This window comes from Dermacentor albipictus, unplaced genomic scaffold (genome assembly GCF_038994185.2).
Source record: "Dermacentor albipictus isolate Rhodes 1998 colony unplaced genomic scaffold, USDA_Dalb.pri_finalv2 scaffold_33, whole genome shotgun sequence".
Classification (NCBI taxonomy): domain Eukaryota; kingdom Metazoa; phylum Arthropoda; class Arachnida; order Ixodida; family Ixodidae; genus Dermacentor; species Dermacentor albipictus.
Genome location: NW_027225587.1, coordinates 1,987,917 through 2,132,095, shown reverse-complemented (window position 1 = coordinate 2,132,095; position 144,179 = coordinate 1,987,917). Strand labels below are relative to the sequence as shown.

At 45.8% G+C, this 144,179-nt stretch overlaps 2 protein-coding genes and 1 non-coding gene across 4 annotated transcripts; all 3 read right to left on the bottom strand.

Moving 5' to 3' along the window:
• Positions 1 to 6,633: 6,633 nt before the first annotated feature.
• Positions 6,634 to 6,706, bottom strand: TRNAS-CGA (transfer RNA serine (anticodon CGA)). The gene has a single exon. It is a non-coding gene; the product is annotated as a tRNA-Ser (tRNA).
• A 17,602-nt stretch (positions 6,707 to 24,308) lies between these two features.
• Positions 24,309 to 123,187, bottom strand: LOC135909094 (chromosome-associated kinesin KIF4-like). Of its 2 annotated transcripts, XM_070529837.1 has the most exons (26): positions 123,089 to 123,187; positions 93,942 to 94,185; positions 91,426 to 91,616; positions 90,962 to 91,051; positions 86,499 to 86,760; positions 85,268 to 85,378; positions 79,804 to 79,979; positions 78,076 to 78,300; positions 77,472 to 77,530; positions 76,580 to 76,661; positions 75,208 to 75,252; positions 69,963 to 70,238; positions 62,651 to 62,745; positions 60,788 to 60,947; positions 56,584 to 56,877; positions 55,166 to 55,303; positions 51,996 to 52,107; positions 47,189 to 47,268; positions 45,094 to 45,264; positions 43,138 to 43,227; positions 41,585 to 41,662; positions 38,781 to 38,867; positions 33,320 to 33,442; positions 30,764 to 30,805; positions 26,196 to 26,327; positions 24,309 to 25,128 (listed from the first exon to the last, which is right to left on the bottom strand). In XM_070529837.1, exons 2-26 carry the CDS (start codon positions 94,171 to 94,173, stop codon positions 25,048 to 25,050), a joined length of 3,432 nt encoding a protein of 1,143 aa, XP_070385938.1. In that variant the 5' UTR covers positions 94,174 to 94,185; positions 123,089 to 123,187; the 3' UTR covers positions 24,309 to 25,047. The 2 variants fall into 2 exon arrangements, with proteins under 2 accessions (XP_070385938.1, XP_070385939.1); XM_070529838.1 differs by lacking the exons at positions 93,942 to 94,185; positions 123,089 to 123,187 and adding an exon at positions 91,711 to 91,804.
• LOC139052765 (tigger transposable element-derived protein 4-like) lies at positions 65,956 to 67,161 on the bottom strand. Its single transcript, XM_070529845.1, has one exon. It carries the CDS (start codon positions 67,159 to 67,161, stop codon positions 65,956 to 65,958), a length of 1,206 nt encoding a protein of 401 aa, XP_070385946.1.
• Positions 123,188 to 144,179: the final 20,992 nt, after the last annotated feature.

Here is a 144,179-nt window from a genome sequence, read left to right as displayed (position 1 = left end):
CAAACGCATGAACGAAAATTTTGATGTCTAGGGCAGCTATGGAAAATGAAAAAAAAAAAAGGCGGATTCTCGGCGTTCGTAGGCACATGAACGCCACGCTTCTTGTCTCGAAGGCCACGCTCGTACTTCTCGGCAGCGCCACTATAGATGGTGCAGCGTGTACAGAATAAAGACACATAAACGAAGGAAAGACTTACTGAAGCACCCACACAGGTAATTTGAAAATAAAAGGCAAGCGCAATGTAGCAGTAATGAAACATACAGAGCACGTTGCAATTGCACGAGCACGAACACGAGCGATAAATATGAGGTGGTGCGTGGAATTTGGAAAGGAATAATGTTGCCAGCGCTAACATTCGCAAATGTAATTCCGTGTTTAAAAGCGGATATCTTGTAGGGGTTGGAAGTTAATAAACGATCGGTAGACGGGTTGGCTTTGGGAGTTCGCACGAAAACCACAAATAATAATAATAATAATAATAATACTTCATTGCTGACTTGAGAAACATACAGTGGAAGAATCGGGCCTGCCAAAGCCGCAGTGGGCTTGAACGGCAGTGCCTGGCAGACGGCGACAGAGCCATCAGTAACACGTTATTAGACAACAGTGAGGAAAAAAAAACACACATGACAGGCTTCCCATCACGCATTAATGTGTCGAAGAGCCTTTCTAAGACCATATTTCGTTTTCACATCTTGTATGCTTTGAGGAAGTAAATTAAACATTGCCGGGACATAATAGCTACGGAGTCTTCGACCATATCTCGTCTTACAGCAGGGCGTAACGTAAGGATTCTTTGGTCTCAGGGAACAAAAAGGCACATAAGGAATTTTATACTGACTTATCCAAAAATGCTTTAAGATAGCAGTTTCTAGCAGCAAAGAATGGAAACCAGGTGAAGACAAAGTTTTGAACACATCAGATTTGGGGGAGACATCATAAGCAACATGCTTCAGAATGCCACGAAGGACGGAGTTGACCCGGTTTACCTAATGTTGAGCGCCATGACGATATGTAGATATCCCATACCAGATTACACTGTAGCATAAGGCATGTGCTACAAGCTTTCGGACAGACAATGGCATGTAAAATTTTATATTATACAAAACACAAGACACTGTGCTAAGTTTTTGACAAATATATGCGAAATGAGAGTTCCAGGATAAATCACTGCCAAAAAAAGGCACCAAGGTATTTAATTGAACAAGCGTATTGCACAGGGGCACACGAACAGGGATTGCAATGTGATGTGTGCAAATATAATGGGCACGATAGGGTAACTTGCTTGAAAGGGTTGTGAAAATAGATTAGGTGAGTTTTGGACGCATTGATATGGACTACATTATTCTGAAACCAGTCCATCACTTTTGTTGTTGCCATTTGTAAAGAAGAGATGGCGTCAGTGTACCTTCGAGGGTGTGAAACAAGGACAGTGTCATCAGCATACTGATATAATTTGATGTTCACAACATTAGATAAATCGTTAAAATATAAATTAAATAATAACGGACTTAAAATTGAACCTCGGGGGACGCCAGCTTTAATTTCGGTCAGGTCGCTACGAAATGTTCCAATAGACACAAGTTGGTGTCTATGAGATAAGAAGTTTTTCAGAAGCCGCAAAAACGCACCCCGAAAGCCTAGCAAAGAAAGTTTGGTTAGCAGTATACTATGGCAGACGCTGTCAAACGCTTTGCGGACGTCTAGAAACAGTGCACAAGCAATCTGATTGCGTTCAAACGCAGAGTTTAGTGTATCGGAAAAATCTTCAAGCAGCAACTGCGTAACACGATTCGGCACAAAACCATACTGGCTAGGAGATAACACGCCATGATTACTTAAAAAGCTGCTCATTGTCTTGAGCAGATGTTTTTCCAATATCTGCCCAATGCATGAAAGGATTGAAATAGGCCGGTAGTTTTCGATATTGTTGCGTGCCCCACTTTTGAAAAGAGGAATGACCAGCGAATTTTTCAGATTATCGGGAATGATACCAGTGGTAACAATGTTGTTTAAAATGAGTAGTAGCACATCTTTTACTGCTTCGAAAGTTCTGCGCAGCTCTAATATTGAAATACCATCAATTCCTGGAGACTTATTTGGTTTTAGACTGAAAAGGATTGATTTGAGGTCATGTTCCGAAAACATGGGAAGAAGGGCGGATTCTGAAATACTAGTCTGCAATGTGCAAATATCTGGATGAGGTCTCGCTACACCAGACACTTTTGAAAAAAATAAGTTAAAATCATTAGCGGTGGCAGTACCATTTGAAGAAAAACCAGACATCAGATCAACATGGCGATTAGCGTTTACATCACCACCTCTAAGATTGTTAATTAGGGACCATGTTTTCCTGCTGTCACAACGAGCGTCCGTGAATTTTGCTCGTAAGTTATTACTTTTTGCTAGACGTATCGTAGCATTGACCTTATTTCGAAGCTCTTTGAACCGAAGTCACAAAGCAGTACAATTAGGACTTCTCTTTGTTTGAACCCATAACAAGTCTTTTGCTTGTATTGCCACGAGTATTTCTGTGGACATCCATTTTTGGTCCAAGTTACGTTGTTTGATTTTACAGACCCGTGTAGCTGCAAGCCGGAAATCGGTGAACAGTGTTACAAAGTTGTCATAGGCGTCGCCTGGAGGAACAGTCATCAAAAAGTTATGCCAGTCGTGATTCATTACAAATTTTTCGAAAGCCAAGGGGTCAACAATTCAGATTTGTTTGACTTCGTTTGGAGCGACCAAGTTGGTAGTGTCATCTTTTAGAGAACAGCAGACCATGTAATGATCAGCAAGTTTCGTTGTAATAACGGCAGATTTGACACTTAAGTTATGTGCACGTATATTTATATGATCTATGCAAGATGTGACAAGATGACCAGCAAGGAATTCTTCGCGTGTAGGTTCACAGATCGTGTTTTGCAAGCCCCATTTGGAAATGACGTCCAAATAATTGCAAACTGTCGTTGCTGAAGGGCGTAGCGTATCTGTGTTGACATCCCCAATTAGGCAAACATGGTCCATTGACGACATCGAGGCCAGAGCGACATCAAATTCATCCAGGAATATACGACCATTGCAACACGGTGGGCGATAAACCGCAAGCAGAATTAGTGACAAGGAAGGTGCGCAAAGACGCACTGCCACAATTTCAGCTTGGGAAAACGAGAAAGTCAGCTCAGTTGTCGCCCATGTGTCCCGTATGAAAACTGCCACACCTCCTCCCCTTTTATATGACCTAGTGTATGAGAAAACTTGGTATCCAATAATCTGATACTGATTGATGCAGGCGGACGGAATGTTAATCTCGGTAAGCACGATCGCATCGAAATAGGAGTTTAAAAGAGTAATTAAGGCCTGAAAATGGTTCCAATGTTTTCTAATACTGCGAATGTTGACGTGAACAGCACGGAAGGCGCAACCATTAGGATTTGGAATGAAACTAAGAACCTCGTTTAGATTAGTACATGTCTTGAAGACAACTTTGTTCATGCTCATGCAATACTCTCGAGATCAGATGCCTTATTGATGTACAGAATAGGTGCATCTTCATCCCTCTTAGCCAGTATCCTGCCGTTATTGGTCCAAACGAATTTAAATTTTGTTTCTTTGCTTTTCCGCCTTGCCAGCCGATACAGCTCCCGTTGGGCACGCGAAAGATTATCGTTGAAGTAAAGCCGCCGAAAGGTACTATCTTGAGCAAGTTCACGTAGGATTCCTCGTGCAGCGAGCCATTGCTGTTTGGCCGAAACAGTGTGCATTTGCACAAGGACTACAGTAATGGTATTGATGCGTGCAGGAAGTCGGTGAATAGCAGAAACATCGGTCAGTTTAATTTCGGAAATGTTTAGCTTCGCCGCCAGTCCTGACAAGAAGGAAGGCAAATCCTCGTTGGGGTTATATTGCAGGCCATGAATCTCAAAATTGCAGCGTCGACTGTATTGCTCTAATTCGCTAAGTTCAGGGTCAACCTTCTCAAGCAGCTCAGCCTGGGCAACAATCTTAGTGGAGAGTACCTACTTGCGTGCCAAGCTCGCCGACTGCTATCTGGTTCGCAGTTACAGTGGATGACACCGATTCATATTTAACAGCAAGGGAATCGAGCAACCCCTGTATCTGCAGAACAGTTTCTGCAGTTTTTTCTCCGATAGCTTTGAAGGTCACTAGTTTTTCCACTAGACTAGCCAACATTTCGACTGTAGTCGTAAGCCGACCCAGTTTATCGTTTACAGTCAAAAGTTGCTGTTCTAGCACTTCATCATCCGATTTATTACCCATTGCAGGTAGCTTGATGGCTTGCGTCTTGCATGCCGGGCATACCCAATACTCCGTTTTGCTGCCGACATTTTCGAAAAAGTTGATTCAGCGGCCATCGAGCAGTTTTTACCAAGGTGGAAAGCTTAATTACAAACAGAGCACGTCAGAAACTTATCGTCTCGCGGCAATGGCTCAGCACAAGCGGTACAATCAGGCATTGTGGTGCAGTCGGCGGCAGAGAGCAAAATAGTAAAACGAACGCGGGCAGGTGGTCGTTTGAACTCACCTGTCGACAGCAAAATAACAGATCAATATATGGTACAGCCTTGCCGCCGACTGCCTGTTAACAAATGAGGCCGTGTAGGGTGATATGGCTGGGGGCCTCATTTGTAGCCGGAGAAGCGCAAGGTTTGAGTACGGGCTAGTTGGTATTCCATGGTATAAATCGTCACTTACAGCGCATACATAGACAGAGGGAAAAAAAAGCGACGTAGACAAGCGCTGACTTCCAACTGATTTTTATTTTCAGAAAAAAGCATATAAACACCAGAATTATCATTGAAGCAGCAGCGATTGCCGATGGCGACTCGGTTAGTAAGCCATAAATCGCACTAACAGAGAAAGAACTGGTTTTCCTGAGATCGCACGCGCGCTCTCGTTCATCTTAGGCAAAAAATTCTGATCGCTTTCTCATGTCGGGTTGCTGCTTGTAGAGGGCGCTTTTGTCTTGGTGTTTCAAGGTTTATATGCTTGTTTCTGAAAATAAAAATCAGTTGAAAGTCAGCGCTTGTCTACGTCGCTTTTTTTTTGTCCTCTGTCTATGTATGCGCTGTAAGTGACGATTTATACCATGGAGAAGCGCAAAACAAAATAAGTTTTGGCGAAAGACTCAGGAACGTGTATGAAAAAAATTGGTTGATATTGTGTACAAGCATCTGTACCTGAAAAGCGTATACACAGAATGAAGGAAGAGGTCAAGAAAGTGGGCAACCAAGAACAGGGTATTTGAAAGTTCAAGTAGACAACCAGGAGTCATAAAAAAAAAGTGAGAGAAACAGAGACAGTGAATTGGATACAAAGAAGGGGGGAAAAAGACCATAGCAATTGACAAGAATGAGAAGAAAGGAATTAGAAGGGAAAATCTGTACGGTAACACAAAGGGCAGTGCCTTGCTATTTGAGGCTTGGGTTCGCTGCCTAAGGACAAAGACATAGAGAAGCAAATATTTGCAATAAGATTAGGCATACGCAGGCTGCATCAAAATTCCAGAGACTATTCGTTCAGCACATCCTATTGGAATGCGAAGGAAGTCCCCCAGTGAGACCCGTAGGTAACATACACCCTCCAAAAGCGCTTGGATTTAAACTGGGCGGAAGCAACCGGTCAGCGGCCGGGAAATGCAAGAGGCATGTGTAGTATGGTTGAAAAAAAAAAGCAGGGAAGAGATTGATACGACGGGATCCGTTACAGGCAGAAGTAGGTGTACAAGGTAGATAAAGTAGTGTTTAGGAAGATAAAAAGAGATTAAGATGTATAAAATGAAAAACATATATGGTATACCTGATTAACTCAAGCATGCTAGGTGAATATTTCTCACCCCCTCGTTTGAAAAGGCATGTCAATAACTCATCATCATCATCATCATCAGAGCTCGGCGAAGGCGGTTGCCGCATGACACTATCTCAGCGTTCGCACGCGCTGGAGCGCCATGCATTTCGGAGGTCACGTGCACGCTCTGCAGTGGCGGTGCAAGATGGCGCCCAGTGTACTTAGGAAAGCGCGAAAGACGAATCCCGCGGCAGCACGCCTCTCATGCATAACTCGTTTCGACGAGGGCAATACGTTGTGTGGCTATATTGATTCAAAGTTAACGCATTGCTGTCGACTCTCATCGTCAGATTGGTTCTGCCGAAAGTTGTTTAAGAGTTAGAATGAAGCATGTTTGGGTTTGTGCGATGCGTGGTCTTTCCAATTCCGCCATGATCTCAGTATGACTTCTCAATGGTTGTCGATAGTTTTAATGGTCCATCGTTGCAATTTTGGCATGCTTGATAGATTGGACTCTGATATGTGAAATACTTATTGGCTGACAAGTATGCAGGTGTCTCAATAGTTCTATTACATGCGCTGTAATAGAACTGACAAGAGGTGGGAAGCTGTTGGGCCTGCAAATAATATATATATATATATATATATATATATATATATATATATATATATATATATATATATATATATATATATATTGGTCATATCATGAGAAGCCAACAAACACCGACACCAAGGACAACATAGGGGAAAGTACTTGTGCTTAATAAATGGAATGTAGAAACGCAAAGTTAATGAAAATCAAAGTGGATGAAAAATCAACTTGCCGCAGGTGGGAACCGAACCCACAACCTTCGCATTTCGCGTGCGATGCTCTACCAATTGAGCTACCGCGGCGCTGTTTTCCCATCCACTTTCTTGGGTATTTATGCGTACTAGTAGACCCTGGGAGTGTCAGCCAGCGCCACCACTCACAGACCTCGGCGGCGGACGTGGAACGTCCTTGTTGCCGCAAGCGTCACGAGAACGGGATCTTTTTGTGTGAAGGCAACTGGTCAATAAACCCACATATGCTACCTGAAGGCATCAATGTTGCCGGATTCGAGACCCTCGTTATGTATTAAACGAGAAGAAAGGGGGTTATAACCGAGGGGCCCGATTTTTATTAGTCATATCATAAGAAGCCAACAAACACTGACACCAAGGACAACATAGGGGAAAGTAATTGTGCTGAATAAATGGAATGTAGAAACGATAAGTTAATGAAAATCAAAGTGGATGAAAAAACAACTTGCCGCAGGTGGGAACCGAACACGCAACCTTCGCATTTCGCGTGCGATGCTCTACCAATTGAGCTACCACGGCGCAGTTTTCCTATCCACTTTCTTGGGTATTTATGCGTACTAGTAGAACCCTGGGAGTGTTAGCCAGCGCCACGGAAACACGGACGCCTGCGGCAACAAGGACGTTCCACGTCCGCCGCCAAGGTCTGTGAGTGGTTTTTTCATCCACTTTGATTTTCATTAACTTATCGTTTCTACATTCCATTTATTAAGCACAAGTACTTTCCCCTACGTTGTCCTTGGTGTGAGTGTTTGTTGGCTTCTCATGATATGACTAATAAAAATAGGGCCCCTCGGTTAACCCCCGTTCTTCTCGTTTATATATATATATATATATATATATATATATATATATATATATATATATATATATATATATATATATATAAACGAGAACAAAGGGGGTTAACCGAGGGACCCGATATTTATTAGTCATATAATGAGAAGCCAACAAACACTGACACCAAGTACAACATAGTACAACAACAAACTTTTTAGTTTTTCATCCACTTTAATTTCCAATAATTTATCATTACTTTATTTCATTTATTAAGCACATGCAATTTTCCCCATGTTGTACTTGGTGTCAGTGTTTGTTGGCTTCTCATTATATGACTATATATATATATATATATATATATATATATATATATATATATATATATATATATATATATATATCAGGGGCGTAGCCAGAGGGGGGGCTTATGGGGCTTCAGCCCCCCCCCGAAATGTTTTCGTGCTGTCCATGCACGGCCGACCAAAGCAACCGTCAGCGCCGAAAATCATTCTGGATTTTGTCTAGAATGTCCTTTTCACGCTCGAAAAGCCATTTCACCGCGAACATTCAGAACTCTGACTGGATTTCGTGGCAACGCCTATGCACCGGGAGTCACATAATGCAAGGAGCCCCATCCGAGCACCAAATTTCAAGGGCGTTTTGATGGCGAACGTGCATACCGTGGCACGTCGCGGTGGCCACGGAATCAACGGAGCGCATGGATGTCAATTCCGAAACTTTATGGGTATAAGGTTTTCCTAAACTTTTGATGCGATTCAAAACCGACATTGCAGTGCACGCAGTCAGTTCTCTGACATGGATGTCATGACAAATTGACATACGAAGTCGTGAAACTTCACCATGATGTCCAACAAAAACGCCACGAAGTCGTTGTTCAGTGGGTACCTGGCCACTGTGGAATCAGTGGCAATGATTCCGCCGATAACGCTGCTCGCACAGCTCATAAAGAAGAGCACAGCGATACGATTCCGCTTTCGAGGACTGACGATGCAAGGCAGGTTCGACACCTGGCACGTAGCCTCACAGTGACCGAGTGGAACTCGCAAAACTTACGACTGACACGACTACATCGACTAAACCCCTCCCTGCAGCTCCGACCTCCACCCGGACTTCCTCGACGTGAAGCTACGCTTCTCTGTCGCCTTTGGTTAGGAGTTGCCTTCACAAAGGCATACTCTACATTAATTGGAGTGACTGACAGTGCAGCATGCGAGGTCTGTGGCACAGAAGAAAACATCGACCACCTCCTGTGCCACTGTCCAAGATATGCCCTAGAGAGACAAGAACTTGCCAAAGCTTTCCAAAAACTCGACAATCGGCCGCTTTCTGTGCAGGTGCTGCTGGAACATCGCCCCCATCGCCCGTCGGCCGATAAAGCGGTGAAGGCGATTTTGCGTTTCTTAAGGACGACGAGTTTGTGCCACCACCTGTGACTATTAATGCAATTTCTGTAAAACCACACGCGTCAGCGAACTTGCCGCAATTTTCTTCTTTCATTCCCTCCTCTCTCTCCCTGTGATCTTTGCTTTCCCATTCCCCCGGTGTAGGGTAGCCAACCGGACGTTATTCTGGTTAACCTCACTGCCTTCTTTTCTCTTTCCTCCTCCCCTCCTTGATGCGAAAGGTGCATTGACATTTCCAAAGTTGTGCTTCAGATTTTCAATTGCGAAACTTTGTGGGTTTAATGTAGGTATAAACATTTGACGCCAAAGATGCATTGACTTTGCTAAAGTCTTACATCGGAACATACAACGAGACAAGCCTAATCAACACACTATCAGGCAAGATAAACCAATAAAGAATCAATCAGTAAACCAATCAATCAAGTTGACAAAGCACGCAGCGAGGTCCGCTGAGACAAAGCGTTGTGGTGGTTCATTCGTGCCGTCATGTCACATAAAAAATATCAACATTTTTTTCACCTACGCCAAAGCATCCATGTCAAGACACTAAAGACAGCCAAGGTAACTACGTTCCTATTTATTTTTTCCACTTTGACTTTGAGGGGGTGGGGTCGAATGGGTGAGCCGACGATGGTGGCTAAGTCTTGTGTGCGCAAAAAAAAAAAAGAAAGCGGGGAGCGAGCGCGCCGCCTTCCGTCGCGCGCGATACATCGGGAAGAGTAGATGGGATGGTGGCGGGATCTAAGATTCTGTGAATCTGTGATTGCGCAACATGTTTATTTGCCTTGTTTGATGCATGGTATACAGTGACTTTTTCTTAGATAGGGAGATTGATTGGATACTTATGCGTATACTTAAATATCTTGTTGCCAGGTTTTGTGTATACGTGCAGTGAACGTTGTTTCCAGTGACACTATTTTGCCCTTTATCAAGCTGTATCTTCGCATTTGCATATATATTCAATTGTATCTTCGCATTCATGATGTACGAGGGCGAGTGAAAGTTCGCCTACCCACTCTATAATGGTTCGGTTCATTATCTGCGACGCATGCGCGTAGCACACAGACATCTCTCATTTACAAACGTGACACGCAGGTGTGAGGATAAATGTTCTTTAATGCTCCCATACACTGGATTGAACATGGTTGCGTGACGTAATGGATGCTCCAGAAGTTGAGCAGCGGGGTGCCGTGAGGTTTTTGACAGCTGAAGGTGTTTCCTCAAAAGAAATTAGTCGCCGTATGGCTACCGTGTTCGTTGAACATTTCATTTCATTGGCCACTGTGAAGCGTTGGAGTAAACGGTTCAAAGAACCACATGAAAGTTGCAAAGACGATCCACGACCGGGCCAAAGCCATCGTGCAATCACCCCCAAGAAAAAATTCCAAGGGTTGATGATCTTATGAGACAAGAACGGAGGATAAGCATCAATGAACTGGTAGAGCATGTGGACATCAGTCACGGTTCGGTGCACGCCATAATTCCTGAACTTCTCGGTTATCGGCTCTTGTGTCCGCAATGGATGCCCAACATTTTGAACCACCGCCACAAGATGGAGAAGTTCGGCGCTGTCGTGACTCATCTGATCCGGTATCATAATGAGGGTGACGACTTCTTGTCTGCAACTGTGATCGGGGACAAACCATGGTGCCACGACAACAATCCTGAAACACGACGGCAAAGCTTACAGTGGAAACATCCGAATTCACCACCCCCAGAGAACGCAAAGGCCGTCATTACCGCCGGAAAGGTGTTGAGTTTTTTTTTTTTTGTCGTCAAGAGCTATTACTGATTGAATTTGCTAAATCTTGAGGGACTATTATTTCAGATATTGTGAAATGACGGATCGGCTGCGAGTCTCAATCAAGAACAAATGACGTGGAAAATTGACGAATGGGGTCACCATTGTTCTACGACAACGCCCGTCCCCACGTCGCTGATGTGTTCATAACAAAACTGGCAAAGTTCAACTGGAAAACGCTGCAACATCCGCCACACAGCTCAGACCTGTCGCCTTGCGACTTCCACATGTTGGGGCAGCTAAAGAAACAGCTCAAGAGAACCAGATTTGTGTCGAACTATGACGTGGAGATAGCGGCTCCACAGCCACCGTAGTCCTCGATGAAGAAAGCAACAAAATCCCAATAAAGAAAGGCGTCAGGCAGGGAGTTACGATCTCTCCAATGCTATTCACAGCCTGTTTACAGGAGGTATTCAGAGACCTGGATTGGGAAGAATTGGGGATAAAAGTTAATGGAGAATACCTTAGTAACTTGCGATTCGCTGATGATATTGCCTTGCTTAGTAACTCAGGAGACCAATTGCAATGCATGCTCACTGACCTGGAGAGGCAAAGCAGAAGAGTGGGTCTAAAAATTAATCTGCAGAAAACTAAAGTAATGTTTAACAGTCTCCGAAGAGAACAGCAATTTACAATAGGTAGCGAGGCACTGGAAGTGGTAAGGGAATACATCTACTTCGGGCAGGTAGTGACGGCGGATCCAGATCATGAGACGGAAATAATGAAAAGGATGAGAATCGGCTGGGGTGCGTTTGGCAGGCATTCTCAGATCATGAACAGCAGGTTGCCATTATCCCTCAAGAGAAAAGTGTATAATAGCTGTGTCTTACAAGTACTCACCTACGGGCCAGAAACCTGGAGGCCTACGAAAAGAGTTCTACTCAAATTGAGGACGACGCAACGAGCTATGGAAAGAAGAATGATAGGTGTAACGTTAAGATATAAGAAAAGAGCAGATTGGGTGAGGGAACAAACGCGAGGTAATGACATCTTAGTTGAAATCAAGAAAAAGAAATGGGCATGGGCAGGACATATTATGAGGAGGGAAGATAACCGATGGTCATTAAGGGTTACGGACTGGATTCCAAGGGAAGGGAAGCGTAGCAGGGGGCGGCAGAAAGTTAGGTGGGCGGATGAGGTTAAGAAGTTTGCAGGGATGGCATGGCCACCATTAGTACAAGACCGGGGTTGTTGGAGAAGTATGGGAGAGGCCTTTGCCCTGCAGTGGGCGTAACCAGGCTGCTGCTGCTGCTGCTGCTGCTGATGATGATGGTGATGATGTGAAAGAGTCAGTTGCAGGCTTTTTGAAGCAGCAACCCAAGGGGCTTTATGAGACGGGAATCACGCGACTCGCTAGTCAATGGAAGAAATGTCTAAATGCTCCTGAAGACTACTTTTAAATAAAGTACCCTGTTTTTCATGTATTCCCACTGGCTCATTCTTATTTGACTCGCCCTCGTATATTTTGCACAACTCGCGCTTTTTTTCCATGCACTCTGTTGCGACTATAGTTTCGGCGCAATTACTCATAATACACGACCGGTGACAGCTGCTCCTGCGCAATACATTGGCACGATGGACAGCGTCATTACGATTTTTCCCTGGCCTTTGCATTTATAGAGAAATGTAGAGAAGGTTGTTGAATGACAAAGTTTCATTAACACATTTGTCATCAACTTGTTCATTTCATGGCCTTTAAATTTTTTTTCAAATCAGCGGCATGCACTGGTTTGTGAGTTTCGAACTGATGTAGTTCTAAAGTTCGTGTGATATTTTCTTTACTTGAGCAAAACGTGAACAAGGTGAAAGCAGGAGCCAACGTTTCCACAAGTGGACTTGTCTTCTTCAAGGTGTTGAAGAAGACAAGGCCACTTGTCGAAACGTTGTCTCCTGCTTTCACCTTGTTCACGTTTTGCTCATCGTCTCGAATTTCCATCTCCCGTGTTCCCCGTGTTTTCCCTGATTTTCTTGACTTATTAGATAGGCAAAAAACATGGAAGCGCTTACATCAGGTATTCTAGGCACAATTTTTGGGAGTATATTCGAGTATATTCTTTTATGAAAAAAATACATATTTTACTTATTTTGACAGTGTGTAGCGTTCAAGAATTCGTTTGCAGCATCTTAGGCAATGTCCATGCAGTTATTATTCATGTATTTGAAACCTCGACAAATTTAGCTCGGGCCTAACTCCGACGCGGCCTATTCAAGTGCATGTAAAACGCAGAAACACTTTTCTGAGATAGCTCCTCGATCGCTTTTCTTGAAGTTTGTTGCGCTTGAGAGAGTAAGTTAAAGGGACCCTGAAACGATTTTGGCGATTTTCTACAAACGTACTGAGTCGTTAGAGTAGGTTCTTCTGATCATTAATTGATGCATCTAAGTGCTCTGCGTAAAGCGTGTAATTTATTATAAGGTTTTAAATATACACATCACTGCCGATCGCAGCGCACTGCTCGGCGGAATTTTAAGCCGCCCCTACCCATATGATGCAAATAACCCATATTACGTCACATGGGCGAGCTATCTGATTGGCTGACCAGGGCGCGTGGTCGATAATTTTTCCAACTTTATGGTGAACAAATGATGCTCGTAATAGTTGGAATGTTAGTTACATTGTTTTTCTAAAAAGAAAATAACTTAAAGAGAATACACAAGAATAGTTTTTTAGTACACTTCAGCACTTCCGGCACACAGCAAGTGTCGTCTGCTTGTGTTACAACGTACTCCATTTTGACGAGAGCTCCGCGGTCAGAGTCGGTCTCAGTCTTTTCGCGAGCACTATGATTCGACTTTGTTGCCTTGTGGACTGCAAACCTAGCGACCTGCAAACCGCGAGTCCAGTATTAGGGCTAACGCAAGCGCAAGGGGACAGGGTCTGGCCGCTTGACTGTGCCGGGATGAGCCACGAGATGAGCAGCAAATGTGAATGGTCTGCACGGTGCAGCCACCTGGTGGCACAGAGCTCAACCATACACAGTAGCAGCAACGAAGTGTATTCTTTGCTGCTGGTGTGTATTTTTCGCAGGAGTGTAATCATCAACACGTTGATTTAAAAATGTTTAAAATGCTTTACACTTGGTTAGAGCAATATTAGCGCTTTGTTTGACTGGTTAAGCGCTGCGCCAGCAAGTGTCTGGACCGTGCAGACCGATCAGGCTGCTCACGTACGTCTATGCTAAAGTTCCTTCATCAGCTTGAGTTGATGCCTCCAGTCATTTGCCGAAATGACCAGCTTGCCTGTTTTTAGTGGAGTACCGGACACGTTCGGCGCTACGACAGAATGCTCGCAACGCACGCTGCTTCGATAGCTCTCGGTCGACGGCCAAGCGGCTAGCGGAGAGGTCTCGCGCGGGAGGGGGCGTGCTCCTAAACAACCGGAAGTGAGCGATGTGACGTCGCATCGTGACGCTGAACCAGTGAAGGCGGAGCTTAGCGCCGCTCGCTCGGCGAGCGAGTTGAGGAGGAAAAGCATAGCTAGGGAGGAGGGTAACTTCTAATCGCTTGCAGCTCCGTTAATACGTAACGCTTCACTTAAATTGTGGTGCGAATGTTCTACTTAAGCTGTACCCTACGCGCCCGCAAAATTTGTCCGAACCGTTTCAGGGGCCCTTTAAATTCTAGTGTCTGTTGGAATCGGAAATATGATTTAGGGTCTGGATTTTGTTTAAATATCTTGAAAAATTCGAAAGTTCGAAAAAAATAGAAGCACGACGTTCACAAGCTAATAGCTCTGCATCAAGAACAGATATCGCGGTTCTGTAAACGGCATCTATTAGAACAGTCAAAGCGGACAAATTTGGGAGGTCAATTCGCATCTTAGATGAATTGTTACATTGTGTAAAAGGGTTCTGCAAAAGCCGTATTTACATAATACTACATTTTTCGATATTCATGTGTAACATATCAATTTTGTCCGCTGTAGATGTACTATTAAATGCAATTCACAGAATTGCGATGTTATTTTTCATTGTTGAGTTACACAATGTCAAACTTGATAGTTTTGTTTTCTGAAAATTTGTGATATTTTTCAAGTTTTAATAAAGAACTGACTACCTAAATGAAAAAATCGAAACTAAAAGTCAGTAGAATTTAGGGTTTTATTTTAAATGCAACAAACCTCGTCAAATTTGGTGTAGTGGTTGCCGAGAAAGACGGATTTACATGTATTTAGGTGAGCACCCGAGCTAAAGCTTCTTAAGGAGGAGGCCGAGCTGCAATGTGAGCCCCTCCCGAACGAAATTTCTGGCTACGCCACTGGTGTGTTTGTGTGTGTGTGTTGGGCCCGTGGCGTAGCCCCCCCCCCCCCCCCCGAACAAAATTTCTGGCTACGCCACTGGTTGAGAGCACTGACGGCGACCGAGACGATCGAGCTTGCTGCCGCGTTGCTGTCACTGCACGGACCTCGCGAGGCTCGTGACTCGCGTGCATCATGCACTGGTGCTGACTTCACAGGAAGTGGCACAAACCCACTACGGGCAATCGGCCGGCCTACACTGTAAAATAAATTACGCCCTTAAAATTGAATAAGGGTGTGACTTCTTTTATAACTAACACTTTTACACCATTTTGGGCACAAGGATGTGAGTTATATTCCCATTTACGCCCTTGTTCACTTTTCAATGGCGTAACTTATTTTACAGTGAATAGCGGCACTAGAAAAATGCGCTTGTCGTTTTATGGAGCTGACGTGTAGCGGTTTAGTCCAAGGCACTAATTTGGGCTAATTGGCCTGTCACTGTGAGATACTAAATAGCGCTAAAGATTTTACTTGGGGCAAACGCGATGTTGCCTGTATGGCCGGTGTGACGGCTGGCGTCTAGCACCTCGTGCAGAAAGGATTTTCACCCACCATGCCTCGTCGAAATGAAGCGTGACTTCCTAATTCGCCATGGTCATCTCGAGTGTGTGCCGGCCTGGCGGAAGCCCCGCAGTGTCTTCAGGCCTCTTTTGTGTGTGTGTGTGTGTGTGTGTGTGTGTGTGTGTTCGTTTACACTCCGCCGCTGGCTGCACGCGCTGAGGCAGTGGGCAGGGACGCCCCATTTGGTGATCGCTTTGTCTGAAGGGGCAAGGTTCTGACTGGTGTTGTATAAGTCGCGGGTCGCTTTTTTGGTCGCGACGATAGACTGCATTCTTTACAAGCACTGCTCCAGGAGGGCACATGTAACCGACAAACGGAGGCCCCAGGAGAGCGCACCTGAGGCTATACTAAAGCAGACGGCGCAGGATCTCCGGGGCACCCAAGGGGTAGCGGGGGGATCAAAACAGGAAGCAGGGCGGCCCGTGGGTTGGGGCCGCGGTGGCCGAAGCATGCCAGGAGGGGGTGTTCGCATAAAAAATTGGCTGTCTGCCGGACAGCCGATCTTATATTCCCCTTTCACGCGAAATGCCCTGGCACGCGAAATAATGACACGCTGTTTTAGTAAGTAAAACACACGATTTAATAAATATAATTGCTTCGAGCCGCCAACTTGCGATGCTAAGTTCAGCACTACCGCGCCCCACGACTTCTGCCGGCACGCCCAGGGACAAGCGCAATTTAGAGCTGTGCACTGGCCGCAATTCTGAGCCCGCGCCCGGCCCGGGCCCTACACTACCACAGGCGGCCCGGTCCGGCCCGACGCTTAGTTCGCCCGGCCCGACCCGAGCCCGGCAAGACCTGCAATAAAGCGACGCCGACATAAAAAGAAACAATATCAGGAAAAACAGCGGCGAGTTGAAAAAGTTCACCCGTTTCTACGCTATGCACGTTTTCGGCACCGCACCGACGTCGAGCTACTTGTATAGGTGTTCTGTGGAGCTACCAGCACAGTTTCAACGCGGTACACGGCACGGGTGTTAGCAGCAGCGCGCGTCCGAGCGCTTTTTTTTTTTCTTTTTCGGGGGACTTCCCGGCGCACGGCCCGTTTCACGCTAATCCGCTAGGGCAGGCGCATGCGCCGTCGCGCCATGAAAGACGCGGATTGTAAATACGCACCCGCCGTCCACCAAGCGCCAGAACGAGAAGTTGCGGGCCTGTGAGCATCTGCCACGGGCATAGATTCTCTATGCCATGGCGATGAAGTGTTCAGCGATAAAAGGCTCTGGTGGAGAGGATGCCCAGGGGCCGCCACTCAGGAGGCCAATCAGGGCGCTGCTGAGTGACGCTTGCTCGTGCAGTGGCTCAGCCCCGGGAGGAGGAAGCATGGTTTCCACGGAAAATGAGCTCCAGTGCGCTAGCTGTGTCCACCATGTTGCTGTTACACCAGCGGTTCCTGGAGATCGAGCTAAGCCCATCGCGCCAGTTGGGGGATGAACTTCAACCTAAGCCATAGGTAGCTTGAGGTGAAGCCACTTGCAGTTCTCTGTCTGGTGTTTTGCCCCTATTGATAAAAAAGTTCTGGCAAATATTTTTTTTTGTTTTCCTTGATAATGCTTATTCTCAATGTGTTTTATCGATTAGGTAAAAAAAAAAAATTGGGGGGGGCGGACATTCACATGCATCATCATTGAAGAATTAAGCGAACATGACATGATGTATACAGTTAACTAGCACTCTTCACACACTTTCTGGGGGCTAACTGCCTACCCATTTATGCTTGTCTTCAATCGTTTTCGCGACCTGGGTCACTGGGTAGTCCATGGTTGATGGTTAGCGCATAGGGCTGCTGTGCTGAGGTAACAAGGTTTGAAACCAACCGTTGCACCAACTTGGGTCACTGAGTATGTGCCATTGTGTACATACATGCCGCTCTTCAACAAACCACACCGACATGGGTCACTGTGGATGCAGGACTTAGGAGGCACCGCTGTTAAAAAAAACTCTGCCGACGACTTGGAGCGCCGGATATATGCCACTTGGTCTATGCTGGTATTCAATGAACCTGTTTGATGCCAACTTGGGTCACTGGGCATGATCCAGTAGGTGTGTGTGCTTTTCGATGAACATCTCTGACGCCAACTTGGGTAACCCGGCATGTGCCACTGGGAAGGAGTTGCCTCTACAGTGACGAAAAAGATCCCTTAAACTTATCCAATGCTGAGTGGAATCAAACCCAGTTCACAAGGGTTCCTCAAGGACAGCAACCCTATGCACTAGCAGGCTGCACCACAAATGCGCTGCGTATGTGCAGCTTTCAATGAATGCCTTTCAGGCCAACACTTTGTCAAGCTGCACTATGAATGCACTGTGTATGTACCGCTCTTCAATGAACCTCTCACCAATTTGGGTCAATTAGTATTACCCACTGAGCATAAGCAAGGCAACAGTTCTCAGAATTCTGAGCCACCTGTGCTATGCACTTCTTGTATCAGAGGCCACGTGTGAATTTCTCGGCAGTGCCACTAGATGGTGGAGAGTGTCCAGAATGAAGCACAAGAGCCCAGTTGCCACATGACACATTTCTCAACACTCACATGCACTGGTGTGCCATGCATTTACTGGCCACCTACAGGCTTCGTGGCAGCGGCGCCTGATGGCACCAAGTGATCTTAGGGAAGCGCGAAAGAGGAGTCCCCAGAGCAGTACATGATACATACATAACTAGTTTCAACAGTGGCAGTGCGTTGCGTTGCTACATTGATTCAATTCTAAACACTTTACAGTCAACAGTCATTGCGAGATGAATTCTGCCCAATTTATTGGGTAGTGCCTTGAGCACTATTCTCTATCACTCACCTTTGTGTACATTACATTTAGTACACATTGGCACAGACTGATTGGTCAGGCATATGGGCAGACCAAAAAGAACTAAGCACACTTTTCATTGCACAGTTATTAAGTGCATTGACAAAATGCCTCTCGTTACCAGCGGACGTTGCTATCATGCAAAAGCAGAAATAAAGCCCCAGTAAGTTTTCACGCTAATAATGCATCAATTAAGCAAGAGTTTGTGTGATAGCAAGTCGTATAGTTATCACATTATTGGGCTTAGAAGAAAATTATGCAGATCCACGCACTGTGGGAATCTATGTTGCACAAACCATTTTGCCGGTAGCTTACTATCCAACATCATGACATTCTGCAAAGCATCACCAGACATCATTCTTATCATAGCATGCATGTCATGCATATCCTGATTATATCGAGCTAAAGAAATTACCATGACTGCATCATGACCACGAGTATGTGATTCATATTGCTACGGGGTAGTATTCCCAATGACGAAGAGCCGAGCAGGAAGAAGACGAAGACGACGATTGGGAGCTAGCGCGGGCTGTTGCCTCTTGGTCAACTGCGGCGTATTGCCTTGTAAATATACTTGTAAATAGCTTTTCGTCGGTGTCTTTCTACGTAACATATTTGGTGGAGGTGGACGTTCCCTGTACCTCGTCACGGAGCTTCGCAGTGGACGGTACGTCGAGCCTACCTTCATGGCTCCCGGCGACGCCAACCCGACTCCACCGGCTCCGACACCTCCTGCCACTTCGGCGACCTACATCACCCTCTCCGCTCCCCGTGATCCTGGCGTATTCTCGGCAAAAGATGAGGAAGACGTCGAGGACTGGATCAGCCTTTACGAACACGTCAGCCGCAATAACCGGTGGGACCCAACTATCATGCTCGCCAACGTCGTCTTTTACCTCGGTGGCACACCTCGAGTTTGGTATCGGACGCACGAAGATGAGCTGACCAGTTGGGATTCGCTTAAGCAAAAGCTTCGAGACTTGTTCGGCAACCCCTACGGTCACCAACTTGCCGCGCAGAAGGCGCTTTCCGGTCGTGTGCAGACGTCAATGGAGCCCTACGTCACGTACATTCCGGACGTCTTGGCTCTATGCCGCAAAGTTGACGCACACATGACTGAGTCCGACAAGGTCTCCCACATCCTCAAAGGCATTGCCGATGATGCCTTCAACTTGCTCGTATTTAACAACGTCGCGACGGTGGATGCAGTTATAAAAGGGTGCCGCCGCCTGGAATTCGCTAAAAGCCGACGTATTGACCAACAGTTTGCCCGTCTGCCCAACACCCCAGCGACATCTTCCTGTGCCGACGCTCCTCGTCCCAACAACACTGGCGATGTTACCAGGATTGTCCGGCGTGAGATCGAGGCGGCCTATCCGGCTGCGTTCAACTCCAGCCCCTCCAATGCACCTGCACTCACTGTTTCCCTGATCCAGGCAGTTGTCCGCCAGGAGTTCGCCAACATGGGTCTTCACACCATCTGCTCGGCCCATCGCCCTGATCCCCACCCGGCATCTTCGATTCCACCCCGTCCCGCACCTTCTTACCCATCACGTTTCCGCAACCCCTCTGAATGGCGCACTGCAGACGACAAGCCCATTTGTTTTCACTGCCATCGAATTGGGCACATTTCTCGGCACTGCCGCAGTCGCTGGAGTTCCCTGAACCAGTCTACATATACTGCCTACTCTCGCCCCCCAGGTGGCCTTTCTCGTCCCTATGCTGCCCGCTCAGATAATGCCGCCACCGATTCTCCTGCGCCGAACCGCCCCTATTCTCGTTCGCCTTCGCCCCAACGACGACAATCTCGCTCTCCCCAGCCCCGTCGTTCCTATTCGCCGACTCCCTTCGGACGCCGCTCCCAGCCGGAAAACTAGACGATGCAGCGCCTCGAGGTGACGCTGCATTGCTCCCTACGCCGCCAAATCCTCTCCTGACGTTGCCCACTCATCTGAACCTTCTGGACGTGCAAGTCGACGGTGTTCCTGTATCAGCTCTCATAGACACTGGGGCGCATTTGTCGGTAATGAGCGCGGATCTTCGTAACCGGCTGAGGAAAATAATCACGCCCGCCACGACGCCTGTTGTCCGTGTCGCCGATGGCGGAACAGCCCCCGTAATTGGTATGTGTGCCGCCCGCGTCTCCTTCGCCGATCGCTCCACTACCGTGATTTTCACAGTCATCGCTCACTGTCCCCACGACATCATCCTCGGCCTCGACTTCCTCTCCGCACATTCTGCTCTCATCGATTGCTCCACCAGTACTCTCCGCCTCGACCTGCCTGTTCTGGATCCCGCTGAAGAACACCTTCCTCGCCTCAGTTCCGTCGACTTCGTTCGCTTGCCACCTTCGGCACTGACTTACGTTGACTTCGTGTCATCCCCACCAGTGCCCGACGGTCAGTACATCGCGGCTCCTATGCAAGACGTCCTCCTTACACACGGGATCACACTACCTCATACTATTTTATCTATTACGGCGAATTGCGTCTGCCTGCCAGTGGTCAATTTTGCCTTGACGACACAAGTGCTGCCACGCGGGATGTCTCTGGCCCAACTTTGCTCATTCGAGGATCACTCTGTAGCATCGATTTCAGTAGACGACAATTCAACCGATCCTCCTCTACCATCGCAGTCGGCAACCTGTACCATCGCCAACTTACAGAAAATGATTGCACCCGACATGCCGTCCAAGCACGCTCGTGCGCTCTACCGCGTTCCGATTTCCTACCAAGATATTTTTGACTTTAACGATCGTCCTTTGGCCCAAACAACAGCTGTTAAACATCGCATTAATACCGAAGATGCCCCTCCTATTCATCGCCGCCCGTATCGAGTATCACCGGCTGAGCGTCAAGTGATTCACACCGAAGTTCGCAAAATGCTTCATTATTGAACCGTCATGTAGTCCATGGGCGTCACCGGTTGTGCTGGTAAAAAAGAAGGATGGCTCATGGCGCTTTTGCGTGGATTATCGGCACCTTAATTAACAGGGTTACCAAAAAGGACGTGTATCCCCTACCTCGGATTGATGACGCCCTTGACTGCCTCCACGGTGCTCGCTATTTCTCCTCTATTGACCTTCGCTCCGGCTATTGGCAGATCGCCGTGGACGATCTCGACCGTGAGAAGACTGCCTTTGTAACACCCGACGGTCTTTATCAATTCAAGGTGATGCCGTTCGGCCTATGTAACGCTCCTGCCACTTTTGAACGCATGATGGACTCCCTTCTTCACGGTTTCAAATGGTCCACGTGCCTGTGCTACTTGGACGACGTTATAGTATTCTCCCCAACATTCGCTACGCACCTCGAGCACCTCTCAGCAGTCCTGGACGTTTTTCGGCGAGCCGGTCTGCAACTCAACGCATCGAAGTGCCAATTCGGCCGTCGCCAGATTACCGTCCTTGGACATCTCGTTGACGCGAACGGAGTGCAACCGGACCCAGGCAAGATCCATGCTGTTACGCACTTCCCTGTTCCGAAGTGTGTCAAGTATGTGCGCAGCTTCATCGGCCTTTGCTCGTACTTCCGCCGTTTCGTCAAAAATTTCGCGGCCATAGCACGACCACTAACCGAGCTTTTGAAAAAAGACGCCCCTTTCCAGTGGGGCGATAACGAGGCCTCTGCATTCTCGCTTCTCATCGATCTTCTCACAACGCCTCCCGTTCTGGCCCATTTCGATCCTTCTGCGCCTACCGAAGTCCGTACTGACGCCAGCGTTCACGGAATTGGCGCAGTACTGGCACAACGCCAGCGTGGCCACGACCGTGTTATCGCTTACGCCAGCAGGCTCCTCTCGCCCGCGGAGCGCAACTATTCCATCACTGAGCGTGAGTGTCTGGCCCTAGTTTGGGCGGTTGCGAAGTTCCGCCCATACTTATATGGCCGACCCTTTTCCGTTATCACAGACCATCACGCGCTTTGTTGGTTATGCTCATTGAAAGACCCTTCAGGAAGACTTGGTCGCTGGGCCTTACGCCTCCAAGAATATTCGTTCTCTGTCACCTACAAATCTGGCCGACTACACAAGGACGCTGACTGCCTGTCTCGCTACCCGGTAGACAAGCCTGACGACGCCGACAGTAGTACCGCCGACGGCATTTTCTCTGTGTCTGCCTTCGCTAACATCGCCGATGAGCAGTACCGAGACCTACCGCTGCGAGTACTCATCGAGCGTCTGCGCTCTACACCTACCGACGCATCCGTTCGCCGATATGTCCTCCAGGGCGGCATTCTGTACCGAAGGAGCTTCCTCCCTGATGGCCCTGATCTTCTTCTTGTCGTGCCAAAACATCTACGACAGACTGTGCTCTTTCAGATGCATGACGCACCCACTGCAGGACATCTTGGCGTAACCCGCACGTACGACCGCGTCCGCCGCCGCTTCTATTGGCCTGGTCTTGCTCGCTCCGTCCGACGCTATGTTGCTGCCTGTGATCCCTGCCAGCGTCGGAAAACGCCTCAGGTGCTACCTTCCGGTCATCTCCAGCCGATCACCGTCCCTGTGGAACCGTTTTTTCGTGTTGGGTTAGACCTCCTCGGTCCCTTTCCCACGTCATCCTCTGAGAACAAATGGGTAGCTGTCGCAACTGATTACGCCACCCGATACGCTATCACGCGGGCTCTACCTACCAGTTGCGCCACTGACGTCGCGGACTTTCTCTTGCGTGACATTATCTTAGTGCATGGCGCCCCGCGACAGCTGCTTACTGACCGTGGTCGTAACTTCCTCTCGAAAGTTATCGCCGACATTGTGCGTTCCTGCTCTATTCAACACAAGCTGACTACCTCATACCATCCTCAAACCAATGGCCTGACTGAGCGCTTAAACCGTACTCTTACCGACATGCTGTCCAAGTACGTTTCGAAGGACCACCACGACTGGGACGTTGCCCTTCCTTACGTCACCTTTGCTTACAATTCTTCCCGGCACGACACCGCCGGATTTTCTCCATTTTATCTACTCTACGGTCGCGAACCGACCTTGCCCGTTGACACGGTACTTCCTCCTGCTGCGACCTCAACAACCGAGTATGCGCGCGCCGCCATCGCCCTCGCCGATCATGCACGCCAGCATGCCCGTGCTCGACTGACGGACTCGCAAACCACGCAGCAGCGTCAGTACAACGCCCGCCACCGTGACGTACAGTTTTCGCCTGGTGCACTCGTGCTCCTGTGGTCGCCCTGTCGTCACGTTGGACTTTCCGAAAAGCTCCTTTCGCGATACACAGGGCCCTACCGTGTGCTGCGCCAGGTGACGCCTGTGACTTATGAAATTGCTCCTGTGAGCTCAACCTCGTCATCTACTCGGGCATCTAGTGATGTCGTGCACGTCAGTAGGCTCAAGAGCTACTACACTGCTTCAGAGTCCAGCCTTTAGTCGCTCCAGGACGGCGCTTTTGCCGCCGGGGGTAGTGCTACGGGGTAGTATTCCCAATGACGAAGAGCCGAGCAGGAAGAAGACGAAGACGACGATTGGGAGCTAGCGCGGGCTGTTGCCTCTTGGTCAACTGCGGCGTATTGCCTTGTAAATATACTTGTAAATAGCTTTTCGTCGGTGTCTTTCTACGTAACAATATCATGCATATACTGATATTGTTATCAGCCTATTTTTATATCCACTGCACGACGAACGCCTCTCCCAGTGATCTCCAATTGCACCTTTCGTGCGCTAGCCGATTCCCACTTGCGCTTGCAAATTTGCTTATTTTCTACCGTCCTCTACTGTGCTTCCCTTCCCTTGGCACACATTCTATAACTCTAATGGTCCACCAGTTATCTGTCCTATGCATTACATGGCCTGCCCAGCTCCATTTTTCTTTTCTCTTAATGTAAACTAGAATATCGGTTATCCCCATTTGCTTTCCGATCCACACCACTCTAAAAATGCAGGTCAGGGCATACAGATGTGCTCCGTCATCATATCTGTTCACCCTTTGGCTTTAAGGCGTCAGGACTGCCGACACCATTTAGTCAGACTCTCTTGAATTTCTGAACACATTTATTCATTTGTACATCCACATATTATTCACTAAAAAATAAGCCCCACAAAGACACCATCCAAGACAGAAAAGGACAATGTGCCCACACATATTTTTGGCAGGTTTGTTTAACTTGTGTTTTGGAAGTACCTCCACGTAAGCCAACATTGCTCACTCTCCACACACATACGCACATGTACACGCATGCACGGCACACAAGACGAATATTAGATGGTTGACTTGTCCCAGCTCCTGCCTTCCTTTGAAAAATGGGAAATTGCAGGTCATCCAAGCTAATCCATGCAGCTGAACAAATTATGGAAGGAACATAAGATGCCAACAGTTCCTGTGCAGGCCTCAACTACTTCAGTGCACCTCAGTTGACTATGACACTTGTAGATTAAAGTTACCTTCTAGATGCCACTGCCATGCTGTCTTGGTGGCTGTCAAATGTTTGTCACAAAACACAGCATAGGGTTGAGTTGTCAGACACAGAGCAATGTGATGAATGAAGTAGAAGGTGACAATAATTATGAAATTAAAACAGACTTAAAATAAGTGGAGACATTGAAATGGTAAAAACTAAAAGTAGTGAGTTCATTATGAGAGAGCGCTAGCTGTGTTCCTTCAAAGAGGCGGTAAAAGAAAGATGTAGAGCGGCCACACAAATTCACATCATCCAATTCATGAAGCGTTCGTACAGACGCATATAAATATATAATATGTACAAAATGTGTCACGTCACTGTTTGCTCCTAAGAGAGAGCTGCTTTTCTGGCAAGCTTTCGGTCAATGTGTCCTCTGGAATGGCCAAATCGGACTCCTGAAAGAAGAATGCAGGACAAAAATAAAGAAATATAGTCGGAAGACTAAGCCACTTTCAGTAACTACAAACAACTTGTTTGTATTATTTTTTAAATGAGCACCTCTGGATAAGCTGCAACACCTTTATAAAGGGGCCCTAAACCACTCAGGAAAAAAAAAAAAAAATCTGGGGGTATTCATGCCAAAACCACAATCTGATTAGGAGGCACACCACAGTGGGTGGGATTTGGGATTAGTTTTGACCACCTGGGGTTCTTTAGTATACCTAAGTACAGGAGCATTTTTGCATTTTGCCCCCCATCGAAATTCGGCCACCGCGGCTGTGATGAACCAGTAAACTTAGTAGCACAATGCCCTAGCCTCTAGCTAAGCTAAGCTACTACAGCGGGTACCACTCAGGAACACTTAAGAGCCAGACCACTTCGAACACTTTTGTAAACATTCTCCTACGATATGTATTTTAATAGATAAAATAACATAGGAGTTCTGCCATTCTGAAGTGTACAGTGGCACAGGGCGTTTTGCAGTTGCCTTCTCACAGCATTGCTTAGCATTATACCATGTGGCTGCCAATGAAGCCCTGTGAGGATGGATACGAGCTCCTGCAAGCACTTGAGCCGCGCTTGTCAAGTAATAAAGCGGAGATTTCTTTGGCTCTTTCCCGCACAGTGCGTGGATGGCTGTCTGGCTGAGTGGACGGTGCTGATCCCAGAGACAGCTTGAAGAGCCACTAAAGAGAAACGCTGAACTAGTTTAGGCTGGTGAATTTTGCGGTAACAGGTTGATTATTAGAAGAATGTGAATGTCAAAATTGAATTTCTTGAATTTTGAGCCAATACCAACGCGCCTTTAACACTGTCTGGGTGGAGTCAGATTTCAAAGTACTTAATTCACAGTTTGTGCTGTTTTGGCCCAGTAAAAGATCCTCAATCTTGGCAAGGTCAGTTTATGGCTTTTTTTTTTTTAGAATGCAATGCAGTCTACGTTTCACCAATAACTTAACTAGGCGCAAGAAATTGCTGGTATCACGGTGGCTCTTGCAACAAACTGTATATTACTACTTACAGAGTGCTGCGCCACTGGACACTCCCCCTTACAGGAGCAGAGGGAGGAGCAGCTCCTCTGCTTCCTGGAACATCCACAGCGTCCCGAGCGGCACAGTCCTCGGCACTTGCAGGCAGCCGCCGATGTAGAGCGCTTCAGTAAACGATAGCAAGACAAGCACTTGAAGGCCAACCGCAACAAGATTCAGGACATCCAGAACAAACATTTCTAATCGTGTATATATAGCCCGAAACAACCTAAAAATGCAGTAGCAAGTACACCACTGTCACACTCAAACAGTTTAAGCATAGATGTGCCAAGCAATTCACTATCATCATCAGACTATTTGTATTGCAGGATACAGGCCTCTCTCGAAGATCTTCAATTACCCACGTCTGCTGCCAGTGAGCCCCTCTTGTGCCTGAACATTTTCAAATTTGATCGCATGAACTACTTCCTTGCCGTCCTTGACTGCAGCTCCCTTTCTTCTGGCACCCTTTGTGATACTCAACAGACCGGTGGTTATCTACACTACGCATTACATGGCCTACCCAGCTCCATTTCTTTTCTCTATAATGTCAACCAGAATATTGGCGAACTTTGTTTGCTCTCTAATCTGCACTGTTGTTTTCCTGTTTATCAATGTTGCGCCTAACATTTTTCGTTCCATCAGTCATTGCGCCGTACTCAACTTCATCTTTCCATTGGTAAAATGCAATGATTGTGGACTTTTAAAGGATAGCAGTAAGCTGACTTTGTTGGAATGCATATGGCGGGCATTACCCGTTTCTGCTCTTCCAACCAATTACATTGATTCATTTTTGTAATGTCACAGTGGCGACAAACTTCCTTCAACATTGCTCTCTCCTGGCAACTATGTTTTCCAGTACAGAGAGAAATTCCGTGCAGTTTTGCAGGCGGAGCCTGTGCTGAATTATAAGTATAGATGTTTGGCATAAACGTGAAGCAGCCTTTATGCTAATTTGACATTGTGTGGACACGCCCTATAAAGCTTGTGAAACTTTATGGTTTTGATACCACATCTCAAAATGCTAAACCATGAAATGCTGAGAACCAGTGCCTGCCTGGACATCCAGGTGTCCACAGCGTGACAGCGGAATCGGCATGCGTGCATGCAGTTCAGGGAGTTGTGCAATGCCTATTTACTACCAGTTGTCCGTGTCATCTGCTAAGGTACAATTCAAAGGCCATTATGCCAAGGTTATTTAGATTGTTTATATTATTAACTTGTAAGCACTTTAACCAAAGCAAAATTTTGTTGCAGTTGCCCATCTAAGGCCCCTGGAGCAAGCCTTCACCTGCAGTTTAGAGCCCTAAGGCTGTGTACTGCAAACAATATTTTTGTACAGCTCTATTCATTTCTTATAGACTGCAGCAGTTACTGGCTTATCTTAGCAATAATAGCATCACACTGTCATGCAAGTTATTAATGAAGGACAAACAGAATGGAAAAATTGATTGTTACAAAATATAGCTCTTGACAGACATTTCAAAGCGATGCCATCTTTATTTTGCTTCATTGTATGCGCTACTGCTGTCCACAACATTAAGGTGAACTCCTCACTTTGATAAATTTTGCCACTTTTAAGAAACCACATGTCAATATAACGAATGGCAGGAAGTGAATTATACTTCTGGAACCGAACAAACCATAAGATTGTCTTGTTATCACATTAATAGAGTTCATCAAGACAAAGTATACTTTATTTGGTGTGGCCTTACATCTAAAAATCTACACAGGGAAGGACTTCATGCTTATTTTGAGCACCCGGGGCAGATGTGTTTCTAAAGATCACACACGGCCATTTCTGGAATCTGCTTCATCAAAATGCAGTTGTGACAGCTTGAAATCAAATCCACAACCTATCTATCTTAAAATATCTGCACGTTCACTTGGCCAATAAAATGACTTGCACCCGTTTATGAGATAAGTTCTTGATTGTGGGTGCTCTTAAGCTTAACAGGAAATGTGTAACCACATCTGCTAACACCGGGACAGAGAGCCCAGAAAACAAAGTAGTTTGAAATTCACACAGCCATTTTCTAGCCATTTCTTAGCCACAAATTATAGTTGCTTGAAGGACAAACGAAGCAGGGACAGCTGATATGAACAGCCATGTTCGATCAAAAACATGAATACCTAATTTTGTGGCTTCTAGACAGTGTAGCAATCTTGCCCATTTCAATACTGCGGTAGACTTTGTGAGGAACCTTGTATGTCAATTTGTTTTTTCACCACTGCTGTTCAGCCTAACCAAAGTTCTAGATGTATAGGAAATGAGAAAGGCTTCAAAAATGTTTAGCTTAACATTAAGATGGCTTTTCTTAGAGTTAATCTACTGCGTTAGTAACTTATGTATCAGTCTGTTGCATTAGTAACACTGATGGTGTGCATGGAAACATCACCACTGGCCAATCCGGCATTCACTGTGCAAAAGCTTATGCCATTTTGTGAAAGTCTCTTCAAGCAAACACAATGCAGACTTATTTTATTTAGCTTGAAACAAAACCAGTAGAATAATTAACAGAAAGAAAAGTGCGCTGCTTACAGCCTGCCCATTCTGCACAAAAGAAAGTAGCATTTTACGTTAGGGTATGGCAGCAATTCAAGATGGACATGTGCATGTTTCTGGACACTGATGCTACTGATAAAGCTTTTCTCCTGCATTGCATTGCCTGAAGTTCTTAAATAAGCAATACATACAGTCAAATTGAATTCTGGGGTCTTACGTGCCAAAAACATGATTTGGTTATGAGGCATGCCATAGTGAGGGACTCCTGATTAATTTTAACCACCTGAGGATTTTTTAACATGCCCCCAATGCATGGGGCACAGGCGTTATTGCATTTCACCCCCATCGAAATGCGGTTGCCACGGCTGGGATTTGATCTGGTGACCTCGTACTTAGCAGCGCAACACCCCAGCTGCTAAGCAATCGCGGCCGGTATGCAGTCAAACCGTCTTCTAACAAGGACACATCCAATAAAAAATCTTTTTAATCTAATATTCGATTTAAATTTACGCACTAGTAACAGCAAATATATATATATATATTGTAATCGAGTGTATGCAGAAGAAACAAAAGTGTGATGTCTCCGATGAGCCAATTGTGATGGCTCATGAGTGGCTTGTCATGTAAATGCATGGCAAGTGAGCAATACTAACCCTTTGCACGGTTGTTAATAAGCAACCATGTGATCACTCAGGATTGGCATATGGGCTTTCCGACTAAGGGGCCAGCCATGTCAAGCTGCTGAACATGCGTCCGGAATGTGTAGTCTTAAGTTGCACTTACTGCATACTTCACATTCTTATCACCAGAATACATATTTTGAGCTGTCGGCTAACAAATATTCATTTCAATGTACCCACTACTGCCTTGGATCTTGAATTTTGATTTTATATACAGTAGTAGAATATTCCTTGCAATAAAGCATGGCCAAGGAAATTTTAAACTTACTGCGTTACATCCAAGTATTATATCTGTGTTCTTCATATAAGAGTTTTACTATCTAAAGAACTGTCTTTTACACACAGCTGACTGCTGTCTAAACCACGCTCTCCGGATATACAATAGGCTTCCTTTGATTCGACTCCAGTTAACTTGAATTCTTGGTTAATTCGATCCTGACCAAAAGTCCCAGCTGGCGCCTATGCATATTTATGGGCCCAAATTTTTATTTCGATCCTAAACTTGGCTTTTGCCAAATAATTCGAAATATTTCTAACTTGGCCAGTACGTATGCCTAACCTCTTTGGTGACCCCAATAGTGACTCCCTTACTGGCAGCCTCTTTTGGCAGAGCTTAGGGGACAGTGAATGTGTTGAATGAATGTCATCCTCCCATACAAAACACTCACTTTTTACGTGCTATAGGAAAACTTTTCATGTAATAATGGTAGCTCAATGTCTGATTACGGTGTTTGCCTTCTTTTCTTTCCCAGGAAAATTGGGCCAGGAATTGTGTTAGCGATGTTCGTGTGCTTTGCTGCATAAAGGCCAACCTTCATGGAGGGATCTTTAGCGCCAAATTTTGTGCAGCGAAAAATTCAGTGCAAAGCGCCGCCACATATTCATCACCCCACACTCCATGCAAGCAAGAGCGGGCTAATGCTGCCGACCATGCAGCTGACACAGCCCGCGAGGAGTTATTGTAGCCAGACTAGGTCTATTTAGGCGTCGAATGGCATTGGTCCAAGTGAATCAGCTACGTTTCTTTGACGTGTTTTTCTGCATGTTGTTTAACTCGACTCGCTGGATAATTGGATCAATTTCGTTGGTCCTGGCAGCGTCCAATTAAAGGAAGTCAACCGTAGTCGCTGCACATAAACAAGAGGAGGTGAGAGAAACAGCATAACATCCATACCACAAAGAAAATTGGAAAATCAAAAAGAACAGCGATTTCATAAAACAATGAAATCATAATCTACAAATTTTTGCCAGTCCTCTTCTGACAAGTGCCAGGTGTTGTGCAGGAGTTACCTATATGCAAATGCATAACAAGAGTGATTTCCTCAACTCCATTAATGAAGTCCCCCTTCCAAGGCACAGAAGAGCAATAACATACCTTCATGGATTTAGGCTCCTGCAAGTTCCGCTTGCGGCTGGCCTGAAGGGAACAAAAGAAGAGTGATTCAATTCAACATCACAAACCAACCCAAAGGCTATGAGAGGTGCTGAAGAGAAGGGCTCTGGATTAATTTTCACCACTATGGGTCGCTCAATTTGCACCCAAAACATGATACACAAGCTTTATCTTTTTCCCATCTTGTCCCCACCGAAATGTTGAAATTAGAATTAAATTCCGAAGTTTTACGTGCCAAAACCATGATACGACTATGAGGCACGCTGTAGTGGGGGGCTCCGGATTAATTTTGACCACCTGGGATTCTTTAACGTGCACCCAATGCACGGTACCCATCAAAATGTTGCCAGCGGGAATTGAACATGCGAACAGGTTAAGCGACAGAATGTCACACCCACTTTCCAACTGCAGTGGCAACTCCGATAGGCCTCGTCCATGCTCAACCATCACAGCATTCCAGATTTCAGTAAGAAAGCGCAATGCAAAGAGGCGGTGCAGTTTAGTTCAATCTGCGGAGAGTACCATTGAAGGAGACCGCAGCCACATTTAGTGGGGCAGTGCTGGTGGTCCGGCATACCACTCATCCTTGGCCGCCGACTAGCTGGTATTCTCCCTCGAGATTTCATCTTTCTTGTTCTCTTGGGGTGCAGCTGATAGTAGCCCTCATCGTAGGTGCCCTCCCCCTAATGCAACATGCAAAGTACTTACATTATGTACAGTGTGCACAGAGGCATTACATGTGCATGCCCATGGGGAGGTGCATAGAAAGAATGAAGTTGGCATGAAGAAGGAAGTGGGAATTGATGGACTGCTTACATGCAGTTGCGATCATTGGATTTTGGCCTTCATCTCATCAGAAGGTGCACATTCAGAGTAAAGGAAGAAGGATTCAGCCAGGAGATTATAACTCTAGGCCAACTCTCACTTTCATATTTACATCTGAAGTAATGCAATGCTCTTGTTAGACAACTGCTGAACCAGTATGAATGAAATTTGCTGCACATAAGAGTGGAATTCTACCAACCATAGGAAGCAAAATTTCACCCTAGGGCCTCAAACCAAAATTTCAAACTAGGTCCTCAATTTTTTTTATTAGAAATTACAGAAAATTGATAAGTTGAGAAAGAATAGCATCTGTCATAGCATCCAAAGTGGACAATATATAGCAGCTTACGTGAAATTGTTAATGTTTACGATGGTTTTGCGAAAGTACTTGCGTATTAGTGGAGTTTTCATAGTGCTGCACAAAACATCAATTTTGTCCACTTAAGATGTCAAACAATTGCAGGCTACATAAGTTATGTTTCATTATGCTTAAGTTAGAGTTGCAATCACAATGCTACAGTTATTAAATTATGTGATTTTCAACAATTTTTGTAAAAAAAAATGGTGTAAAATTGTCTATTCCTTGCAGTTGGCAGATTTTAACTTTCTTTCAAATGCAACAAATCACATTAAATGTGGTGCAGTGCATGCTGAGCAAAATGATTTCTTCATTCCCATGTACCAGGATAGGAGCTTCTTGGGAGAAGCTTCTTAAACACAACAGTGATTTGAATGACACTTCTTACATGACAGCTTACCATTTCTAAGGCCATTCATAAAGGTGAAAAAAAATTCACTCGTGATTACAATACTCCTCAATGCAAAATTTGAATGCAGCTCTTTATTCATTTTCATTTCGCGATATATTGAGGCAAACGATTTGAGGGAGACGTGTCGCAGAGTCGGCAGTCGTCGAAGATCTGCTCAGCAGGTCAAGTGCTGGGGGCTCCTAGCATGGACAGGGTTGGTTCTCACCAGCCGTTCCCCTACCCCTGTCAAGTCTCTTGCTCTTATGAGGAACTTGCTGCCATATGATACGACGCATGCAAAAAATAGTGGTGTGGTTGACTACGATTCTCGTGTTTCATTCCTTTATCTGTGACCCAATGGAAACTGCTGCACTCTCACATGGTATACGACGTGACTCACGTGCCAATTGTCTCAAATGGTTTGTTCTGTGCTGTGCGTCACAAGAAGCCAATACTACAGTTAAGAGAAACTGATCCCTTGGCTATCACCGGCTTCAATTTTTTTTAATCCTTTCTCAAGTATGAATCCTCAGTTCACAGTAAGGCCCAACCTATGAGCAATTCCACGTGAGGGCACCCTGGGCAAGGGTAATGGGAAGGATTGTGCATGCTAGTAGAGTAGAAAACGAATGGAGGTGAGACGCATGTCTTGTGTGTGTAGCTAGGAATGCACATGCATGAATGCGATAATGTGGAACATCAATGTTTGGACTTGGCGACGAATTTCCTTGGTCCATGGTGTCACGAATGGCAAACTAGGCAAGTGATACTAACTGACATCCGTAAATATAATCCAACAATCTAGCCTCACCTATTCCTTTTCAGCGGTCTGTAGTTGTGATGAAAGAGCCTCATAATTCTGTTGCACAATAACTGGTGCAAACATCTGAATACTGCATTTGTTGAGTACAGGGCAGATTACTGTGAACTGTTCCAGAGTAGTGAAAGTGAAACGTGCGGTTACCTGGCCCAGTTCACAGCCGAGACACCAGTCTGGGTCGTTTTCAACATCGCTGTAGTGTTCGCTCTCGTTGCTCGACTCCAGGTCATCAAATGTGACGGCTCGTGGCTTGACGCCAGTTTTCGTCTGCAACAATGTACATGCCACACGAGGTGTCACAACGAAACAAGGTGCATGGTGTGGTTTCTAAATGTATGGATATTGTTGCTGGGTTAGTCGATCAGTAAGTAGGCATTAGAACTGCGTAAATGTACACATCATGTAACGAAAAACCTCCCCACAATGAAGTTGGTAATATCAGCAAATTGCTTTGTTATATCAAAATTATGTTCTATTGAACTTCAATATTTCATGCAAAATGAGTACAGCCACAGATGGACTTCTCTTACACGGAAGGGCCTGCAAAATTTTCTGAATTACTATGCAATTGGCAAAAGCAAGTTTAAATGAGAAAAGAATTGTTTTGTTCACTTTGAGAGTCGGCAACGAAACATATGGTTTCATGCCGTGTTGACGGTATCGTCACATTGTTAGTACAAAGCGAAGCCAGCCATGCTTTTATGTACACTCTGCCCCCGTGGCTGATAGTGTTGGTCACAGTGGGGCGATGCCATCATGAAAAACGCCAGCAGCTGGGAGACAAATGCTTCGTCTGCTTGTTGCTTAGATACATCTTCAAAACTCTAGATTGCGCAACCTCCATCACTAAAAGAGGGAAGGCACAGGGCCACGCCATCCCAGCTCGCTCAGTCTTTGAACGCGCAGCAGGTCACCTCAAAAGCAGGGCACGCAGGCTGTGTATGCGGTCAAGCCACACTGACAACCGTGCGCAGCAACAGCTGCGCTAGAAAAGGAGACGCACGTTAACGCCTGCCCCAATCACCCACGCGTTACCGGAAGCTCGCTCCTTTCTCCTTCCTCATGCGGGTAGACAGTGCTCATCAAGCCAGCATCCTTCTTGGCTCGCCCTCCCATCCTTTCACTTGTACCTAGAGCACACAGTACTCCAGATACATGGGGCATGATAGGTCACACATGAGGCGTGATAGAATCTCGTTACATTTTCACTTTATACGGAACATGAAACTGTACCGCTTTGGGTCGCATGATTTGAGAGGCAAGTTCTTAAGCAGCCACATGTATTTCAACCATTTGACCAAATGAGTCCTCAGAAATTTCTATTTACTGCCTCGGTATTCCTTCACAGCGGCAGTGAAATTTCTTTATATTCAATTTATATTCAAATTGTATCAGACATACGCAGGATCTTTTTTCGGGGGGGGGGGGGGGGGGCAACCCAAGGTAACTTCTATGCAAATGAGGGGGGAGTGTGTACTTTACTAGTATAAATGTGAATAACGTCCACCATTCGCCATAAAAACTCGTAAACCCACAAAAGAGAAATGAAATAAGGTGTATTTTACAGGTACGCGCTTTGCTAACACCTCTCCTTTACTTGGAAAACAGGGAACTACATCAAATGAAGCGCCGTAAGAACACTACCAAGAAGTAAAGAAGCCAAAGTGTAAAATAAAGATTACTTTAGTAGAATACGACTTAAAAAAAAAAGCAGTTGGCAACCAAGGCACACAAACTGCGCGCGGTTGTGTTACTTCGCCAGCCAATCACAAAAGTAAACAAAATCGTCGTCATGCGGTCTTTTAATAATGTAGTCGTACTTGATACCTCCGGAGCGTCTGCTGTTCTTGAAGAGTCTTTTCATCGGCGGAAGCAATGAGGTGTGCTACAGACATGGACCAAGTGTACGGAGTCTGAGCATTGCACTCTTCAAAAGTCTGCGGTGTTGTCCATTTCACTGCTGAACCCGTTTTACTCATGAAACTTCACTGCCAACTAAAGCGAAACTTAATAAACAGCGGCAGCAGAGCAAGCATGTTATTTCAGTTCAATAAAGAATTAGGGTTTGGCCATTCCACTGTAATAGGCGAGGAAAAATGTATAAAATTATGCGCTAATAATTTTATTTTTGTGGTTACCGCCCTATTCGGGGAACAGGAAAAGTTTGAAGTACGAATTATTTGCAGCCTCCCGGAAGAACAGTGGCTGGCGATTATGAGGGCGTGGGCGGGACTTCACTGCAGACTTAATTTGTATCCGACTACAGCAGCTTCTTTTTGAATGAGCTCTGGAAGAAGTATAGAGAAATATATATTTGAGGAACCGTCACAGTTGTTTCGTATCCCTCGTTTATGCTCTACCAAGTAAAGTACTGCAAACAACTCGTATTGTTATTTGGGAAGTTATGTAACAATGCTTGGCTGCCAGTCCAGTACAACCTCGTAGGGCGCAGGACGCTGTGATTCTGGAAGTGCTATCCCCACCGCGGAAGCTTAGCAAGACACTTATATAAGCACAGCATAGAAGTGGCTATGTCAGGCCGCTCGACTGGTAACTGTAGAAGCATCATTCAAAGCACACGGAATTGTTATCCACTTTCGGCGGCGTTTTTTCTACTTCCTCTATAAATAAAAAGATGTTGATCTATAAATATTTTCATAAACAATGGTTAAATTTGTTAACTTTCGCTTTTTCTTCCTCTTTGGCTGTTGCCTCGGTTGCCGACAATGGATTCCTCAGTAGGTCGCTTAATTTCTCAAAGCCTTGCGACTCTCGTTTCCAGGTGGCAATTTTGCACGAAAAGTGCTCTACGATTAGGCAAAAACCAGACGAGGTAACGGATGACATCCATGTTGCTTATGGATTTAACGGTTATTGCAGGGTTCCATGATGGACGCTGTTTCGCATTATTTTTTCACCTTATCTAACCCATATCGCGGTTATATGGTTCCGAGAACCTGTCAGCGTTGCGGCGAGCTGTTACTCGAGGAAATAATGAAGCAAAAGGAAAAATTAAACGCAATTGGCGTTTTCTCTGGCAGCAACTCGTTCCATGTGAATACAGACCAGCTGACCACGAACCGAATCCCTTTCTTGGTACCTGGGTCAGTCTAAACGAAGAAGGCTGCACTAAAGAAGTGACAGCGAAGCACAAGACCGTCGAAAAGATGGTGACAACTGAATGCATCTTGAGTTGATCGCGTGGGCACCGAATCAATGAGGGAACTGGCCTTCACACCCCAAAGGGTGCCGATAACTACCGCCATCCAAAAGGAGTGAAAAAAGGCAATGAAGTGTTGACCGCCGAATGGCTGTCAAGTTTCAACAGTGGTTTGGCGGCGCTATAGGAATGTGTATGAGAAGTGGTGGCGTGGGCTGGGAGAGGGGGGGTATGCATCTTAATTCCGGGGGGGGGGGGGGGGGCAGACCCCCCCCCCTGGGTATGTGCCTGAATTGTGCATAAACACACTTCGTTATGCTGAGTTTCAAAATGCATAGTGTTCATGGACAGGAAATAATAGCATGTTAAATACTTCATTATATCTAGAATTTCATTACATCGACAGTTGACTGTATATTACTTTCGTTTTATCATTGCCTGTGATGCAAGTACCGAGCAGAGAGACAAAACGACAAACTGATAAACAAGCCATGGAATAGTCCGAGGGAGCAATACAGAAATAGCACAGTTGAACCCCGCTTTAACAAGCAAAAATGTCAAATTATTGGATATAACAAAGCAACTCTAGAATGTTGTCGATATCAGCGGTTACGATATATATATATACACGCCAACGAATATTAGATACAGGGTTTGCAATAGCACTGGCGTACAAAATAGGCTTTCATGGCTTTTAAGCACCCCAACAGTACATTTATAAGAAATAAAGCACCACATAATGCATGAAATCTTCAAAGCAAGACATTGTGTAAACAACAAGCAAACTTTTTTTTTATTGCTCACAAATGCTCATTAGGCCTTTTGCACATAAACCTCTGCCTACCACCAGAAAGACATAAATCGGGTTGAATAGCCTGAAATTACAGCTTGCGAAAATCTCATGGTCAAATACACAAATAAAATCCACTAAACTTTGCTGAAAGCAAAATTCAAGAATTTCTAAGCACTTCGTAAAACTTAAAGGGACACCAAAGGCAAATAGTAAGTCGAGCAAAAGTGATAGATTAGTGCGCGAGAATCTCTAAGGCGTTAAAAGTGCCACAAACAGAGAGCCTTAGTAATAGAGAGACTGCGGTAAATGCAGCACACGATTAGAGACTCCCCCGAGGACGAAGGTACTGCTCATTTAATCTCTCTCACTAGTTCTCAACCACTTGTTATAGAAACACCATTGTATAGCTTTATAAGACGAAATAAAATGCTACTTGCCCAGTTCATTTCATTATTTTTTAAAGAATCGATTGACATTACCCTTGACAACAACACAGCGTGACTCTGCATTATTATAAACACTTTGAGCGCTAAAAGCACACAGGAACTACACAACGCTAAAAGCACACAACAATTAGCTTACTTATCCATCCTTCTGCTCGACTCTGCGCCGCCCGTGCTTTCCTGTGTCAGTAGTTTCATTATAACATAGTGCTGCGCTAGTTTCGCTGTTTCGCGAAACTCGCACAAACTGCAAGTAGCAGAGAACTCCCCTTCCACGCGATGTATCGGGAAGCTTGAACTGTCCACACCACTTGATGAAAAGCAGCTGCAGCGACAGTGAATCCACCGTTCTGTCTTGGCTCGGTTTCTCCATGGCCGCGCGTTTGCGTTCCATGCGAAAATCCATAACGCCGCCTGTTGGGCGCCGTTTTACTCACTGAAGGCAGCAAAGGACGGCAATGGCACATGTACGTCACCATTCCCCGGTAGGTTGGCAGGATACTTGAATTGCGATAGAGGTATTTGGACCCTTCAGATGCAATTTTCTCGTAAACTAAGTCTTTTAGTGACATGAAACAAGCGTTGCGAGGTGTCTCGAATAGTATTTAAACAGTCCACGTCGACTTAGTATTTACCTTTAGTGTCCCTTTAAGGGCTTTGAAAGACTTAAACATAAGTCTCATTTTCTTTTTTTTAATTCTGGGGTTTCATTAGCCAAAACCACAACCTCGTTATGAGGCACAGTGTAGTAAGGGACTCTGGATTAATTTTGACCACCTGAAGAGCTTTATTGACCACCCAATGCATGGCACATGGGTGTTTTTGCATTTCACTTGTATTGTAATGTGGCTGCCATGGCAGGAGTTTGATCTCATGACTTCATGTTTAGCAGTGCAGCATCATAGCTGCGAAGTCACTACGCCGAGTAAAACAGTTTCACTTTCAAGGAACACTACAAAACCTGCAGATAAACTATGACATTTTTTTTTATCAGATGAAACTGTTGTAAGACGTTTGCCTTATCCTCTTGGGTTAGTAATAAAGCACTGTCGAAAAGTGCAACAAGGTACATTACAAAAAAGGGATGCTGCATTATGCATTTCTCTGTCTTTTCACACCGTTTACCAGCAATGAGCAGAAAAACAATGCAAGAGAGGGGTGGGGGGGTGTACCAAATAAAATACCAACAGGATGACAAACAACCCTTACGGCTAGAGGCTTCCGCTTGTTGATCTTTTTGGCAGAACTGATGTCTTCGAAGAACTCGACGCGGCTGCCTTTGACGTTTGCGAGTGCCTGCAAGCAATGAACAATGCCTTCACTGTACCACATCGGCAGTGGGTGAATTACCTCATTCTTCTCACTACTACACTGCTCTCAGCCTCACCCTAGTGATTCACGATCATTCCGCTCTGTGACTCCTTGCAAAAGAGGCTGAGCTTCAATTTCGCTTGCCCCCACAAGACCTTGAAGTATGCGAGCTTTACGCCAATGCAATAGCTTTTCTAAACTTTTCTCAGGCAGAAATTGGCATGCTACATTGAATGTAACCAATGTAAATAGCAGATTTAAATACAGAAGGGAAAGAAGGAAATTCATAACTATCTCAGGATTCCACTGATTATGGACCTATTGTGTGCCAGCCAAGCATGCTACTATGATTTAGAGCTACATTAGCTGCTACACAAATGCCACATAAAACCATATAAAACCGTTCCAATTTCTCAAAAGGTACAAAAATAAGATGCTACCAATACAGTTACTGTATAGTACAATGAGCGAAAATGCACATGGGCGAAGAACTAGAGCTACTGCAGACTCGCCAACCTTAAAATTTGAACAATGCTACAGCCAATGCCAAGAAATACTAAATTTTCGTACAAACACTAAAAGTTACATTACTGTATCAGTTCAGTTTTCTTTTTTTTAGACCACAGATTGCTTCATAAGGACTTTGAACAGGTTCTCTGCTTTACAGCTGATGCTAGAACAGCAACAGAGACAAACAAAAGGACAATTTATAATGTATACTCATGAAACATTGGTGTAATGGCAGCCGCAATTTAGGTTTCTATTAAAGAATTGGTTCTATAAGTCATCCAGCAAAGTTTCTAGCATATCCCAATGGAGATATTACAACCTTTCTTGTATGGAAGGAAAGGAAATGCAGTTACTGTATTTAGTGTTCATGCTTTTTTTTTTATATGTCCAACTGTAACGCACACCAAATTCCTTACGGCTAGAAACGAAATAGGCAGTTGCCCTCGATAAATGCACACCCGAATTTTCATACTTCAGAAAATTCGTAACGCAATACCCTCGATTGTTCCCTCATCAGACTTTCACAATAAGAGACAGAAATAGCATTTAGCATTTCCAAGCCATCTCTCACTTGGAAAAATAGAATGTATTGCATCCAAGCCACAGCGGACTGAACATCACTAGTGATCACTGTCCGAGCCTTTATCACTATTGACTGCCCTGAGCCTGTTATCTACAGTGCCAGACATGGCATTTCAGGTCCATTATTTCTTTAACTGTGTTGCACACCATAGTAGACGGGATCCAAAAAAGGGGGATGGGATGTGGACAGCACCTATTGTAGTTTTGGTTTCGTACTCGAATCTAATGAGTACGTCATATTTTATAGACCTTTTCCGGAGAGAAAAAAAGGTGCCCTTCGAATAAACAGTCAAAGTGGGAGGACAAATATAGCCGGGTTAGTAAGGCTGCAGCTATTGGTACAAATGTACTGCGACTTGCTCAGGAATGGTATATATCCCCTTCAGGTGCTGCGTACTTAATTGTGCATGTCCACATAGTGCATCAACATTTTGATAATGTATTTCAGAGGTTTCCATGCATTTCGAACCAATTCTGATTGCACGTGTGCTGCAAATACGTCAGCAAAACAAGTTGGAAAAGTAAACTGCTGGATGCTATCTCTTGGTGTCAGTGTGTGATCACGTAGTGGGTTCACTTGTTTCATCATTTTTCTCAATGGTCTACATCAGGAATATCATTCAAGTGGCTGTACAGGTATTTTTCATGTACGTTCGACATGATATGGTTAATGCACGTCATACTCAGCATTTTTGTAGAGTTTTTGCATCGAATCCAGATTCTGTAAACTTGACGGAACTCTAAGCATTAAAAATTCTTAATTCACTTAGCAGCTGTACACCTTTGATGGTTATGAAGATGCAAGACATGTGGTAAAGCTAAATTCTTATGGGAATGAATTGGCACGTGAAGGGGATATACTTGAAAGTAACAGTAGCACATAAAAAACGTGCACGGAGCGAGAGCAATGTGAACAAAAATTTAGCTTACGTCCCCAAAGGGTATGGACAGAAGAGCAATGAAATCAATCCAACATTCTTTCACCTGTGCCAATAGGCTAATTGCCATTGTATGTGATCCGTGTCATGCACTCATATTCCTATCACGATTTATGTGCCACTTCAATAAAGCAAACCTTTCTTTCCAGAGCGGAGCGAGTTTTCATGCTTCAGTGGTTGGGCTGTGAAGAGGAGAAGGAAAGCGTGGAGAGGAAGACAACAAAATGCTGAGAGATGGAGAGGAGGAGAGTAGGCATGGGTCACAGTACACGTTTGGTTGCAGCAGTAACAACGTCATTTCCGTTGCAGTGAATGTACACCTGTGCTCGTTCGTGGATGAAGGGTTACAAAACTCAGTGACACAGGTTACACCAGTTCTCTGTGTTGGCATGCATGGCGAAATACTAGAGAGATGGCTGTAAATGAAGTAGTATCCCATTGGTTAGTGGAGAGTGACGCACCACATGAAGCTGCTTAAATCCAAAAGACTAGATGCTCGACGGCAGTGACAGATTGCACAGACAGTCAAACTACGAGAAGCCTTGCATAAATCAATCAGCTTCGAAGGTTTCTGCACAATTTCTTTAAACTTGCATACGGCGCCCTGTGCTACACAGGACTCAGACAGCTGGCACTCAGCATACAAAGTTATAAATGAAAGTGGCATCCTACCCTTTCCAAGGTCTCCACTTCTTCAGTCTTTCTCTTCAGCTCGTCGTGGACATACTGCAACCTAGACAGTTCCAGGACCTGCGTCAGATGCACCAGAAAATACCTTTCTCTTTTCCTTGCAACTGTACTTGTTTATCTCATGCAGAAATGCTGCATTCAAATGCCTGCTAGTCTTTATGTGGTAAAACTATTACCATGGGTTGCACAAATGTATGTGTGAACATTAGCAGAGGTCAACTCATCCAACACCTTCTCTCGTATAGGAACAAAACAATGGAAGGTTCAGCTTATGTATGAATGCCACTGCTTGTTACAAGGGTCTTCAGTAAAGGCCAAATGAAGCGAAAAATTGAATTAACCAATGTGCGATGAATGAAAATACCCCCAGATAACATGCTTGTTGCTTCTATAAAGATAGGCATATTTGCGTGCCTTCTGGCGGCTAATTGGTTCGATCTTGGCACATGCTTTCACGCTTTCCATTCACACTAGGGCAGCATTCTCGGTTGATGGCTTTCAGAGACCATTTCCTTTCCGCATTATGCCTGGCACTCTCTGCATGCTTTGTGGGGACCCCTAGGCAAGCTGTGGGCAGGTGAGTTGGTCTGTGACAGTCGAAAGTGCAATAAACTTCACTAACAGAGTTGTTTCTTTGCTTTTCATGGTTGCTACTATGCTTCCAAATTAAAATTCACTTATCACCATCATCATTCTATGAATATTCCCCTAAAGGTCCCGAATTGTAAAATTGAATGTCTTGGAATTGCAGTGGTTTAGTAGGGATGCCTCAGTGGAGGGCTTCGGATTAATTGTTGCTTCCTTGTGCGGACCATGTGGAATTCTTTACATTGTGCACTTAAATCTAACTTAATGAGCATTTTCGCATTTCGCTCCCACCGAAGTGCAGCCGCTGTGGCAGGGACTGAAGCCTGCAACCTTGTGCTGCGCAGCAGAACGCCACAGCCGCTGAGCAAATGCGGCCGGTACTGTGCTTCAGCTGCCTTCGTGCTAACGAGGTCAGCAGTTCAATGCTCTCTGCTGAATATTTCTGTAGCTTTTGCTTCTAGATAAATGACAAACGCAGGGATCCTGGCAAAAGACCCAAGCAAAACTGACTGCAGGCCTTATTAGTGCCATCAGATTTACTTCAAGTTTACTTTCTCCAGATAACATGGAGGGAGCAGCCACACAAAAGCTACCGAACTGAGCACCTTGACAGAGGTGGTGTGCCACTCCTTTGGTGGTAATGGGCCGCTTAACTGCAAGTATGCTTCAGAGAGGCATCGAATGATTAACAAAAAAGTAAACATTACCTTCTTACATTACAACATTACACGAATGTACCTATGCGTACAAAGTAGGCATATGCAGACACTTATGTTCAAAACAAACAACAGCTTCAATAAGCACGGAGACAGGTTTGAAAACTAATAACTTTAACTGACTTTAGCACCAGACCACTGTAGCACCACTAGTAATATTCTGCCATTTTCTCTCTCTCTCTCTCTCTTTGTTTTTGCAGGCAGCATAATCCAAGCAGACCAAAGCAGTACCTGGCTTTGCAGTTTCTCCACGAGAGAAGCATCCATATCTGGATTCGACTGGAGCGTTGTGTTGGCAGAGTGCTTGAGCAGGAAGAGTTTCTGGAATGAGTGCAGTGAGTTTTTAGTCCTTTTTGTTTAGTCTAACACACCATATGCTTCTCTTATACCTTGTTCTCAAGTTGGCCTTAGTACATAACAGAATACGGTTTGCCGAATAGTGTAAGCTAATGCTACTAAAAGTATCGCCAGGTGCTGCTGCCCACATGCACCTGGCACAGTGGCTATTGGTTTTGGCGCATGTGTACTGAGACATGCATCCGCATAAAAGGCAACGCCTGCATGCTTAGGGGGTTGTTGTCTGGCCAAGCTATGCGCTAACTCGGGGGTTCACCCCACGGTATGCACTACGAAAAACTGAGTCTGTTTCTCGACCTTTTTTTTTTATAGAGTTCACTTCACAAATGGAAAGCGCTATTGTTATGCATGTTTATATGACAACTTCAAAGACATCTGACAATTAGTGGGAACTGAAGTGTTCTTAAGTGCATAAAAAGTGCTTGTATAATCTCTAACTTTAAATTGGTCTCCCTAATTCGATTAATCTGTTTCCTTGTATATAACAAATATTTTGTTCAAATACTGTTTCTGTCTTGATTATTTATTTACAAAATATTGTGCATAATAGAGTGGAACTCCGATTAGACGACTTTCTTGTACCACGCAAAAATGTCGTTTAATCTACCCAACTACAATTATGTCCACAATACTAGGCTTTGCGCGAGAGAGTAGCAAGGGGCTTCAGTTTAAGCTATACAGGCTAATACTTTGCAAGATTCAGAAACCAAAACCGCTTTTTTTAGCATACTCTGTACTATCATCTGTGCCTGCCAGCATGCTAAAACGTTCCTTTCACATTTACAGACCATTGAAATTCAGTCAATTACTTATAGACTGTCTTTGAGTCACATAGCAAAAGTTGTTTTTCAAGAGCACCAACATCCGCAGGAGGGTCAACTACGGTGTCGTCTCATGCAGACGAATTTCCGAATGTTGCCAATGCGAACTTAGGCAGAAGCACGACAGCATCTGAGGTGTTGCCGTTATTCGAGGTGGCAGCCGGAAGTGTGGCAGAAACCCAATGACAGATGCATGAGAAGTCTCGTGTTGTCGTGCAAACAAGGCTCTGAGCTGCATGCATAGGCACTGATGGATATCCGATACGATCTGCGTGTCTTTCGGTGGCTAATCGGTTCAATCTTCGCACACATTTTCGTGCTTTCCCTACATGCTAGGGCAGTATTCTCTGGCGATCACTTTGGAAATTGTTTCACTTCCACAAGACTCGTCAATGGATGCGTCGAAGTATGCAGCCAACAGCGCTCTTGGCATTGTATGAAGATAGCAAGCATGGCACAGCACCAGAAACACTGTGGGCCGCATACCTGAATGCGTTCAGTGACTGGCACAGGCACTGCTGAGAGAAAGAGCGAGGAGGCAGCAACAAAGGGATGGAGGTGGGCACCAGTTGAGTGACGTGAGGAGGGGGAAAGGAGAGGGAGTCTAGGAGGAAGCTCGGAAATCAGTCGGAGCTCTCCGCATGCAAAGGGACGTTCTCTCCTTCCGTAAGGTGGTGTGAGGGAGCTGCCGAAAGCTGGAGGCACTTCTCACGTGTCTGCCGTAGAGTTAACAGTTTCGTGCGGGTCGTCATACGAGACGAGACGTGCACACTCTCACATCGCATAATCGAGGTTTTTTTTTTAATGCAGTGTCTCTACAGGGAGTTCGCAGGGACTGCGTTAATCCATTGTAAAATCTAGGACGTTACAGAATAGGGGGACATATAACCAGGGTTCATTGTACTTCCAGTGTTGTTTTTTTTTTCTTGCCATTCATACGTAGCCAAAAATTACACATGCATAGACTGCAGAGATGAAGAAAGAACAATAAATGTCTGGAGAAGCCAACCTCTTCTTGGTGTTGCTTGTTGAGGTCAGTTAGCCTCATGTCGAAGTCCCTCTCCATCTGCTGCACCCTGGCCTCCAGTCGTTCGATCTGCTTTTGGCGCTCGTCCAGTGCCCGCTCCTTCTCGCTCAACTTTGAGGTCACCATGTAAGCAGTCATGTTCTCGGACACAAGCTGCAGGGGAGTTAAAAGTCGCAGATCCGTACACACTCATTTTATTGAGGCTTTGGAACCTCTGCGGTTTTCTCAGAATTAGAAGAAAATAGTGTGCAGGACACAGAAAGAACGGGACACGACAGCTCGCATGAGAAACATGATGTCGAGCAGAATGTCCTATTTTCAAGTGCTTAATAAACATGGGCAAAAAATTTGCTTATCTAATGAATCTTTTGTCCATTTAATCATCCTTATTCACCCCATCCCATACCCCTGTATGCCCCGAGGCATTTACCCTCGCATTAAAAAAAAAAGAAACATGGACAGGTGTGTACACACATGCACATGCACCTCTGATTGATTCAATTATTTCGATTCAATTCAATTATTTTGTGTACTTTGCTCTTATGTTTGTTGCTGCTTTTTACTACTAGCCCTGTGCAATGCTTTTCCTTTCCCTTTTTGACCTGTATATTTTGCATTTCTTATTATATCCTTCTTCGTCCCCCTTACTCAATGGTCTCTGGGCCCTGTAAGGCATTGTAAATAAATAACAGCACCCGTATGGTCCCCATATCAAAACTACTTAATAAACTTGCTAGAATCCGTACAAAATAGAGCCGCTCGCTTCATTACACGTAACTACAGTCCCCTTTCGAGCGCAACACAGATCAAACTTGACATATCTCTTGAACCATTACATATTCGACATTCAATCACCCTTTTATGCTTACTCCATAAATATCGCCACTGCACCAGGTAATCTGCATTACCTCTTGAAGCACCGTCACGCATTTTGAGCCATTTACATAATCAGTACAGCATCAAGCGCATATACAGAACAGAAGCCTTCAATTCATCAGCCTTTCATCATTTTTTTGGAATGACCTTCCCAATAATATTGCATCCATATGCAACCATCAATCATTCCATGATCAGCTGCGCGAATACTTTCAAGTGACATCGTGACGTTAAAACTAGTAAAAGATATCGCACTTTTTGATATTGTGTTTTTGTTAACCCCTGCTTCATTCTTTCCTTTAGTCATGTGTCAGACAGTTGTGCTGTATTTATGTACTTCAATGAAAGCAAACAAACTAGAGATTCTGCGAGAAAGATGTTTTTCTTCACTGCCTGTGAAAATGTAACATGAAGGCAAGCACTGCAGTTCAAACATGGTGCTGTGAACTTTCCAATGCACTCGTCTATCTGAGTTTGTGCGCCTGAATTATGGAAAAACAGTTTTCTTAGCAAGCCTGCAATCTGTATACTTTTACTTACGGGTATACAGGCCACACACACATGCACATAATGGTAATGCAATACAATACAAACAGGATACAGCAAAGTGGAATTCCCCTTGAAATCCTCTTAGAGCTTCATAGTGTAGCACATACAATAATGGATACCACAGAGTAATGGATACACTATAGTAATTCTGGTTTTCCCTTCAACTTCGTCATAGTGGCCTTTTACTGTAATTACCAAGACAAGATGGAATGGCGCACCATAAATATTAACTGGACAATAGGCCACCTTTAATAAGAACAGGGGTCCAGTATGCTAGAACAAGCAACCTTTTGCTGAGACATCAAATATTACGGCAAAGAGTGGCTACAACAAGGTACTGTTCATCATTTCTTTTAAAATTTTTATAAGTTCAAGTGACATTTTGCGGACTCTCTTATAAAGATCAGAACTAACATTTTTTAGTGAGCATTTCACAATGCCGAGGAGAGTTGAAAAAAGAAAAACAAGCCAAACAAAGCGATGAGAGTGCAGGAACTGATATTTTCTTACTCCACAACAGCACAATATATAACAAACAAAAGTTATCTGCTGGTGAAAATTTGAAAGCAGGACAGTTACTATCAAGAACGACCCTGAAGAGTAAATTCCAATCAGCTGCATAATTATTCAAAGTGACCAAAGGCAGCCTCACCATCTCGAAGAGGCTCGTTGCAATGACCCTGCTTTCGACGATGTCCGTCACATTTGAGGCAAGGTTCTTTATATGTCGCTCTGTGAAGGAAAAAGAAAAACTTTCGACTTACTGGTGGATTCGTGGAGGTTGACGGTCTAAGAAACTCCAGGGTAATGAGAGATGCCATAGTTGAGGGCTCTGGATTAATTGATGACCATCTCAAGGTTTGTTAAAAGGACATATAATTAGTTTAGACTGACAAAGTATTCCTTTAAGACTCTTTGTTAATTTTGCAGTAGAAGGTCAATTACTAGAAGAGAAAATGTAGGTCAAAGTTCTGTTCATTTCAATTTTGCACCAAAACCTCAGTGCCGTATGTCAGTGCGATGTCACAGATTTTAAAGCCCATTTTTGTACTTGGGCCACTGTGGCACAGTGAAAATTTTTGAAACTTGATGCCAAATTAAATCTTTGGCTGTCAAGTTTGGTGTGGTTATTTCAAGTGATAAAAAATTGCCTATGCCAAGCAGATGGTGTCAAAACACACGAAGTCACAGTGAGCTGGTACTGGAATTTCAAGGTGGCATTGCCACTTGTACTGTTTCTACACCTTTCTTAATTTACTGAGCTTCTTCCCATGATAAAAATGAGTTCATGGTATTGTGAAAGGGCAACTTACTAATACAGCTCAAATTACCGTACGTATGCTTGACTAAGGTGTTCACTATTTTTGCACTAAGAAATCAGGAATACTACATGGGGAAAGAAAAATTAGACTGCCATAGCACAGCCCCGTTTAAGGGCTGCGCCTCATGAAGGTTGTGGAAAAAAAAAAAAAAAAAAAACTCAACAATTACGATCATAGCCCCTTCCGTCGACCCCTTCCGTCGACTTCCGTTAAAATGAGGTGCTGTGTACACAATTGTACAAGCCAAGGTAGTGCCATCAAAAGTGCTGAATAATGGTATTCAATATGTGTCACGTACATCTTAAACGCAGCGGTGGCGTAGAGGTAGAACACCCGCCTCGCGTGCAAGAGGTCCGTGGTTCGAATCCCGGTGCCGGCAATTTTCCACCGGATTTAAAAAAAAAAAAAAAATCCGCGTGTTGATAAAATTGCACAAACAGGCCTGGAGTGTGGCCTGATCCCGGTGACCAGAACCGGTAACGCACTCCCTCACCAGAGCAGGATTGGCCACCCTGGTGCAGTACTTGGCCACAACCTCCTATGAACACAACAATCAAACCCCGGCCCTCAGTCCCCAGCAGCTGCAAAGCAACTGACCACGGCGGCGGTCAGACCTGCGACGCAGCAGAGGGTGCTAAGAATCACTGGCTCCGGACAGGCCGCCATTGGAATATGAACCTGGCAACGTTTAACGCTAGAACGTTATCTAGTGAGGCGAGTCTAGCAGTACTATTGGAGGAATTAGATGGAAGTAAATGGGATATAATAGGGCTCAGTGAAGTTAGGAGGCCAAAAGAAGCATATACAGTGTTGAAAAACGGGCACGTCCTGTGCTACTGGGGCTTAGCGGAGAGAAGAGAACTAGGAGTCGGATTCCTGGTTAATAAGAATATAGCTGGTAACATACAGGAATTCTATAGCATTAACGAGAGGGTGGCAGGTCTTGTTGTGAAACTTAATAAGAGGTACAAAATGAAGATTGTACAGGTCTACGCCCCTACATCCAATCATGATGACCAGGAAGTCGAAAGCTTCTATGAAGACGTGGAATCGGCGATGGGTAGAGTGAAAACTAAATACACTATACTAATGGGCGACTTTAATGCCAAGGTAGGCAAGAAGCAGGCTGGAGACAAGGCAGTGGGCGAATATGGCATAGGCACTAGGAATAGCAGGGGAGAGTTATTAGTAGAGTTTGCGGAACAGAATAATATGAGGATAATGAATACCTTCTTCCGCAAGCGGGATAGCCGAAAGTGGACGTGGAGGAGCCCGAACGGCGAGACTAGAAATGAAATAGACTTCATACTCTGCGCTAACCCTGGCATCATACAAGATGTGGACGTGCTCGGCAAGGTGAGCTGCAGTGACCACAGGATGGTAAGAACTCGAATTAGCCTAGACCTGAGGAGGGAACGGAAGAAACTGGTACATAAGAAGCCGATCAATGAGTTAGCGGTAAGAGGGAAAATAGAGGAATTCCAGATCAAGCTACAGAACAGGTATTCAGCTTTAACTCAGGAAGAGGACCTTAGTGTTGAAGCAATGAACGACAATCTTGTGGGCATCATTAAGGAGTGTGCAATGGAAGTCGGTGGTAACTCCGTTAGGCAGGATACCAGCAAACTATCGCAGGAGACGAAAGATCTGATCAAGAAACGCCAATGTATGAAAGCATCTAACCCTACAGCTAGAATAGAACTGGCAGAACTTTCGAAGTTAATCAACAAGCGTAAGACAGCTGACATAAGGAAGTATAATATGGATAGAATTGAACATGCTCTCAGGAATGGAGGAAGCCTAAAAACAGTGAAGAAGAAACTAGGAATTGGCAAGAATCAGATGTATGCGTTAAGAGACAAAACCGGCAATATCATTACGAATATGGATGAGATAGTTCAAGTGGCTGAGGGGTTCTATAGAGATTTATACAGTACCAGTGGCACCCACGATGATAATGGAAGAGAAAATAGTCTAGAGGAATTCGAAATACCGAAGGTAACGCCGGAAGAAGTAAAGAAAGCCTTAGGAGATATGCAAAGGGGGAAGGCAGCTGGGGAGGATCAGGTAACAGCAGATTTGTTGAAGGATGGTGGACAGATTGTTCTAGAGAAACTGGCCACCCTGTATACGCAATGCCTCATGACCTCGAGCGTACCGGAATCATGGAAGAACGCTAACATAATCCTAATCCATAAGAAAGGGGACGCCAAAGACTTGAAAAATTATAGACCGATCAGCTTACTGTCCGTTGCCTACAAAGTATTTACTAAGGTAATTGCAAATAGAATCAGGAACACCTTAGACTTCTGTCAACCAAAGGACCAGGCAGGATTCCGTAAAGGCTACTCAACAATAGACCATATTCACACTATCAATCAAGTGATAGAGAAATGTGCAGAATATAACCAACCCCTATATATAGCTTTCATTGATTACGAGAAAGCGCTTGATTCAGTCGAAACCTCAGCAGTCATGGAGGCATTAAGGAATCAGGGTGTAGATGAGCCATATGTAAAAATACTGGAAGATATCTATAGCGGCTCCACAGCCACCGTAGTCCTCCATAAAGCAAGCAACAAAATCCCAATAAAGAAAGGCGTCAGGCAGGGAGATACCATATCTCCAATGCTATTCACAGCGTGTTTACAGGGGGTATTCAGAGACCTGGATTGGGAAGAATTGGGGATAAAAGTTAATGGAGAATACCTTAGTAACTTGCGATTCGCTGATGATATTGCCTTGCTTAGTAACTCAGGGGACCAATTGCAATGCATGCTCACTGACCTGGAGAGGCAAAGCAGAAGAGTGGGTTTAAAAATTAATCTGCAGAAAACTAAGGTAATGCTTAACAGTCTCGAAAGAGAACAGCAATTTACAATAGGCAGCGAGGCACTGGAAGTCATAAGGGAATACATCTACTTAGGGCAGGTAGTGACGGCGGATCCGGATCATGAGACGGAAATAATCAGAAGAATAAGAATGGGCTGGGGTGCGTTTGGCAGGCATTCCCAAATCATGAACAGCAGGTTGCCATTATCCCTCAAGAGAAAAGTATATAACAGCTGTGTCTTACCAGTACTCACCTACGGGGCAGAAACCTGGAGGCTTACGAAAAGGGTTCTACTCAAATTGAGGACGACACAACGAGCTATGGAAAGAAGAATGATAGGTGTAACGTTAAGGGATAAGAAAAGAGCAGATTGGGTGAGGGAACAAACGCGAGTTAATGACATCTTAGTTGAAATCAAGAAAAAGAAATGGGCATGGGCAGGACATGTAATGAGGAGGGAAGATAACCGATGGTCATTAAGGGTTACGGACTGGATCCCAAGGGAAGGGAAGCGTAGCAGGGGGCGGCAGAAAGTTAGGTGGGCGGATGAGATTAAGAAGTTTGCAGGCACGGCATGGCCACAATTAGTACATGACCGGGGTTGTTGGAGAAGCATGGGAGAGGCCTTTGCCCTGCAGTGGGCGCAACCAGGCTGATGATGATGATGATGATGATGATGATGATGATGATGACATCTTAAACACACTTCTGGTTTGACGTGCTGCAAGTTTGAAAAATATGTGTAAAGAGTTTGAATAAAATGAGTTGGACGGCAGATGGCTACGTGTTTGCTTATGATGTCAGCATGCCGTCATGTAGCGGGTTCATATTTTTGTTTTTCACGATGTTAAACCATCAGGCTTATTTTTCAAGAGTCTGGATTAGTAGTTCTTTCCAAGTACTAGACATGACATAGTTGATGTTCTCATATCTGATAGTCCTCTAGAGAGTTCTCGCATGGCATCCATATTTTGTGAACATCACAAAACTTACGGAAGAAAATACTGAACTCTTTCTGCAGTTCTTTGCCTTTCATGATTATATGAAGATGCAAGAAGTGCACTGAAACTAAATTTTGAATGAACAGAAGATATTGGCACCTGAATAGGATAAAAATTCCTGTAAGATTTCAGCAAGATCAAAGCAGTGTAAGGCACAATCTTTTAAAAGGTTTGCATGGTTATGCATCAACATGTTATGTACCTTTGAATAAGCATACTATAACATACCATCACATACGATTTTCAGTGCTCAAGTATACTGCAGATTTGTCATCAAAAGCTACGGGACTGTGCCCGACTCACCAGGCTCCACATCCAAGATTTTTCGCTGGATTTCAGCAATCTTGTCACTGTGCTCTTGCAGCGAGCGCTTGAGCTCTTGGAGACGTGCATTGCACTCGGCCTTGTCTTCAGCCTGAAGTGCAACAAAAGTATCTGATTGGCAAGCATGATGTGTTAAATAAGCAGTCAAGAGATCAAATGATTAACTAGAGCAGCGAGATTATGAAATTTGTAGGCATAGGATTTGTTGACAAGATCTGGGTAGCTGATGATCCCTAAGATGCACCTCCGCCCTGTAGTGGACTTTGTGGAATAGCTTCCTTTAGAAAAAAACTTTTAGCATAAATAAGATTTTTAAGAAATATACATCAATGACCAGTGAAGTCGTCAGACTTCTTTGTCAAAGAGGATCATGCCCATACAATAAACTATGCTCTGTATGCTATTTCATTTCTGTTGATTGATTCATGGAGTTCACTGTCCCAAAGCGACACTGGAACTTCGAGGGGTGCCATAGTGGGAATGGCCTCAAAATAATTTTGACCTTGTGTGCACCTTATTTTAGGCATATCAGTGTTATTGCATTTTCGCATTATCAGAATGCGGCTGTAGCAGCATGGAATTGGATCTACAACTTCGTGTTCAGCAGCAGAATGCCGCTGCCCCTGAGCCAACACGGTGACCACATTTCAATTCTGTGACATGTGCTGCATACATGATGACGTCTCTGGTGTGCCATTAACACAGTTAAACATGTTCTCAATTTTGTAAAGCAAGTTTTGTATCTATGTTAGCTCATAGAAGGATTAGACTACAGCCAACTCTCCTTACGGAACGTCAAGAGACCAGAGAAATTCATTCTGTTGATCAGTAGTTCCATTTAATGAGCGACATTGCAGAAGGCATCGCATGAATACAAAACCAACCAAACGTTAGGGTGATGTTCCATTTAGGTGGCAGTTACGTTTAAGCAATTTCCGTTTATTGAGATTCCACTCTATATCTGTGCAAAGCTTCTATACCTTCGTTTCCTTGCTATTGTGTCACTGGTCCCATAGACAGTGTATAAGGGCACTAGAAATTTCAGATGCCTTACAGCACTCCATTCGATAATTCATTTCTGTACGAGAAACTATAAACATTGCCAAAGCGTGGTAATCGGCCATCTTGCAGGCATCTCCTCGAAACCAAAACTAGTGAAGTCTAGTTTATGCAGCATTGACGGCGCCCAAAGTACAGGACAAGTCAAGCCCAGCAAGCTTAATTGTAAAGCTGCATTGTTGTGCGAGTTCCACCGATGTTGGTTCCGCACGCCCAGCATTTGTTCATTCACATGTTAAAGTTGGAGCCTTGTTAACCCCTTATAAGCGTTTCATTATTCTGACAAAAAGTGACCGTGCGTTTAGGAATGGGCAAATGTTTGCACTTTCAAATACGAATAGTTAGTGCGTAGCATTTGATTTGGATTCTAAAATCAACTACTTGGTATTTTCGAATACTGCAAACTAACCAGAACGTTCGGAACAGCAGACTGTTTAAGCCTCGTTTCTGTTCTCCATCTGCTAAGCAAAATACAGTCGACTTCTGTTAATTTGAACTACATGGGACCAACAAAACTTATCGAATTATCCGGCGGGTCAAAATACACAAGATGCAGAAAGAACTCCAAAACACAACACTGATTTATTTGCCCAATGTCAACACACCCCCAAATCAAATGAGCACCCGTTTTCTGTGTGTCCAAAGTAGAGAACAGAAATGACATTAAAGCTCCTAAACACAGAATAAATATAACGAACACCGGATTTTCTAGCAATAAAAATATGTGTTGCACAATGGCGACTGGTTCTTATCAGCTTTGCGGCAATACATCATTGTTATGCGATAAAGCATTACACTCCGTGAAGGCAGTTTTGGTTTCGTATCCAATTGCACCGCGCAGGCAGTTTTCGGCTCTATTTTATTTTAAGCAAAAAAACAAACAAACGCACGCAATAAAATCTGGTAAATACGATTATAAGATATTGTGAACTACTGTTATTGCTTGACGATCTTCCCAGGGCAAATCAAAAATGGCCGTTTTCAACGGGAGATAACATGTGTTCAATGGGTTTAGTGTCTCCTAAACTCAGCCGAAACGACGCTGCCACTAAAGCGGTCGATATTTGGGTCAATACAGGGGTCAGGCACATGCATGCTGAGTGGTAAAGTTTCGGTGAAGGCCAATTTTAGGAACAAAATAACAAATGTTTGGGCCCATAGAAATGCAAGGGCGCCGGCTGAGACTTTCGGTCAGGATCGAATTAACCAAAAGATCAACTTAACTAGAGTCGAATAATTGTAAGTCAATCGTGTCACTAATCATAAGTGTAACGACAAAAGTTCTCAAAGCAATGCTGAAACAAAAAGGGTATTGCAAGTTTTGTGTTCGGTTTTGTGGCAGAATTCTACATCACAATCTACAGCCTTTGCTTGCAGTCTACCATTTAGTGTTGTCAGTCTGGCTATGTAGCAGTTTCATCTTGGTCGTTACAGCCAGTGATGTCTTTTGTGCTGTTAGGTGGTGTTTTATGTGTCTATTGCCCACAAGTCCTTCAATAACTTTTCTTTTTGCACAACTTGTCTTTTTTTCTTGGTAACAATTTTTTTCAGCGCTGTTGTAAAGCTAGTCAAGCTGCAGTTATTCTTCCTTGGGGAGATTGTTTGCAACCAGGCTCTAATATTGTTGAGAGGCTATTCATGCAGTGCCTTGTTTTTCTAATGACAATTGGTGATCTTGTGTTTAAAATTGATCATTTGTCATTGATAGTTGTCTATTTTTGCACTAGTCAGTACAGGCATTGTACCTAAATATACTGAAGAATAAATATTTTGCAATTACAGAACAGAGTGCAAGGCACAGTCTTATCGCACTTGGACTTTATGTGGAACCTAGGCTCCTTTTGGCACAAGTCGCGTGCTAATGAAGGAAAGATAAGGTGTATTCAACTTCAGCCCAGTGACTGTTTTCGATCAGCTCGACCAGCTGCTATATTTAAAGAGGCTCTCCTTAGTTCAAACTCCATTTATTTTATTGTACAGCTCAACTTATGTTTCTCTTTAAACAGCAGATTGTGTACTTTACATAGAGCTTCCGCTGCTGCCCGAGTGGCTTGCATGCCGGCTGGTGAAGTATATCGACAACGCCTTACCATGTCGGGGTCCTTCAGCTGCTTCTCGACCATGTGGGTTTCGATGGCAATGGCCTTGCGCTCCTCGATGAGTGAAGTCAGGTGTTGCTCTAGCTTCTTGCTCTCGGACACAACGAGAAGCTCGCTTTGCAGCCAGCTCTGCAGCGAAAGAGAGAAGAGAGCTTAGGAGCTGAACAGGAACAGCCAGAAGCTAAGCTGAACAGAACAGAAAAGTGGCTATTGCTGTTGAAAACCTACGAATTTTCTCTCTCTCTCTCTCTACAGAGAGAGAGAGAGCAATTACAGAGCAACTCCACTACTGTCCAACTTGTATAGATGCGCCAGCCAATTTGCTCGTTTTCATGACATCACGGTGCAGGAGAACTACTACTTGCAAGATGGTGTTGTTAACGACAATGAGGCACCAAGAGTCTTCCTATTCTTGTGTCCACTAAGCAGTGTTACTTCATGCAGTTGTTAGAATGTACCGCAGTTTTCGGTCTTGGAAGGTGTCTTGATACAGTAAAAATTTGCAGTTGTGTGTTGCCTTGCCAGTATATGCATGTGCTTGCTCAATGTTTTCACCCATAGTCGTTTTGCCAATGCAACTTGTTTTTCTTGTCATCACTCGGGTACTGCTTAGAGATTCACCTAAATGTCGCGGCGGTCATCAAATCTTCTTGTGCTCATTAGCGTGCAGTGATGCAATGATCCTGTCCTCATCAAAGCTTTGAAAATAGTTGGCACAATGTCACATGCTAAAGTACAGTAAGGGAATGCAAGATTCAGGCAGGAGCAGTACATGCATGTGCTTCAACTTTGTCTAGTGCGCTATCTTCTTGCAATAACTGTATGCTCTGTGCCAATATAAAAGAACCCTTTATTCCAGTTCGACCAGCAATTCTTGCAAAAATGTAAGTGAGAACCTCACTCACTGCTATTTGCTATATAGGTCTCATGCTGAAGAATCACACTCAGTAAACTATATATCGGCACACACCAAAGGAAAATTACCAGCTTTAAGCGCAAGTGTGGTATAGCTTAGTGTGGTAAGCACTATTCTAGTAATTGATGTTCCAATGCTAAGCTGCGCCATTTGATTTCCCTCTGGGATTATTGCATACCGAATATAGGGGCTAGCAATCGTATATCATTACGAAAAGACATTGATGGCTGTCTACAAAGTATAGTTGTAGCTGTATTAAAGCAAAATTGCATCACAATGCACTTTTCACCCTATATGTTGGAGCAAAGTAAAGTCCACTGACAAGGCAACCCCTAACACCTGGGGTCGGCTTTTTTCCATAGTGAACGTGTTCTGTTTTGTCAAGTTCAATGCAATAAGCTTGTTAGCAGTCTCCTCTACACGAAAGAAAATGCTTTAGAATATGCAGGCAAAGGTTAAAGAAGAGAGAAAACGAGAGGTAAATAGTCCTTGCCTTGACACGTGCTGCCATGCTGTCAAAGCCCTGGCCATTGGCACGATTCTCCAGGCGGTGACGCTGAGCGGCCTCGAGGCGGTTCTTGGCCGCCAGGGCCTCCTCCACACGCCGTTGCAGCACATTGATGCGCAGCTCATTTTGGCGCGCCATGCGTGCCATCTGTGCAGACTGCTGCTGCTCGCGCACCCGCAGGGCTCGAACCTCGCGGTTGCGCTCAATCTGCTGCCTCCGGTGGCGTTCAGACTCCTCCTTCATACGCTTCATGAGCTGCACCCGCACCTGCTTCATGTTCTGAAGAGGAGGAACACAAGAGACCACTGCTATGCACTTCGCAAGTGAACAACGGTTATTCATCAATAGTGCCACTTTGAAATTCCTGCCTCAGTTCGCTGTAACAAATGCTGACAAGTGTCTGCTCGAGCCTAGTTTAATTTTTTTTTATTGGTAGAGAAGGACTACATCGTATTTTTGAGAATTTCTTTGCTGCAACAGCCGAATTATGAGAAAGTGCTTTCAAATCTCCGACATCACTCTGCTGCAATGGTGCAGAACTCCAGCGCACAATTAAAATTACTGAAGTTTACCAGAGTAATTGAAATGTGGGGCAAACAGGTGTGGATTCATAGATTTGCCTGGGCAGTGCAATGCAACACTGAAAAGAAAGAAAGAAGAAAAAGAAATGAGGACAGGGCATTACCTGTCCACTTGCTTTGTTCTTTTTTTTTTACCTGTTTCGACATGCTGTTTAGGCAATGCTACCAGGGGACTCAAGTTTAGTTTACCCTTTATTTTCTCTTGTAATAATCAACCCCTACTTACCACCTATAGTGCAGTTGCAAAAACGCGCCCTAAGAATAATAACATTTTCCTCTGTTCATTACCCAAGCAGCGTTCTGTTTACTGACCTTCGTATTCTTTCTTTCTTTCACGGCGTTAAAGGGACACTAAAGGTTAGCGGAAACTCAAGTTAAAGTGGTATAGCAATGTTCTAGAAAGTCTAAGGTGTCAATATAATCGCGAACAGAGCTTTAGTAACCGAGAAATTGAGGTAAGTGCATGACACGATTTGAGACCCCCCAGCGACATTCCAGTACTAGCCCGATGACGAAAGCACTCCTCATAATTTGTGTTACTAATACTCAACTACTCTTATTAAAAATATCATTTCATTCGATTATAAGACGGAAAAAAATGCTACTTGTCCACGTCTATTCGATTCTAAGAAAAAATAACATTTTGACGTTACCCTTCAGTAATATGGGTGTTCGAAAGGTTTTGTTTTCGCTCGACTCTGCGCGCTCGACTGCGCCGCGCACGCTTTGGAGTTTCAGTAGTTTGGTTATCGCGTTGTGCTGTGAGGGTTCTGCTGGCTCGCGAAACTTTCATTCGGAACAAGCAGCGAGAATGCCACGTCCATGTGATGTCGTGGGAGGCCCTCGTTGCTTTCTCGCTCTGGAGAGCCGGTGTCGAGGCCGCCGTCGTAGTACGCAACGACGCCGGCAGCGCGAGCCCTCAGCAGCAGGTCGCGCTCGTCAGTGCTCAAATCGCTGAAGTTGAGCCCACCATCGCGAGTCAATCTGTCGGTGTCATGATCCATTGCGACGAGTGTCTACGTTTGCGTCATAGAATGAAGTACCAGCTTATGGGCGTCTTGCGCTGGAGTTTGAGGTATAGTAGCGGCGCCTGGTGGTGGTGCGGGAAACGACATCTGGGTCGTACCAGCTTGGGTCGTATTGAGCCCTGGCTGTGGCGAAGCACGTTTCTAGGCTGAGTTTTGCGTCGATTCGCACTTTTTTATGCCCTGTTGCGAGTGCGAAAAGGCTCGTCACTTCTCACAGACCACGCTGACCACGCTGCGAGCTCGCCGCAGCCTATAGTTTAACGAAAACGGACTCTCCCTGTGCCATGGGACGTAATGCTGGGAGCAGAAGGAATCGGTGATGCCGATCCGGAGAGACCTAGCCCAGCCTCGAAAAGGCGTCACCGTCATTACTTCTGCGTCGTGGGCTGCCGTGAACAAGAAGGCTTGAATCCCAACATCAGATTCTACCGTTTTCCTTCAAGGCCTCACGAAGTGGAGCGTCAGGCGCGCTTGCATAGCTGCAGTTCGTCACGCTGAGTATGTAAAACTTCGTGCCATGCTGACTGCTTCGCCTGTCTTGAAGCTTGCTCGATTATCTGCGTTCGAAATTTCATTCTTTTGCACCTACAGTCCCGACAGCAGACCGACATATCAGCAGGCATGGCTGGTAATTCACGATTCGAGACCTGGCCACAGCGACAATTAATAATTCAACCGATGCGAAGTGGTGAAGTGTGTGCAAATGAGCACAAATGGTCGGGCTCATTCGATGACAGTTCACTACTCCACTACGAGCAGCACAGGTTAAGAGAGTTAAATGTGCTCATCCTTGATCTCAAGCCAGCACGTTGAGGCAGCGCAGCAAGGCAGTATTGATTGCAGCACATCGATGTTCGAGCGCTGTCATTAAAAGCTACATCAAGCGAGCAGCGCACAAGCTCGCGCCACAGCGCGATTCGCACGTACGTGCGAGCTCATATCCATTGCATCAGTTTAGCGGCATGCAGTCAACAAAGATTGCAGGAGGCCCGCCGTTTGGCGGCATGTCGAAAGACCACTGCCGTAGCGGCGCGTACGATCGTGCGCTCGAGCAGTTTGTACATCGCAGCACGTACCGTCGTGTGCTCGAGCAGTTCCGTACACATGATGTCTGCTTATCGCTGCTGTGGATTCATTTATAGCACGCATTTCCTCGCATTTGTGCGCCTGAATCTAGCAGCTAGCGTGCAAACCTTACCTGTAGTTCCACTTCGTACGCGACTCGCTTCACTTGCGATTGACACCGTGCTAAAACTTCGCCGCCTAATTCTTGAACGGCGTACACGTATTCGGCACTGCATAATTTCTTGCCTTTACGCACCGTGCCACCCCTGAAAAAATCTCCGGCGCCCGATATACGCAGCAGGCCATGCTACAACACAACCGAAAGTGGCGGGTCCATATTGTAAACGTGCTTTCCGAAGCAGACGACCGAGCTTGGTACGACCCATTTTAGGACAGAGGGCGCTTTTTAACACCTTTCTCGTAGCGCCCCCTGGGCAATGCAAGGGCCCCATGGTCGCGCGTTTCTCCTTCTGCTAATCACCATACTCCCACTTTCGCTCTGCTGTCGGCTCTGTCTTGGCTCTGTTTCTGGCCGCATGTTTGCGTTTTGCGCAGAAAAGCCGTAGCGCCGTCTGCGGATGCCGTTCTACTCACCAATGGCGCAACGTCACTATGACACTATGATGTCAGTACTCCTCGATCGGAGGGCGGGCGATTTGAACTGCGCTAGAGGTATGCGGATGCTTCAGAAGGCATTTTCTCTTAAATTAAGTCTCTCCTTGGCACGAAACAAGCGTTTCGAGGTTTCTGGGATGGTATTTCAACAGTCCACGTCGACTTAATAGTAACTTTTAGTGTCCCTTTAAGAAATTATAAGATCACTTGTTTATAGTTCACAAAATACTCAACACCAACTTTCCCTTACCCAACACCATATTTAACTTCCCACATGCAAACACCAGACAAGCAACTAGCTTTAACTTAAACCTTCCTTATTGCAGCAATGTATATGGTGAACAATTATTAGAGTTCTTTATTAGAGCACTATAACTTGGAACACTGTGCCTGTGGAAATAAATGTAACCAGAAATTTTGATCTTGTATGCAAACGCTTCTTCTTGTCTAGCCAAACGTAATAGCTTTACATAAAAAAAAAGTACTTGTTCATGTAAATAATGTTCTTACTCATTGAGCAGATATGTATTTGGCTGACCTGTATATGTACTTTTGTGTATTGGACCAGCTACTAGCCACACAGGCTATTGGTCCAACTATTTTTGTACACATTCCTTGACTTGTTTAAATAAAGCTCACTTTTTGGTTGATTGATTGATTGAACCCCTAATCATAACATTTAACAGCTTTGAAAGAATACTTGATCAGTTTAAACTGAGTGAGTGTTTTTCCTTAGTATCCGATGAAAGTAGCCCCAGAAGGAACCCCAGAAATGGAGTAAAGTAATTGCCGCAATAACCCAGTCCAGCGACTGTACCCAGCATCAAACTTTTCCCAAATGCACAAAGAAAGCATCACTTCAAAACAAGGGCAACACTGCAACTGTGACGCGAGACCCACCGTGATCTCCTGCTGGAGCTTCTTGGCACTGCGTTCCGCATCCTCCTTGAGTTTGGTCATACGGGACTGCTCCTCAACCTTCTTACGCAGTTGGCCGACGCGATCTTCCAGCTCTTGAATGCGCTTGCTTCGCTGCTCTGCTACCTTGTTCCCAGCTGCACTATAAATTGGCGACAAAGACCAAGAACCAATTTCAAAATGTCATTGTTTACTGTCAGTCAATGTTTGGCGGGAATGCACTGCTGGCAAATCTTGCCCATCACGAGAATGGGCACTCTTATGGTAGACTGAGGAGTCAAACAAGCTCTCGCAGGTAAAGCTACTTTTGCTCAGCGAGGCGGTATGGCTGTATCAATTTATTTAAGAAATACACCAAACAAGCTTGACATTAAACCTGATACAGTATGTACCCGAAGCTAAGGCACACATTTTTTTCATAGAAATTAAGTCTGGAAGTCACCTACACGTTACAGTGGGATAGGAAACCGAAATTACGTTTGCGGCGCTGGCGACAGTCCACTGCCAGAGCTGTCAGAGGCAGCGTAATAACCATCACAAAAGCGACAGGGCATGTTTACGTGAACGTTGTTGCGAGTTCATTTTGTGTTAAACTACGGCCTATAGTGGCATTCTTGGGCAATCAGTGAAATTTTGCACAAATAGGTGCCAGACGCATTGGCTTAACTTGCTGCCAGCATTGCTGGCACCGTGCCGGAAACGCTGTCAGCCACACACTTCGACAAGTTCAGTGCAGAGCCGGGTAAAATCCCATGAAAGTGACAGTCGTATCTCTAGAAGTGATTGCTTGAGAATGCTGTTTCTGTGTGCTGGGTATCTGTGGCCACTGAAGCACAAATGGTGACGACTGACACATTCACTATGAAAGCTCACGAAAATAAATTTTCGCTTCTGCGACGGTAAATTGCTCACGTCTCGTTCTTTGAATTGACTGTGCGGTGTTTAGTGGCGCAAGGGCCAGGTGCGGCCAAAGAGCGCCAAGCCAATGTCGCTCTTCTGGCTGCAAACGAATGAGTATCCTACAGTTTTATTTTATAAATTGGTGGCAGGTTACATTCAGATGCATCTTTATTTTTTCGGCACCTGTGAAAATTGGGTGCACGTCAGATTCAAGTGCGTATTAGAATCGAGCGAACACAGCATGTAATAGAGTCTCTACAATTCATTAGCCAACATCAGCATCCTTGTTTCTGGTGTACAAAACCATCTCTTCTTAGTCAGAGTGACATATAAAGGAGCTAAAATTTGCACAATCCTGACAGCTGCTAATCTATCGTAGTCAAAGTGTTGTAGCCCTAGCTAGAAGTGCATCATTATGGCTAGAATGAACTCAAGGGGGCCACGCAGCCCACACATAGGGTGGAGCTTTTATGGGCAAGCGTTAGCGATATCAGCATGAGAGTCATGCAACATCAGAATGAAGCTGTCGGTGAGTATGTCAGTTTAGAGGAGGCACAAGCGTATTCCATGACCCCGGCACATTTCTTCGTAGGTGCTCGTGGAGATAAGCCTACCTGCGGGGTATCCAGTGCTAGGTTTATTGAAGAAGAGGTCTTTGCTGATCAGGCCTCACTAACATCAATCAGAAATTTATTTCATATGAAGTTTATACCATATTATGAATTGAATATTGTGTGATGCTACATGTCCTGTACAGCCTTCAGTGAAATAGTGTCCCTTTGATAGAAAGATGTTAGGCAAGAAAAAGTAGTTTTGGCACTTCACATATTAGTGTGTTTCGCACTACCACAATGCTGATTATCTTCACTTTAGAGCTTAAGAGAGAGCATAGAGAGAGCATATAAATTCCACATGAACCGCTAATGCAAACGTGCAGAAACTAACCTTTTAGTGTTTTGCTGGCTTGATAGCATGGCAGCGAGGTCATCACGTTCTTTCTTGAGAATAGCTACCTCACGCTCAAGTTCACGATTGTTTGCCTGTGTAAAACAAAGAAATGGACAAGAAATGTTATGCGATAAACACAACTGATGAAGCACAGCTACACTTGCCAGCTTTTGCTTCAGTGCACAATGGGGGCCACTAGTTTTGCAGGGTACTTGCAACTCTCCACGCTATTTCAAACGCTTGAAAGCACGAACATAATGGGGTAATGAATATATAACATGAGAGGGAGTGCCGATGGCTCTGAAAATAAAATGCAGTGAAACCTAGAGTCCGTAAAATCGGAACTTCACTTCATTATAATGAATTTTGATACTTGAAAACAGAAGGAGCCACAAAACTTTCTGTATTATTGGAAAATCTGAAAAAGCAACTTTTACTGAGGGAAAAAAAAAAACATTTTGTAGAATTTGAGCGTCGACGACGAAAAATACGGTTTCGTGCCATGTCTGCGATATATCTTCATGTCAGCGGCATGAAGCAAGACCAACCACGCTTTCCCGTCCACTCCGTCCCCTGTGGCTGATAGTATTGCCGGCAGTGCGGGGAGCGAATGCTTCGGCTGCTTCTCGCTTCAACGCGTCTCCAAACTCAAGATTATGCAACCTCCAGCATTAAATGCACAGGAAGACAGCGCACGATGCCATGCCATCTCAGCGAGCTTGCCTAGACTCTGCACGCGTCGCACATTACCTCTAAAACAGGGCATGCAGGCTGCACGTAGAGCCTGCAACCACGCTAGTGAAGGAGACGTGCGCCAAACTCGTACAACATTGTACCGCCGACGTGAAGATGTCATTGACACAGCTTGAAATTGTAGCGTATTTGCACGATTGTAAGTCGACCTATTTTTTTTTTTAATTTGAAAATCTGAAGTGGGGGGTCAACTTACAATGGCAATTTACCAAAACATGGCACCGGAAAAAAAAAAAAAAACCCGAGACCAACAAGATATCAAGGGAGCTACAACGTAGTTACAATTTTATGTTTGCTCTACAGCCCTACATGTCGCTTTCCGCTATCCCACGCGTTTGTTCGCTTTTTAGAAGGGTCTTTTAACATTTTTTATAGTTTTACAGCACACACAGCACTCATGGGGGGTTGTTAATAGTTCGTGGAAGTGCCGCTGTTCCATTTATGGTGACACTCAAGGAACAGTGGCACTTGTGAGAAGTATCGATAGTTCATGGAAGAGCAGACACCGCTCACATGTTTCTCTTTCCGTGCAGCTCTAGTTTCATGCGGTCGATTTGACTGCCGGCCACATGCTACTTTCGTGCTTCCTCAGTGGTCATGAGTGCTCCGAGTCCAGTAAACATTCGGGGCTCGTCCACAGCAGCATTCAAGAGGGCTGCCATCCTTTACACTGAGAAACAAATAACTGCGCAGCAGGCCGCAAGTTTGATGTTTCTTAATGGGTGGTGCGAGAGTGGCAACTGCAGTGGAGCAAAATTTTCACCTGTGACGGCAAGCTAAGAGGTTTCCGTGGGCCGAAGTCGGGATGCTTTTCAACACTGGAGGCCAAGCTTGTGGTGTACATCGTTGAAATGCGTGATCGGTCCCTGCCAGTGACTTACGACATGGTCATGACCTTCGATCAGGATCTTCGCCTTTTAAGGACTTGCTCTGCCATGAGTATGAGTGGCTGGCGGGAGAAGACCGCGAACTTACGCCAACCAGACATGTCAAAAGAGCCTCCCTGACGGCTGTGTGTGGTTGGGTGTTTTCGGCGTGGACTTATGTATGTGTGCAAATGCACTTATATATGCAAATGCAGAATTTCGCTGGACAACGGCGTGCTGTGGGACCATAGCAGCAATGACCATGGCAGCACTAGTGAGGACGATGGCACAAGTGAAGACGAGTAGTCCAGTGACCATGCCAGCTACAAATAAATTTTCATTATGGAATGCGCTCGCGGGTATGCCCTTTATTTCCCTTGTCACATGCGATATGGGGGGGTCGACTTACATTCGAGTCAACTTACAATCGTGTAAATATGGTAGCTTTCATTTCAAATTAAACGAAAATGAATGTTTTTTCCCATCCTAACTTGTTTTTTCTGACTGCTCGATATTGCAGAAAATTTTGCGATCCCTTCAGTGTAAGAAAAATCTATCGGCAACTGTACTTATTTGTAAAAACAGTTCAGAAGGCCGACATGTACGCCATAGCAAAAAAAGCTGCTCGAGATTAACTACAATAGACATTAGCGTAAATAAATTTCCATTCTGAGAGCATGAACAGCAGATATATTTCCGATTGCCGGAATCGAAGGTTTGCTACAAAAAACCACAAACACTGCACGTGCACTAGATTTAGGGACACATTAAAACTCGGTAATTACCAAAAAAAAAAAAAAGAAGAGAAGCAGTGTGTTCGAATGTTTTTTCCTGCGTCTTCTTATAGCTTGACTTGCTGGATAATTTTACTAATTCTGCCGGTCTCATCAGGGTTTAATTAACAGAAGTCGACTGTGTTAGTATTTAAACACAAACTACCAATGAGCAATGCAACCATGTTCGTGGGTTTAGAATAGAGCTCTTTCGCACAGCGCAATAAATTATCTGCTCCTGTGACCTGCTTATACGCTGCGATGCTAGATGAACTGTGTTCAATAAATCATTCCCTCATTCCTGCGTCTTTGGCAGATTGCCGATTGAGTAAGCTGACAAGCCTTTGTATGCACAATCGCTTTTTTAAAGCAAACATCTGCGTATGGTGACAAGAAAGCTTGATTTGTTTTAGTATGCTTATTTTGCCACAATTCAATGATATAAGGGACACAAATTTTAGGACAAACTGGCCTGTATAACAAGGGATATTCCTGGTTCCTCCGACTTCGTTACAGAAGGATCTGACTGAAGTACAAATCCAGCTGAACCTCGACATTTGGCAGGAGAGCCACCACTGGAACCGCTGAAGCTGTCATCGTTTTTGCATGGAAATTTGGATCAAACGTCATCACTTCAGTGCAGCGAGAATGAGTGAAACAGTGAAAGGGCCATCGTTCTATTCAACAATGTAAGAGGTTTATTTTAATTTCATTGCCCCATACATAACCATATGTCGATGAATAGCTCCGATTCCCATAATATCAGCAGTAAAAAAAGTTGCTCGGTGCCGTCTACAGTCGCCGACCGTTTATTCGGACCTCACGGGGACCGCGAAAATGTCCGAATAAACGGGTGTCCGAAAAAACAGATTCAGAAAAAAAAATTCCTTTATTTCCACGCCCTTAGCCCTTATTTGGGCGCGGCAGCAGGCGCGAAGAAATCGTGAATGCGCCGTTGCACACTGTTTCGTTTACGCGCAATCAAATCAGCCTCAATCTCGGAGAGGGTCGTGCGGTCACTGTAGGCGGCTGACAGCACAGTCACTGCTTGGACAAGCTCCGCGTGCGACGGCGGCGGCGCACATGGTGCGTCATCCTCCGACTCCGAGTCATCATCCGGCGGGGCACAAACCTGACGAATGATCTCGTCGTCGTCAAGTTCTGCGCACGTCAGTACAGCACTGTCAGCATTTGTAAAACTATCAAACGAGACAGTGTCCGGAATCGCAATGCCACCACTGCGCAAGTCTTGAAGAACGTTTTCGGCTTCAGTAGGGAGCACATCTGAAGGCGACAGATCTGGGGCCTCCATGGCACTCACTTCATCGGTGATAACAAATCCAGCGTGCCGAAAGCAGTTCTGTAGAGTGGCAGGGGCCACCGCCTTCCAGGCATCTGCAAGCATGTTTATAGCCGACAGAAGGCTAACACAGTACTGCTTGCCGGCGTCGATGCAGACGACCATGCGGTTCAAAAGGCGTGCTCGGTATAGGACCTTCAAATTTTTTATAATGCCCTGGTCCATGGGCTGGAGGACACTCGTGGTGTTGGGCGGCAGGAATTCCAAGCGGATGCACTCGAGATCATGAATGTGACCGTGTGCACCGCAGTTGTCCACAAAAAGCAATACCTTCCGGTTTTGCGACTTGAACTTCCTGTCAAGTTTGCGGACGTAGTCGCTGAACAGCTGCTGCGTAATCCAAGCTTTTTTGTTGGCCTCATACAAGACGGGCAGCGACTTCGCTCCCTTGAAGCACCTCGGTCTTTTAGATTTGCCAATCACAAGAAGCGGAAGCTTCTCTGTCCCCGACATGTTGCTGCCTACCATGATGGTGACGCGCTCTTTACTGTGCTTCCCGCCGTGGCAGGGATCGCCAGACACAGAAAGAGTCTTATCAGGCAGCATCTTGTAGAACAGGGCGGTTTCGTCACAGTTAAAAACGTCGTCTGGCGAAAACTGGGACAACAGCGACTCCAGCGTCTCCGAGCGATAATTCGCAACAAGGGTCCGGTCGACGGCACCACTCTCGCCGCACATCCTCTTGAAAGCGAGGTCGTACCTTTTTTTGAAGTTGCGGAGCCATCCGTCACTAAACATAAAGCCCTCGATATTCATCTGGAGAGCGAGCGTCTCTGCCTTCTGCTTCAGAAGGTCTCCAGACACAGGGATGCGCTTGGCAACTGTAGCACACAACCACATGTGGAGGGCTTCTTCGAGCTTCGGATGGCTGCCGTCTCTAAAATTTTTCCGTTCCAAACTGGAGGAAGACTTCGTTGCTTCGCCGAGAATCTTCGTCTGGTTTTTCATGTAGTCGGAGACGGTCTGCTTCGAGATGTTAAATTCTCGAGCAACTCCGCTTTGAGACCGGCCGCTCAGGACTTGTTGCACAATGGCGATCTTTTTCGCCATTGACATTGTGGTATATTTGGTACCACGCTTGCCAGCATTTCCCAGCGCAGTCTGCGCGGGCACTATCGGCGCCATTGGACGTTCGATCACCGCGACCTCGACACAGCACACAAACACCACTACGCTGTCACGCCGGCACCATTCGCACAAACTAAAAACGTGGCCTACTCGCACCACCGTCCGTCTACGAAGAAAGAAACAGATCAGGAGCTGGATTGCCTTGACATGGCTATGGTGACAATGCTTACTAAGCTGAGACCGGAACTGCTGTACTCACTCATAGCCACTACCGAACCAGGCAGAAACGATGATGATGAGCGGGGATTTTCAGTAGCGCCACCTCGTGGGGCAGCAAGGAGGCTCAGTCCAAAACAAAAATGGCGTTCAGACAATCGAGCCTTGCGCCGGACAGAGTCGGTGGGGGCGAGTGCCATCGATCGAGTTGGCTCAAGGAGTGTCCGAAAAATCGGACGAGAGGTTGAAAGGTGTCCGAACTTTCGGCAGTTGTTATACATGGTGGTCTATGGGGAGAATGGCGGTGCCGCGAAGCTGACCGAATAATCGAGCATGTCCGAATTTTCGGAGTCCGGAAAATCGGTCGGCGACTGTAGATGCTCAACACGCTCATCACAGCATGAATTTAAGAAAACACGGGATTTGCATCTTTTGTTTGGTCCGATTGTTTAGAATGCAAGCGCAAGCCCTCTTCTGCGCACAAGATGTTCAGAGCTTTTCTGGCCATACTGAGTGGGTTAAAAATACCTCCTTGAAAGTTGCTATTGGTAAGTTAAGAAAGTGGCGAAAATTGCGGCGCGGCACTTTTTCATGTATCACAGGCTTTCTTTCAGGCTGGCAAGAATTTTATACAGCCCATATTGAGCAACAGAAAGCTGAATCAGGAATTTTTCAGAATGGTTAACAATTTTCTCACCGACACTTTAATGCTCCGATTATAATATTTGACAAGTTGATTAACAATAACTGATTATGTAATTAGATGAAATACAAAAAACAGTCTGACTTTCTCCAAGCAAAGGCAATCAACATCACCTTTTCTGTCCAGCTGCGTGGCACTTCTACATTTAAAAATTTTGGCACAAATTATGTAGGACATATGGTAGATTTAATAAGAAATGACGTACAACAAAGTGTGTCACTGTCAGATGTGACTTTTACAACATACAACCCCTCATAGCAAATGCCCTCGAGCTCCTGGGATCCAGTTATTCTTTTTGTTCATTCTGCAAATTTAACACCATGGGTATTTTGCCACACAGAAAAATAAAAATAAAAATTACGCAGATCTCACGCACTGTGGGAATCATTGTAAGTGAAGTTTTCTGTGCTGTTTGCTTTAACTGACGATAATTAGCAGTGATGTTGACGACAAAAGTCTAATTTTTTAAATGTTTTGTCCAACACGACAGTGGTAAGTTGATGTTGAACGTTACATTGAATACATCACTGCTGTTGGTGTGCTTAGTACATGGAACACGAAGGGAGAGGTGTTTGCTTGAGGTGTTGTTGTGCACCACATTTCATAACCTCCGAGAGTGTTGAGCATTGTCATTGCCTCACATGGCACATCACATTGTGGCAGAAGCATTAAACTTCGATTGAATTATGGGGCTGTACCTGCCAAAACCACAATTGGATTATGAGGCAAGCCGTAGTGGTGCACTCCGGATTAATTATGGCACTGTGGTGCTTCTTTAACGTGTCCCTAAATCAAAGTGCACGAGGATTTTTTATTTTGCCCCCATTGAAATGTGGCTGCCTTGGTCAAATCCACGACCTCGAGCAATGCCATAGCCGCAAAGCTATTGCGGCAGGCAATAAAGTGTTGACTTGATGTGCGACCACTTCAGTTGTGTCACCTAGACCTTGTGGTGCACTTTAATTAATGTGGCTCTGCTTCTGCACGCCCTGCATAAGTGTATAAGTTCTCCGCTAGACATGTTTGCATAGTCTTTTTCAGAAATAGCAGAAATGCACTGTACCGTACCTTGAAGTCATCCAGCATTTCCTTGCCTTTTCACGTTACCTTTTCCCTATCCCACCCTCCCCTTGTATTTGTATGGGAATTGCGAGCGAAGAGTGGCAAGGCTGTTATTCATTTGTTTTGCGACTGTGTCGATTGTGCCAATTCCCTGCCCCCTCTCCCCCTCCTCTCTTCCATTCTATCTAGCTTCCCTCTAAAACTTCCGCGTTGGTAGAATTACCTTTCTACCAACGCGGAAGTTGCTTATTGTAAGCTGTCAAGAGGCTAATGTGGCGACCAACCGGGAGCTCCTGAGGGCATCGTGCACATTCGACGCGGCGCGGTCCAAACAAGTTTTTCGCGTCTCTTTTCTTCTCTGTCACACTTCTTCCACGTACTATATATACGCTCTGAACCACCCCCTGACGCAGTATGCCGAACAGCAGCAGCAGCAGTGGGAAAGTCGCAGGAAAAGGCAAAGAAACCTTTTGCTTTAATAAAGCGCGCGCACGGGTAACACACTAACCTCATACTGCAGCTTCACGACCTCAAGGTGCTGGTCATTCATGGACATCTTGCTGGCGAGCTCCTCCTTGGCTTGTAGCACTCGGTTGAGATCTTCAAGCTCTTTGCTCAGTGCGGCACGTCGCATAGTCGCCTCCAGACGCGACTGATTGAGCAGAAACGTTTTCTGCATCTGTTCGGCCGAGCCCTTTGCAGAGCTCTCGCCGAGGGATGTGTCCGAACCTTCCTCCTCGATGGTCGTCATCTCCCTGTCATCTTCTGCAGGTGGCTTGTCAACCTGAACAAGATAAAAAAGGGACTCGCTCGTTAAACGGCTCCCAAGTTCGCTCGTCACCGAAACCCCACAAGCTAAACGGTAGAGGCAATCACACATGTGCAATCGCCCACAGGAGTTTACAGGGCTCGGTATGTGCGAAGAAGGCAAATTCCAGCAACAAATTTGAAATTTCAACCTGAAGCAGTTTGAGACTTGCACAGCGATCCATTTAAAGTACAGGAATTCACATTTGTTGCGGAACCACTGTTGCATAAGATCTGCATGGCCGTCACACTGTGTGTGAAGGACCGCTCAATATACTCACTGAAATGGCTATAGTATGCTTCATTTCAGATGCAACAGGCAAAACTGTTAGCGATTGCGCTACTTTTCAGTATGCCTGAATTTTAAACTAAAATTGTGGATCAGGTGCAATAATTGCTTTACCAATTAAAGTTACTATTTTATTAATTATTAGGTCTAAGAATTTGCACACTAAAGCTTATTCACTATGAAACAAATGGAGTGACAATTTTACAACCTCTCTGTATAGCTTACACTATGCATCATCCACATTCCTGATGAAATCATACCGCGCTACATATTGGAAGAAATATACAAAGATATTATACAACATTAGTTGCATAATATGCATGCAACAACTAACGTATGCAAAATTAGTTGCACACTTTAGTTATAATGCATGAAGTGATCCTTTATAAGACTTTACAGTTCTTTACAAAATTAATGGCAACAGGTACCTATGACCACATAACCAGCATAGGTATTGTGGCAAGGCCTGCAATGTAGGAAAAGGAGCTAGAGTCGATTATTGAATTTTCGGACATGCCCGATAATTTGAGTGCCTTCATGGAATTACCATGCACACCATAGAGGCAATGTATGAGAACACTAGCAATTTCAGAACTTGAAAACTTTCGTTATCAGACTTTTCAGACTTTTTGCTGTGACCGCAGGTCCGAAACAGCATTAACCAAAGCCATCACTTCCGCCAGTTTTATTGTCTTGCTGCCTAGAACCAGTGCTCTTGTATGCCGATTCGCTGCCAGCTGCAGTCACTGCTGCGGCAATGTTGAGGCCTAGCTGCTTTTAACGTTAGGTACCAAGCTTCCTGTTCGGTTCCGTATTTTTCATAGAAAGTATTCGGCGCTGTCAAAAACGGTGCTCACTGTCATTCTCGCCGATGAGCGATGAAGCTTACGCGCTGTATTGCAGTGAAGCATAACAAGAGTGGAAAGGGGCCACCATTACGGGACACAACATGCAGTCCTTAATTAAACACGCATTCACCCCCCAACTTCTGTCACTTTACGAGCACCAATACACCTAATATGTGTACTGGCAGGCCTTCAGAGCAATTTCACATGTGCCTCTGGTGATTTGAGCTCTTGGAAGCAGTAAAAGGCATGCATTCATTTTTTTTTTGACCTGCCAGATTTTTTGGGTGCATTCCGACCCTTAGGGGAGGGAGGACGCTTTCCGCCGGCTCCTGCTTACGGCACGACCATGCGGGTGCCGTATCTTGAAAGCCGTATCTTGATGTGCATCGGGGCCAAAGTGCGCGCCTGCGTGGGCCTCATCTTCAACGTGATCTGTGATGTTTGCACAGTGCACGTAAGCCGGTAGCTTCGTATGCGATGTGCTTTCTGCGTTTCATTTGCGTTGAAGCGAGAGCTGTACGAAGGTCAATTCGCTCGCTGCTACTGCCGCGGTTCCTCACTCCAGCGTTTTTCAGTGAGTTTCTGCAGTCATCGAGTGAGATGTGTTCATGTTTACATGTGTGCGCGTGGCACCATACTTGTTAATTTGGTTAGGAAGCGAATGTGTACAAGTTTACATGGCCGGTAAAACTACTATCCTTACTTCGTATAGCTATCTACAGTAAAACCTCGTTAAACCGTACCCGCTTAAACAGTAGTTTCGGTTTAAAAGTAGTAAAGTCAATTCCCCGACTCAGCGGCCATTGAACATAATGTATTTTGTATCCGCATAAACCGCACCAGCTTATTGCGTACGCATCGGTTAAAACGTAGCGTTTCCACTTTTCGTCGCGCAAACACGGCGGTGCGTCGTCTCCATCGGGCGGCCCGGCAGAACAAGCCTCAGAGATCGGTACAACGGCCTCCAAGCGCCCTGTGCGTTTGCACGTGAAGCCGCATCAACATCAACATCATTTCGACGCCGCATGGACGCTGTGCCAGAGAACGTTGTGGCGTCGTGCAAGCTAGAGTTACTGTATATGCTACCACAGGTAGCATATACTGTATATACTGCTACCACAGGTAGCATATACAGTAACTCTAGTGCAAGCGAGGACTTGCGTCATGCCGAAGCGAATATAAAAAAGACGCCGGGTGCTCAGCATAGAAGAAAAATTAGACATCGTCTGTGCTAACCACGACCAAAGCCGGTCGTGGTGCTACCGAACGTGACACGAAGAAGTCGGCGCTGGCCCGCGACATGGATCTGCTGTTGACTACAGTGTGTGGCATTTGGAATGCGAAGTTGCTCGGCAGCGCTGCTGCGACCGCGAAGACATGTCGGCTACGAGGTTCGACTGTTCACCATCGTTGCCGCTGTTGTTGCCGAAGTGTCAACTAGCGACAGTGATGAGGACGACACGGAAAGCGACAGCACGGGCTATTCAGGCCCGACAGTGGCAGAAGCTGCGCGTTACGTCAGCCTCATGAATGCGATCGTCGCAAGGAGAACAAGGGCGCGATAACGTAACTATTCCAAACGAAAAGTTTTCCGAACTCCAGCACCCGGCAATGAAATAGGCGCCCCAGCACTTATGCAGCACTACTGCGTGCGTGCACGGAGAATACGTAACGCCAACAAGGAATCTGCCGTGCGAGTGTTTGCCGAGAGGAGGAGGCGCTGACTGAGAAGCTGGCACGCAGCTTCAGTAAGTTTGAGTCCGCTGTCGTCGTGCTAGGCCGCCGCGACATCAAACGAAAATAACACTTACGTCCCGCGAAGTGAATAAATACTGCATGTTTTTTTCCCTTTCATCGCACTCTCTCTGAGTTCCGTTTTCGACAGGTAAGTGGGCGATCTCATGCTATTTCGCTTAAACAGTACTACCGTTTAGTACGTACTTTTTCCGAGCTCCGGCCGACTACGGTTTAACGAGGTTTCACTGTACTAATTTGCCATCGCAATCTATGCTTTGCTTTTCAGGCAAAACTGCTGCTTTCTTTTTCTCCGTGCCAATCGGCGCGATGAACGCGCAGATGGAGCAAGAGCCATCTCGACGTCGGGCACGTCAAACAGGGTCAGCCTCATCCGGTTACGCTGGCTGCGCCAGTGCTTCGAAGTATAGACGTTGTTCACGCCAATGTGACGTAGCGTATGTGTGCACGTGCTCACGCCGCGTTGGACTATATACGTGCCTAACCAAGCAATTTTTTTCTGACTTTCATCAGTTCGAATTTTGTATAATTCGAATTTTCGTAGCATCCCCGCAGAATTCAAATGAACTAGCTTTTACTGTATCAGAGGCAAGCTAGGTTAAAAAAAAAAAGACATTAAAATCGGGTGTACGTTATTGTGCGTGCATTGCTTTCTACTTTGAAACCGTAACCACTGGGTACATGTTAGAATCAGGTAAACACTGCCAAATGAAGCAGCAGTGCATAAATGTCTTTTTTTCTGCCCTCTTTATTCTAACTACCAAATATATAACTCCAATTCCATGGGTTCTGTCAAGACCAAATTAATGGAAGTCAACTGTATGGGAAAAACTAAATGTGCAGCAGGCACTTGGATTGGGCTTAAAGAAACATATGTCTGTAAAACTAAGGGAGTGCTGAAGAAAAGATAATTGCTGTAGCAGAAATGAGGTGCGTAGTTCTAGATGAAACATGACAACAGTGCACTCCATATTGGCAGTTGGCAATATTCCCAAAGACATAATAACGTATGGCACTTTTTCTTTACTGGTACCACTGACAAGTTAGATTCCAAGATGCGTTACAAATATCCTCTTTAGAATTTGTATGCGTAACTTATTCGCCAGTTCTCGTCAGTTAAAGTAAAGAAACTGCAAACATTGAGTTTCTGGTAAATTGAACCTCCCCTATACTCAATGTGTCTTCATTCCACATCTATGTACTGAGTGTTGCGCAAGCGACCACCTTATTGAAGTACTGTAGCTAGCTGGGCGAGTGAGTACAACTGTACGTTTACTTACAGCGCGAACGAGTTTATTTCTTACAAAAATCACTTAAACGAGGGTGTTTGTAAACACCCCTATTTATGTGGTGTTTGTAAGAAATAAACTTTCAGTCGTGAGTAAGCTCACGGTACGTCTTTCTTCTTTGTCCTTACTTGTTCGTTTGCGCGTAAGTAAAAATGCATTCCATTAAAGCCAGTGCCACATTTGACAGGATGTTCGACGTGCCACATTGCATCGGCAATGGTGACAGAATCGTTTGTGCTTTCTCATAATGAATGCGGCCAGTAGATAAAATGTCCATGTGCTCAAAGAAAGCGATTCAAGCTTTTTTTTGTTAAGTACAGAAATGAAGCATGACTGACTGTACTGTATATATAGATATAATTATACGAGGTAATTTTGAGGACTCATTAGAGAATGCAGAAAGCTTCATTCCACCACTTTCAATATCTTTCAATGAAGGCTGCACTGCCTTTCGATGAAATTGTGTAAACGACGTTCATCAACTGTGTACTATAATGCACAACTGAGGAAAACAAATATAGTCAGTCTATTATGGGTTAGTCGGTCCATATTTTTGAAACAGAAGTTAGTGAATACGATGTGTACACAGAGAAAAGGCGGATGGGCCACAATTTGGGCTCCAATTAGTTGGTCGAAGTACAGTGCTTGTCCCATTCACTTTGCTCGGTGTATTTGTCATTTGCTTTAACCACTGCTTCTCAGATGTGCTGAAAGCAGGGCAATAGAACACAGAAATAGCAAAAGCCAAGTCAAGTTTGACCTCACCTTGAAAAGTGACTCATTCAGCTTGCGCCTTTTCTGTTCACCAGCCTATAAAAAAAGAAGAAGAAAACCAGACAAGTGCTTCCTTTATGCAAAGACAACGTAATTACTATTTATCTTCCCTGCAAGATAAATACTAGATAAATGGAGATGGCCTCTTCTAGCCGTCTCCATTTAGTGCAGTGTTTATTATTCCCTTGCACAAGCGTTTTCCAGGCTTTTAAAGGGACGCTAAAGGCAAATATTAAGTCAAGCCAAAGTGATAGATTAGTGCTCTAGAATCTCTAAGGCGTAAATACTATCGTGAACAGAGCCTTAATAATCGAGAAATTTAGGTAAATGCAGGACACGATTAGAGACTTCCCTGGGACATTCAAGTACTTGCCAGATGACGAAAGCACTCCTCAGTTAAATTCTGGCACCAGTATTAAACCACTCGTTGCAGAAAACATCCTTGTATTGTACTATAAGATGAAATAAAATGCTACTTGTCCTATTCTATTTCATTTTTAGAAAAGAGGACTAATTGAATTTACCCCCGACAACGACGCAGGCGGTCAAAACATTTCATTTTCGCTCGACTCTGCGCCGTCCACGCTTTCGCATTTCAGTAGTTCCGTTATTGCGTAGTCCTGCGCTGGTTTTGCTGGCTTGCAAAACTAGCACGAACTGGGAGTAGCAGAGAATTCAACTTCCATGTGATGTCACGATATGTCGGAACGGCCTACACCACTTGACCAAAAAGCAGCTGCAGCGGTGAATCCACCGTTCTGATTTGGCTCGGTACCGCTGTCTGTCAGGCGCCGTTTTACTCACTGACGGCAGCAAAGGGCAGTGGTGGCATATGCAACGTCACCACTCCCCCAGTCAGATGGCGGGAGATTTGAATTTTGAAAAAGGTACTCGGATTCTTCAGATGCAATCTTCTCGTATTGCAAGTATTTTCTTGGCACGAAACAAGCGTTGTGAGGTTTCTGGAGTGGTATTTAAACAGTCCATGCCAACTTAGTATTTGTCTTTAGTGTCCCTTTAAGGGCAGTAGGTAGGGACACACAAAGCAATAATAATAACATGAAGTGTAAAAAAAGAGACAAGCGAAACAAATTACCAAGCCCATGCTATGCCTGAATCTTTTCTAGTCTCAACACTCCATTTTATCCACTGCCACCGTCTACCACGTCTGTCCCTTGCATTCATTGTTTGAACTCCGGTATTGAAAATGCTATTCATATCAAAGATGCGAATGCACATGCCAAATACATTGTTGAGAATTTGGCTAGAATGTGAAAATTGGCACTCAAGGACAAGCAGTGCACACAAACTTATTAGTCACTGTGTCAGTGCGACGGAAACAAGGAACAAACGAAGGACTCACCGAGAACTCCATTATGGAGTTTTGAAGTTCCCTCAGGAGGCTGGTTGCGTTATCACCATCAGCGTCACCAAGGTGACTGCCACTGTCATGAAAAATAGAAATAGCATAACATGATCATCTCTGTGATGCAGAGGGCAATGATAAAATGTTATGAAAAGCCAAGCAAATCGAGATATTATTGCTACGCTAATCGAGATAAAACAACTGTTTTGTTGCTATGTACAATCGAGTGCAAAAGTTGATCCTAAATTTCTTTTTTCTTCCCAGCGAAGGCATAAAGGCTGAAATCAAGCGTACTGCCCACGTGCGCCTGCTTGAGCAGCGCCATGCTTTTATAGAATCTTACGTTGACGGGCTGTGCTAGAAGAATTTTTTTTTTTTTTGCATATCCCGTGGTCTCTAGACTACTGTACTTGACTGTACACATCACGCCTTCACCTCCACCGTCATGTGCAAGCGTGCCTTGTGGTAACAACAAATGCCTGCTAACTTGCTCAGCTATCAGTCGTTCTAAATATTATTTCAGAATTATATCTTTTATGGCACTGCAAAACATAATTGCTAATACAGCTGAACTTTCTCTGTAGCATCTATATAAGGTAGGCACCAAATCAAAATGATGCTCACACCACACAAAGTCACGAAGATAGAAGCAGAGGAACACAGTCTGGTTAGCCCTCATTCGCTCGTGTTTCATTTGTCCACGACAGTACCATATAATAAATACAGATAGAGCATGTTTCACAGATCGCTATATCATAACAGCAAACATCCTACTGAAGTGGAATTTATGTTGCCTTACAAACAATAATGGAGAAATCACATAAACAGGAGTCAGCATTACAGCTCTCTCTTTTTAACCAAGAAAGTAGGTAAAGTAAACCATACTTACTCTATCTTTTCGGACATTTGAGTAATAAGCTCCTTCAGCTTCTGAACCTCAAGCTCAGTCTGAAAGATAAAATAATATATAAGCACGAATTGATTAAAAAAGTTCAAGGAGAATAACAAATCTAGGCTTTGAAGACTCCTGAGAGGAGGGGGGGGGGTAATTGAAGGAAGCACTAATAGGCAAATGTTGAGAGGTTTTTCTACTTGCAATTTTTTTTTCACATCTTGTTTAAAAAATTTGGTCAGGCTCGGCATGTGTATGGCTATGACGACTATAAGTATGTTAACCAGGTCTTTTTATTCAAGAACAAACATAAGCATCTCAGCTTAGTTATCTATGTACATACTCATGGATAACTATAACTGCATTCTTTCTACTACAGTTATACAATGTGTGTTCACAACTCAATCATTGTGGTGTTACAAGTTTACTTTACATCACTGCCTCTCCTCACAGCAACACTTCGTTTCTTTGTACTGTAAAGTTGAGTAGGCTCACAGCTATTTGCCACAGACATGCTGTTTCCCGTCATTGCTCTTGTTCAAAAGGCAGCATGACTTAGTTAAACATACTTCGCAACACAGAATTTTAACACTGCACTCACAATGATGAGACGTTCTGAGTTCTCGCCAAGCTGGTCAAGTGCACGGTGAAGCTCCCCGCTCAAACGCTGATTTTCATTCTCGAGTTCTGCGTTGCGTGACAGCACCAATGCCAGGTCTTTCTTAGATTCACCACCATCTCCCCCGGACTCCTCGCCTCCGGGCTGGTCTCCTCCTTCACCTTGCAGAGTCCGGCATCTCATCAGCTCAATCCTTGCTTCCTGGAGCTGCAGGTCAGCATAAGCAAGAAAATACCTTACAAGGGACACAATGAAACAGTTTTGACGACGTATCCGCTGACGCTCTAGGCTAGAGATTTCAGTGTTGCAACAGTAGTTGAGGATGGTTGTTGTGGGAGTTTGGGGGAGGGCAGTGTCATTTAGAATAGCTAATGCAAAAGAAAGCTGCCTCCAAATTATGATCGACAAATGCTGTTAGGCTTATCTTGCGAAGGTTGAGATAATATGAAACTTCCACACCTGTAGCGTCCCTAGAATGTCCCTACACGAGCGATAACACATCTCTTGGCCCGTCCATATATGGAAAACTCTAAAATATGCATAAGAAGACTGGCCGACCCGTGTGCCAGACTTATTAACTTATTTATGCTGAAATGTGATGAACAACAGACATCTCTTGCTTTTTCACGTTTATACATTTCCCTAGTTATGTCAGCAACCTCAAGATGTGTAGTCTTGTTTTTCATACGTCTGCTTTTGTCCATTTATTGTTTATTGTTAAGAACATTAACTCCTTTAAGTTTTGGAAGAGCTCTGCTACTCTAAGCCCTCACATCTCCGAGGTGGTTAGGACGAGTGCTGCTCATCCTTGCAGTAATTGTTCTCTCCGTGAGTGTTTTGCAGGACAGACACTCGTCCGCAGCTTGATTTGTGTTTAGGTTGGCATTTCGCAGCAAGTGCCTGGTTATTTCTTCTACATCTGGAGCATGTTTATCATGCAGCAACCTGTACTTCCAAATGGCGTCCAACGGAGGCAACGTGTGTGTCGCCAGCTTGTCTCCCTGAAAAAGGGGGCATTTCTTCATCGTCTTCCTACGATGATGGTTCTGACACCAAGGTCTACATCACTGTAGGAAGCGAAGACAAAAGCGATGATGACTGAGGTTAGCAGCTTCTTGGAAGAAGAAGACAAAGGCAAGCTCGCAGGACGACATCACAAGTTCGTGTCTGGACTAGAATTGATGCGAACAGCATTTTGCTGAAGCCTCCACTGTATCTTTCTTTTCTGTACTCAGCAAGAAGTTTACCGTAAGCTCGCCAGCTGAATTATACCGAGTGTTTTCTAGAGGAGCTGCTTTTCATGACAGTCGATGAAATGAATCAAAATACTCAAAATCAAAATACTCAAATGCTCAAGGCTGCGTAATCCCTAGTTTTGAGCAGTACCACCCTCTGCCAAAGCTCCCTCAGCCAAACAACGTTCTGTTAGCATGAGCAGCTAACGTGATAAAGACAAAAAAATTCCCTTCCACAATTTTTGTCGATTACTAGAAGGTGGTTGGTGCACTTGTACTATGGCATACAATAAACTTCAGTAACCAACTATTATTCATTCTATGGGTCAATTATGTTTTGCTGCCTCAAAAACCTACTCTTTATGACAAGGTTTTTGCAAGCAGCAATTAAAAAATAAGAATTCCGGGTAAGAAATTATTGGATAAAACAAGACAGTTAAGGGTTAAACATTGCACACATAGAAGGGTAACTTGCCTGCTGACGAAGCAGAGCGACTTCAGCCTGCACTGGATCGATGTTCACAATAGGCTTATTCTTTATCTTCCTTGCCCGGTCTGCATACCGCAGGGTGTTCAAGGTTTCCTCCAAGTTACTATCTGCTGGGCTAACACAGGCAATCATCACAGTGTGGCTGTTGCCTCCCAAGGAATCTATGTGAAAGACAAATGGATTTGGAAGAAATATAACTTCAAGAAATCATGTGTTGTCATGGTGTAGTTATGGCACACAAGCAGCAACGCTATCCCGAACAATGAATTACGTAAGTAGGATTGTTTTAGAAGGTAGGTAGACTTGTGCCCACGAAGCGAGGAGAGAATTGCATGTTAATCACAGCAGTGAGCGTGATCAGCAGTTGTCAAACTGTGAAGTCCAGCCGCTGTGCACATATCTGTCATTGTACTTCTATATTCAAAAGCCGATAGTGGTGCTCAGGTTAGTCGAAGTAAGTACTGCGGCACTTGCGACTAGTGTATGACCTGATTATGATAAGCCCATCCAGTAATTTAAATGATGACAGCGTTCATATTCTGGTAGAGCAAGGACATTTTTTCTTAAAAGCAATAACACGACGTTGATGCTTTAGTGAAAGTGCCCTCCAGCCAAAAGTAAAACAGTGCAAGCACAGTAGTAATATTTAAACACTTAAATGGTTCTTTACAGTACCGTGCACCTCATTCTTTCATACAGAAATACAACTTTCTCTCATTTGGAAAAACAAAGATTTACTCCCAATACACTAAAAATGCAATAAATAAAAAAAGATACAGTTTCGCCCGAAAGGCAAAACATTGATTGTGATAGCAAATTAGTAGACAGCTGTACGAATAATAAGGGTGGTTGTCTTATGGGCCATATAAACTTTTAAACAGTCGCTTACTATGGTGGTAACGCTTGCGTAAGCAAACATGAACACGTCTCGCGCAATGAAAGTGGAAACTCTTTATCAGCGGTAGCAGCAAGGGAATCATGGAGCAAATTTATCTTTGTGTGACCTCTCGCTTCAACGCGAACTAAGCGACGAGAGCACAATGCGGCGTGCCTAGATGCACAGACACTGTCTCCATCGTATATTACTTTCAAGGTAGGTGCCGTGCGTAGCAGCCTCCGTAGTAGAATGCGTGTCCTGCACGCAAGTTTCGGTAACTCCGAACGCCCGTGATGCGGCCCGATTTCCATTCGTCTCCGCACACATAATCACTTTCCTTTTAATTATAGCATTGTAATGAAGTCAGCATGTCTTTGCAGTCGGCACTTCCATGCTGATAACGCAAATGAAGAAAACGGGAAGACAAGACAATGCAACACATACTATAGCACATTCAGGAAGCTACGGCAGCTAAAGTCAGATACAACTTAAGTCTGCAGTGAAGCCCTGCCCAAGCCCTCATAACCGCCAGCCACTGTACCTCCGCGAGGCTGCAAATGGTTCGTACTTCAAGCTTTCCCTGTTACCTAAATAAGGCGTTAACCACAAAAATAACGTTATACGTGCGTAATTTTATACGTTTTCATTAGTCTGTTATAGTGGAATGCTGAAAGCCTAATTATTTATTGAACTGAAATAAAACGCTTGCTTCACTGCAATTATTTACTGTCAAGTTTCATTTCAGTTGGTAGTGGTAGTGGAGTTTCACAAGTAAAACGGGCTTGGCAATGAGGTAGAGTGAAATGCTCAGACTCCGTACACTTTGTCCATGTCTGTTGCACACCTCATCATTGCCACTGATGAAAAGACTCTGCAAGAACAGCAGACGCTCCGAAGGTATTAAGTGCGACACCATTTTGAAAATGTCGCATGACGATGACTTTGTTTGCTTCTGTGATTGGCTATCGGAGAAACAATGCCTTGCAGTCTGTGTGCCTTGGTTGCCAACTGCTGTTTCTTTAAGCTGTATCCTACTATAGGCTCGAAGCGCATACGAGGCCCGATGTGGTAACACAGATTTAGGGCTGTATTTGGTTCTAACGCACACGCAATTTTTGGACATGTTTCATCGCAAAAAACAGTGCGCGTTATATTCAAGCAAATACGGTAGTTTAAGGGAAAACTACCTCTGAATTGTCCACATACTTTTCGTTAAATTTGAGCCGCCCACCCTCGAGCAGGTAGTGGTGACATTGCATACGCCATCACCGCCTTTTACTCCCATTAGTGAGCAAAATGGGGCCGAACAGACGGCACTATGGTTTGCTGTGCAAAACGCAAACATGCTGCCGTGGAGAAACCAAGCGAAGAGTTGGATTCGCTGCTGCAGCTGCTTTTGGTGAAGCGGCACAGACCATTTGGGAATTCCACGACATCACACAGACGTGGTATTCTCTGCTTCTTGCTGTTTGTGAGAGTTTCACAAGCGAGCAAAACCAGTGCAGCACTATGCGAAAACGAAACTAGTGAAATGCAAAAGTGAGGGCAGCACAGAGTGGCGAAATCATCCTTTTGACTGTACGCATTGTTGTCAAGTTGTCAATGAGTTTTTTCTAAAAATCAAATGGAGCTGGACAAGTAGCAATTTTTTTTCCATCTTGTACTGCAATGCACTTATCTTTTTATCACATACGCTTGGGTACTCATGACAATTTAAAATTAGGAGTGCCTTTGTCATCAGGCTAGTACTTGAATGCCCCAAAGGAGCCTAATCGTATCCTGCATTTACCTCAACTTCTTGATTACTGAGCTCTGTTCGCGTTAATATTGATGGCTTAGACATTCTCAAGCACTAACCTATCAGTTTAGCTCGACTTAATATTTACCTTTAGTGTCCCTTTAAGCACAGTGGAGCCAGAACTAAACAATGATTGCTTCAGCAATACATCTCTCATGGGGGACATCACAATCCATGCGACCACTGAAATCTTTAGCTTATTTGTATGCATGTTACCCGTCGCGACATACCATGTTACCCCACATCCAGACAAGTCACAATGCTGATAATGACATCTTATGATGCTATTTCCAGCCGCAGCATGTTAGAAATGGTTGTGTTAAATGGACGTTTCTAGCATAAGAAAAAAAAATGCGGCACATTGACAGGTGCGTTACTGTCGATGCTTTACACCATCAGCTATGTAGAATATCGCCGGCCACTGCAATAACAGCTCCGTTATGAGTTAAACAGGTCAAACTAAACTAAAGGAAACAAAAAAAAATGGCTGTGGCTTAGGTAAGGTTAAGCCCAGGATGCGAAGCATACTAGCCTTTATTTTAGTTGTTGAACCACTGCTTAGCCTGGTGAACTGCTGTTGCTTGGCTATATTTGGTTCGGCTAGACGAAGAAACAACTCATGCATTACTGCTTCGCCTTCAAGAGTGGAACGCGACAGTGTTCCCGTCGACCCGCCAAGGGGTGTAAGACAATGGGCTACAGGGCAGCGACTACGCGCCCCGCATTGGACGCGGTGAGCGTCGAGCAAAGCAGCGTTCGGCGCGGCAACGAAATGTGCGCCTGAGCAAGAGACGCACGCCTTAGAAACAGCTCGTTTCTAAGGCAACACCGCATTCACTAGAGGCGCTTTTGTACCGCTTTGAAGCATCGTACTCGTGGCTCAGTGGTAGCGTCTCCGTCCCACACTCCGGAGACCCTGGTTCGATTCCCACCCAGCCCGTCTTGCAAGAGTTGAGCCAAAGCCACTTCTCCTCTGTCGTGACGTCACGGTGTCACGTGGTTTCATGGCGACACCGCCGCGCCTGAGGAGCTGGGTTGAGCTCTCGTAATATGCTTCGCATAAAAAAAAGATTCTCAAGTCATATGGTTTAACCTCTGCTGTGTCATGGGCAAGCTGGTACGTCCACGCGTTTCTGGTAAAAACGGCCAAGGAAAAGCTCTGCCAATCGACAGTGTTTTTCAGTTTAGCAATGCCATAGACAAGCTAGTTTTGTCTCTGCTTTGTCGTACTTCTGGTAGATGGCAGCACACAATCCATGGTGCAGCACAAGCAGGAGCTAGTTTATTCTGGTGGAGGAAGTAAAGCATGCTTGCAGCTAAGGCCTTTAAAAATAAATTGACCGTTTTTGGACAGAATTCACGATAATAGCCTAGCACGGAAGGGATTAATAGAGTCGAACCCACTTATAACGATACCGGCTTTAACAATATATCGGTTATAACAATGAGAAGCTGCTGCACAGTCAACTTTTGTATGTTTTTTATGGTGATATAACCTGTAGCACTCGCACATCGCTTACCACCCGTGAACACTGTTTGCAGTTGCTATAGAAGCGCCATTCTTTAACGCCGACAGCCGTGGCTTGTTACAAGTGATCGGAGACCCACGAAGCAGTTAAACGAGTGAACACAATCATCAGCCGGGTGGAGGAAGGTGGTGGAGAGGGGCACCGGCCTCCCCTCCCTTATAGTTTTCTCACATCAGCTCTGCGCTCCCCCTATTTAGATTTTTTCGTGCAACACAGTTATAACAATTATCGGTTATAACAATGGAATTTTCGTGGCACTTTAGTATTGTCATAAGTGGGTTCGACTGTATCTTGAAATCGCGCAATGAGCTTAACTCTGGTTAAACCCTGCACCACTTATTGTACAGGCCTGCATATAATACGAGAATTTTTCCCAGTTATTAGCATTTCAAATTTCCACCTCGTACTATATGCAGAACCAAAGAAAAATTTCAGTCAAAATCTTTGCTGCTGCATTGATAGCATCCTCATCGTCCTCTAGCGTACAGGAGGTGCCTTATAGAGACAGCGTGGGTTTGGCTGCCATAACCTGCTTGTGGATGCATGGGCGAGCATCCCAGAGGACCTTGTGCGTCATGCTTTTAGGAAGTGTGGCATTTCAAACATCCTCAATGACACAGAAGACAACCATCTTGGGGAAGAGTTCCCAAACAAGGAATTGTCTTAAAACAGTTCAACCAGGGCTAAAGATGCTTTAACCGCAAAGTGCGACGTTGTTCTACAAGGAAATAATAAAATTTAAAAATTATGGGGTTTTACATGCCAAAACCACTTTCTGATTATAAGGCACGCCGCAGTGGGGGACTCCGGAAATTTCGACTACCTGGGTTTCTTTAACCGTGCACCTAAATCTAAGTACACGGGTGTTTTCGCATTTCAGCCTCGTCGGAAACAAAACTGATACTAAATAAATGTTTTCTCCGAGTTTGGCTCCCTCATATTATGTGCGGATGAAACTTTTCTTTCACCATCCCCAAATCTCGCCCCGCATTATATGCAGGTCCATATTATATGCGTGCTTTCACGGTATATGTCTCTGGTAATACAGTATCTTCATAAATGGCAATGTGCGTACAGATAGGCCATAACTAGTCACTATAGAATGGATAAATAAAATTTGACCAATGGAGCTTTCCATTTTCCAAGCTGATGAACAACCGTTTTCTGCAACATAAAAAAACTCCTGAAAGAACTTCCTACCAGTCATTGAGTACATGTTATATGTGAGCTAAGCATGTTACGCACCCTGCAGCAGACGTGTCAGCTTTGAATTCCGATACGGCACATGAGAATGGCCGTCGCAGAGGGCACTGATGACATTTCCAAGCGACAGTAGGCCTTGATTGATGGTGATGCCTACACAATAACACAGAAATAACAGTAAACAAATTTTAACCATTTCAGATATAAAAAGAAAGCAAGAAAGAATAGGTATTTTGAGAGTGACGGTGTCGAAAAACAGCAATTTTTTTTTTTTATGCAGTTACCTAGGACAAGACACTCCGAATCATGCCTAAGCTTACTGTAGGCACAAACGATTGCCTATAGTTGCGATTTCAGATTACAATAAGCACAAAGATAAAAAGGTGAATGGGGGTAACGATAAGCAGTACAAGAAGCATTTGGCAGATGTTCACATGAGGTGGCATCAGCAAAAGCCACCAAACAAATTTATTAAAAGGTTACAGGTAAGCGTTAGCGTCGTCACTAATGTGGTAAGCTTGACTTATCTTTCAAGGCTGCCTTCCCTTTTCATCAAACTTGCAAGTTTTTTATGGGCAGTGCACAAGAAAAAACAATGCTAAAAACTGAGAAAACCTCAATGTTCCATGAAACATGCCAATCCACAAAACTATTTCTCCTTTACAGGGACTGTGGGCACAATGAACGGAAAGGTGCATCAAAAGCAAAAGCCCTGATCAAAATTAATGATATTTAAAACGTTTTGCATACATCTTGAAGCACTTCCGACTTGACCAGTGGTGCAAATTTGAATAATATATGTAAGGTCTTTCAGTAAAACAAGTTGGAAGGTAGACTGTCAGCTGGGTGTTTGCTCTCAGCATCCGTATGTTGTCATATAACAGGTTCACTTCGTCCATTGTCTTTTTCAATGTGTTACATCTGGCATATTTTCAATGGCTGGACAGGTGCTTTCCCAGTATGCCAGACATCAAGTATTTGAAGCTGTCATATGTGACATTCCTGTAGAAAGTTCTTGCATGTAGTCTACATCAGCTAAACTTGAGAATGCTCACTGAAGAGTTGAACATTTTTGTTTCATTCTACTGCCATATGCTCTTGTTTATGAATATGCAAGAAATGTACCAAATCTAAATTTTTATACGGCAGAATTAACTGGCACTTGAAAAGGTAATGTTAGGCGCTTTTATGCCACAGCTTGGGTCAGTGAAGTGCATAAAATCAATAAGATCAATGTAAAAAAAAATTTAAAAAAATTGTCAAGCCAGTGAACCTTCTTTGAGCCTTTCGCCAACTGCTTTGGTCTTTCCAGCCCTTTCCGAGCCAGCGAGGTCAACCAGATGGAATTTTGCCACCATTATGGCACCACCACTGGACTTCTCCTGCTGCTCCACAGTCAGTGTGAAGATTGCGTGCGAACGAGATGAGCGCGCGTTCATGTTGGTCGAGGCGGTGCTTCGACTTGCAGAGCCGACCTCCAGAAGACGGATTGTCTCCTCAGGGGTGGTCACGTTCAGCTCCGTCAAGTTGAAAATCTGCGAAGCAAGAACATTTTGCAACCGGACGCTTGAGAACGACCACCTGTCAACACAATGCAGGCTGAAAAACATGCACAGTGATATCTGCTTCAACCACGGTGTACAGATTTGTGTATGTGACTTGCTTTTGCTGGTTCTGTCCACTGGTGCGAAGGAAAAAGAAACCATGGGCATAAAGCTTTGGGTAAAATGAATTTTTGTCGTACTCTGCGAGTCCGTTTCACCTTATTGTGCTATGTGTCACTTAAGCAGATGACATTGCTGAAGGCATTACCATAGTTGACATGATGTACAATGTGTCGCGCTCTGTCAGCAATGGTGAAAGAATAACTTTTCCTTTTTCGCAATGCTTGCAGCCAATAACCAACTCGTGCATGTGCTGCGAGAGCCTGTGGTGCAATTCTTCTAATGCAATTGGCATTCGAATACTTCGCCCACTTTCTAGTCTGTGTGCCCAAGTCTAACCGTTTTCGCCCGAACTTCAATTAAAATATATATATATCTATGTGACTGGATGGAACCCGCGTCACCCAGGTTTCCTGAAGCACAGAAATCCGATGCTTCAACACACTACGAATGCTTGCGGGAAGGGAGGGATTAGTGGTATCTTTTTGGCCTCTACGTGTTGATGGCAGCACACTCCACAGATGCACATTTGACTGATAAAAGCGAGAAGACTCGCTATTCTAGCTGACAATGAATAAATGTTTTACGCTTGAAATATATGGATATACAATCATGCCGTAGTTCATTCCAAGTCAGATATGCTGAACACTATCTCTGTACTGCCAGCTGGATGAAAAAAAAACTGGCTGCAGTTTGAAAACGACATTCAGTAAAGCTTTCTTTGTAGCACCTGAACATATACATACTGAGTTCTGTGGCGGCCGTGTGACGCATGCGTGTTGTATTAACGCAATTAACATTATTAGCCTACTCACCCCCACTACAGATTGTAAGTAAATGTCTTCAACACGGCTTGATGCTACACATTGTTTCAATAATAATGGCATTAACATTGACAGACATTGTAAGATGCATTTTGTGTAATTTTTTATGTAAAGAATGTAACATGACTGAGTGCATAAAAATTATTAAATAAGTATGTAAAATTGAGGGCTCACTGTAAGATGCACCCATTATCCTAGCACAGACTTTCTTTCACTGCAGCGACAACATCCCATGCAAGTATAAGCATAATATTTCAGGATATACCCCATTTGCTCATGTAAGGCCCGCACCCCCACTTCACAGTGCGAAGAGTTGAAAAAAAAAAAAAAAAGATTCACTAGCAGCAAATTGCACTGGCCAATCTAGAGCAGTGTGGCGAATCCAGGAGATCACAACAACACCTAGCAGGGGTGACCCAGTCCAGATCGACTGACAAAAAATAGACATGCTCCAGCAGAAAGTACAACTTCTGCTGGAGCATGTCTGGGCCCCACATCTACTTGCCATATCAGACAACACCTCAAAAAGCTGAAAACAGCCGAGCCACCTGGCCAATCGAGAAGTTACGGCATGGCATCATTGAATTTCTGGTGAAATCTGTCTCTTCTCAGTGGATTCATCATAAATTTTTCATGCATACTCGCGTGCTGGTGAATTCCTGCGAACCGCTGCAAAATGGCGCTAACCTGCATCTCAAAACCAGTCAGTGACTGTAAATGTGTTCACAGTAAGCTGCCAGTAGTTGCATTTATTTGTATAGCAGTCTGGACACAGTTGTAGGTTTTAGCGAGTATCCATAAGCCTGCCTCGTGTAAGGCTTGTACCTCGTAAAAATTCACAAAAAGAAGTGCGGACCTTATCAGAGTAATTAGGGTATGTTCTGCTTAGTTGGGCGAACCTTTGTGGAACAAGGTTAAAATGTTCTACTTAAGAACCATATCAAACGAAATTAACAGTGATATGTAGTAGCAGTGGCAAGAAGCTCCACTGATTTTTGAGCGCCATGCGTCTCACAGCAAACTGACAAAGTTTCAGTGCATTCGGTGCGATGGAAAAATTTTATTCCAATTTGTTTTTATAACAAAGTTGAACTGTAGAGTAGTCTGGCAATGCTAAGTGGAAACGAAACGAATTACACCCCAGGAAATGGCTTTTTTTAAGTAAGAGAATGCAATCTCGAAGGCCATGCCTTTGTGTACTGCAAGTACAGAAGCAATTGCAGAAGCACAATATACGTCACGATTGCCATGCGTTGTTTTGTCTGCGTGTGAGCCTCGGCAGTCTGCTGCTGCTTTCTTTAACACGAGTGAAGGGTCTCTGGTACAATCCTGTGCATTGAGTGCTGCGCATTGAGTGCCAGAATGTGTGGAGCAAAACATCCAAAACATGTGGTTACCAACTGTTTCGAAACAGACGACACAGCGATCGCCCCTCATTTCCTGACATCACACAGTTTATACCAAAATGGCTGTTGCTATTGGTGGGAGAGATTTAGAGGTAGCGATTCCAAATAGAAATTTCAAATTAAAATATGTGCTGAGAGCCCAGTTTTTCTGTGTGTGGAACCATATTGTGCCCTATACTCTCTGTTACAGAGATAAAACTGAGAATAGTCAGACGACCATGTCATGGCCCTACATGCGTTTTACATGGGTTCAACTTAGAACATTTTGCAGACATGTTACACTTAGTGGAACCTATGTGGAATGAGACAGTGCATAACTGACAGAAAGCCCTATTAGATGTCAAGCATAAATTCAAGCTGGGTGAATTGTATGATCCTTTGGCCCAAGATAAGTTTGCCAGATCTTCACTGCAGGCAGCAGTGAGTTCCACTTGCTCGGTGGAGTTTGAGGTACGATGGCAAGATTGACAGTTTTCCACAGCTAACTGTTGTTCTGTCAAAGCTACAAAGCTTATTGCCCACCTAAATTTGACTTTGCAGGACTAGAGTTCAGTGACAGCTTTCTTAAGATGTGCAATTCAAGTGCATGAAGAGCCTGCTCACAGTCTGGCTAGTACAACATGGCTACACAAACAGTCACCAAATTTCAGGCAAACCAAACTTAAGCTCCATCTTGTGACACTCTGGTGTCAGTTATTAGTGGGACGTTGGCTCCTTTGCAGACTGTGCGACAAGAGCCCACAGAGACAGTTGTGTTCTTTCTTTTTCTCATATTTCGCACCCCTTTCACCATTACAGTGTAGCAAATTGGAGATATCATTTGGTTAACCTCCCTGTCTTTACCTGGCTTTTATGTCTCTCTCTCTCTCTCTCCCCCTGGTGTCAGTGTAGCATATAGTGCTGTTCACAGAACAAACCTTTATGAAAAGAACACGTGCATGACAAATGATCAAATATAGTAGAGCAAATTAAAATGTTTCTCAATGATATTACTATGTAAAGAATACATATGTGCTTAAAACAAATATTGGATATATGAAAGGCATTTTCGTGCTGGATGTGACTTCATTAAAGCAAGGCTTGACTTTAGTCCAAACATGCTTGCTAAGAATCAGAGTGCGAGGGGGGGAGGGGAGACATCCGGTGGATGCAGAACTACTCTGTGGTGGAAGAGCAACGGCACTCCACGGTGTCAGCACTAAGCGTTGGCAAATGTTCTCCCTCTGATGGACTGACCAATCTGTGCTGCTTAGTGTCAGTAAACCAACAAGAACTGGCATGTACAGCATAACACAGTCACAGTCCAAAGGAGAGACTGTGACTAACAAATGATAACCTGCATTTACATTAAGCACAAGAGCTCACAAGACATCCCCACAGAGGATAGCCAAATTACAAACCACACGGCAGTATGCAGATGACAGTTTGCACTAAGAAACGCTTCAGCTTTGTTTTCACACAGTAACCTTTTAACCTTCTGCTACAGTGGATCGGCTATGGCATTCTGCTGCTAAATTTAACAGCCACGAGATTGGAAGTGTAACCGTCTAAAGCCATGCCTAGCCATGAAAAAGCAAGTTAGTGGTGTTCTGCAGATCAAATTCAACCATGTGTATCTTCCCAACCTCAGCTATGCAAAATTGTGTAGGCATGTTTAAGCGTGCAGTCATTGGAATATGACCATCCCAACCAGGAATAAGAAATCCCACCTAGTGATCAAAAATTAACAAGGAGCCCTCTGCTGCAGTGCAGCCAAACAGCAATCACCATCACCCACGTCGGTTTTACTAGCTGATGCAATTCTGTAAAAAAGGAGTTGTGCACATGACAAAGCAACTTCACCTTTATGGCACCATTCTGGTCTTCTCGAATTTGCAGCGATTCTCGATCTTGATTTTTGGAGAACAGGTCAAACACGTCTTCTTTGTATATCTGCAAGAGAGGTTAGCAACTTAACACTGTAACCAAGGAGTCTGCATTCTCGAGCTAAATGCAAAATCCTACATCATTCGCACAAACTAAAGGCCCTATGCAGCATTGAAGAAATGCGCTTGCACCACAAATGTTCATGCAAGAGACTAACTTCAAAAGTCTATCAAACTGCAATCTGCAAGAAGCTGTACTCGGTGACAAGCTAAGCAGCCAGAATGAGCTCCGTACACAAAGTACACCACACTTCTCCCTTTGTGTCAGCAAATACGCCGCCTCATAAACTGCCTGCATGAGTCATAAATGCCAGTATAATTGCCACTCACTCCTCTGCATGTGACCACAGCAATAAAGCAGGTGCAAATCAATGTCCTCACCTCGAGGAAAGACACTCTCACAAGGAATATCTTCTCCGTGTTCACCGAGATGTGCTTAAAGATATCTTGGACTGCCCTCGGGATGATGCCAGCATCTTCGGAACTGGCACAATTTGACGAGCAGCATGTTCCCATTGTAAATGTTTTGCCAGATCCGGTCTGGCCGTATGCGAGGATGGTGACGTTGAAGCCTGCACCATAGAATTTGCATTTGAAATACAGTACAGACAACCCTCAAGGATGCACAACTAAGTGTTAAAAGAAAACAATAAGTGGCTTTCATACATCAGGGGGAGATGGTGAATTTTACCAGCTCTAATCTACAGTCTTGTTCATGGTTGGCAACATCATACTGTGACAAAGCTTGATGATGATGATAATGTATGTGGTGTTATGGAGCAAGGGCCAATGTGATAAAGCTTATAGGAAGCTTGGTTAATTAATGTGATTTGCATTCTTGGGAAACTTTACCCACTTTGCGGTATTAAGTAAGCAAGTAAGTATGCATGTGGTACAGCTGTATAGAACTTCTTTCATGTCATTCTTATATTTTAAAATAATACTTTAAGATTTCTATGGTGAGGGGAGGAATCGAACCTATGTCACATGGGTTCCTCAAGCACAACAGCCTGATGCTTTAGCACTGTGTCACGAATGCGTGTGGGCAGTGAGGAAACAATTCTCAATGTTCATGTGCACCATGCACCTCAGAGGCAATGTGCAAATTTCATGGCTGCGCCGCACTACATTGCAGCCAAATGTCATGGCCACTAAGCTATTGCAACCTGGTGTCGCCATTTTGTTTTGCAGATGCAGTATAGTAGGATTGATTGTGAAGCCTGCTTATGAACCTTTACTTGTCTCGCTTAATTCTGCACAATACCATGCACATTTCTTTACAACACTGAAGACTTTTCTAAATACATAAATGGCTTGGATAAGGGCTGCACAATTGATTAACTCTACCCTAAGGAAGACGAGTTGGGCTTGTCAAGCGCTTACTTGCAAAAAAGACACATTACAAACCCAACAAGTGCAGTACCATTTATTTCTCATGCAGCCCTCAATATGCATGACTTGAGTTCGTCAGCTGCTTTGTGCATGTCTTAAACACCAGGTGGAGCAAGGAGCATGTGGAAGAGCGAAGCTGTGAAGATACTTTTTTGTTTTGTTGCGTCACCCGCCACCTATTTCAAGATGGCCTGTTCTGTAGGACAAGTGAACGCTCCGAGTCATGTTGAAAAGAAAAGAAAGCGTAGCGATTCGGAGAGTTAGCTTCCTCTAGTGACAGCAATCTTGCGATACAAGGCGTTGCGTAAAACGAGAATAAGATGAAAACAGGAGCCAACATCTTGACAAGTGGAGTTGTCTTCTTTAAGGCCTTGCCTTGAAGACAAATCCGCTTGTCAAAATGTTAGCTCTTGCTTTCACCGTGTTCTTGTTTTGCTCATCGTTTTGAATTTCATCTCTCACATTCCCCCTGCTTTCCCTGAATACAAGGCGTTGTATGTTTAACCATGTAAATAAGAAAAGTGAAAACATTTTATGAAACCTAACTTTGTTGCTGTGTAAGAAAGTTCATAAGCTTCAACTTTCTTACACAAACATTTTGCTTGATATTGCTTTATATGACCAATAGAATTGTTTGCATGCAAAAAGAATTCTTCTCTTGCAAGTTGCTTTTCTTTTCTTTTAGAGTCCTTACACGGTTATCCTCTAATTAATCAACTAGTATATTCAGAATACATTTATTGAAGGCAAATAATCAGCTGACATCACATGAGAAAAATCAGGCAATGTCACCTGCCACCAATATCCTTGCGTCACTAAACTGTGAGGAAGGGAAGAAGGGAACCACAGATCAAGCACCTGTGTGCACGTTTATGAGGAGTAGGGGCAAAAGCCACCTACACACACAGCACTTCAAGAAACGAGGACAAATGATCGAGTGAATAGCCTAATTGCAGCTGGATTAATAATTACGTCAAAGTGAAATTGAAATTAATTTTGGGTTATTACACACTGAAACCATGATATGATTATGAGGCACACTGTAGTGGGGGGACTTCAGATTAATTTTACCCATGTCAGGTTCTTTAACATAAACCCAATGCACTGTACACACGTGTTTTTGCATTTTGCTCATGCCGAAATGTGGTTGCCATAGCAGAGATTTGATCCCACAACCTTGTGCTTAGCTGAGCAATGCCATAGCCACTGAGCCACCACAACGGGTAATTCCATCAGAGTTAATTACATGTCTGACTTCAGTAGACTGAAGAAAGGTGTCGTTTACACGACACTAAAGGCAACTGCCTGTTCATATATAACATTGCCATTTGTGTGTTAATTTTTTTGTTTATCTACTAGAATTACAGGTTTTTATTTTCAGCTCACGAATGTGAATCAAGGAAACCAATTAATCAATTAATTTATTAAGAATGTCTCATTAATAAGGTCAACATTTTCAAATTGTTGCTAGTGTATAATAAATTAACTGACAGTAGTTCACTCACCTTCAAATACTTTAGGCAGCAGCTTCGACACACATGCGTCATATATTTGCACTTGGCTTGACTCCACTCCAAAAACGTAATCGTAAGAGAACGTCTTGTCTCCACTAAGTAGAATACTTTGATTGCTCGGACATGTCCGAGCACAGGCTTGGCAGCCTTCTATCAGTTCTTTGGACAGAAGCGGTCGGCACCTCACAGCAACCCGCACTGGAATCAAATTTTCGCTCTCCATGGTGCAAGAGATCTGTGGATAATGGGGATGAGATTATTATTAATACTATTCCTTTTATTACACCCTATTACACTCTTTTATTACAGCCCCCCCCCCCCTTTATTACACCCTTATTCATTCTATTACACCCTACATTGGAGAGGGAAGGGGGGCAAAAAGCACTTTCAGACTTCATGAAATGCACATTAAATGTAATGGCTCAAGGAAAATAGAGAATAAGAGCACGAATTGGAAGGCACACAAAATGTTGAAGGTGGTCATTGCGCTGCAGAAAAATGATGAGGTATAGAAAATGAATGAAAGCTATAGCAGATATAAAAATAAACATATAAAACAACCGAAACTGCCAGAAGCTTTGTGGAATACAATAGAACCCATTAAAATGTTTCCTTGAGGAATATGAGGTTCGTAATGGCGATCAATGTGAGGTAATATGAAGGAAGTGATAGGAAGGTGCAGCACGCCAGATAAAAAAAAAGGTTGCAGCATCGGGATTATCCCAGGTGGGCGATTTTTTGAGCCACAAAGGCAGTTTTAATACACTACCACGCCGGCGGCCTGGCTAACCCTAACTAGCTGGGTCTACGACGCCACTGTTCCCACCACTTCGGCGGGAATGCCGCCTGACTCGGGTGCGGGCGGGCCCCCGCTTCGCCACGAGACGCGAGGATGGACGTCGTAGAAGTGGAAGGGGAGCCAATTTCCCCGGAAGAATATGACGACCAGGGCTGGATTGCTGCTCACGAACGCCGCAGTAACGCCAAGAGACGCCCAGACCTCGATGAACGATCGAAGAACATCGGAGACTCGCCGGTTTCAACGGCGTGGAAAACCAAGAACGCACGAATTCTACAGCGACCAATGGCCCCGAGGCAACCGCAGCTACCGGAGGAAGACTACAAGGTCGTGATCCGCCCGAGAGGTGGGCTCGACAAGGCGCAGCAACGCATTGCGTACATAAAGGATGGCGTTCTGCTGGCAGCCGCATTGACACCAGAAAATGCCGGAGAAGATACGCTACGCATCAATCCAAGACAAAACACCATGATCATGAGCACACCGAAACTGGAGAATGCGAAACGCTACAGCCAGATACGGGAAATCCAACTTGGATCGAACACCTACAGTACGGCCGCTTACATTACTGCGCCGGAGAACACCTCCAAGGGAGTCATGCACGGTGTACCAGAATACGACACGTCTGAAGACGTTGAAAAAAGCCTGGTGAACTGCAGAAACCCGACTATACTACACGCAAGACGCATGGGACGCACCGATTCGGTTGTGATAGTGTTTGAAGGTACGTACGTACCACACTACGTGTACTACCGCGGAGCTGAATACCGATGCCTACTATATCGCAAGCAGTACGAGACATGTACCACATGTGGCCGCCCCGCGGCCACCGAGCGGATGTTTGCCCGACACCGAACAGCAAGAAATGTCGCGGGTGCGGAACTCTCAATCCACCCGAAGATCATCAGTGTGAGCCAAGATGCTTCATGTGTGGGAAGGGACACCTCACAGGAGACAAAAAGTGCCGTGAACGGTTCAAGACCCCATATCTTCTCAGAAAGAGGCAGTGGAAACAACAACAACAACGGAATGAACATCCACCGCAGAAAGCTATGGCGGACAATCGCCCAAGTCGGTCCAGGGAGCGGTCGGGCAGCACCGAATCGCACTAGGGATCGACATGGACCAACAGCCACGGCAGCAGACACCGCGACAGGAGCCGCTCTAGTTCCTTACCAAGACTCCCCGGTGGAGGCGGTGGCGGCCAGTCCAGCTCCAAGTCCCGGTCCAGGTCCCGGCCCAGGTCTGAATCGAGATCGAGGGGATCCCCACTACACGGAACCCCGGAGGGCTCTGGCGGGTCCGACGGCAACAAAACGCAGGTGAGCTGGGCAGACACGGTCTCCGGCGCTGCTTCTCCGTCTAATATAACACCTAATATAGAAGGGTCCGCCCTGGAGCAGGAAATGATCCAAATTAGAAAATTGCTAGCGCAAATTACTCGTGAAAATGCTAAGCAGAGGGAGGAAATTCAACAATTAAAGCAAGAAAACGCTAGGCTTCAGCAGAATAGGACACACGAGCCAAGTCATACGCCTACCGCCAGTACGGCACAGACGCCTAGCCGCGAGTCAACGCCCGCTCTCGCGCAAATGACAGGGACGCCGCCCCACAAAAGAAAAGCCGAAGACGCGTCAGACGCGCACAGCAGCGTCTCAACGCACTTAGAAAAGCAAGTAGAGGGAATGTTTGTGGAGTTAACTAAGACGCTACAACAACAATTCGCCGGGTTACAGGCACAGTTCGTGGAAATTATACAAAGAATAGAAGGCATTGACACCCGATTAACAGTCGTTGAAAACGCGCAAAAGGACTTGAGGCCTGCGGGAGTGGGACCGGTAAAAGCGACCACCAAACCATATCATCGACCCGTAGTGACAGAAACCAGTAGAGTCACCGGGGAGAATCAAACAATTAAACGTGGCTCCGCGTAATAAATACATAATATGACAATGGAACTGTCGCGGGTATCGCCGGAAACGGGGACACCTACAGCAGTTCCTAAGTAGCAAGGAGGCCCCAGACGTCATCGCCCTGCAAGAAACAGGGGGACTGGCTAAATTATCCGGTTACAAAGCATATGGTGCTTCTGACGAGAAGGCGTCTGTTACAACTCTCGTACATAGAAACCTTACGGTCATAGAACACACCACTGGCGTGAACGGTGTAGACCACGCAGTGGCGTAGCTAGGTCGTCTGGCACCCGGGGCCCATATAGGTCTTCTGTCACCCCCCCCCCCCCGGGTGTAGCCGGCAGACAGGGGTGTCTTCAGACGTGTATGACACCCCCCCCCCCCCCCCCACTGGCCCCTTGCACCCGGGGCCCACGGCCCCCCGGCCCCCCCTGTTGCTACGCTACTGAGACCACGTCCTGATTGAAATCATTCCCACGCGCAAGGGAGAAGGAAGCCTTTTCATCTTAAATGTATACAGTAGCCCTCGACACAAGATGAGATTCGGCCCGCTTTTTCGTAAATCCTTAAATTTAGCAGAAAGAAATGCAATGGTAATTGTAGGGGACTTTAATGCACCCCACGCGGCTTGCATGGGGATACCGTTTGGAGAACGTCAAGGGTCGTAATCTATGGCTAGACGCTCAGCAGGAGGGTCTCACTCTCGTAACGGATCCACAGGCGCCCACTAGAATGGGTAACAGTGTCAGCAATGACACCACACCAGACCTAACTTTTACAAAGGACACACCTGATGCAAAATGGATAAACACACAAGAAAATCTGGGTAGTGATCACTTCATTGTAGCAACAACTGTACACGCAGGCCCATCACGAAAGAAAGGCAGGAATGAATGAATGAATAGAATTTATTGATAGGAAAGACAGAGAGGTCGACCTGAGCTAGTGCGCTCTAGTCTGCTACTCTGTACTGGGGAAGAGGGAAGGGGAGTGAAAGTATTGGGATGGATGATGATGATAAGAGAAGTGGTGAGTGCTTATGTACATGAGACAGTTGCCTCGCTAGAGCCGCTCGTCGAGCTTGGTGTCCTGCAGGAACTTCAACAATACTTTTGTGGCACGCATTGAAATTGCAGTGTCAGGCCATGGGCCGAGAATAGCTTCCTCCGACAGTAGTTGTCTGCCAACGCTGGCTAGGAAACTGTCTAACGTCCTTCGCTCCAGCATATATGCTGGGCAGTCGCACAGTACGTGTTGCAGTGTTTCGGGCATCTGGCTGTGTACACAATCAGGGCTGTTCGATTGGCCGATGAGGTGTGCGTAGCGACGGGTGAAAGCAACGCCGAGCCGAATCCTGTGTAGCAATGATGTTTTGCTCCGTGTAAGCTTCGGGGGCAAACAGAATTTACCGTCTGGGTCAATCACAATTGTCGAATGGGACTTCTTCCGTAAAATCCGGGAGGAGGAAGCTGATGAGGTCATACAAGACATCGATATTTGGACTAAAAAACTTCATCAAAGTGTGATACGAGCCACTAAGACTATTCCGGAAAAAGCAGGGATAGAGGAGGCGGACAGCAAACTCCTACATATGTGGGAGGCAAAAAGCAGCATGCAGAAACGCTGGAAGCAGCAAAAACTTAATAGAAACCTGAGAACGAAAATCGCCATGCTCAATAAGGAAATAGAGGACTATGCGAATAGATTAAGCCGTCAAAATTGGGAGGCCGCGTGCAACGCCATGGAGAGACAGATAGGGCTACCTAAAACCTGGAATCTTCTGCGTTATCTTTTAGACCCGGAAAACAGCAAGTCCACACAACGACACTGCCTGTACAAAATTATTCACAGATACAAAGGCACGGAAGAAGAACTTTTACAGGAACTACAAAGGCTATACGTAGGAAATACAACCAAAGAACAACAACATCCGTATACTGGTAAGGAGAACCCGTATCTTGACAGCCCCATAACCGAGGCTGAAGTTCGAGCGGAACTCATGAGGCTCAACACGAAATCCACGCCAGGCCCGGATGGAATCACCAACAAGATCCTGAGAAATCTCGATGATGAATCTATCTCGGCCCTCACCAAGTATATTAACACCTGCTGGGAACAGGGTAATATTCCACGTCAATGGAAAACCGCTCGGGTTATAATGATTCCAAAGCCGGGAAAGAAACTTCACCTTGGGAATCTCAGGCCTATATCGTTAACGTCGTGTGCTGGCAAGCTCATGGAGCACGTCATCCTCACACGTCTAACTAATTACACGGAAGATAACGGCCTTTTCCCGCACACCATGATTGGGTTTAGACCAAAACTGTCTACACAAGACATTATGTTGCAAATAAAACACCAAATAATAGACGCGGGACCTCAAACACTAGATACAAAAGCTATCCTTGGTCTTGATCTTACGAAGGCCTTTGATAATATCACCCACAGGGCTATTTTAGAAAACTTACAAGGCCTAGGAGTGGGCCAGCGAACCCACGCGTATGTTAAAGACTTTCTCTCCGACCGTGTTGCGCAAATCACAATCGGTGAAGTGAAATCTAAAGAGATAAAACTCGGAAGCCGGGGCACACCACAAGGATCAGTCTTATCTCCCTTTCTTTTCAATGTAGCTATGATTGGCCTGCCAGCAGAACTAGAAAATATAGAAGGATTACATCATAGCCTGTACGCCGATGATATAACCCTTTGGGTAACAGGTGGAAGTGATGGGCAGATTGAGGAAGTCCTCCAAACAGCCATACATACGGTTGAGAAATATGTCATGGATAAAGGATTGAGATGCTCGCCGCAAAAATCAGAATTACTTCTATATCGACCGACACGCAGGGGCCGTAAGAGTTCTACGGGTAAACCAAACATCACGCTTTTTGTAAATGGCACCCAAATACCTATTGTCGACAGCATTAGAGTCCTCGGACTCCACGTATCAGCGAACGGTCACAACGGGGAAACAATCAGAATACTAGAAAACAGCGCACAACAAACACTGAGATTAATTAAGAGAATAGCTAATCGCCATTATGGGATGAAAGAGAACAATCTGGTACGTCTAGTCCAGGCGTTTGTCATCAGCCGCATAGTATATGTAACCCCTTACCTAAATCTCCAAGTAGCAGAAAAGACAAAAATCGACGGCATCATTAGACGATCATTCAAACAAGCCATAGGTTTGCCGATAAACACATCAAATGACAGGCTCCTAGCCTTAGGTGTCCACAACACGCTCGAAGAACTCATAGAAGCCCATACGATAGCGCAATATGAAAGACTCTCACAAACACCTACTGGCAGACACATACTTAACAAGCTTAAAGTAACATACGCATCACAGTATGGCACTAAAGTAGACATTCCCCACGACATAAGAAAGCAGCTTATTATCCAACCGCTACCCAAAAACATGCATCCTGAACACCACAGGGAAAGGCGGGAGGAAAGGGCAAGAGCTATACAGAGGAGATTCCAACGCTCTCAGGACGTGGTGTACGTCGACGCGGCAGAGTACACGACTAATCAGAATATGTCTATCGTTGCAGTGAACTCGCAAGGTGAGCGTAAGGTCAGCGGATCTATTAAAACTAACAGAGCCGAGGTGGCTGAGGAATCGGCCATTGCTCTCGCAATGGCTTCCACACTGGCCACGATAATAGTCAGTGATTCTAAAACCGCCATTTTAAATTACGCAAAGGGACGCATCTCGCCGGAATCACAACGTATCCTGGCAAACTTTCGCGGTGAGCGGGTGGTCCATATCATCTGGGCGCCTGCGCACTCCTCTCTCCCCGGCAATGAGGCGGCCGACACCGTGGCTCGAGGACTCACAAACCGAGCCACCGGGGCGCCGCGGTTGGGGCTGACAGGGGACCGGATGGTTGGCTACAGGGAGATAACTAATCATTACAGATTGGGGAGGGTGCGTTTTCCTCCCGCACACCCATCACTTAATAAGCAGCAGGCGGTGGCATGGCGCCTCCTTCAAACAAATACATATCCGAACCCGGTGTCTTATAATCATTATTACCCAGACCAATATTCGGCCAATTGTAAACTTTGTCAAGAAAGGGCGGACCTAGATCACATTATCTGGGCCTGCCCTCGGGCGCCACGACAGGGCCGAAAAATTCAGGACCGGAAGCAGTGGGAGACTGTGTTGTCCAGCTCGGCCCCCGAAGACCAACTTTTGGCTGTCCAGCAGGCCGAGGATGCCGCTAGAGCTCAAGGGCTTCTGGCCGCCATCTAGGCGGGGTTGGCCCCCCCACCAATCTGCCGGCTATATAAATAAAAGTTATTTCTCTCTCTCTCTCTGCAGCAGAAGAATGGCCAGTTGAGACATAACCATAGGCTTCTGCAAAAAGAAGGCGGGGGGGGGGGGGGGGGGGGCAAATAAACTACTTGTGAAGTTTGTGAAATCGGCTATCCTGCAAAGCTTCTTTTTTTTTTAACCAAAAAACTAGCTACCTGATTACCTTACAGCCACAGGTGGAGTGCACCTGATAGAAAGCCCCGAGAGTGTTGCTTCAGTCAACTTCAATGCACCTTATTGTTTTGTTGTTTTTTGCACTCATCAATATCGCGACATCTTTAGTGTTTGGATTCGTGGCAACTTAGCCCTCTCAGTGGCTGCAGCAGTTTGCGTGGGGATTAGGCAGGTTCATTTGACCAAAGTCACAGCGTCGAGACAGGGGGGGTGTATGTAATGGGCCTTGACCCTCCCCCTAGTGGGTAACCTTAATTGTGCACACCTATGGACGTTGCCTTTGGTTGCGCATACTAAATACTGCTCACAGGGACGAAACTGTTGTGTCACGAATGTTTTCACCAGTTTTCGTTTTGATATGGCCACTACATAACACCTCTAAGCCAAACCTCTGCAACATCATGTCACACCTTGTTACATTACATTGATGTATACTATAATCCATCGCATGTAATAAAACTTTCTTTCCCCACTCTCCGACTGCATCTGGTTGCTTTGGAATCGCCTGACCTTGTTGTTAAGGCCTTCTCACCAGGAAGGCCAAACACACAGCAAAAGAGGTGATAAAGGGACATCCTGCCATTAGTTCTCTACATTTGTTCATTGCTCTGAGTAGCCATCATGAAGCGAAAATTCAGCTCTGGTCTTCCATCATATGTTGCTACTGTTTTTAAAAATTTTCACTGATGCTGTTAAAGGGAATTTCACAGCCTTTTTTGTGCAGCGGTGTGCTCGGTATTAACCGTTAAAGAACAGCCGGAGTCCCGAATTTTTGTTTTGAAACGTAATTATAGACGATTACAAAATAAAAGTTGCCTTGTATCCTTCATACCTCTTTCGAATAGACATATACCCCCTTTGAATAAACAACTTATTTGTGCATCTTTTTGGGCAGTAATTCGCAATTAGTTTTTCACATCATGTCTCATTCGCTACGCGAAGGTCAGCTAAGAGTTTATGCAGCTAAAAAAGTTAAAGCTGATCTGCGTGGGAGCCGTCAGCAGCCAGCGAACAGACCCACAATCCTTCTGAATGGTACGAGAACTTCTGTTAATAGCTTGGCTGTCTTTGGTGTATCAATTGCTCAGACTGGCACACATCGGCGAGGTACCTTTTTCACCTTGTCTATCCTCCATTCACGGGGGCTCTGTCTTGAGGCGGAAGCTCTCTTGCAGAAGGTGTGCAAATGCCCTGACTAGCAGCTGTGATAGATGCTAAAGCCATGCAGCACACTGCTTCACAGCATTACTTCCAACTCACGTACTTGTCTGTCTCATTCTCCAATGTTCCTTTACTTCACACTACCATTCTCCACAGTAACATGACATACCAAGCAGTTCAATCTGCTACCCTTCTCTATGTTAAACATTTTAAGGTGTATCTGCACTTGGTTCCATATGTATACATGGCAACAGGAATGGAAAAAAAAAGATTAATATAGCTGTCGCTCTTCAATAGGCATGTTTTGTGCGGTAACTGGGTCACATTCTTTCGGTTTGGTCCGAAAGTCAAATGTGAAAAAAAGAATACATTTCACTGGGAGCGGAAATTACTTTGATTTATTTTTAATTATTAACTGTAGGAATTTTCTAATGGTACAGTTGCCTGGGCCATCAGAAACAATGTCTCGGAAGACGTTACATATGTTGAAGCCATTTAGCCGGCAGGCACTAGCTCGAAATAAATCTTGCTGGCAGTTATTCCGCATTGGTTGGCTTCGTGGCCATCTCATTAATGCCAACGTATCTGTGGGGTGAATTTGTTTCCAGAATATTTCACCGTAGCCGATAGGCGCTCTTTATACATTGATACCGGCTGAATAGCACTCTGCAACAGCCGCAAACGGCTGGGTTAACGAACAGAGCCCAGTCTCGCGCAAAATAAAGACAAGTGGCCGGGACGACAACTCGCAGTATCCGACATGCTACCCGTGAACGACAGGCGGCAGTGCCCTTCAAGATTGATGGAAGAGCGTTAAAGATCTTCCCACTAAAATAAACGGGGCGAGCAGAACGGCACCCCTCGCCTGCCTCGAGCAATGGGAGATTTAATTTATAAGCACTGTTAGCCGGTATTCTCTGGGGGGCAACTTATGGCACATTTTGCCGGCAAATAGACTGCGAGGACAGAGCCTAAAGCACTAGTAATAGATTTTGCTGGTGTTAACCTGAAAGCCGGCCTCTGGCAGAAACGGACACGACGAACTAGAGTGGAGCAACGAAGTGACAAAACACTTTCCTCCGGGCACTTATGAACAGCTAGACGACGTAGCAATGAAAGTGCATGACTAGTTCGCAGGCGTAGCGCTAATACAGACGACTCGTACCGTACAGGCCAAGCGCTCGTAGAGTTCTTGTCTCCGTCCCTTAGCGAGCCGCACACGAACAACCTTTCAACTTGCACACCTCTTCTTCATTTGCGGCCGGAGGAGGACCTACCGTCGACGTTCAGTCACCGAGTGTGGAAAGTGTGCTATGCCAGTGAACTGAACTGAACCTACTAGGGTGGAGAACGCGATTTTCAAAACTTGCACGCTTGGGAGGTTTGGGATTCTCCTTTTTGAACAACGAGTCTCGAGCGTTGTTCAAAAAGGAGAATCCCAAGTCTCAAGCGTGAAAGACGACGAAGTGTGGCGACGGGTCGGATGGGCTCCACATCTGCTCCGCACAGAAGCTACATTTTCGGCGAAATCACCTCCGCATCCAGATTCTACGTAATCATCGTGTGCCTGAAGTCAGCCAGAGCACGTCAACACAAAATTTGAGGGCGTAAGTGCTATATTTTGCATTTTACGGCCACATCAAGTTTCGAAGCGGGGCCGCCCCGCTAAACCTACTTCGCTAGTGGCGAGGCCTAGCAAAGGCTTCGGCTGCCGCACCGCTGCAGATGGCGAACGCGCTGCTCAATGCCGACGCCGACAAAGCCCACCAATCGTCTACCGGGGCCCCGGAGGACGAGTACATGGAAATTCGCGAATCCCAAGGACTCCTTCGGGCTGCTGAGGAGAACGAAGAAGACAATGAGTCGTGGATCAATGTTACCAGTCGTGCCCGTCGCCGTCGGCTGCAGACACGCTCGACCACGCCCCAACTTTGCCGAACGCCACCGAAGCCCGTTCTCCGCCACAGCCGACCGGCGATGCGCAAGCCCCGACAACCCCCCCTTCCTGCCGATGATTACAAGTTGGCGGTTCGTCCACGGAACGGCCTGCAGCTCAACAAGGTGAGCCCAGGGAAGTTAGTGGACGCCATCACAAATGAGGCAAAGCTACAAATCGGCTCCACCGGATTCAAAATACGCATCGACGAAGACCAAAACATCCTTGTTCTGAGCACTGCCTGAGAAGCTACGGCCTCGGCACTAAGCAAGATGCAAAAAATTACAATTGATGCAACAACATATGATATTGCATCATACGGAATTTCCCCCGATAACTCTTGCAAAGGGGTAATATACAACATCGATCACGACACCACGCCCGAAATGTTACTTAAACGCATTGAATCTCCCGGATACTTAATAATAATATATGGGGTTTTACGTGCCAAAACCACTTTCTGATTATGAGGCACGCCGTAGTGGGGGACTCCGGAAATTTTGACCTCCTGGGGTTCTTTAACGTGCACCTAAATCTAAGTACACGGGTGTTTTCGCATTTCGCCCCCATCGAAATGCGGCCGCCGTGGCCAGGATTCGATCCCGCGACCTCGTGCTCAGTAGCTAACACCATAGCCACTGAGCAACCACGGCGGGTATCTCCCGGATACGAGGCGCTAACATGTAGAAGACTGGGAAACACAACCACTATGGTGATCACATTCTTGGGAAAAACAGTACCATATTACATCGAATTTTCCGGCCTTCTTCTGCGGTGCTACCTCTACAAGAGAACCGTGCCACATTGCCGAACCTGCAACGAGACAGGCCACAGAGAGAACGTCTGCCCGCGGCCCCCCACCACACCCAAGTGCAGAGAGTGCGGCACTTCGCTAGCAACGGAGCAGCACGAGTGCCACCCTCGGTGCTCTCTGTGCGGCGGGAATCACCCGACAGCAGCGAAAGCCTGCCCCAACAGGTTCCTGCCGCCCGTCAACCGCAGACCCTGAGAGCAGGCTCCTCGTCTCCGAGGCCGCGTGGCGAGCACTCAGCATCACGCAAGTCGCGGTCCCCGAAGCGACGCGGAGCTGTCCAGGGGAGGAGCAGTTCCAGGCCGCGTTCTGGTTCCAGGCGTAGGACCTCATCGCGACGACGGACGCCATCCCATGGCAGGACCTCGAGCCGTGGTCGTTCCGCAAGCGGCAGGAGGGGAAGCAAGGGAGCAGCGCAGGTCACGCAGCAGGTGAGCTGGGCACAGGTTGTTTCTCCCAAAGCTCATCCCCCCCCCCCCCCTGTTGACACAGAGCTGGCACAGACACATGCCCAGATTAGGCGTCTCACTGAAGAAAACGCAAAACTCAAATCAGAAATCACTAGCGTACACGCAGAATTCGTAGCACTTAAAGATGAATTGCTTGGAAGAAATAGCACTACCCCTACACAAAACACTTCTACCCCACCCCCGGAGAAGCGGAAACGGGAAGAACAGCCAGCTCACACAGTCACTTCAAAGCCGACACTGCAACGAGCAACCGCGCAGCCCACTGCACCGCAGGGAGTCATACCCGTCCAATATGCCACTCTCCAGAAGGTAGAAGAGGTAGTAGCAAAAGCTATTCAGAGCCTTCAGACATCCCTACAAGCTACCATGCAGCAACAACTCACAGCTATACAACAGTTAGCGGCACAACAACAACAATACGCAACTCAACAACAACACTCTAACACTCAGTTGGCGGAACGCATCATGAGGCTAGAGGAACGCATACTAGCACTGGAAGCTCGTCAGAGCCGGCGCCCCAAGAAAACAGCTCATCAGGCCCTACCAGAATTGCCAGATTATCTGGGCTCCCCAGAACCCCATCTTGTGCACGCATCACCACCCCTTGATAACCAAGATGGCTCCGCCTCAACATATATGCAGTAAGCGCGGGGGCTCCTCAGGCGAAACCACGGTTTGGCAGTGGAATTGCCGGGGCTACAAGAACAAGTATGGATCACTGATACAATACATCGCTACATCAACAAGACCACCTGAAATCATCGCACTGCAAGAAACGAACACACACGTCCGCCTACCCGGATACGTCACTTATGGCACCGATACAGGCAGCAGCCTTCACACCCTGGTCAGTAAGAAGCTAGTGGCCGTTCAACACCATCTCCAGCAATCCGACCCGCTTGCCATTCTGCTCGAAATTATCCCACAGGCAACAAAGAAGAAGAGTCCCATGTTTGTTCTAAACGTCTACTGTCGGCCGAAAAGTGCGCCATCGGTCCTCAAACTGGTTTTGGAGCAAGCCACGCACGCAGCACGCAACCATCCGCTTCTAATTGTGGGCGACTTTAATGCAGCCCACCCCCTCTGGGGTTATACGTACACCAACCCCAGGGGAAACATGCTTCACAATGTTATTGAGGATATGGATCTCACACTCGTCAACGATCCAAAGAATGACCCGAGGCTCGGCACAAGTGTTCAAAGAGACACGAACCCCGACTTAACCCTAACCAGAAATATCCGCCAAGCTTGCTGGACCAATCTGGAGGAGTACCTAGGCAGCGACCATGCGCTGCTAGCCACCACTCTCCATGGGCTCGAATACAAAGCCAGGATAGGCACGGCTCGCCTCACGGATTGGACCAAGCTGCGGGAGATAAGAGAAGAAAGAGCTGCGAACGAACAGAGCCAACAGCTTCAGTCAATTAAGGAGTGGATCACTCAGCTTCAGAAGGATGTGAAGGCGCACACCAAAGTGCTTGAAACATCCACCACCACTCCAAGCATCGACGCCCGCTTGCTCCACATGTGGGAAGCCCGGCGTAGCCTGCTGAAGCGTTGGAAAAGGCAAAGATTAAATCGCAAGCTCAAGAGGCGAATAGCACTACTCACACAAGATGCTGCGGAATACGCTACCACGCTATGCCGAGAGAATTGGCTATCCCTCTGCGACAGCTTGAGAGGAAGACTGAGTACTTCCAAGACGTGGAAATTATTGAGGTATTTAATCAACCCGGTCAGCAGCAAAACGGAATCCCACCACAATATGACCCGAGTAATTCACCAATTTCCTGGAAATGAGGCGGACCTCCTTTTGACTCTCGAAGCCCAGTACTTCCCCACACAGCCACCGGAGCATCTGCCACCCTACACCGGCACCCCTAACGAGCTCCTAGATGAGGACATTCATCTACATGAGGTAACAGCGGCGATAATGGGCTTGAGACGCCACACAGCCCCGGGAATGGACCAAATTACCAATAAGGCACTCGTAAATCTTGACAGCCCCTCGCTACTAGAGCTTACCGCTCATCTTAACGAAGTATGGAGGAAAGGAAACCTTCCCGAGGACTGGAAAATAGCCGAGGTTCGTCTGATACCGAAGCCAGGCAAGCCACTAGCCATTGAGAACCTACGACCGATCTCCCTCACTTCGTGTGTAGGAGAGCTCCTAGAGCCCATCGTTCTCAGTCGGTTACAACCATTACTGGAGGACTCGGGGAAACTTCCAACAACGATGATAGGATTCCGTCCACACCTCTCAACTCAAGACATCTACTTCAGCTGAAAGAGGAGGTGATTGTACCAGCGACACGCAACTCCCCCACGGCTATCCTCGCCTTAGATCTTAAAGGGGCGTTCGATAACGTCAAGTACACAGCAATCTTACAGAGGCTAAACGCGCTGGGTTGTGGGGCCAGGACGTACTCCTATATCAGAGATTTCCTCTCAGATAGAAAAGCCATCCTAAAGGTCGGGGACAAAGCCACAAACCTCTTCCTACTGGGCGGGCGCGGCACACCACAGGGCGCAGTGTTATCTCCTCTCCTTTTCAATATCGCCCTACCGCCGCTCCTCGATAACATCCCAGGGATCCGGCATGGCCTATATGCCGACGACATTACCATCTGGTCGTCCACAGGGTCCATCGGGGAAATGGAGAACCACTTGCAGGAAGCTGCAGACGTGGTGAGCGACTATGCTAAGTCATGCGGGCTCAGCTGCGCCCCCCAAAAGTCGGAGCTACTCCTCGTCTCACCGCGAAAGAAACACACGTGCGACTCGCCCACTATCAACATACAACTCGAGGGACACACCATCATTCCGTCTCAGAGCGTAAAGATATTGGGAATGGTTTTCCAGTCGGATCGCACCAATACAATATTAATTCAAAAGCTTAAGAATACAACAGCCCAAGTTACGCACATGATCCGGCGAATAATAACCAAGACAAGAGGCATTGGGGAGGCGGACACGCTTCGGCTTGTCCAAGCCTTCGTCGTGTCTCGAATAACTTACGCTATTCCGTACGCACTACTCAACGATACGGAACTCAAGAAAATCAACACAATGATCAGAAAGGCATATAAACAGGCGATGGGTCTGCCAATCAGTACGTCCACAGAACGCCTACTACGACTAGGTGTGCACAACAAGGCCGAGGAGCTGATCGAGGCACATTTATCCAGTCAGCGAACAAGGCTGGCGATTACGGAAGCAGGGAGGTCCATTCTCTTACGCCTGGGGCTCTCTGCCCCTCTGAGCCATCCGCCGCCTCAGAATGTGAGCTTACCCCATGCCATCCGGAGAAACATCACCGTACGTCCTCTACCTCGCAATATGCACCCAGTGCACCACGCAGAGCGAAGGGAGGCCCGCGCCCTGGCCATACACAAGCGATACGGAACTCTGCCCTCTACAGCCTACACTGACGCGGCTTCTTACTCCAGACGCGCAGCCACAACAGCCACCGTAGTCGTCAACACAGAACATCGGAGCAGCATTTCGCTCACACGAAACAATCCCCTCCAAGCCGAGGAAGCGGCCATAGCCCTCGCGCTCTCCCAAACAGAGGTTGAAGTCATAGTGACCGACTCCCAACAGGCGTGCAGCAACTTTGCTAGCGGCAGAATTCATGCTACTACGCTCCGGATCATCAATCAAAAGCCGCCAACGAGATCAGTCATGATCATCTGGGCGCCAGCTCATCAAGGCATTCCTGGCAACGAGGTCGCCAACCACGTGGCTCGAGATCTGACCCACCGAGCCGACGCCGAGGAATCTGAACCTGAGCGCATGCACCCTCTAGTCTCTTACCAAGACATCACACAACACTACAAGCTAACCTGCAGAACATATGCACCCCCACACAAGTCACTACCTAGAGAGCAGGAGCGATTCCTCCGAGCTCTACAGGTTAATACATTCCCCCACCCAACCAGAAATCACCTCATAGACCCTACAAAATTCTCTCCGCAATGCCGCTTCTGCACAGAGCCCGTATCCCTCAGGCACATAGTAGGGGGTTGCAGAGCGGCACCATTAAATCCTCCGAACCCTTACCCCACTAACGAGCTTTGGGAGAGAGCCTTGGCCAGCTCCGACCTCGAGGATCAGCAACGGCTGATTGCGAGGGCCCAGGACGCGGCCCGAGCTCAAGGCATTCTGGAATGAGGACGCCTCTCCATAGCTGCATTTACCTAATAAAAATGTTTATTCTCTCTCTCTCTCTCTCTCTCTCTCTCTCTCTCTCTCTCTCTCTCTCTCTCTCTCAAGCGTTTGTACGCTTGCCATTGGCTGGCGAGCATACGGTTGAGCCATTGACTATTAACCCGCACTATAGTACTTTAAACAAACGCGCGCGGCCGCGCGCAAACTTTTACATTCAGTGGTTTAATTTATCTTATTTAACTGCTGTTAGTAAGGTGTTTGTTTTCTCTTCCCCAGCTTAAACTAACAAGGATGAAAACATGGGACCCTTTTCAGAAGCGCTCTCACTTGTGCGCGCTTTGCCTTAATTCCTTGCCACAGAAAGTTGGCGAGTACACTCTTAGGCAAAGTTACACCCTTTGGCTTGCCCCTTCTGCCTCACAACAATAATCGTTACCTGCCTTGATGCGTTTCCTTTCTTTAACGCTGCGAGCCCGGAACTTTCCAGTAACGAACGGCACGCGCGTTATCAGAAGGGGCAAGCCATAGGGTGTAACTCTGCCTAAGAGTGATATATATATATATATATATATATATATATATATATATATATATATATATATATATATATATATATATATATATATATATATAGTCGCATATTTTTGAAATTGTAGAAGCGCTGCGATACGCTTATCGCACGTAAGGATAATACATGAACGTGCATTTTCTGAAGATAAATCGTTTAAAAGAGATTTGGAGCTCTTAAAGTCCATATTTGTAAACATCGTTCATTATAACAATTAGACTTGACACTTCATGTGTGAAAAAAAGAAGCACTGTGAATAAGTGCTGTTAAAATCAACACCTCAACTGCGTCTCTCGCTTGGTAACAAATGCCAATCTCAAAGGCCATGCTTCTGCTAACTGCAAGAGCCGAAAGCTATTTGAACAAACTCTGTGGACAAGTATACCGAACGTATGGGACCATAAAATCTAATCTCTATGCGAAATTCGAGCTAAGAAAGCCCCGCAAAGTGCAAGAGAGAGCAAAAATTGGCAGTTGCTTAGCTCGGCTATGCCAGGATATACGCAGCGAAAGATAATCCATAGCATGGTTAGCCTTGGTTAATCTTGATTGCAAGTCCAGGTTAGTCTGGTTGTCTAGCTATGTTGCGGCGTTTAGCCAGTCGTTCGGCGCGCTGTTCGTCTGTTTCCTGGGCGATTCGTTTCCTCTTCATCTCGTTCCGATGTCGATGCCAGGTCTCCTCCTGCTTATCAGAATTGTCGCCGTCCATACTGCCGCCTCAACTGTGGTTGCGGCGCACGCGTGCTCTCCTTTTCAATCCTCCGACATGTTATCAGGCATGCGACGCAGCTGGCGAAGCGAGCGGAGGCGAGCGCAACGACGAGGAACGCGGTGTGACGTCATACCAAACGGCGGCGGAACACCTGTGGCGCATGCGCAGTATAGGGAGCGAGAGAGAGAAATATCCGCGGCGAGCGCGCGTTGTGACGTCATGTGCCTCCTCGGAGCACCGCCATGGCGAAATCGCAAGTTCGCGGCCAGTAAAGCTTTCGCTTTAAAGTAACTTTTATTTATGTAGCCGGCAAATTGGTGGCGGGGGCTACCCCGCCTAGGTGGCGGCCAGAAGCCCTTGAGCTCTGGCGGCATCCTCGGCCTGCTGGACGGCCAAAAGTTGGTCTTCGGGGGCCGAGCTGCTCACTGCTTCCGATCCTTAACTTCTCGGCCCTGTCGGAGCGCCCGAGGGCAGTCCCAGTTAATGTGATCCTGGTCCGCCCTTTCTTGACAAAATTTGGCCGAATATTGTTCTGGACGATATAGTGCACTGGATTTAGATACGTATAGATTGGTTTGAAGGAGGCGCCATGGCACCGCCTGCTGCTTATTAAGTGATGGGTGTGCGGGTGGAAAACGCACCCTCCCCAATCTGTAATAGATATATCTCCCTGCAGCCAACCATCCGGTCCCCTGTCAGCCGCGGCGCCCCGGTGGCTCGGCTTGCGAGTCCTCGAGCCACGGTGTCGGCCGCCTCGTCGCCGGGGAGGGGAGGTGTGCGCAGGCGCCCAGATGATATGGACAACCCGCTGACCGCGGAAGTTTGCCAGGATTAGTTGTGACTCCGGCGAAAAGCGCCCCTTTGCGTAACTTAAAATTGCGGTTAGAATCGCTGACTATTATCGAGGCCATTGCGAGAGCAATGGCCGATTCCTCAGCCACCTCGGCTCTGAATGCTTTAATAGATCCGCTGACCTTAAGATCACCCTCCGAGTTCACTGCAACGACAGACATATGCTGATCAGTCGTGTGTACACGACTCACCACGTCCACGTACACCACGTCCTGAGAGCGTTGGAATATCCTCCCCCTTTCCTCCCGCCTTTCCCTGTGGTGATCGGGATTCCTGTTTTTGGGTAGCGGTGGGATAATAAGCTGCTTCCTTATGACGTGAGAAATGTCTACTTTAGTGCCATAGTGTGATTCGTATGTGTGTCCTTTTTTCTGCCATTTTAAGAGACAAACCCGTTTTCCGGGCCCCTGCACGTTATTTGAAAGAAGAAAAAAATGTTCACACGGATACCACGTTGTTCTTGCTCAAATTTCACACCAAGACAGCATTTTGTTGTTCGGGTCGTTGAATATGTAACTTTAGGCATGCGTGTGGGCGCGTCATATCTACATTACCAACCTCCACAGAGTAGTAAAAATGTTGAACGTGACGTCATAACCGCTATGTTTTGAACAATAATTACGTGAGACCCTCTCGATAAACAAGGTAACACATAGGAAGGAAATAAGATGTTTTTTCTTTCTCCATGCAAGGCACGTAAAAAAATGATGTCTTGCTGCAAAAGTCACGCGAGGACCAAAACTCTCCCGCACGTAGATACAACGCTGTGACACGTGCCTGTATTTTACTAATGTTTAGAGTGTTTGGACCTTCTCTTAACAAGAAAAAAAAATGAAATGATTCATAAATATTATGTCACCACTCCTTTGACTAGTGTGCACCTTGTTTGCTACCCTACACCGGGGGATATGTCGATCTAACAGGCGTCAAATTATGGTGTACTAGATTAGGGGTAGTGGGCTGTGGGAACTCCGTGGTGAAGCAGTTTTCCCAGAAACGCACAGGCGGCTGTTTGATCCGCACCGATGGCACCGGCTGTTGGAATCTCAGCGCTGCCACCAGCTGTTGGAACCTTAGTGCTGACACCCGTTGTTGCAACCGGACCGTTGGCGCCCGTTGTTGCAAATGGGTCGCAAGCCCCAAGGGTAGCGTTGGCCTGACGGCCTGGGGCACACTGGAAGCATCCGAAGGTCCCAGCAAAGCATGAGGCGACTGCTAACAGAACAACTTGTTTATTCTAGCATCGCAAAGAGCGGGCGGTCAGGTCGACCGAAGTAGAGAGACGGGAGAGCACGTTACTCAACTGAAGAAATCGGAGCCTCTCTCTTGGCGTCCGGGGGGCAGCTGCTCTTATACTCTCGGAGTTGAGAGCAAGAGGGAAGGTCACGGGACTACGTCACGTGACAGCGGCGACGGACGGACTGAGAGACACGTTGGAACAAGGAGGTGACGCATCAGACGGGCCGGCGCCGGTCAGACCTCCTCGCTTCACACTGGGGGAGCTCCTCTCCCCGGCTGCCGCGCTTTGACAAGCGTGGGCACACACACACACACACGCACACACAAAGACACGTGGCACTGAACATGTCGGGACGCGCTCGGCGGGGATGCGTCGCGGCCGCTCCGAACGGGCCAAAATGTCCGCCGCTTTGAACGAAGCCCCGGCGTCCGTTGAATCCGCGCCGGCTACAGCGCGCGTCATAGGCGAAACGTAACACGGCGCAGCTGCGCCTTTCACCTGGGCCCCTTCATGTACGCACACGTGTCGGATGTCTCCTCGCCCGGGTGATAACCACGTGTCAATACGCTCCGCAGCGTTTTTTTTTTAATCTACAGAAGAGAGAGAAAGAGGGGAAAGAAACAGAGTGACTTCGTTTTCTTTTCTTGCGAGGACACAAGTTAAAAAAATTTCGTTGGTACATGCGAGTCCAGGCACGCGCCGGTGGCACGACTGGCTTATCGGAACTCGCACAGAAAAGAGAACATTCAGTGCACACGCAGATTTAGTTCTGCAGTGAGCACTTTATTTACGCACAAAGAATGGGCTCCAATCCATGCTGTAAAGATGGTTGGACAGCGAAGCTGTAAACGACAACTAGAGCAATTACCCATTGCGACGCAGGTTGAAATTATTCATGTGGCGACATTCGCATGCACTTTACCTAGTATGTTTCGACGGCTTGCGACTTGCCTTGCGCCGCTACTTTGCGCACCTATACAAAGAGTGGACCAGAGAGAAGAGAAATTCGCCGCGCCTCGTATATGCACTGCTCTTCAGGAGTCCTTATTATGCTTACGTGACACAAGACAAATCAGTTGCTAGGTGGGTTCTTCTTTCACGTACGAAAATGTAGTTACGTCACTAAGCTGCCGTCGCCGCGGCAGCTAGCACAACGACAATCTTTACCGGGAAACGTATGCGGAGAGAGCTACGTGCTGCATTGCATGTAGGCGCAGGAGTGCCTTATCATCAATTATGCACGTGGTTCGGATGTTTGTTTTGAGCTTCTTCTTTATTGAAGCGTATGCTGTTCTGCATATGTAGTGACTACATAGAATGCATGCACTGTTCGCTTCACTTTACTGAGTGCTTGTAGCCTCTGCCTTACGGAGGTAGGAGGCATAGATGATCGTTTTCCGTCGACGTTACACCACGAAGAAATCTTGGGATCCTACAGCTCCGCTGTAAAATCGCACGAGAAGAGTCATGCAGCACCTGTTTCGCTTCATCCATTGTGTGTGACAGTGGTTCTAATATTAATGTATGGCAAACATACGTCCGGCAGATGTCCCCTTGTGTACTTCCTTAGTTGATGAAGCCAGCCTTATTTTTTCAATTATGATGGCGTGACACTCACTGTTATAAAAGACCAGAACATCAGCAGCACCACCACAGCTGGGAAGTTTGTTAGCGGCCCACTGCTCTGTCCGTTGAGCCACATTCCATAAGACAAACGGCATATCTATTGCACGTCGACAGCAGGCCCATTCGTTTGAAGCTCATCAACTTGCAAGCAAGGTTTTTTTAGATGAGCCACGCTCTGTAGGTTCTGCGCACACTTTTCACCTCTTGGAAATTTTTCGCGTACTATAGCTGGCACCTTCTACAAGTACTTGGGAACATTCGGCAGCATGGTGCACGGGTACTGCGTCCGGTGAAAGCGAGGGCTTTCCACGCGGTATCCGCACTTCCTCATTTCCATCAATCATGTGAACGTAGTCTCGAAGCACGTATATTATTTCGAACTGCAGCTCACGCACAGCGCCAGTCAGTTCCAGGGGCTTATCAGCACGGTGAACGTTCCGATTTCAAATACAGCGCCTTTCGTCGTCCTCGGGGGTTAAACTTCGACGCGTTCAGTTCTGCAACCGGGAGCGAAGCAGTAGCTCCTCCGACGAGGCTTCGTCATGTCACCTCATCAGTCAGAGAACAACTGCACACGAAATAACAAATGCGCACACAAAACACAAAACTACACATATACGTAGACAAAGGCAGGCGAGATAGACGGCCAACGCGCGAGTGCGGCGGTGGCACCACAGAACACCCATAAATGCCTAAAATGCCCATAAGATCTAATAAATGATCTAAAGGTAACGACAGCTCTTTCCTCCTCCTGTGCCAGCGCTCCTTCTCTCGGCTCTTCCGGGGCGCCGACGGTGGCGGCACCTAGGCCGGGTACAGCTAGCAGACGCTGCCAAAGTTCGCCCCTGAGTTACTCCAAGAGCTACCGGGATCCACGTTGCACTGCTTTATCGAAGCTCTTTCCACAGCGATCACTTTGATTGTGGTGTCAACGCTGGAGGTGTTGCGCGCAAGCGAGCTAACGGAGTTTTTTTCTCGAATAGCGCCTTATTTTGATCAGCTTTTGATCAACGGCGCCTTCTGATCAGAAATTGGAATAGCATGCACTTTGTATGTGGATATTTACCTTTTACTTTTTTTTTAAGACAGACCCCACGTCTGTCTTTCAAGAAAGTAAAAGGTAAATATCCACATCTCTAGGCTTTATAGGCGAGGATCTAGGTTATAGGGTCTAGGCTTTATATGAACCATATATGAACCGACGGTGGTGTACTACTTCCATAATCTGTCAAAGGCGCGTTTGCTCGTACTACACGAAAGCTTGGTAATACGTTGGGCCTTAATTTCTTGAGCTGAATGATTTGGCTTTCAAATTGGTCTTCGGTGAAGTGATCCTAAGATGAATAAACGAAGATTTGGTATGGCACACCTTTTTGAGAAATGACGCAAGGCACAAAAGAAAATGTACACCGTGATATTTCAGGAATAATATTGAAAATGAGAACTGTTGATACGTCAGCCGGCCGTGCGCGTGGCCATAACAGTTTTATCAACGTAGAACGTTGAATATGGTCTGGGTCATTGCGCGCCCCTTCGTTTCTTTTACGCGACCTACCTGCGTTAAAAATGCTTCAACCAGCTTACCGTAGATTTGCACGACACCTTTGAACCCAATACAATTTCGGCTATCTTTAGCGGATGTCTGCGTTACGATTTATTATGCGCGCAAATATGGCGTACTAAGATAGAGCTGCCGTTACTGCGCCTATTTAGGCCCAGTAACTGCCGACTTTGATAACAACCCCGCAAATACAAATAAGTGCACCAACGCGCGCTACATAAAAGCTATTCCTGCACCGCCAGTAGCATCAAAAGTGGGGGCTCACACGATGAGAACCGCCGTTTTAGTCTTGAGTTCGTCAGCGGAGTCAAAGTCAAAAAAAAAAGAAAGAAAAAACCTCTAGAAATGCGGGTCACTTCAGTATGCAACAAGCGTTACTGAACGGCGGATTCAACTAACATATATGAAGCGCAACTTTCGTGTCTGAGCCCAGCAACGGTTCCAACTACAACGAAGCGAGTGGGCAACATCAATCATAATGTAGCCTGCCGAACAAGATGCGTGAATGCGAGGCTCAGACAACATGAAGCATGGCTTTCGTAGCACCGAGTGAACGTTTCCAACTACACAACCGTGCCGGACGTTATTTAGTGCGAAGAAAGGCTGCAGATCGACGCTCGCGCTTCTCAACAAATCGTCCGAAAAGATACGAGTGACTTCTGATGAACGGCTACTTTCCTCACAAAGGCACGGGTGCCGCACATTTTCAAAGTTTGCCCAACCGATCCTGCGCTGCCAAATCTTTCGGCGAGCCGCGTTGCTTCTTCCGGATGGAATAACGAAAAGTCTCTTCCCCTAGTCTCTTCAGTTGTTGCACCTATATAGATGCACAGTATAGGCTAGGCAACGTCGCAATACGTAAACGGCGCCAGCGCTAGCGAAATGCTTCCCGCCAAAACACCGCTAGAAACCAACTGAAGCGCGATTTCAATACTTGGGAAGCATTTGTACAGCGGGGCGGGGCGCTTTTCACGGCGCTCGACGTTTCTGCGTAGGCGCGAGTAAAACATGGGGGCCTTTGCTTCTTGAATATGTGAGTCTGCCTAGGCACAATGGAGGAGGTTTCTTAACGCGTGTTGTATGCGTTTGGACCGTTTTTTCGTAGGCGCCGCCATATTGTGAGCTCAGTGGCGCCGCCTATGAGCAGCGCCATACTGGCTTGGGTGAAAGCGGTCTTTTGCATGGCAGGTATACGCACGGCGGTCGGTTCTGGCGTTTGTTTTCGCGGTCGTGCGCTCTGTTTAGTATAACGTGCGTATCGTACGTGGGTAAACGGTTCTGTGAGACGTGCTGAAGTGGTTTAAGGCGTTATGGCCGGAATTCCTGCTGGCGTTGAGGTGGACGGAACACGCAGCGCGATGTGTGCGCGCATATTTGAGCCTGCAATCAGCCTCGGAGATCAATTGTGTATTTCTGAATGTTCTAGTCATTAATGTGACCTTATTGCAGTATTATCCTCTAATTCTAAGCTGCGGTTTACGAGCCATGAAACATACGCGATGATCGTAACAGCGTGGGTACCGTTCTGCTACGATAGGAGCTGTGATGTTAAACTTTGACAACCGTTCAAACTGTTCGCTGCAGGTTACATTTCGTGACTACTTGGTTCGATGGATGAGGTTTTTGCCCCTGAATAAAATAGTTTTGGCAAGTAATAGCCGCATACCTTACAGTCTGAATTAGGCTTGTCCAGCAAAGGGACTGTTTACGAACTGCGCGAGCATCCTAAGCAGTGGTAGGTGCTGGATTACATATATCTTTGTTCTATATACCGCATGGTCCAAGCATACGGCATCAACGGTTATATATTTATAAAGGTTGTGCGGCGTGACTATGCGAGGTCCTATTGCGGCGTTAGCCCGTTTTCTCTTGCTCTTGAAAGATGATGATACCCGAAATATTTTTTCGGTTGTGTTCGTTCCGTTCTCTACGACGCACTCACACGTATTACGAAAATTTTGCCCTCAAAAATAGGCATCGCATTCTTTTTATGCGATCCCTCTCATATATTATGGCGGTATACAGGCCAAGAAGGCAATGCCGGAGCGCACAGCTTACATATGTGTCGTGCTGGTTCACCAATCGCATTGATCGCTGTGTTGAGCAGCGCCATCGGCCTCATGCAGGACGGCTAGCGTAGACATATGGTAATTTGAAGCCTACTAGACTTGAAATGCGCGAGAACGATGCCGGCGCATCACAAGTATTTGATAGCGCCTGCCGCTTAGATGTTTCGTGGTTGCTTTAGGTTGGCCGTACACGAGCATGCGCTCTTATGCTTTATGTTTTACTCCCTACGCCAAGCGATCAGATAGTGAGCAAATTTACCTTTTCATGCTGCTAATACAGAGACACCGCTTTCCTTTGTTGAATTAAAACCGATATAAGCAAAATAATTCACAACACATACACACACCGCGACTGATAATGTGCGTACACCGCGGCTGATAAAATGCGCCACATTTTTGCGCCCCCAAGAGATATTTCCGCCTACTGTAGTTAACGATGCACCGAAAGACTTCCCTGACGACCTTATATGAACGGACACGGCGTAAATTTCACAGAGTACGATCTAAAACATAAAGAAATCGTTCTAAAACATAAAGAAAAATAAGGGGGAGCCGCTGGTTCACTGCAGTCAACACCACCATAGAAAGCATCGTTCTTTCATACCTTCCTTAGATTACTTGATTGGCAACATTTTTGTTTTTTGCGTGTATCGCAACACGACCTGCCTTATTGTGCTTCTGATGTTCGGTCGGGACTAAAACAAGCAAACTGCATGCTGCTTAGTCACTCAACTTTAGACGGAACGAAAGAAAGAGGAAAACTGCATATTGAAGACACAGAATATACTTTATTAACAAATGATAAGAGCTGCATTCAGAAACAAACATTTTAAATCTTCCATATACAATTATCATTCTCACTCTTGCATTGCGTAAAACAGTCCTCGCTAGACACACGGATATCGAGGTTAATTTTATTGTGAACATTTTATCATTATAGGGTCACGCACAACTAATTCTCAAATAGAATAAGCTTCCGTCTTTGTTGTACCATTTCTTGTGGTTATTTTATTTCCACCCGCCTTGTTTGCTGGCCTTTTTGGTCTTCATAAAATACTGAGATAATGGTGAAAAGTAAGTAAAAAACGAGAGGCCTACTCTCAGTCCTAAAGGAAAACATGTAATTAATGGATTGCGGTAGCATGGAGAGTTCGAATCATAAACAGGTAGCACAATGCACTCAAATAACATTTGAATGGGCCAAAATGCTGGGTTTCAATTTTGATAATGTAGGCAAATAAGTCCTAGCTACGCGACAGGTTTCTTTTTACAAGGGTTCTGTGAACACAAACGTACGTAGATGTTCAACAAAACAGAGCTTCAAGAATAAAAAATAAATAATGCGAAACATCCTGGGCCTTCAAGGTCTGCAATTTTCGGTCGTTCTTGGCGTTGCGTAATTTGTCGTTTTCTGTGCGGCACAAGTAGTTCAGCAGTGTATTCGCTGCAGCACTTACAACATGCCCCATTACCTCCTGTGCAGGATGACCGAAATCACACACATCGACATCCTCAAAGTCATGAAGGGTAGCGAACACAAGGCCGACAAGAGTATCTTTCTGCCTAGGAAGGCTGAAAAATCGTACCGCATATTTTGGTGTCCTGAGCTTGTCCAATATAACTTCAGTAAAGAGTACAGCATTAACTACAACTGCTCGTGGAAACTTCAGGCCACCCCTTGTTATCTTCGTGATTAATGCATTCTCAGGGTCATATAGATCGACGTCTTGCATCACAAGGCTTTCACTGCAAGATGCGCATGTCAGCTTTTTTAGAGCTGCATGGGCACAATAGCCGGCAACATAGGTTAGTGCTGGTAGCCTCGACGTTTTTTTCTCAATGTCGGAGTCGGTCACAGTGACTTGAAACTGGCCGTTTCCTGAATGTACACTTGTCTCCAACGTGCTCGCGCTCGGTGGTAGTAGCATGCCCAAATGTGGCAGGTCCAGAACCTTCTGCAAACGCAATTTGTTTTCAGATTCATATATCTGCCTTATAGACACACGGTAATTGGCACCAGACAATTGCCGATACTTTCCAAAGCGATCTTCCAAGCTATCAGTTTGAAATTTGCCCAAAAGGACATACTCGAAATGAAGCTCTTCGAGACAGTATATGGCAAGTTCGTGCAAGGCGTGGGTAGTGTGGCTGAAAGCTGTGTGCGTTTCACGTGTCAGGCGGCCATTGTCATGTTTGAGGCTTCCCCAGTGATCAAGCCATTGAACTGTTCTCACTAAGAATTCTAGAAGACATGACGGTGAAACTATTGGACCTTGCAACTGATCTCGCAACCGCTGTCCTTTTTTTGGCGTCTTGACGTTAATAATGTTACACCAAGTCAAAATGGTGTCGACATATTGAGATGTTTCCTTTGCATGCTGAAACGTTGCGACACCCAGAGCAGCAACAGTAGATGAGTTAAAAATCTTTAAGGCCAGTTTAACGTTCTGCCGTTTTATGTTCGAGGGGTTCAGTGCCTTCAAAGTGAGCGTTGGTGCTAGCTTCAAGAGCTCATGCTTTTCAGCTTCGTGCAGCTGGCATAATACCTTGAAAAATGCTGTAAGTATCTTTGGTTCAGCCTCATCACTCTTCGGTTCAGGAAAGTACATGCATTTGCCAATGTTTCTTTGATTCAGCCAGTTACTTTTTATACACTTTAGTATGTGAACTAGGTCCACCATGCACGAAAAACAGGGGTCGTGATGGGTCAGCAGGATGCTGGTAAACAATGCTGACACTTGCCGTCTTAGCGAAGTAGCACAAGGCTTTTCTGTTGACAGAAGTATTGTCCGAGATCACTGCGATTATTCTAAAACCAGATGCCTCTAGATCAAGAACAATCTTCCGAAGGAAGTAGTGCAGCGCCTTAGCAACGATTTGTGCCACAGGAAGAATGTGTACAACATCCTTGTTTGAAGAAAGCAGGCTCTGTATCATAAATACGTGGGCAGTTTTTCCTGCAGTCGATGAATTTACCGCAGCACCAGTAACAAAGCCAGCCTTGTAATCAAAAAATGATTGAAGGTGGATCTCATCAATCATTAACGTTACAGTCTTTTCATGCTATTTATATGTGCTTACAATACGCTTTGCATAGGAAATAAAGCTACATTCTTGCTGCTCCGTTTCGTACGATGAACACAGTCTTCTGATCGTATCAGGATGCGGCATCTTAAGCTTCATCGAACTTCTCAGGAATCTATATGCATGAGGTGAAATTGTGAACAAAAGGCTAGCAAAAACTAATAAATCGGGGGGGTATCGGCCAGCATCATTCAAAACAAGATCAACTTGACTCTTCAAGAATTTAAGCACTTCCAAATGCCATTCTTGCAACTCGCGTGCGAAATTAAATGTTTTCCACTTACTTCCTCTAGCAATGTCGAAACCAATGTCAGTAGATGACGGGCCTTTTCAGAACGCTCAGTGCTGATATCCTTACGTGTCTGTTCGATCATGTGTAACACTCTTTTCAAATCTCTCAAGTCGCACAGCTTTTCAGGAACTAACACATCACCACACTTCCTCACACCCGTTTCACCAAAAAATACTTCGACGCGCAGGTCTGTGGACACGATCACCGAAGTACGGACTGCAGGAGCAGATTGAAGTGACAAGTCCAAAAAGAAAATCTTGGAGCCCTTGTTCAAAACTGTCCAGAAGTCCGAACACCGAAAGCTTGGCAAGGCCTTCAGCAAGTCCGCAAAGCTACCAACCAGATTTTTGGCGTCCTCTTCTGCTTGGGTTGGCTGAGAAAGCATTATTGCTTTTTGCAAATATGTGGCTTCCAAGCGCGCTCTTCTGGCAGCCGGAGCTTCTCGAACGCAAACTTGCGGACGCGATAAATAGGCAGGGCAATTGGGAAACAAGCTCGGAACTGCAGTTTTCTTCAGACGGATGTTTTTCATGGCAACTTCGACCACTTTTCCTGTCTTGACGTCCGTGTAAGATGTCGTCTTCAAGTAATCTGATGGCAAGAAATGCTTTTCACAGGGCTGAAACAAAAAAAACAAGCCGTTACAGGTATGACGCTCGACGAAAATGTTGAATTTACAAGCGCGTCGACAGGTGCAGAGACCCATCTATTGTGCACGCATGCACGAATGCATTGCGCACTATGCTGACGAATCCTATTCGTCTGGAAACCCAGAATAACAATAGAGGGAAGAAATACTTACCACTGTGTACTTCGTTGGCGAGAAGTCCTTCCGAGGAACTGCTCTCGTCCATGCTTCCCGAGTGGCTCGGTCAGATGGGAACTTGTGCACTCGGACACTTTGTCCTCCGTGATAATTGGACTTGCAGTTTGTTACGCAACAACAGCCAGGCATCGTTGCGCTTCCGTGTACGACGAACCACGCACAATCGAAGAAAAGCAATCGCGGTTACGGTGCAGCATGCCCCACCAAAGCCACCAAGCAAATGCTCCACGCGTTGCCGCTCTAGCGTTGCACCCACGGAGAACGCGCGCCGCGTTCTAGAAACGCAGCGCTCCCCCATCCACCGCTACCATCCGACTCTCGTGACGTATTGACAGGAGAGAGGAGGTGATGCGGTGGCCTTACATTTTTTTCTAGGTGGCTTTGGCAGTACGGGATGACAAATCAAAGAGACCTTTGTGACAGACCAGAGGATACCTGTCTGAGTGCTGTCGCATCAAGGCACAAAGACGTAAAGGGCGGGCTGCTGCTCTCGATAACCTCAGCTTTCGCTGTAGCAACGCGCCGAAGATTGTGTGCTACGATGACCTACCTCTCGGAAAGGTTAGAGGTGGGTTCTCGAGGCCAATGATGGCGAGGTTGAGAGCACTGACGGCGACCGAGACGATCGAGCTTGCTGCCGCGTTGCTGTCACTGCACGGACCTCGTGAGGCTCGTGACTCGCGTGCATCATGCACTGGTGCTGACTTCACAGGAAGTGGCACAAACCCACTACGGGCAATCGGCCGGCCTACACTGTAAAATAAGTTACGCCCTTAAAATTGAATAAGGGTGTGACTTCTTTTATAACTAACACTTTTACACCATTTTGGGCACAAGGAGGTGAGTTATATTCCCATTTACGCCCTTGTTCACTTTTCAATGGCGTAACTTATTTTACAGTGAATAGCGGCACTAGAAAAATGCGCTTGTCGTTTTATGGAGCTGACGTGTAGCGGTTTAGTCCAAGGCACTAATTTGGGCTAATTGGCCTGTCACTGTGAGATACTAAATAGCGCTAAAGATTTTACTTGGGGCAAACGCGATGTTGCCTGTATGGCCGGTGTGACGGCTGGCGTCTAGCACCTCGTGCAGAAAGGATTTTCACCCACCATGCCTCGTCGAAATGAAGCGTGACTTCCTAATTCGCCATGGTCATCTCGAGTGTGTGCCGGCCTGGCGGAAGCCCCGCAGTGTCTTCAGGCCTCTTTTGTGTGTGTGTGTGTGTTCGTTTACACTCCGCCGCTGGCTGCACGCGCTGAGGCAGTGGGCAGGGACGCCCCATTTGGTGATCGCTTTGTCTGAAGGGGCAAGGTTCTGACTGGTGTTGTATAAGTCGCGGGTCGCTTTTTTGGTCGCGACGATAGACTGCATTCTTTACAAGCACTGCTCCAGGAGGGCACATGTAACCGACAAACGGAGGCCCCAGGAGAGCGCACCTGAGGCTATACTTATTGGGCAGCAGTTTCGCATGACAGGTGAGTAATTGGTGAAGGCGGGGAAGCAGAGTGTGCGCCTGGCCCTCAGTGTCCCTGTACGGCACCCAAAACTTTCTCGTCCGCTTTCTAGCACGTCGGCGTCGCACAAGTAAAGAACAAATAAGTATTAGTGTTCACAGTCACCAGTAGCTCCTCGTCCGTATCCGACATGCCTAAGCGTGGCCGGCAGTGGTGCAAAGAAACACAGACACTTCCGATGGAACACGATATGGGCAGAACGGAGAGCACGTTGTCACGAGAAGTATTGAATGGAACGAGACAACGTGGGACTCTACGGGCCGTTGCCGCGTGTCGCAAAACGCGACGGTGGACTTGCCCGCGCGTGTCTGCCGCGCGGGCACTTGCCGCGTGCGGCGTGTCGCGCGCGTTTTTGTCGCTAGTGTGGACGTATCTTTACAGAGCGCAACTGAATGCGTCGCAGTTACAGGAAAAACCACGCGCGAAAAAACAGGTGCACGCTGGATTCTGCAACACATTGATTTTAAAGCTACTGCATCAAGACGGCAAGTTGGGTCAATGGTTCGTTGCAGCGCAACACAAGACAAGGACAAAGACACGGCGCTGTGTCGTCGTTTTATTTGTATGAGAAATATTTTCACGAGAAATTAGCACTAGAATATTAGAGTCATTATCAAACATACCACACGTTTCTGCGACGAAGAGCTATCTCCGATAATGAAACATGGGTGATTCGCAATAAAATGTTTCAGTTATTTCTTTTTCTGACCAAACTTTATATTGGTGGCAGACAGAAATTTGCGTGACAATCTATAATACGATTAACCGCGAACAAACTTTGAGTCATGGACTTTTATTAAATTATGTGACTTTTAGGGAGATGTCGTAATCGTACAAATTGAAGTCAGCCAGGGGCCCTATAACGTAAAACTATTCCAATATGTTTCTATTCCAATCTCCTGACGTCAAATTTGCGTAACCACCGACGCAAGCACCGGGCGGTCACCCACAGGGTTGTCTGTACAGACCAAACACTATCCTCGTTCATAGGTGGTCACTTTTGTTTGCTTGAAAAACGAATAACATTGCCTACACTGAGCGGCTTGTCGTATCTAATTGGCTGACAAGAGGCGAGGAGAACGTTTAAGTGGAGAGGTTTCCGCTGGGGCAGAGCCAGTGCACTGAAAATCGGTAACCGGATAAAGGGGGTGGTGCCGGCGTCTGCGATTGGTCGGCTTTCCCTTACTTAGCTTGTGGTGGCTGGTCGAAAATCGCGGCGGCATGCAACGGAAGCTTAAGAATGACGCTAAAACTTACACTCAGCAAAGAAAAGTTGGCAGAATGAGGTGGTAAACGTGCCGAAAGTGCTCGAAAACGCTACACGGCCACGCAAGAAGTTTTATTATATGCAAATGCACCCATGCTCTCCGCCATGCAGGTGCAAGTAGCCAGCGTCTCAGCGATCGGCGGTAGCCATCTTTTATTCCTTTCGGAACGGGGCACCCTGCGGCTATTCCGAAGAAAATTCAGCTTTGTTCGGCATATTAATGCATCTTTATCGCGTACACGTCACTTTGACGTGGTGAGTTTGTCCGGTTTTGTGACGTCGCGTGACAGGCAGGTGAAGTGGGTGGAGCCGGAAAACTTTTTACCCATAGTCGAGGGCTAATGGCGAAAAGGGGTCGAATCAGAAATAACTGTTTTTCTTTTTTCTGTCAAATCATGCATAATCAGTGTGTACACATATCAGATGGGGAGCTATCGCGGTTTTCGTGACGTCGCGTGACAGACAGGTGGAGTGGGGGTGGTCGAAAAAAGTGTTTGACCAATCGTGGATGGCTGATAGCAGAATTGGAATAGAAAAGTTTGGAGTAGTTTTACGTTATAGCGCCCCACAACTCAAAGCATTTTTTTTTTGCTAGAAACGTTCTATCTACATATAGAGCATTAGTTTCGAGAAATGCGGACTGAAAAATGTGCCCGTGAAATGACATATGCTGTCCCAGTTAACATTTTTTTTTCGTACTGGACTTTCCTTATAGTGCGGAAACTTGAGAAAGCACAGACGCCGAAGTTGAAAGGGAGGGATACGAACTATTAACGCGCACGCGAAGCCACGCCCCTCCCGCGTTTTTTTTTTCGTTTTTTTTTTTTGCATTCGCAGAAGGGCTGAAATCCGGGCCAGTTAGTACATACTTGAAGGAAAAAAAAGAGTCAAAAAACACAGAGGACAAGAGGAGAGGTTCACACCACAACGACTGGTGTGAACCTTTTGCATTCGGCCCTCATCGGAATACGAACGAAGATCGAACCTTCATCTCGTGCTCGAAGCAGGAAGCTGTAGCCGTGGACTGAACTATACGTCTGCCGCTGCGAGCGGACATTCAAACAAACAAACAAACAATAACGTCTCAAGTGCAGCACCTGCATGATATAGTATGCCTAGTCGGCTAATGCCACGCGCAATCACTCGAAACGGCACCCATGGGGCACCTGCCACGCAAAAGAGTGGCGAGAGACGCCCATGCAGTCGATAAGATACAATGCATGATATAACCCCGGGTCGACGCTTGGCCAGCGTCACGACTCGTTAAATCGTCGTTTGCCGGCACTTTATTAAAGTTATCCCTATCCTATCCTATATAACGCATGACAGACACAAGCCGCAAGTGCACGCTGCTGCCTATTTCGAAGTATAAGAACAGGTTGGTGAGCTATAACGGTAGTAAATTGGATGAACGGTCCATATCCAAGCAGGACTGGTCGCGTTTGAGAGAGCTCAGTGCGCCATAATATAGGTATAATTTGTCAAGCTAATACTTCGTTCGACACGCATAGGGCCCACGAATGACGTGAAGAGACTCGGGCAGCAAGACAGAGGGATATCCGACCTATCCGATCCCTTTGACGTCGGCGGATTGGGTCCGTCGCAGGAGGTTGAGAGTGAACCCCAACGATCGTAGAGTGCGGCGAGCTCGGAGCAGTCTCGGGCGCCACCAGTAGGGGCAGTTGGGGGGGGGGGTCACTTCTGTACCTAACGCCATTTGCAAAACAAACGGGCACACTTTTCAATAGTGAACGAGACGATTGCGAAAGTACACCGAACGCCTACTTGCTGTAATATACGTATAAGTTAGGCATGTAGGCTTTTTAATGCGTTAATAAATGTGACTTGCATATTTGGTTACGTCATTTCTGTACCTATATATATATATATATATATATATATATATATATATATATATATATATATATATATATATATATATATATATATATATATATATATGGCAAAAACTACATATATATAAACGTCAGAAACAAAAATAACAGAAGAAATGAGGAGAAGATATGTCGCTATAATTGGCGTTATTTTCATTTCTTTGTTTCTGTTGATCCGCACCTGACATCTCCAGGTAAGTACGCATATATATGCTGAACTGTCACCCGCAAAGCCAGGTCATTTCAAGGGCACTATCATATGGACCATGTGAAGATCATTTTTTAGCTATACGTGTGCTAAAGGCACGCCGAGTTAAAGAAGACGACGTTCAGTAAGTTACAGATTCCAATACAAAAGTGTGCAATGCAATACTGTAACGACACTCGAAAAGGGAATAGCTCTACAGTCGAACGCCTCTACAACGAAATAATGACATGACCTATAGAACGAAGGGTTCCTGCGTATGTCCCGCCGAAATTCCTATTCTTCATAATTATTGTGAAAGCGTCTAACAGCGAAGACCGCTTCAACGAATTGGCTTGTACAGCGAAGGAATTCAGGCATCCCCAACGGCTGATTTGGTGTTTCGATGCGAACACACAGTTGCCGCTGTCCTCCGCAGCCGCTATCTGAGCCCCGGTGCTCACAAGGAGAAACGGTCGACGCAACAAAGACGCGGGAGCATGCCGTGAGCCTCGGTGCCGTGTAAGGTAGGCTGCGGTCGCACATTTCGTCGGGCGAAGTGTAAAGAAAATTATCAACCTCTTTCACAAAGTATCGCTTGAATTCGTGTTAAATATAGATGCATTCTTTTGCTTACCATAATGCGCTTTTCCTGGCACTATTGCGAGTGGTACGGTACGTCCTCTTTACAACGAAGAGGCCTGCATAACGAAGGATTTTGGAGCTTCCAAGCGCTTCTCCATAATTGTGTCTGACTATATAGTGAATATTAGCGTTTTACTGCAATGACGCGAGGAAATCTGAGACGAAAGAATTGCGACAATTTTCGCATGCACGCCAGCGCAAGGACTGCAGGTCAAACGCTCAAGTTTATTTATATATTTATTTACAGACACTGCCAGCCCTTATACAGGGCTACAGCAGGAGGGAAATACGAACATTTACAAATCAAATATTTTGTACATGGAAAATTGTACATAGAAACACAAAAAGGGACAATAGATTAAAATTAATAACACCAAGAGGTTTTTTTTTATTTGTTTCCACAAGCAAGGAGGTACATGGTTGTGGCGGAAAAACAAGGGGAAAAAAGCTGCGGAGAAGCAGCTTGACTGGCCCCATGTTCCGTTTACAATGGCAGCAGCAGGGCAGGTGGGAAACGGCAAGGGAAAAAAAAGAGAAGAAAAAAAGGATAGAATAGAGAGAAGAGCAAAAGCACTAAGGGCAAAAAATCACTAAGTACAACGGTACACAGTCAAGATTGGAGGAACATATCACGCAGATTTTTTGCGGAACAAGTCAACACATCGATCTTGCATCTGGTAAGATCATTGAGTAGACTGGGCAGCCAGTGGCATAACATTTGCTGGCCATAATTAGTCCGAAGTTGAGGAACACACCAAGTCTCAGGAGCTCGAGTTGTGTAGGGGGTTTCTCGTTTTGTGAGATTGAGAGCTGTGAGAGCTGAGAGCTGTGAGAGCTGAGGGCACCAATATTTTTCTCATATCTTCTGTAGGTTGACAACAAGCGCAGGTTTATTAGGGCAGGCAATTTAAGGGTTTTAAGCGCGCTGAAAAGAGGAGCAGAATGAAAATCACGAGGCTTATTACAAATGACACGAAGAAATTTCTTCTGGATTACAAACAGCTTTTGAATATTTGTGGCTGAAGTTGTGCCCCATACGTGGGAGCCGTAATTTAGATGACTGAAAAAAAGTGAGTTATAAATCAGCAATTTCACAGATTGCGGCAGGTATCTAAAGGAATAGACAACATCCAAAACCTGTGACAGTTTGCCGGTGAGAAAATCTACATGAGAGCGCCATGTCATATCATGATCAAAGTGAACACCCAGACATTTGATTGATTGGACAACTTCAATAGTACTGGAGTTAAGGACAATATCTCCAGGTAGCACGACATTCATATTTCTTGGATGAAAGAGCAAGGCTTTGGTTCTTGCGGAGTTGATTGTGAGACCATTTTCAAGGGACCACTGGTGTACTTTCGAGAGCACGCTGTTAGCAAGTAAGACCAGGTCATCCAGACATTTGGATGAAAAAAGAAGTGTGGTGTCATCGGCATACATAATGTACGTTGTGGCAGAATCAATGTCAATAAAGTCATTTACGAAATTATTGAACAAGAGAGGGCCTAAGATGCTTCCTTGTGGGACACCCACATGAACAGGAAGGACACTGGATGATAATCCATTTACATGCACAAATTGCTTTCTGTGATTCAAGTAAGATTCAAGTAAGCTGAGAGCAATGCCACGGATGCCATAATAAGTTTATGAACCAGAAGTTTATGATCAATAGAATCGAAGGCTTTAGATAGGTCAACAAAAACGCCTAACGTTAATAAACGTGCCTCAAAATTTTCAAGGATTAGTTCTTTCTGCTTAAGGAGTGCTAGTTCAGTCGACATGAACCTGCGGAAAGCGTGTTGATGTGGGGTTAATAAGTTATGTTTGTCAAGAAAACAGGATAAACTACAAAATATTATCTTCTCTAGTCCTTTGGAAAAAATCGGAAGTATGGAGATGGGTCTGTAGTTCGAAATAAGTGTTTTATCACCTTTTTTTAAAAATCGGAAGCACCTTTGCCACCTGCATTCTTTTTGGGAATTGGCCTTGGGAGAGACAGATATTGTAGATATGAGCAAGAACAGGTGAAATAATATCAAGTACGTAGCTGACAGGCCTGATTTGCAGGCCATCAGCATCACAGGCACTACTATTACTCAGGTTACGGAAAAGCAGTGTTATTTCATGTTCATTAGTAGGGTTCAAAAATATTGATTCCGTGCAATGAGTATCTATAAATTGACAGGCACTCAGGCTGGCAGTCTGGTGACATGTACTGGTGAAATGATCATTAAAACAACCAGGAAGCGCATCACTACAGATTTCCTCACCGTTAATGACAATGTGCATCTCGGGTGTATGATACGGTTCTCTGTTTGTTATAGTGCTTAACTTCTGCCAGATATTACGGCCATCATTTTGGCATCTTAAAAAGTTCTTTTCAAAATATGAGGTACGAGCCGTACGTAGCTGTTTTGTAAGCCGGTTACGGAAGGACCTAAATGTTTTCAAATCACCAGGATCTTTGGAAATGATAAACTGGTTAAAGAGCCTAGTTTTCTCTTTAATTTTTTTAAATAGGTCATTCGTGACCCACGGTTTGCGAATTCGGGAAGCGCGAGGCTTTCGTGGACGGAACGGAAAATGTTTCTGATAGCACATGCTAAAGATGTCAATGAACAGCTCATACGCGGTGTCAGCACATTGAGAATAATAAACACAACTCCAGTCAACTTTACACAGTTCTTCTCGAAAACGGTGAAGGTTATCGCTGGTGATGGTTTGAAATACAGGAAGACATTTATTTATATTTTTTGATTTACGTTTGCAGCTAAAAAAAATTGGCATGTGGTCGCTGATGTGATATGAAAGAACACCAGATTTGATATCAGCCTGACCGCAATTCGTGATGAACAAATCAAGGCATGTTGAAGTATCAGAAGCGACTAGTAGGGGAACGTATGACATTACGGCAGGCAAAAGAGTGCAACAATAGCTCAAAATCACGCCTCAGGACAGTGTTAACACAAAGATCAATATTAAAGTCACCACCAATGATGATATTGTACTGGAAATCGGAAGTGTGTTCAAGAAGCCTCTGAAGGAATAGCAAAAAACAATCGGAATTTCCATTCGGTGGACGATAAAATACAGAGTAAATTGTACGCGCGTGAAAGATTGACAGCACTTCATAATCATTAGTGACGCAGGAAAATTCCTCAACACACTTCACGTTGAGGCTGTTTCGCACTAGCATGCAGACACCACCGCCACGTGAAGCAGTTCTAGATCGAATAAAATAATCATAGTTCGAGAGCTGCCAGGGAAACGAGCTATGGTGGTACCACGTCTCTGACAGCATAATAAAATCAAACTTCAGATCCAGGCTGCTAAACATGGCGTCAAGTTCAGCTGTTTTGTTTTTCGCCGACTGACAGTTTACATGAATACAACGAACAGATCCTTTGTGCCCAGGTCCTACGAACGCCTTTAATTCGGAAGGAAAAACATAAGGTTCACATAAGGATGCCATTATGATATGAAAGAAAGAAAAAAGTGTGTTGTTGCTTGGACCTAAAAGACCAGCTTATCAAGGTCTGCCGCGCACTTTATTAGGCAAGCATTCTGACCCTCTTCTTTCCTCACGAGGACTTTGCCATTACGGTACCATGCGAAGCGGAATTTATTGAGACGCGCCCAGTCCTTCGCAGTCTTCAGAAGCATTCGGTCCTGTGTCGTCAGATTTTCCAGCATGAATGCATCGGGCACGATACCTGGAAGCTGTTTCTTTTTGGCAAGCCATTTGTCTTTTGTTGACTGGCGAGTAAAACGAATGATTATGCCCGGGGTCGTGTTTCTTGATTTTAGTCTATGGATGGCGGAGACAGTTTCCTCAGTTAGCGGAGCTAGTTCCAGTTTAGACGCTATGACGTTAAGTTTGTCCATGAGCGATTCGTCTTTGTCTTGCTTGATGCCATGAATTTCGAGGTTAAGCTTTCGACTATAATATTTCAGGTCGTTAACCGCGGCGCGGAAGGCCTGCACTTCAATGCTTGCGCACGATGCCTCAATTTTAGTCACTTTGGCAGCGAGCGTCTTTATTTCGCCATCATGCTTGGCAAGGTTCACAAGTACATCATCGTACTTCTCCGATAGCAGCTTTACTGATGCCTCGATTTCACTAACAGTTCGCTTGAGTGGGAGCAGCTCATCAAGTTTTTTGTTAATTTCCAGGAGCATGGTGGCGATCGAGGCATCCTGCCCCTTACAAACGGCGGAGCTGGCCTTACTACGGCGGCACGAAGGGCAGCGCCAGGACTTCCTAAATTCAACATCATTGGACCGAAATTTTTTCTTGGTTATTCCCGAACAATTATGACTGATGTGAAAATGTCCCGAGCATTCGCATCAAAGCAGATACTCATCATTTGCCTTAATGGCCACATCACATTCATCACAAACAGAATGAGACATTCTGACGGGCGTACTCGAGGGAGGTTGGTTCAAGTGATGCGGTAACAAGTGAACAATATAGACAGAGAACTAAAACAACGGGCAGCAGCAGTGGCAGACTATCTTTAGTCGGCTAACTAAAACAGCGACGGCAATCACCAACCTGTAACGACAGTAGAAAATCCTCGAGTGTCCGTTCGCCGCCACTGCTGCTGCCAAATGGGGAGGTCATTGCAGTGACGCCCGTATTTGTAGACGACGGTGGCGCCTTTCACTTCCGTTGTCGTGACGTGGCTATCTGCGGTGAGCAGATACCGGCAGCAGGATCAGTAGGTGGGGCGGGCCTAGTTGTGCTCGAAATCCAATCTGCACACGTGCAGTGTGCGGTGTAGTGGAGATCCGGGCAGCTGAATAACTTCAACACGATGCGACGACTGCGCACGACAGTAGAAAATCCTCGATTAGACGAGTGTCCGTTCGCCGCCACTGCTGCTGCTGCCAAATGGGGTAATGGGTGGTGGGAAATGGGAAATGGGTGCTGCTTCCAAATGGGAAATGGGTGCTGCTGCCAAATGAGGTAACAGCATAAACCGCTGAAGATAACATAGATACAAAGTAAAGTATATTACGTACAAACTAGGATATCTCCGATGTGTTTTGCGAAGAAATCAATTGATGAGGATGAAACGGCTTCTTCCGACAGGGAGTTTCATTCTTTGATAGCTCTTGGAAAAAAGCTATCCTTGAAACAATCGTTATGAATAACAGGGGGACGAATAAACATTGAATGACGATGTCTAGTGGCTTCACCGGAATGAAATTAAAAAAAGTTTGAATACCTAATATAAACATAATGATGAATTATTAGGTAAAGATGTTTAACTCTTTCATATTTAGTTCTAGCCTGTAATGTCGGTAGGTCTGCCTGTATACACAAAGTTAGAAGGGGAGTCCGTCCGCCGATATTTATTGAATATGAATCTGACTGCCAGAAGCTGTATTATTTCGATTTTTGATATATTTATAGCATTGTAAGGGTCCCAGACAACCTTAGCATATTCAATTATAGGTCTAATTAATGTTTTATAAGCTAGTCGTTTTGTTTCTTGAGTTGCGAATGGTGAATTACGCATCAGACACCAGAGCGTCTTGCTGGCCTTGGCACACACATAATGTATATGGCGGTTCCAGCGAAGATCACTTGTGAAAATCATGCCAAGATACTTATGCTGCTCAACTCTTATAAGTTCATGATTATTAATAAAATAAGAGTAGTTTAAGTAATTTAACTTTCTAGGCACTGTCATAACTACAGTTTTTAACGTATTTAGCACCATCTGCCATTCATCACACCATTTCTTTATCTTTTGTAAATTTGCGTGTAATTTAGCCTGCTCTCCTACTGTATCAATTTTATTGTATATAATGCAGTCATCTGCAAAGAGCCTGATGGAAACGTCTATTTCATTCGGGAGGTAATTTATAAATAAGAGAAATAAAAGGGGACCCAAAACACTGCATTGGGGAACTCCCGACGTATCACCTGAAATCTGAGACCTTGTACCACTAATTACGACATACTGCTCGCGAGAAAGAAAATGGTATGAGAACCATTGCGTAATAGCAGCATTTTTTAACATACCATCAATTTTTCTTAGTAGTTTACGGTGAGACACTTCATCAAATGCCTTCCCAAAGTCCATGAAGATCATATCCGTCTGACCCTGAGAGTTAATAGTTTCTGAAAGATCATGGGATAATTCGATGAGCTGAGATGTTGTGGATAGGCCTTGACAAAAGCCATGTTGGTGGATAGATAACAAGTTATATTCATTAATATAGTTTAACAGATGTTTCGAGATGATATGTTCAAGTATCTTTCAACAGGTACTAGTAATTGATAAAGGGCGCTAATTTGCTAATTATACTATAGCGCTTTATTTAGTTGCAAATTATACATGAACGTGTGCTACCCACTTCGCGGCGCAAAGCGTACACATGCGAGTCAGTTGGTGGTGGTTAGAGCCGCACTATCGCTTTCTTTGCTAGTGTGTATACTTAAAGACATTTGCAATAATAAGGCACGCCCGCTCAGTGACAGAATGAAGAGAATCCGCTGAATGATGTCGCGCAGTACTCGCAGCATGAGGCTGGTGGCACGTACGTTTGTTATAGGATGCGACGTCCATCCGATAGTTCACGACGACAGCCTGAGAACGCACAAGTGCGGAAGGTCAGCTGACCGGGAAAAAGGAACGACACGGCTGCGAACTTTAGGCGTTCAGAGTAGCAAAATCATTATAACAGGTGTTTATCCTTTTTTAGCCCTAAAAAAAGACAAAAATTGCCGCTGGTATAGTAACGCGGCATAATTTTTCTTTTTGTGCTGGATTACTCGAAGAAGCGGACATTACTTGCACGAGAAATATAAATGCGTAATTGACGAATAATAATTTTTCTTTTAACAAACTAGTTCAGTAAAAACTTCAGGGCGTATATATTGCAGTTTGGTCATTGAAGCTGATGGGTTTTGAAGACGCGTCCATTTGAAACGAATATCTAAACTGTGTCAGCTTCATAATTCCTTCTAAGTATTGCGCAGTCCAATTCGTTAATTGCAATATATGCCCTAATATGATTAGTGAAGTGTTTATTAAAAAACAGTACATGTCGATTTCTCAAGCAAGTAATATGTCGCCCATTTAGAGCAATTCAGTCAAAAATAGTAATAATAACCCTCTATGGCACAGTAAAAGCAGTATTCAGCACTATCCTCTTGTTTTTGCTACGAAGCCTCGACAATCGCTACATCCCAGTCGTACCATGCAGGCCAAAGTACACGTACGCGTGCCAGCGCGCGACAGCTTGCGGCCACGCGCCTTGCGTTGGCCCCTCGTCGCGAGTAATGGCGGTTTGAACCGACAAGATGCGCGCAAAACGCGCGCCAAGCATTTGGTTGTCTATTTTCGCCTTGGTAGACATCGCTTCGTTTTACAGTGAAGCTGTTTATATGGACCCTGTGCCGTCGTTGTCGGACTTCGCTAAAAAGGGGCTACGTGACCTAGAGGGAGAGGAAAAGAAGAGCTCAGCAGGAGAGAAAGGGGCTGGAGTGACCGCTTTCCCTCTGTGAGAATGCTATCTTATACGCGAATCTTATACTTATCACATGGTGCATTCTTGGCGATCGAGCCAGATCGGCATCGAATTTGTCGACGATTGACTCCACCCTGCCGTGAAAGAAATAAATGTTATTCTGGCAGTTTGCGGGCAACGAACAGTGTCCAGTGCCGGCAGCCACGTCTATAGACCTCTCCTGGGGTACGTCACACCACGCTGGCGACGTGACGTCACCGGCACACGTGCAGTGAGCCTGGTTGGCAAAACATCGCCTCCGCCAGCGCTTGGTGCGGTTTGTGCCTCATGGACGCTTTTTTTTTAATTATTATTTTCGTGACCCCACTCTGGTCAGTCAGATTAGCCGTATTGTGTGCCGGAGAGCATCGGTGTGTGGTAAACGGCGTGATGTAAAACTGTCGACGCTGGCTTTTTAATTGCAGCAGTTAACAACATGATGGTTTATGGCGCTCAGCAACATCGCCTTTTCTTCCGAAATGCACCACGTTTGTTTTGACGTGATAAAGTGTGCGGAAAAAAAAAAAGCGACAGTATGGGCTCATCTTTGCATAGGGAAACGGAGCACATTGCTGTGTGGATGTATGTGTCCTGTAATGCGCGATTAGCAATGCGTCATGTTTGCGAAAATGTGGACGTGATGACATGTAATAGGGGCAGTCTTAGTGACCAGGCATCGGCAGAATTTCAAGGCCCGTCATTTTTGTACAAGTGGGAATGAACGAGACGCGATGACCAGGGAGCGCGTTTATCTCAGTGTCGTCTGCGCTGTGTGGAGAAAAAAAAATTGTTGCAGCATAATTTATCGGCCCTAAAGGTATGACTGTAAATGAGCTTCTCGCATTCTCGGAACGTGCGTGCGCTATAAGCATGTTTTTTACCGTTGCCGCAGCTGCTGTGTACGCTTCGCCACGGGGATTGCACAAAAGGCGACCCACTAACCTAATCACGCTTTACAGCGGTTATCAGGGGTTTTAGCTAAAACAGTGAACTTTCTTGTTTTATTTCTTTTTTCCTATACTTCTCTTTACGACAGAAAATGTGCGCTGTGATGATGCGCATAAACACGCAAAACTGGGTCTTTTTCTCTTTCTTTCTAAGTTTCTCTCTCTCTCTCTCTCTCTCTCTATATATATATATATATATATATATATATATATATATATATATATATATATATATATATATATATATATATATATATATATATATATATATATATATATATATATATATATAAGGTTTCTCTATTTGAAGCTCTGTTAGCTTCTGCTCGTCCGCCTTGCGCCTTAGGATCTCGTTCCAGATTTCTACGATTTCCTCTCGCAAGATCCGTGCTCTCAATCGCTTCAATGATGCTTGCTTTCGTCATTTGAAGCTGAACTTCAACGCCTAGCTATTCGAAAAGGGATATGAGCTGAGTTCTAAGCAACCGTTTCAGATACATCGCTTAAGACTGGTGTGACAATGCCTCGACCTCTACCCAGAAGTACCAAAACACACGCTTCTGCGGCAGGTCCCTACCAGCCACTAGGATTACACCTCTATCCAGTCATTCTGGTCACTCAAAAGAGCAAAGCCAACACTCACCAGCCCTGAGCTATTCGTCACTGTCATCTCGGTGTGCTGTCGTCCGTCATACTTCAGGCTCGATCCCACCGCTCGCCATCCAGTTGTTGCGTGTGCCGTGGTATGCGTGGCCTGCAGGAGGTCTGGACCCCACTTCACGCAGAGTCAGAGACGAGGAGAGCTTTTTTGGCGAAGAATTCTTTATACAGTGTTTACATGTTGTCGTGGTTATCAGGAGAGAGCAACAGAGCAGCTGCAAGCTGCTTAAATAACACCTCCCAGTCCCCAAATTCCCCATACAGTCCCTAAGGACGGACAAGGTCGCGAGAGAGTGGGTCCGGGCAGCTTCCGTGGTCCCAACGCCGCTTTCAGTGGCCGGCGCCTCCGGGCACCGCGCTGCTATGCTAGCCACCATAGCGCTGCGTCGGCAGGCCCATCTGGCGGTCGGTCGGAATGGTGCGCCGGGCAAGTTTTATGGCCCGGCATAGGACAAAGGTAAGCAGCTGCAAGCCACGGGGTCGAAGCAACATAGCCCTCCTTGGGCGGTCGGTCAAAGTGGTGCCCCGGGCGCCGCCGCGCGAAAGAGGGTGCGGGGGGGGGGGGGGGGGCTGCATTGCTGCCGGCACGAGGAGGGGCCGAATAGCAGTCCGTGAGCCGGCGGCCGCTTCCGTCGTTGACGCCGTGCAGCCGCGAGAAAACGCGAGCTGTGCACGTAGTCGTCGTGTGCCCGAAGCGGGCACCATGCAGATGAATGCTGCCTCCACGGTCGACACACGACAGCACTGGCCTCCCGTCAGGCAAATCCCAGGGCACAAACACAACAACCGTTTAAGATTACAGTGTAAGTAACAGTAAGTACAGTAAGTAGACTCATGTCAACGCAATGCAATTTTTTTTTCTTCCGACGGCCACGCATGTAAGCGAAGTGTCGTTTCGGCACAAGGAAAATGTTCATCTCCTGTGGTAATATATTCGCTTTCGAAGAGTAATGTAATTTTTGTGGCTGTTTGATCTACGGAAGAGGCATTCGTACGAAATCACCATATGCTGATTTAAAGGCACCATGCACTTGGCGACAACGCTACGTTGTTGTACTAGTAAAATGAGGATGGTTACTTTCTGAGCGCAGTTCATAGATACCGCCACTTCAGAAAATAGCAATATGCAACATTTTCGATCGTAGCCGCTTAGATACAGGCAGCGTTCCTATGCAGAGAACCGGTCGGCTGAACGTTTTTTGCCAACCAGCGCCAAGATGGGAAGACAAATCCCAGTGACGTCACGCTGAACCAATCCAACCAATTGTCAAAACGATTGCAGCGCCCGCATCTCCAGTGGCAAAAGACAGAAAGAAACCTCACGCGCGCAAAAAAAAAAGAGGAAAGAGCCGCTGGGAGAACCGCAAAAAAAAAAGCACTCCTATAGAGCGTCCTCACCACGCGAAGCATGCAAAAGCGACAATGAGGTGAGGAATGGTGAAACAAAAGATCTACAATATAGACTGCTTGCGAAGTTTGACTTGCATGGTGTAACACTCGGTGATTGGAAAGAACGGTGACTGTTTTTTTTTTTTGTGAGGCAGCCGATACCGATATTTATCTGCGAAGACAGCTGTGCTCGCACCGCGCTTCTACGCGTGCGATCTGTCCTGCACCATCTGCGCATGCGTGAGCCACGAGCTTTCGCGTGCCGGCAAGCGAACGTGTAGTTTAGCCTTAGGACATCAATTAATAGCATACCCTCCGATTTGGTTCTGAAAAATACGTATTTTGTCAAAGGGATTACTGTGGCCGCCTTCATCGCGCAAGGCAGCTGAGTAGGGCGCAGTACCAATATGATTAAAGGTGCCCTCTGGACAGGCATACGTAACGCATCTTTTTCATTGTGCACGCAATGCCAAGTAGCGACCGTCAATGTAAATTTATATATATATATATATACATATATATATATATATATATATATATATATATATATATATATATATATATATATATATATGCCAATTCTCTATTGCATACTTTGTTTCCTCGAAGCTAGGAAGAAAGGGAAAACATCGTCACGTGTCAGTGCTCATTTGCGGAAAGTGCAGTTTTTAATACGAAGACAACAGGGAGAGTACATTTTGCTTCTGTCACGTGTTCCATTCTTCTCTGTGCCCTTAGCCTTCTAAACGTTTGAAAGGTTGTGACAGCAAGTTATCACTTACGATATTGCCTAAGCTGATCGATGTATATGTAATTACTGTATGCTCTGTTTGATACCATTTGTATTCTATGGACCTTTACAGCACCATGTTACAGTGGACTGTGACCATATCTATGGGTGCCGCCATATTTGTTCACGTGACAGCGCCCACCATTGAGCGCCTCCTGACCGCGGCGTCTGCACGCTTGTTTACAATAGCCATGAAGGCCGCAGGCACGGCTCATTCACTATCCGCAGCATGGCAGACAGTCACTATCCCGGCCACTACGATCAGTAGTGAGTGGATAGACGGCACAAGCCATTGGCCAAAGCTGTATAGACCCGCCGTGTGGGCTTAGCAGTTATGGTGTTGGGCTGCTAGGCACAAGGTCACGGGATGAAATCCCGGCCGCAAGGCCGAATTTCGATGGGGGCGAAATTCAAAAATGCCCATGTCCCGTGAATGGGCACGTTAAATATCCTCACGTGGTCAAAATTAATCTGGAGTCCTCCACTACGGTGTGCCTAACATTCAGTTAGCGGTTTTGGCTCATAAAACCTCATAATTTCAAAGGGCCCTTCACCAGGTCTGGTCACGTGTTCGTGCTGTGACGTCGATCGTGGTGACACGTAACTTCGAGAATTATCTAAGGCACTTCGAGAATTATCTAAGGCAGCATCTGTTATTTGTGTAATATGTTACTTGAATAGATAAAATAGACGGGAATAGAAAGAGAGATGTACTTCCGTTTCGTCTGCTTGACCCCACGTCGTGCAGTCGCAGGCACAGACAACGAGACTATGTCATTTTCTAACGTGTTTCAGCGCGGGATGATGCTCTGTGATCCGCTTGTGTCTGCCTCAGTATTCGTGTAGCACTGACTTATACCGCTAGTCAGATGTCCTCGTGCACTGCGCGAAGCGAGACAGCAACTCGCGCGCGACGCCGTCAGCGAAAGTGCGCTGCGCCGCAAAAATAAAAGAAAAGCGAGGAGAAAAAAAAATGAAGGCGGGGCCCGTGACGTAGGCGTCACGCGATCCTTTGAGGTCCGGTGTGAGAGAACGCATGGAAGGAATTTCGCTTGCGGAAGCTAGACGGGGCAAGTGGAGAGTGCATCTCGTTGGGCAGTGGAGCTCACCTCCTGGAATCCTGGGTTCGCGGCACTGAAATATTTCTATCTCGGCTATTAATCAGCCGATCTGAAATTTTTTTGTGGCAGAACGCTCCCTAGAAGACACGTAACAACTTCCAGCGTATAGCCGAAGTTTGCTGTGTGGCTTGGTGAGGGGCCCTTTAAAGCTGCAGAGGCAGTGTAAGTGTACTTCTCATTTATCCGTTTCGTCTGCACTGCAACCTTAATATGCAAGCTTGCCGGTTCAAGGCGGTGAATACCCAACGTGGTTGCTCAGTGGCTATGGTGTTAGGCTGCTGAACACAAGGTCGCGGGATCGAATCCCGGCCGCGGCTGCCGCATTTGGATGGGGGCGAAATGCGAAAACACCCGTGTACTTAGATTTAGGTGCACGTTAAAGAACCCCAGGTGGTCGAAATTACCGGAGTCCTCCACTACGGCGTGCCTCATAATCAGGAAGTGGTTTTGGCACGTAAAGCCCCATAATATAATTTAAGGCGACGAATCTACCAGCCTGTTTGCTTTTATCCTTTACATTCTATCATTTAAAGCTGCATATTTATAAGGCTCTTATGGTACGTCTTACGCCTGTTGTCGTTAGCTGTATGCAGAAAACCTGCGCTCAGAAATAAGCGTGTGCGTGCGCGCTCAGAAAATATATGTTTACGACCTTCTCCGACGGCGCTGCATGGTTGGTTCCGGCCGCATAATTCTTGTCGCCGGAGTTGATCAGGTAACTTCGGAATGGTTTTCTGATTATCTACAGTGCAGATTAAAATGTACCCGTGAACAAAAATGCGTTGCAAGTGACCGAGCGATTGCTCGCCAGTCTGTTTGATTTCCAGCGCAGAAAGAAAACTCGCGGTGCACCCGCCTATATTGCACGTTTGACTTCCTTGTGATGTAAAGTAGAAGTTGCTCGAGTATATCAGTCGCGCTTGCGTGGGGAGGACATAGCGCTGGCTTGCATGCTTATCGAAGTTCAACATTGCGTGATTTTTTTCGTGCGGTGACGATGACATTGGGCCTCTTCGATTTTCGGAGTTCTGGCAGCTCGCTGGCAGCCAGCTAGTTCCGGTTCTGACAGGAAGTCACGTGGACTGGGATCCCAAGATAACCCGAGCCTGCCCGAAGTTTGCTAAATCGAACGCCGGTACAGCTGGCCAAATGTAAACATGCTACCAGCATGGCAGCGCCCGGCGAGGCCGACGCGCGCTCGGCGTAGTCGGCCTACTTATGCGTTGCCAGCTTGAAAATATATAGTTGCATTCAGGGATACGATCACTCTCGCGCGATTTCGCGCGACTCGGCGCTGGACGCGCACTGAGCCAACCTCGCCTTGCGCAACGCAACAGATGGCCTCCGACGCGGCGGATGACAAGACGCGAAATCGTAACTGTATCCTCGAACTCAATAGCTGGAGGATCCCTGCTCGCAGCGATCCCGTCGCCCACCGGCGACATTGATGAGTTGGCGTTGTGTCATCACAAGACATGAAAAAGCAGGTTATCGGGTACGTTTCATACGCATAATATTTCGCGCCGACCTGCTTAGGCTTCGATTTCAGAAAGTTTGTTGTGGCTGATTGTGCTTCTCATTTTGACCCTAAGGAGCTGGGGACGCGGCTGGCGCATGAAAATACACGCCGCCTGTGACCAGCGAAACGTTTCACACGAAAAACAACATTGGTCGCGATGATGAGAGCAATAAGCCAATGTACGTGTGTCTAATGTACCGAGTGCAATCAGTGTATTCTTAGATCAACAGCCTGCGGTTCGAACACATATCGGTTTCGAGCTGCCACCTAAGCATACGACGGATAGACGGAGCGAGCTGCAAAGCCTTCGCTAACTGCAGAGAAAGGAGATATATACATACGTGAGATATGTGAAAAGGAACGCCACCAGAGAAAGACGAACCCAAAATGTACCGCAATGTGTGAATGAGCGTCTACAACTTGCGTGGAACACGATGCAGATAACATGCACGCACGAGAGCGCGGCGCGCTGTTCACCGCCGCGAAGAAGCGATCAGGGGACCCACACACAAAAGCTTCAAACGGTTCACCACGGCTCGTATCACACCGCTTCGCGATGCGGAACGGAGCGTCAGCGCCTAAAAAGATGACGCTAGAAGTAAGGAAATCCGAAAATGACCGTATACACAGTTGGCTGAGCGAGGTAAATTTAAGTCCTCAAGCGCCCGCGTTGCAATCCGGGAAGTCCCCGCAAAGATGGCGGCGAGAGCCCATCTCCTCTTTTAGTCGTCTGCTAGCCAGAGAACTTCCGGACAGCAGCCAGGCCAAAATCGTCCTGGCAGGTTCTGGCAGCCCGCGGGTAGCCAGAAGTGGGAAATCGAAGAAGCCCATTGTGTATTGATGCAGGTGGCGACCCTGGCAGTCACTGCCGGCACTTTGCAATCCAGCGCTGGCGGTAGGGCTTGCTGTGCTCACCTTGTGCAAAGGTGTGCATGACGAAAGGTCGTAAATACGGTCACTTCGATCGTTGTGCATCTGACGCGGATGAAGCTCGCACGCAGTATCATCCCCCACATTCAAGTCTGTGTCGCAGTTCTTCCTGTTCACGAGCAAGAGACTACAATGATGTCCTTTTGACACGTCCACTGCCAGGACATAGATATCCTATAGGGATGTGTGGAATATGTCTTGCGGACGTCCCTCACATGACCATTTGGCCACACTTTCCGTGCCCTGCGGGCATCCTTTGCATGTCCACAACGGGCATTACGGGACTCGCTGCGTACATATGCGAGGGCCTTTTGCACAGTACTTGCCATAATCAGTGTCGATCACGGTCGAAGCACATGCTGCATAGCAGGTGCAACGGGCAGACCGCTCACGCACCAAGAATACGTACATGCGCGCAGACGTTTTGCACACTCGCACATATGCGGAAGTGCAGTATACTCCTCATTCTTCTAGGCCTTCCGCCAAGCGCTATTGACTTATTGAAATAACTGAAGTTTGCAAAGTAAATTGCGTTAGAAACTTCGTAAACTACCGCGTTCACACGAGCTGCAGACACAATATCTTCGGATTGTAATTCGTACACGCACAAAACATAATTCTGCTTATGAGGAAACTTCAAGAAGAAGTATCAATTTAAGGACAAATATTCACGTATATGCCGAAAAATGTCCACATGGGATAATCTTGGCACATCCATGGTAGAATATCCGAAGCAGGTTCATGTGCGATATCCTTAATTGGGGCATCCGTAATAGGATACCCAAAACGGAACGTCCCGTGGATGTCCTATATTTATCTAGAATGGTGCATGGACATGGGGACATGATTCGGAGGTGCTGTGGACGTTTTTATTGGGCGACGGAGCACGCCTTCTCTCTGCTCTTCCACATTAAAAAAGAGTACTGAGCGATTTCCGGCCTCTCGCCAGAACGTTTCTGGAGCGACGAACGGTGACTGGTGCCTGCTGACTCTCGATTCCGAAGGCGTTCAATGGAGGCGGGCTTGAGGCTGCCCCTGGTGCGCACACTACTCGCTGTAAAAGGTCTATAGCGTTAGAAACGCTTAAATTTCATTAAAAAACAAACAAACAGACTGTGGGATTTTACGCGCCAAAACCACGATATGATTATGAGGCACGCCGTAGTGAGGGACTCCGGATGAATTTTTACGACCTGGGGTTCTTTAACGCACGCCAAATGCACGGTGCACGGGCGTTCTTGTTTTTCACCCCC

Excerpts from the sequence above, each read along its gene's own strand:
- LOC139052765 (XM_070529845.1), bottom strand. The coding sequence starts at position 67,161 with ATGAATATCGAGGGCTTTATGTTTAGTGACGGATGGCTCCGCAACTTC.
- LOC135909094 (XM_070529837.1), bottom strand. The coding sequence starts at position 94,173 with ATGGAGAGCGAAAATTTGATTCCAGTGCGGGTTGCTGTGAGGTGCCGA. Across the intron at positions 47,269-51,995 it reads AATCTTGGATGTGGAGCCTG|AGCGACATATAAAGAACCTT; the intron begins GTGAGTCGGGCA and ends TTTCCTTCACAG. Across the intron at positions 30,806-33,319 it reads TCGGCTGTGAACTGGGCCAG|GCCAGCCGCAAGCGGAACTT; the intron begins GTAACCGCACGT and ends TGTTCCCTTCAG.